The following is a 144,179-nucleotide window of genomic DNA, read 5'->3' on the forward strand; positions in this document are numbered from 1 at the left end:
ATAGTCTTCACTATGGTTCTTCTTCTGTAACACAAGATTACTTTCTATATCCATATCCTGAAATTTTATCTTGATCCTTTCCTCTCCTTTTCTATCAAAATTTAAGCCAAACTAGGGTGACCATATGTAGCACTTTGCCCAGAACTGTTCAGTTTATACCTCCTGCCCTCATGTTCTTATTGCTGTTATTTTAATATTATTTATTTGGCTGAGCAGGTCTTGGGGCTTCCCAGGTGGCGCCAGTGATAAAGAACCCATCTGCCAATGCAGGAGAGGAAAGAGACACAGATTCGATCCCAAGGTCGGTAAGATCCCCTGGAGGAGGGCATGGCAACCCATTCCAGCATTCTTGCCTGGAGAATCCCATGGACGGAGGAACTTGGTGAGCTACAGTCCACAGGGTTGCAAGGAGTCTGACTTGACTGATGCGGCAGCACCCACGAACACTGCCACGTCTTAGTTATGCCCTCAGGGTCATTTTATTAATTGTTGTCGCATGTGGGATCTAGTTTCCAGATCAGAGATCAAACCCAGAACCCCGGCATTGGGAGCATGAGGTCTTAACCAATGAGCCACCAGGGATTCCCCCAATGTTGTTGTTATTAATAGCAGACTTTCACTCTCAAAGTGTCTTAATTTGCTCAATTAATTCTACAGTCAGCCTTGTGAGTGAAATCGGCCAGTCTCTGCCAAGCTCACTGTGTTAAAGATACCAGTCATCACCTTCCTACCCACACTTCCTGAGGGAAAATTTCGTGCCCAAAGCTCTGACCCTTAATGACCGGCACCACTTGTTGCCCCACTCTCGACTCAGCAGCAGCAGCAGCGTGATGGATTGGGGTGGTCAGAAGCAAGTCATTTTTTGGTCATCTGTCTTAAAAAGGTGAGCTGGCTATACTAAACTCTTCTCTTAGAGATTTGAAATTGGAAAATGGAGAGACTTAAGCGACGAGGAACACAGCTATCATGAAAGAGCGTGAGGCAGCGTTCAAGACTTGAGGAACAATCAGTTTCCCTGTCCCCAAGGAACAGGATGGAGGAACCATCAATACGACTGTAGGCTTACACATCCAGAGTTGCCCTCCAGGGGGCGCCATTCACACAGAACACCTCGTGACTAATTCTGAAGCCGTGTGATGCGGGTAGGCCTGATTGTTTTGCTTCCTGGAATCTTTCTGTTATAGTTCCGGTTCTTATATATTTCTATCAGTGGTTCTCAGACGCGGCTGTCTGTCAGAATTACCTGAGGACATTAAAAGAAAAAAAAAAAAAAATCCTGCTCCCCAGGTCGCACTTCACACTGAATAAATGAGAATCTCTTGAGTGAGAACCAGGTCTCAGTAGTTTGAAAAACCTCTCGGGTGAGGTGAATGTGTAATCAAGATTGTGAATCACCTGATCAGGGAGTGATTCCTGGGCCCCTTCTCTGAGGTCATGTGAGTGGGTCTCAAGTTGCAACCAAAGGATTTGTATGCATGGCTCCTCCCAGGCTTCTGAAGGAGCTTGGGCACTCCTTGGTGTTCTAGATGGTAGGATATGGCCTATGACAGTCTTCTTACTGACCAGCTGTCATAATCCTTATCTAGAAAAATCTGGTGCACTTTGCCTGACACTCTAAATAATGAGGTAGTTAAATTGCTGGCTAATTTCTTGAGCGGTCAGAATAGCTCTTTGCATGAAAATGAGAATTATGTAAAACAGAATCTTGTTTTTGTTCATCCCTCCTGCTTTGCCTCTCTTGATGCTTCTGTGGACAGGGTGAGTCATCTCTCAGCTACAACTGGACTGGAGTTTCTTTTAAACTACACAGCAAAAAGTTGATTGTGCTTTTTCTTTTTCTTTCAGTATTTCACACTGGCTTCAGGCTGTTCGTTTTCAATCATGTTTTTGCCCTTCTGCCTGGATATAAACATTCCTGTCTCACCTGCAGCAGCTGGCAGATGCCAGAGGTTTATAAAAGAGCATAGGGACATAAGAACTATATTTGGGAATGGCCACTTTGAATGACAAACTGATTCATGCTCTGGAATTTTCTTAATTAAATAGACCTGGAGGAACAGACTTTTCTGTCCACTAGATGACTTCCTCCTGTCTTTGCTGGAAGAATCATTGATCATTTGTTATTATTAGCAGCACCCACCCACCCAACACCTGAACACCACTTTTAGAAATGAGATTAAATGATCTGATTCCAGAGAGAAAAATCTCTCATGATCAACAGTGACAGGCAGGACTGCCGCACACCACCATGGTGATTTACTTAGTTTTCCCGTGAAAAGGTAACGGGGAGAAAAGGACAAGCTAAGTCTTTTCCAGGGAGACATGGAGCCCTGGGCTCATGCATGAAGCTCCAGCCTGCGACGGGCCTTCATAATCCCTGGCTTCTCCATTGAACGCAGTGCCCAGAGATTTGAACAGATGCCAGCCAGAGGTGAAAATGTGAGAATTCTGGACCAGGCATTCTCTAGAAGAAAGAAAAATACTCATCAGTTTTAGAATTCTCCGTGCTCTTTCTTCTTTGCTTTTTCACACCTGTTCTTCTTACCTGCCTGGTGAACTCATTCCCATCCTTCAAGACCCAGCTTACACAACCCTCTGTGAAGGTCCCTCTCGTTTTCTGTGCTAGGACGTGTGGCTCCTGGCCATAATGTTATTTTCGTACTTATTATTCTCTTTACTTAGCTATAGCCTTTCTCACTAGTTAAAAAACCCTCTGGAAAATTCCCTGGCAGTCCAGTGGTTAGGGCTCCCATGCTTCCATTGCAGAGGGCATGGGTTCGATCCCTGGTCGGGGAACTAAGATGCCACATGCCATGTGGCAAGGCCAATAAATAAATTAATTAATTAATTAAATTAAAATGCTCCGAAGGTGGGACTGACTCTCTGACATGTCCCTTTACCCTGAAGCCTATACAAGTCCTGCTGGCACAGAGCTGGTACTCAAGAAATAGATGATGAATTTAGAATGACACTGGAAGGAAGACAAGAATGAATGGTATGTCTCTGAGTGCAGCACTTCCATACATGATCTTATTAAAGCGTAACAACCTTAAGAGGTAAATAGAAATATAAGAAATACTACAGTGCTTTCTTTCTCACTGCTAATAATGGGCAGGGGTCAGAGTGGCTCTCTGACTCCCAGTCACATTATCCTGTGATAGCCTGAGTTACTCAAAAGGCCTCTTTGAAAATGGGAACATATATTCCTTTTCCTTAAACAGAGCATGCTAACCAGCATAACTCACTTCATTTGAAAATTCCTATTTTGAGGGCATTAGCTTAATTTTCGCCTCTTATATGCAAAACCTTTGAAAAGTAGAAGTATCCACAATTACACAGAGAAGTGGTTCTTTCAGGAAAAATTTAGCAGGAAACTCATGCCCATATTCAGCATCTTAAATTATAAGTATCAAGTGGTCTTATGAGATAGGAGCACACAGTGTGGTGGGCTTCTTTCAAAAGGCCGGTTTAGAAATACAGCACAGGGACTTCCCTGGTGGTCCGTGGTTAAGATGCCAAACTTCCAATGCAGGAGACCCAGGTTCGATTCCTGGTTGGGGAACTGAAATCCTACGTGGGGCCAAAAAAAAAAAAGACAGAGATTGACTCTACCCAATCAACTGTGTACTTGAAGTTCTCAAAATAAAGGTTTTCATTTCCCCAAAAGAATTATTAAAGGAAAAAAAGTGCAGCATGGAGTGCATTGGCATCTCTCAAAAGCAGACACATCCTGCAGTGGCGACAAAATGATCTCAATCCCACGAGACTGTAATAGAATAACCCCATCTATAGATGAGCTTAGAGGGCAGGGTAAGAGTAGTAAGGGCCTCCGTGTATCACCACGGGCAATGTGCGAGACTGTTCCGGAGACTGTGATAAGCATTACAGGCCTCAGTATCAGTGATACCCTGCAAGCATGCTCACAAGAGCATTACTCACAACAGCTAAAACGTGGAAGCCACCCAAGTGTCCATGGATGGATGAATAGATAGGCAAAATGGAATATTGTTGTTCAGTTGCTCAGGCGTGTCCGACTCTTTGAGATCCCATGGACTGTAGTGTGCCAGGCTCCTCTGTCCATGGGATTTTCCAGGCAAGAATACTGGAGTGGGTAACCATTCCTTTCTCCAGGGTCTCTTCCCAACCCAGGGATCAAACCTGGGTGTCCTGCATTACAGGCAGATACTTTACTGTCTGAAGCACCAGGGAAGCCCTACAATGGAAGATTATTCATCCTTTAAAAGGGAGGAAATTCTGGCACATGCTGCAACATGGATGAACCTTCAGCACGCTATGCTAAGTGACATAATGAAATAAGTCAGCCACTAAAAGACACACGCAGTATGGTTCCTCTTATATGAGGTGCTTAGAATAGTCCAAATCATAGAGGTGGAAAGCAGAATGGTGGTTGCCAGGGAGTGTGGGGAGTGGGGAGTTAATGTTTAATAGACGAGGAGTACTAGTTTGTGAAGAAGGAACACTTCTGGAGATGGATGGTGGCACGTTATGAAAGTGTTTAATACTGTTGATCAGTACACTTAAAAATGGTGAATTTTATGATACACATATTTTATCATAATAAAAAACTGGGGAATCAAACCAAAAATAGAATGTATGTATGTGTGTGCTCAGTCACTCGGTCGTGTCTGACTCTTTGTGACCCCATGGACTGTAGCCCCCCAGCCGCCTCTGTCCGTGGGATTCTCCAGGCAAGAATACTGGAGTGGGTGGCCATTTCCTCCTCCAGGGGATCTTCCCCGACCCAGGGGCACAGCAATCTGATAGCACTGGTTCCCTCTGGGTTGGGGTAGGAAGGAAAACAGGATTGTGGGGAGGAGGGGAGGAGAGGCAGATGGAACTTGATCCTTATTTGTAATGCAAAATGAATGCCTGCTTCCTCCTTCCCCGCCCCCTCCTCCCCCGCCTCTGCCTCCTGATTAGGTTCCAAACTCTGTTCTACCTGTTACTAAGTGAAGTTGCTCAGTCGTGTCCGACTCTGCAATCCCATGGACTGTAGATGGGATCTACAGTAGGCTACAATCCCATGGACTGTAGCCTACCAGGATCCTCCGTCCATGGGATTTTCCAGGCAAGAGTACTGGAGTGGGTTGCCATTTCCTTCCCTAGGGGATCTTCCCGGCCCAGGGATCGAACCCGGGTCTCCAGCATTATAGGCAGACTCTTTACCAACTGAGCCACCAGGGAAGTCCTCTACCTATGATTGGCACCCTCCAAACCACATCCTGGAGCCTAAGTACCAGGAGGTGTGGGAAATGCCCATTTTATCTTCCCGCCTCTCCCTGATAGAAAAGGGTTGGGCAGCCTGGGGAGTTTATCAATGCACACAATAATACTCCGGACAATGAAGGCTTTGGCCAATTGCCACATAAAATCAAGCTAAAGCGAAAAGAATATAGTCTGAAACTGCAATAGTATAAGCACACAGGAGACAGAAGTGCACACAAGCTCTTGATCTCTGTGAACTCTGACATTTCTGCCCTCCTCCCAGGGGGTCTCCCCACCATCCGACTTCCTGAAAGACCCACTCTCATTTCCCCTTGGGATGTTTTCATTCTCTGTCATGAGGAAAGGCACCATGATGAAATAATTTAGAGAAATATTTGGGAACAAAAATGTTCATCACCAAGTTACTTATCATCATAAAGTTGAAAATATTTTGCATATTCAAAAGCAGGAAGGAGTTTGTGTATTTATGATGAATTCTTTCTGTTTTTCCTTTTTCTTTTTTTTTGACCACAGCAATCAGCTTATGGGATCTTAGTTCCGCAAAGTGAAGTGAAGTCGCTCAGTCGTTTCCGACTCTTTGCGACCCCATGGACTGTAACCTACCAGGCTCCTCTGTCCATGGGATTCTCCAGCCAAGAGTACTGGAGTGGGGTGCCGTTTCCTTCTCCAGGGTCAACCAGAGATCAAACCTAGGCCCCCAGCAGTGGAAGGGTGGAGTTCTAACCACTGGCCCATTAGGGAAGTCCCTATTTGTGTATTTAGGGACTGAGAAAAAAGTCAAAAGCGAAATTTCAAAATATTACATAGGACTGTGCTAAGTCACTTCAGTCATGTCTGATTCTTTGCGACTCAATGGACTGTAACCCACCAGGCTCCTCTGTCCATCAGATTCTCCAGGCAAGAATATTGGAGTGGGCCGCCATGCTCCTCTACAGGGAATCTTCCCAACCCAGGGATTGAACCTGCATCTCTTAAATCTCCTGCATTGGCAAGCAGGTTCTTTACCACTCACACCACTAGGAAGCCCCATTTTCCTTATGAAAGTAAAAAGTGAAAGTGGCTCAGTCGTGTCTGACTCCTCATGACCCCATGGACTGTAGACTGCCAGGCTCCTCTGTCCACGGAACTCTCCAAGCAAGAACACTGGGGTGGGTAGCCACATTATGAGTATTTTCTTTGTAGTTCTTCTTTTTTTATTTTCCAATTTTTTCACAGTGAGTTTGTAATGATAATTGGAAATCTTGTTATTTTCATTTTTTAAAAAAAGAAACACATACCACCATCCCTTTCTTCCACCACTCTTGCTGAGTTTCACCTCTTGACCATGCTTATTTTCCAGACAAGAAGTTACACTCTTCTCTGCCTGCTTCCATCTCACTTCCAATAACTGCAGCTCACTTCCCACTCCCCACACCTGCCCCAGGGGAAGATCATGCTTTTAGGATTTAGGGATGGAGCATTTTCAGATGCTCCCCACAGGTTAGCCCCACTGGCAGAGGCCACGCATGGGTGGAGAGAGGGACTCTTTGGTACAGAGCTAGACGGAGGCATGGTCTGAACCCCACAAACACCCGTGTCACCTCCCCTGTAAGGAACTGTCCAGTGCCAAACAGCTGAGTTCTCAGTTCCCGGCTTCCATTGTCACCCGGGTCAGTAAATGGATCAAACAGAAAGTGAGAAAATGTGAGCTGTGATGACTATGAGAACCCCTGATGCTAAGAGGTGACTCATTGGAAAAGACCTTGATGCTGGGAAAGGCTGAAGGCAAGAGGAGAAGAGGGCGACAGAGGATGGTTGGATGGCATCAGTGGTCATGAGTTTGAGCAGACCCCGGGAGACAGTGAAGGACAGGGAAGCCTGGCGTCCTGCAGTCCATGGGCTCGCAGAGTCAGATACGACCCTTTGCGACTGAATGACAAGGGAGACCACCCACAGATCCCCTGTTAGCCACAGATCCTCTCTGCTATTGTCATTTGAGGTCCCCAGGCCAGACCTAGACAGTCTGATAATTCAGGCCTGGTTGGCCACGTTAATTTCACCCTTCAGATCAAAAGTCTAGTCCGTGGTTAGAAATTATTTTTTCCCATTTTAGATAGAATCTGCATAGCCGATTACTCTGCATAGCAGAGTAAGCCTCCCGCAGGCTGGCGTCAGAAGGCTACGCTGTCACCTGCAGACATCTCCAGCGGGGCTGGGGGAATGTTAGTGATAAGGAATTGTTTACTGGGTGCCTCCAGACTGTAGTGCCCTCTGGGCAGCCCAGCCCTGGAGGAAGAGCAGCCGAACAAGCACTAAAGAGCAAGAGATGGCAGGGTCAGAAATGGCTGTTAGCTCAGAGAACTAGGCTTGCTGAGCAGTAAGCTCGGAAAAAAATTGCAAAATGCTTTCAGGTGGGGCTCCCAGTGCAGAATAATAAGCCTGGTGACGAAGGTGCTTTTGCTGTGAACTCCACCCCTTGGTGACCGAGCCCCGCCCCTTGGTGACCGAGCTCCACCCCTGGTGACCGAGCCCCGCCCCTTGCCTGCGCAATAGACAGCCCTGAGAGGTGACCAAGACTCAAGTAGCTCACGCCACAGAAAGGAAAGTGTGGTGAGGAAAGAGACCAGTAACAGACTTTCTGAGCACTTTCTGACTGTTAGAACACCTTGGAGTCCGCGGCCAGCGAGAGAGTGCAGAAACAGCAGGATCCAGCACGTTTGTGCTTAATCCGGAGGAAACAAACACATTGGCTAAGGAGAGGGCCGCTGCAGAGGTGGAGAAACAGTGAGCAGGTGCCCGTTCTGTCCTTGAACCAATTGGGAGAAAGCCCTCCCTCACCAGTTTGTCAGGAGTGGCAGTAAAAGGGAAAGCTCCCCCTGCTTCCCCATCCCACTCCCCCAAAGCCAGACTATAAACGCTGCTAGGTTCCAAGAATGCAGAGACCCTGTGTGTTTTCTTTTACCATTCTCTCTGCAGCCCCAAGGCTGTGTCTGAAACATCACAGATGCTCAGAAAATATTTGTTGTCCTGAGGGAGAAACAAAGTGGGAAACTAGAAGCTAGAAAATCTGCAAGTGCGGTGTGGGTCATTTCTTACTTCTCTCTGTTCACCTGACCTGGATTTCAGGCACTTCTGAGTATGTGATTCTGGACGAGTTGCCACTTCTCATAACCGCATGCTTAGTTTTGGTTTGGTTTTTCATTTGTAAGGTGATGATAACAATACTTCTTAGGGTTCTTGTCAGGGCTAAATGAGGTAATGTATATCAAAGAGATTTGTAAACTGTCAAGTGTTAGATAAATGCTAACTTTCTGCTGTTTTGTGAGGATGATATGATGATGTTGAGGATGGTGATAGCAATGATGAAACAGTGATGGTTTCTTTTGGAAGAGAAGGTTGTGAAACTCTGAAGTGAACTTAAGAGAATGTCGTATGTGGAACCAGAGTGGATGTGTTGATGGAAAGAAAGGGTCACAGGGGCCAGAGACCCCAGTGCAGAATTTTGCTCACATGGCTTGCGTAGTCACCCTTTATGTTGCTAGATTTGAACTCTGGATTAGGAAAGCTCATTTAGAGTAAGGAGCGTCCTTTACTCCTGTTTGTTCTTCATGCCGCTTACACAGTACGTTGTTCATAAACAAGCAGTAAACATTTGTTGGGGGGAAATAACGAATGAATGATTTAATGAAGGGTGACATAGCTGCAGTGGGCAAAGAGAAATGAGAATATTATCTAGGCAGAGATTTCTCCCTGAAAGTAATTTGTTCAGGCAGAATCAAAACTGATCTTGTCACTTCCTAATTTAAAAACTCCATTGATTCTTCACTGCTCAAAAAATGAAGTTCAAGTGTATTAGGAGGGCATACAAGGCCCTTCAGAAACTAGATCCAACCTCTCTCTCTCTTTTTTTTTAAAGAATATTTATTTACTTATTTCGCTGCATTGTGTCCTAGATGTAGCACGCAAGCGTTTTGTTGCAGAGCGTGGGCTTCTCTCTAGTTGTGGTTTAAGCTCAGTAGTCGCAGCACAGCCTTAGTTGTCCTTCTGCATGTGGGATCTTAGTTCCCTCACCAGGGGTCAAACCTGTGTCCTCTGCATTGGAAAACGGATTCTTAACTACTGGACCACCAGGGAAAACCCCCAGCCTATCTCTCTAGTCTCATCTTCCTTCCTTCACTCCATCTCCCCAAACCCTAATTCCTTCCACAGCTGTCTTTACTCACCCACATTCTAACAATGCTGGACTCCTCAGGGTTCCCTGGACAGGCCAAGTCTTTCCCCAGTCTATTTCCTTCTGCTGGCACACTCCTGTGCATCCATGGAGATACAATTTCTGTGCTGTCTGTTTTGGAAAGCGGTCCCTGATGTGCCAGACATTTGTTCATTCACAGAACTAGTGTTTCCTTAGCACCTGTGTGAGCAGGCCACCCAAGATGGCTGTTCTCTCGCTCTCTGAGCAGCTCCTGTTCAACCGGTCGCTGCTTCACCTCTACCCTACTCACCTGACAGACCTTTCCTCTTCTTCATGAGCCTAACCAGTAAATGCCTGTGTACTTGCCCCTGGCCCAAGCTAGCGATGGTTCTAATCTTTACATCAGCACTACCTACCCTGTGATAGTTTAGCAATGGGGCAATAAGGCACACCGGTCTGCTGGTTTCCCTGGTAACCCCCATAACAGGTAATCTCCCTCTTCCCCAGTAGTGAAGACTACTGCTATATCCTGCCCACCATCTTTCTCGGTGGAGTGTCACCCCAGGTCTTTGCTTCAGACACGTGAGTCCCCCGTCCATCAAGTCACTGCTGTCTCTGTTGCTGGCCCTGGGCTCTATCTTTGGTCTTGTGATTGGGCAAGGACAGAGCTTGCAGGCCCGTGGTTGCAGCCTGACAACCTGCTGTGAGCCAGACACTGTTCTAAGTGCTGGAGACAGCAGTGAACACATCAGACTGTGTCTCCATCCTCATGGAGCATTCATTCAAATAAAAGGGGGTGGGAAGGCAAAGCAAAGGAAAGAAAATCATTATATACTATGCTGTTGTTCAGTCTCTGAGTCATGTTTGACTCTTTGCGACTGCAGCACGCCAAGCTTCCCTATCCCCTACTATCTCCCAGAGTTTGCTCATCCATCGCATCAGTGATGCCATCTAACCATCTCATCCTCTGCTGCCCCCTTCTCCTTTTGCCTGTGTATACTGTTAGGATGTTGTAAAAGTAAGAGGGCTGGGGGATTGAGGGAGGGGTTGAGAATTCTGTTTTATTTAGGGTGATGTATCAGTCAGGATAAGATGGCTTATGTTGCAATTAAAAAACAGCCCCCTAAAATCTTAGTTTTAAAACAAAGATTTGCTTCTAGTCACGCTCCTTGATTACAGAGGGTCATCTAGGGCCTAGCTCCACGTTCCTCACTCTGAAGATAAGCCCAAGCAAACATTTCTTTTTTTTTTATTTTATATTGGAACATAGTTGATTAACAATGCTGTATTAGTTTAAGGTGTACAGCAAGGTGACTCAGTTACATATATACATGTATGTATTCTTTTTCAAACTCTTTTCCCATTTAGATTATTACAGAATACTGAGCAGAGCTCCCAAGCAAACATTGCTTTGGCAGAGGCTAAAGAAAAGGAGAGGAAGCAGGCACCAGTGCTAAGGATTTCACCTGAAAATGGTGAAATCCAGGTCCTCTCTGCTCACTTTTCACTGGCCCAGATAAATCACATGATCACGCCTGAGTTACACAGGATGTGGAAAGAGCAGTCGTACCATCTTCCTAAGAAGAGAGAACTGAATGTGTGTGACAGCCTTGATGATTGCTACACATGGTCAAAGAAGGCCTCTGATGATAAAGAGACACTTAGGCAGAAAACTCAAGAAAGTAAGGCGTTAGCTGGTAGATATTGGGGGTGGGGGACATCATCCTTCTGGATTCTCAGGCCAAACAGCTTAGAGTCATCCTGACTCTCCTGTCTTCCTTTCACTGCTCACATCAAATCTACCAGTAAATCCCATCGCCTATACCGTCAAACCATTTCCAGATTTGAGTGCTGCTCACTTCCTGCAGCGCTGGTTCAAGCCTCAGCATCTCTTTCCTGTCTTTTTTTTTTTTTCCTGATTGTTGGGCTGCACTGCCAAGCATGTGGGATCTTAGTTGCCTGACCAAGGACCAAACCTGTGTTCCATGCATTGGCAGTGTGAAGACTTAACCAGTGGACCACCAGGGACGTCCCCTCCCCTCTGGATTATTGCAGGAGCCTCTCACCTGCTCTCACTGCAGTCTGTTCTCCCCACAGCAACCAGAGGGACACTCCAAATTGAAGTCAGAGCATGACACTCCTTTGCCCAAACTCTTCTATTGTTTCCCATCTTTCTTGGAGTAATAGCCCTATATCCCCTACAGAGCCTCACGCCATCCACACCTCACCCACCCAGTTCCACCCTCCCTTCTCTCTGCCCTCATCCACAGCTCTCCCTCTCTCGTTCACTTCGCTCCAACGACACTGGCCTCTGTGATTTGTCACCAATTTGCTCAATAATGATTTGAGTGCCTGCTCTATTCTAGGCACCAAAATGTAAGACTGAAAACAGAGTTAAAAGCAGAGACCAACACTATACTTTCCATGCTCATGCTTAGTCGTGTCTGACTCTTTGGACCCAGTGGATTGTAGCCCACCAGGCTCCTCTGTCCACGGGATTTTTCAGGCAAGAATACTGGAATGTGTTGCCATTTCCTTCTCCAAGGGATCTCCCCAACCCAGGGATCGAACCCAGGTCTCCTGTGTCTCCTGCATTGCAGGCAGATTCTTTACTTGCTGAGCCATCAGGGAAGCCCATACCATAGTGTGTTTCCCCATCTCTCTCCCTACTACACTAGTATCTCTGTTTCCGTGTTATTCATCTGTATATCTATATGCCCAGCACTATGTTTGGCATGGCTTGTTAAGTGAACAATACATGTTTGAGCAGAAGATAGAAAGATGGATAGACAGATAAATTAGATAAATAGACTGCCTGACCGACTTCCACTTTATTGAAGTTGTGGCATGTGCTATGGGTTCTTCGAGATGGAATATACCAGCCTCTAAGAGCTGAGGCCATTTGCAAGGAAAGCCTAACAGCAGAGGGCCCTATCTGAATTTGATTGGTATTTTCAAGGAGACAATAAAAGTAAGCAGACTTTCTTGTATGAATCTAAAATGATTTAGCCTTGCCAGATGAGTCAACCATAGAAAAGAAACTCGGGCTCATGTGGTCAACCACAGCCCGTTTACATACCCCTTGGTTTGACTTGAACTTTAAGGAGAGGAAAGAGGATGGGTTGATAAAGTCAGAAATAAAAGTAACAGATGACCCACAACATTGGTGGAGAGCATTCGAGGGCCCATCAAAATTCTATTTAAACGAATAAGTTTTCTGTTTACATCTTGTAGTTAAAATCCTCAAATGTGAATATGTAATCTTTCCACTTCCATTCATGTCAGTTTCAGAGAACTCAAGTTATTAATGTGTCCCAGAAGCCAGTTTATCTAAATTGAAGCTGTAACTCCTGCTAAGAGAAATACTAGACTTTAATGTAAAACTAGAAAAGAAATTCATCCAGAAGTTACAAAAAAAAAAAATTCTTAATAGATCCCCCCTCAAAAATGGTTCCTTTCTTTAGAAAGATGAAAGTTCCTCCCTCTGATTGGAAAAAAAGACAGCATATGTGGTCATACTGCATTTCATAGATGTGAGCTGCTGTGGCTGGCTCAGCTTCTGCCACGTGATTGGGAAGTTTGCCTTCCTGGTGGCAATTGAAAGGGAGAGAGTTGGAGCACTTAGGGATGTGGAGAGGCCGCCAGCTGAGTCAGGAAGTTCTGGGCCCCCAGTGGTTGACAGAGAACTCGCAGCCAACGCAGGGTAGCGGGTGTTGTCAGTGATGGTGCGCTGCTCAGAGTCGTGTCCGACTCTGTGTGACCCTATGGACTGTAGCCCACCAGGCTCTTCTGTCCTTGGATTTTATGTCCTCCTCCAGGGGATCTTCCCGAACCAGGGACTGAAACTGTGTCTCTTACGTCTCTTTGTGTTGCCAGGCAGGTTCTTTATCACTAGAGCTACCTCGAAAGGGTGTGTCCTACAGATTATGTACCAGCAAACACAGATGATTTTTATTTCTCTGAACACACAGGGGATGTGTTTATATGATTACATTGTATTCTATGTGAGCTCCGGTTGTGGCTCACAACCCAAGAAGGTGGTAAATCCCAATTAGAAAGCATCATTTTTTCTCCTCTTTAAAAAATATTCATTTTTGTTTGTTGATTGTTTTGGCTGCACTGGGTCCTCGTCACAGCACGTGGGGTCTTGGACCTTCATTTTGTCACTCGGGATCTTTAGCTGAAGCACTTGAACTCTTCAGCTGTGGCATGTGGGATCTAGTTTCCCAACCAGGGATTGAATACAGGCCTCCTGCATTGGGAGTGAGGGGTCTTCGCCACTGGGCCACTAGGGAAGTCCCCCTCATGTCTCCTTTTTAGACACAATGCCATTTCATATAGGGATGAAACCTTAGCAGAAGATTAATATATGCCAATTGAATAAATGACTGAGTGAAAAACACTGCCACTGAGAGGAAGCAGCAAGGGTAAGAGCTGCTAGAAAATCTTGATTGATTCTCTTTAGAGGTTAACAGTACACCTTATGCGTCATAGAAACCTGGTAATTTTGGTTTTAAAGTATAGACAATATTTAAAAAAAACAACCTGGAAATGCTTTTCTATGTAAAAAGCAAACTACAAAATACTGAGGGCTTCTAAGTTTCTGAAAGGATAATGTAGGTAATGTAGGGTCTGCTGGTAAATTTCAGATGGTGGCAATGTAAATTAAGTGGCAATTTCAAAGACAGGTGGGTCCCAGAATAAAGTCAGAGTGGGAACTAAAAGCAAACTCAAAAGGGATAAAACCATGTATGTGCACAGCATGTACCTGAACAGCCTAAAAGGTTTAGGCTCCCTTTCTGTAGACTTTCAGAAAAGGAGCCTTTCAGTGAGAGGTTTATTTTCATGAGACTTTTGTTCCTGTGGTGATCTGCATAATTTTGCTACTGTCTACTTGGCATAAATCATTTGTGAAGAGATGAAAACGTCTCTCACTAGCCGACACAGAACCTCTTTGAACCGGCTTGCCTCTGTGCTTCACCCTCCGGGTTCTGAAAAGTGAAATCTTCCACACCCCAGCGGGCTCAATGTATCATCCCAGGGTGCTGGTGCTCGTGGCGTTGATTTTGTATGAATCTGGCTATGGCAAGGGCAACCTAAAAGTTACATGAAGATGAGAATCAAAGGACACCAGAGCAAAGAGAACAGGAGCTCAAAACAGCAGAAACAGAAACAAGCAGAGCACACAAGGTGTAGAAGCTCAAGGCACCTAGAAGTAAGTCACACTCACTGAAGTAGCTCTTGCGATCTCCACAGGTGTTTTTTGATGGGCGCAGATGGTACCAGCTCCATATACAGGCATCCCCCCCATTACTGTGCCCGATTTGGATTTGATAAACGAAGCAAAGCACCCTCTGCAGTAGGCTGATCCATGAATCCAAAGACCCAAGTTCTGGGTTCTGATCTTCTTCTTACTAGTTTGTTGATGTATCTTTTCTTTAGTTCTTTTATCTCTAGCTGGTTGAATGATGGAGGTGGTGGTTCAGTTGCTCAGTGGTGTCCAACTCTTGTGACCCCATGGCCTGTAACCTGGCAGTCTCTTCTGTCCGTGGGACTTCCCAAGCAAGAAAACCGGAGTGGGTTGCCATTTCCTTCTCCAGGGGATCTTCCCAACCCAGGGATTGAATCTAGGTTACCTGCATTGCAGGCAGTCTCCTGCAATGCAGGTGGATTCTTTACCAACTGAGCCACCAGGGAAGCCTCAGCTGGTTGCACGCTTAGCTTTCATTGTTCACCTGTAGGCTGTAGGTAAAAATGCCTGCCTGCCTTGTTGTAGGGGAATAAGTGAGAGAAAGGACGTGAATTCACCCTGGAGATGTGAATTCCAGGAGGCAGTCATGGCATGATTTTGGGGCTGAAGACGAAAGAGATAGAGATCTTAGTAGATCAGAGGCCACCACTCAGACAGAACCTCATAGTCAGCTGTCACAAAGTCACTAGGATTTTATTAATGTAACCAGAGCATACTAGACCCAGAAGGTTGGATTCATGCAAACCAAACTTACAAGAGAACAGTATTTGAATTAGAATGTCAGTTTATTTAATATGCAGTGGGAGATAGCCCTATACAGTGACAAGAAGGTTTGTAACTATTACCCAAGAAATCCCCCTCCTAATTTATGAAGGTGGCCAGCAGTTGTTTTAATGAGAAGATTGGACAGGATTCTCAGCTAGATGCAGTAGAAAATAACTATGTAAATGGGTGTAAGTACAAAAGCAATTTATTAAAATTACATTGGACATTTGGAATTGTGATCGGCTATAGACAAGGGCAAGGCTCCAGAACGGGCCTGAGAGCTGGTATAGAGGAGGCGTTCTGCTTCAGCCACTGGGCATTAGGTATTGCACTTTGCACTGAGCAGAGTCTGAGGTATTGTTTGTAGGAATAACAAACGCCCACGACCGTCCACCCCTTTGGCTATCCAGCAGTAACAGACACTCTTCTTCATCCCGAATGCTTCTACCTGATGAAGTGTAACCATCCCTCACACAGTCGGACAATCTTTCACTCCTTCCTCAGAAAGATAGCAACACCAAAGCTTATCAGGGACTGCATCCAGCTCATGACCTGGAAGTCTCAGTGGGACTCTTCTGTCTCTAGAAGAGGAATATCTGTGGTAATTTTCTAGAATACCCATAATATCCTATGGACTAGATATTAAAGGAGTAAAGATTTAGTGGTAATTAAAGGGGGTTTCCCAGGTGGCTCAGTGGAAAAGAATCCACCTGCCAATGCAGGAGACCCAGGAGATGTGAATTTGATCCCTGGGTCCAGAATATCCCCTGGAGTAGGAAATGGCAACCCACTCCAGTATTCTTGCCTGGAGAATCCCCATGGACAGAGGAGCCTGGTGGGCTACAGTCCACGGGGTCACAGAGAATTGGGCACGACTGAGCAACTGAGCACACACATAATAGTTAAGGCAACCACTACCAACTCATTCTATTCAAAATCATGGAGATGGGAAGAGAAAAGAGGAAAAATAGTTAAAATATGAACATGACACCATAGTGAAGAAAATACAGAAAAAAATATAACTGAAGAGTCAAGACGACCCGATTGCCTATTGTCCCATTATTAGTGTTTCTCCTTTTCTAAATTTATTTATTTGTCTGCACTAGGTCTTCATTTCAGCATGTAGCATTTTTAGTTGCAGCCTGGGAACTCTTAGGTGCAGCATGTGGGATCTAGTTCCCAGACCAGGGGTCAAACCCGGGTCCTCTGCATTGGGAGCATGTAGTCTTTTAGCCACTGGACCACCAAGGACGTCCCCCACGATCAGTCTTTAACAGGGCTGACCAGCAAGCAGGAGATGTTTTTCAAAGGTGAACAGTGCCTTCACTGGCTAGAAAGCCTTAGGGACCGCGTCTGTGGCAGTCCCCTTGAGATTCCCTACAGGCTTCATTCCACGTGACACTTCGCAACAAACCCTTGGAGCCTTGTTGCTCTGCCATCACAATCAGCTGGAGAGAATTCTCTTGCCCCCGGCTCTACTTAAAGCTGCTTGTCTTTCAATGTGTAGTGAGCAGAAACAGAACACCCAAAGGTGGTATAGGTTTTCTACAAAATCCAAACATTTCCACTAAGCGTTTTCTTTTCCCTTAGTGGCAGGGGTTACAAGATGTAGCAACAAGGTGTTGACTTGTAATGGTATCCCATCCTGCCTCAGCCTTCTGGCCTCTCAAGCCTAGTATCTTCATGACTGTCTGTCTCCCAATCCCCTCATTCATAGCAAAGTATATTGAGCTCCAGAAACTTTCTGCTCCCAGAAGTCTATCTCATCAGTGTCGTGAAATGGTGTGATCTTCTGTAAGATGATGACAGGGATAATCAAAGCCCCTGCAGACTGACTTGTGAGGCACAGGACAGGAAGTTGATGTGTCCCTGGGCAATACACGAAAGGTATACTGCCCTCCTCCCCGTTGTTCAGTTGCTAAGTCATGTCCAACTCTTTGCGACCCGGTGGACTACAACACACCAGGCTCCTCTGCCCTCCACTATCTCCCGGAGTCACTAGGTGAAAGCAAACGACTCCACATATTTTCTGTTTGCGGGAATAGAGATCAACAGCTGCCTTCTGATGCCGTGGGATGTATGTTGCTGCTGCTGCTAAGTTGCTTCAATGGGATGGGATGCTTCAATGGGATGGGATGTATATATTCACTTTCCTGAAGAGACCACATCCAGAAGAGCAGTTCCAATTTGTCATTATTCCCTGGTTAAGCTTACAACAAATTGTTGTCATGATCCAAAATCTACCACTTGTAATACTACCAAAAGGGCAATCCAATGAGAATGTGAGAATAACCCCACTCCTATATCATTTCAGGTCTATAATAATGGTATTTATGTGTTCAGTTTTATCAAGGATGAGGCATTGCATTTGATTTACTGAGTCAGAGGTTTCTCACTGACCTTTCCAATGAGAATAGATTTATTCCATGGGTCAGGGACCCAATGAGGGGATTCTGAAGACTGCTAAGTAAATCTATGATATCAATACAGTAAAAAGCTAGGGCAATAACTATGGGGTCTACTGTGAGGTGACTTTAGGTTAAATCTCCATCTGTTGCGTGGCCCTGATAAGCCTCCACTCTGTAGATGAGAGTGGCATTCTGGATCCCTGAAAATTAATGTTGCTTAGAGATAGTGTCTAATGTTCCAGTTAGACTAGATATGTTTTCTTCTTCTAGTAAGTGACCACAGGACCCTTTGGAGAAGCTGCAGGAAGATATGCAACAAAGGACACGTCAGACGATTGCACGTTCCTTCTGTAAGTGGTCACGGCCTTCTTCTATTCAAGGACCTCTTGTCTGGAAATTGTCTCAACCTGGAAATACAGTGAGAGAGAGAGTGACTCTTTTGTAGTGGCTAATGTGAAGACTTTATTTGTAACTCTTGGAGTTTGGTGGGTTTTACAGATTAAGCAGTATCTTTATGGTAAGCTTATCTGTATTTGTTCTCAGGAGTCAAGAGCAATGGTTAGATCAATGGTTCTAAAAGTGTCCCTGGATCTGCAACATCAGTACAACCTGGTAAGTTTTTAGTTAGAAATGCAAATTCTTGGATCCCGTCCATACTTTCTGCATTAAAAACTCTGTGCCCGAGCCCCCAACCTCTCCTTTCTCCATTCAGCCAAAAGGAAGTCCTCATCTCCATCACCTACAACTTACTGGGGGTCCAAAAGGAGTCACTCTGTTTCCACAGTCCAACTCCCACACAGGTTGGGCCAAGACCACCCTGCTACATTTGATTTAGGAAAGTTATAAATAAAAGAACTGCGGAGAGTTTTAATTTTGGAAGCATCATCGCCAACAACGACTTTGAGTATAGGAGGGGAAGGGTTTCAGTATCTCTTGTTACAGTGGTTTGTCATCATGACTCACACTTAGCAAGCTTCCATTTAGCAGTGCATCAGCATCATATTTTAATCGGGCAAGCAAGTGGACTTTAGTCATTGTCCCAGTGCTATGTAAAGAGATGCATTCTCACTAGCTCAGACATCAGCTTTTCCTGCCGTCATCAGTCCTTGGGCACTCATCTCAAGGATGACACCCATCCCTGCCCACTCCAACTCCCCCCACCCCCACCCCCCCATACACACACAAACACACACATCCATGTCTGTGCATTCTTCCCTCACCCTCAGTCCTCTCCAGAAAGTTCTGTTCAGGCACCTGGCTCACTTCCAGCCTGATGCAAGGACATGTTTCCTAGTTGTCCCTGAGTTCCAGGCCTGTGTCCCTTGAGCAACATCATGACCCATATCTCCATAGTAAACTTGTGCTTCCTTTTGAGAACATGATGATCTTTTGAAGGATACTCAATGGCACTTCTGTTAATGAAGAGCTGTGTTCTGACAACATACTTTGTGACCAGGAGCTTCATTACCAGGGTCAAAAATAAAGCTGGACACACAGGGTCCAAAATAAAGTTGGACAGATAGGTGTGTGCCCCTTAAAATCAGCAAGGGGCAGTTCCTCCTAATAGCCAAATTCAGTGGATGCTTTCTGATCATCCCACTTGATTCCTCTTCTACCTCTGATAGGATGGAATCGGGGAACTGGAAGAGAGTGATGGAGATACACAAACTGGGTTCAAATCCTTGCTCCCATCTTCCTAGCCAGGGGACTTTGGACAAGATACATAATTTCTGAGACTGGCTTGTCTTCATCTGTAAAATAAGTTAAATGATTTACAAGAAAGATTATAATTCATATGGGGCTTTTGGAATACAGATAGTCTCTGTTTTTCAAAAAAAAAAAAACATTTATCTATCTGTCTATTTGGCTGCATTGAGTCTTTTTTTTTTTTTTTTTTGTATTGAGTCTTAACTGTGACTCAGGATCTTCATTGCAGCTCCTGGGCTTCTCTGGTTGTAGCACATGGGCTTAGTTGCCTGGTGGTATGTGGGGTCTTAGTTCCCCAACCAGGGATCAAACCCACATCCCCTGCATTGGAAGGCAGATTCCTAGCTACTGGACCATGCTAGTCTTTAATAGTGAGTAGTTACTACTACTCTTGTTGATGAGTTTTCATTTCCCCTGGATGTTGTGACACATCCATACATGATTCTCCTTCTATCTCAATTTCCATTTCTCATTCATTCAATCAAGAGTTTGTATTGAACGTCTCCTATGTTCCTGGCATTTCACTAGGCTTCCTTGGTAGCTCAGCTGGTAAAGAATCTGCCTGCAATGAAGGAGACCCAGGTTCGATTCCTGGATTGGGAAGATCCCCTGGAGGAGGGCATGGCAACCCACTCCAGTATTCTTGCCTGGAGAACCCCCATGGACAAAGGGGCCTGGTGGGTTACAGTCCTTGGGGTTGCAGAAAGTCAGGCATGACTGAGCGACTAATCACAGCACAGCACAGCACAGCACAGGGGTACAAAAATTGCTACTACACAGTCCCTGTCTTGGAGAAGCTCACAGAACAGTGGAGAGAGACATACAAACAATATGACTCAAAACTGCTATACTAGAGGTCCGCATGTGATGGTCTGAACACAGTGGCTTAAGGTGTCAACAGGATCTGCGAAGTCTTCTGGCCTGAGCTGAATCTTGAAGGATGGCTTTAAATTTGCCAGGCAAACAAAGAAAGGAAGTGTGTCTGGATCCAAAGCCAGCATAGCATCAGTGAAAATCACCTAGCTGGTTCAATATCAAAAGCCTCAAACAGAAAAAAAAAAAAATGTTAAGCCACAGACCAAAAATGATGTCATCATTTTTGTCTACAGACTTTTGGATGTGGTGACAGTCTCACACATGATCAAAGTGTTTCTTGAACATCACTTAGGAATACACTGATACAGCAGCTCTCAAAACAGTGGCCAACCACGTTGTCTTGGCTCTGGGAGGCATGTGGCATGAAAATCGATCTAAAACTGTATAATCACAATCCACATGAGATGCTCATACTACAAATGGCATATTTACTTACAAAACAGGAAGAGACTCACAGAGAACGAACTTATGGTTGCCAGGGGGATGGGATAGTTAGGCAGTTTGGGTTAGGCATGGACACACTGCTGTATTTAAAATGGATATCCAGCAAGGACCTACTGCAGAGCACAGGGAACTCTGCTCAATGTTATGTGGCAGCCTGGATGGGAGGGGAGTTTGGGGGAGAAATGGATATTTGTATATATATGGCTGAGTCCCTTTGCTGTCCACCTAAAACTATTATAACATTGTCAATCGTCTATACTTCAATACAAGATTAAAAGTTTAGGGGGAAAAAAAAAAAACTCAGACTAACTGAGGAAAATCACATTCAACTTTCCATCTCAAACTCACAGATATTCTTTGAGTGGATTGGTTAGAAAAAAATCACTATAGGTTTAAATTTTTTTCTCTTTCTCTTCTCCTTCTCCTGTCCAGGGATATAATTGATTTTGCTCAAGTCAAATCCAAGTATGATGTGACTTCCCCCATCTGAAGCCCCTGTATCAGAATTTGCACATAATTTGCTAAGATTTTCCTTGTATAGACCGGAACACTAACAATGAAGTCCTGTAGTCCATTTTTTTTATTACAAAAACTATAGAGGAGTTTAAGACAGTCTTGTTTAAGAGCCTTTTACAATGATTACTGAGTTTGGTTGGCAAAGAAGTGTTTACATGGGCACAGTTACACATTGCTGATGGCATTGAAGTTGATCCCCTTTTGAAGAGCAGCTTGGCAATACTTATCAATGTCATGATGGTGATCACAATGATGGTAGTGAGAATATTTATTGACTTAACTTACTGTGTATCAGTCACAGGGGGTTACGTGTGTTAACCTACCCTTCTCCTCTCAGTAATACTACTAGTATTATTACTATTTGACAGATGAGGACACTGGAACACACAGAGTTTAAGAAACTTACCCAAGGTCACACCGCTAGCAAATGGCAGATCAGGTATCTAGACAAAAGCGCTCTGACTTACACACCAGAGACTATGCTTTGAACTATTCACTATACGGCCTTTTACTGTATCAAATTCTAATATCTCTCTACCCAGTTATTACATTCTGGGAATTGATCCAGAGCAAAAAAAAAAAAATCCTAATCATGAACAATGTTATATGCAAGAAGATTTACTGCATAGTATTATGTGTCATTGGAAGCAACCCAAATGTCCAAATTGGCGAACAGTTAAGTAAATGATATACGCCCAGATAGTTGACAACCTCACACCATCAAAAACGGTGATCACAGCTTCCAGGTGAAGAAGATGGGCTGGATATGTGCATCCATTATTACTCCTTCCCTAAGTGACAGTGGAAGGATCTTTTTAAGAGGCTTAAGTCCACAAGGACCAGAGTAAAAGGAGACAATAGCAACTTTATTAGCGAAGTCTGGAAGTAGTAGATCATCAAGAAGTAAATGACATAGCACATCAGAGAAAGCAGATTCCTAAGCAGGCAGTGGGGGCAAAGTATGAATCAGTCTATTGGAGGCTTCTTTTTTTAAGTTATATGTATTATCCATCGTTGGCTGGGCTGGGTCTTCATTGCTGCTCCAGGGCTTTCTCTAGTTGCAGCGCACAGGCTTCTCTTTGTGGTGTCTTCCCTTGCGGTAGAGCACAGGATCCAGGGGGCATGGGCTTCAGTACTCGTAGCACAAGGGCTTAGTTGCCCCCACAGCGTGTGGAATCTCCCCAGACCAGGGATAGAACCCATGTTCCCCATATTGGCAGGTGGATTCTTAACCACTGGACCACCAGGGAAGTCCCAAGGAGGCTACTTTTTAAGGCTCAGAAATCAGTGGCATTCACTTAAAAGTGAAATGACTGGAGGGGGCCACTGGAACAAGGGAAGTGTGGACAATCTAAGAAGCACTTTGATATCCCATTTCCCATTATTCTTTCCTATTCTGCTCAAGCCGGTGACTGTCCCTCCTCTGACCCTGGTAGATGATTGGCAGTTTGGTGCAGGAGAATATGCCCCACAAGCTCTCTGGACCAAATGGATCAAAGTGTCTCTGAACTAGAGGGCTCTTCCAGCAGCACCTGACAACAGTTCATCACTCTTTCTTGAAGCATTTTTGTTTTCAGTTGACTTCTAGATAATTCTCTCCCTTGATTCTCTATCTTCTTAACTGGTCCCTCCTTCTCGGTTTCCTGAGCTAGTTACTTCTCATCTCCTCATCCTCTGAATGTTGATGTACGTTCCATGCTTAGTCCACTGCTCAATCTGTATTATTCCCTAGGCAATCTCACCCAGCCTCATGACCTTCAATGCCATCCCTGGAGTTTATGTCTCCAGCCTCTTCCTTGAGTACCTACAATATTGTGATTTATAAGAAATTTGCATTTGGTCCTTCAGATGACCAAAATATATTTTTAATATTTATTTGGTCTTTGTCCACAGTCCCTGGCTCACAGCTCCCCAAACCCGTGGAGTTTCCTGAGCTGGAAGAGCAGTAGGAGCATCTTTTGTTATATTTGGTCTCTTGTGCTCAGTCCCTGAAACCACTTCAGAGCGGTAAAGGTGAAATTCACACACACACACACAAAAGGCTTTTCTACCACAACTGGGTTTATGTTAATGAGGCAACTTCTGGAAAGCACCTAAGAATGGATGCTGGTTGCCAGGGTAACCAACCAGAAATAGAGGATTAGAACTGATCTGCAGGGAATGAAGAAGGGCTGGAGGCTGAATCAATCACCAATGGTCAATGATTTAATTAATCATGCCTATGTAATGAAGCCTCCATCAAAAAAGAATAAGTTTTCTGAGAGTTTTCAGGTTGAGGAAACAGAACGCTCCCATGTGCCACTGTTCAGTTCAGTCGCTCAGTCGTGTCCGACTCTTTGCGACCCCATGAATCGCAGCACGCCAGGCCTCCCTGTCCATCACCAACTCCTGGAGTTTACTCATCCTCACGTCCATCGAGTCAGTGATGCCATCCAGCCATCTCATCCTCTGTCGTCCCCTTCTCCTCCTGCCCCCAATCCCTCCCAGCATCAGAGTCTATTCCAATGAGTCAGCTCTTTGCATGAGGTGGCCAAAGTACTGGAGTTTCAGCTTTAGCATCATTCCTTCCAAAGAACTCCCAGGGCTGATCTCCTTCAGAATGGACTGGTTGGAGCTCCTTGCAGTCCAAGCAACTGTGCTGGGCCCCAAAACTCCATGAGAACAGAAGCTCCTTTGTTTGGAAACTTATACTATGTATCTCTCTCTCTCTTTTTTTTTTAAGGTCTTTTTTTTTTTTTTAATGGACAATTTTTAAAGTCTTCATTGAATTTGTTACAATATTGTTTCTGTTTTGTTTTATTTTTTTGCCCATGAACCAGGTGGGATCTTAACTCCCCACCAGGGATGGAACCCTCACCCTCTGTGTTGGAAGGTGAAGTCTTAACCACTGGACCCCCAGGGAAGTCCCATTTATGTATCTCTTCATCTGGCTATTGATTCATACCCTTTAATATCCTTAATAATAAACAAGCAACCTAGTGAGTAAACAGGATTTCTGAGTTCTGTGAGCCTTTCTAGCAAATTAATTGAACCCAAGTAGGGTCATGAGGACCTCTCAGTTATGGCCAGTTAGTCAGAAGCACAGGGACCAAACTGGACTTGTGATTGGTACCTGAAGTGGAAAGTGGTCTTGTGGGATTGAACTCTTTGCCTGTGGAGTCTGATGCTATTTCTCAGTCATGTCTGACTCTTTGCAACCCCTTGGACTGTAACTCACCAGGCTCCTCTGTCCATGGGATTTCCCAGGGAAGAATATTGGATGGGGTTGCCATTTCCTTCTCCAGGGGATCTTCCTGAGCCAGGAATCAAACCCTGCATTGCAGGCAGATTCTTTATGGCCTGAGTCACCTCTGCAAAAATGGGGTCTGAATTGAGTTGGGTTATAGTACATCCAGCTGACGCCCCCAGCATTCCTTGACGATGTGGGAGGGCAGGGTGAGCTGCCCTTCCACACATTGGAATTGGGTGCAGAACCACGTAACCCCAGACTTAAACAGCACTTATTACTCCACACATACATTCCATAGATGTCTCAAATATGGCGTGTAAAACGTAACTCATGATGTCTCTTCCAAACCTGCTTCCCTATAATCTCCCCCGTGTCAGTAAATAGCAATTCCATTCTTCCAGATGCTCAGACTAAGATCCTTGTAGTCAATCCTTGATTCCCTCCTTTCTCTGTCTCCTCAGAACCAATCCATTAGTGAATCCAGAAAACATATCTGGAAACTAGCCATTTCTCAGCAGCAATTTGGTCACAGTTAGGCCCTGGTCCAAGGCACCACCATGATTTGACTGGAGTGATACAATGGTTTCCTAACTGGGTTACTCGTTCTTCTCTTAGCCCATGCAGTCTATTTTACACATAAAAATTAAAATGACTAGTCACCTCCTTTCGCACTATGCAGTGCTGTGCTGTGCTTAGTCATTCAGTTGTGTCCGACTCTTTGCAACTCCTCTGTCCATGGGGATTCTCCAGGCAGAAATACTGAGGTGGGTTGCCAAGCCCACCTCCAGGGGATCTTCTCAACCCAGAGATCGAATCCAGGTCTCCTATATTGCAGGTGGAACTTTACCCTCTCAGCCACCCAGGGAAGCCCAAGAATACTGGAGTGGGTAGCCTATCCCTTCTCCAGGGGCTCTTCCCAACCCAGGAATTGACCTGGGGTTTCCTACCTTGCAGGCAGATTCTTTACCAGCTGAGCTACCAGGGAAGCCCACACATCATGCTATAGCCATACCCAAAGACATCAGGCACGTTCCTGCCTCGGGGACCTTGCTCATTCCCTTTGCTTGGGAGGCTCTTCCTCCAGCACCACCTACACCCCTCAGGTCTTTGCTCAATGTCATCCTCGCAGTAAGATCTTCTCTGATCACTCTATTTAAAATAGCCTTAAATTCATATGTGTGTGTGTGTGCTAAGTTGCTTCGGTCGTGTCCGACTCTTTGTGACTCCCTGGACAGTTGCCTGCCAGGCTTCTCTGTCCATGGGGTTCTCCAAGCAAGAATACTGGAGTGGGTTGCCATCCCCTCCTCCAGGGGATCTTCCCCAGCCAGGGATCAAACCTGCATCTCTTATGTTTCCTGCATTGGCAGACAGGTTCTTTACTCAGCATCACCTGGGAAGCCCTAAATTCATATGCATGTGTGAGTATTAGTCGCTCAGTTGTGTCCAATATACCTACTACTATTTATAAAATAAGGGGTTTCCCAGGTGGTGCTAGTGGTAAAGACCCTGCCTGCCAGTGGACAGGCTGCGGTCCATGGGGTTGCAAAGAGTCCAACACGACTGAGTGACTTTCGCTTCACTTCACCCTAGCTCTATCTTTCCTTCACTCCTGTTTTTTTTTGTTGTTTTTTTTTTTTTAATTCAAAGCATTTATCTCTTTTTGACAAATCATAATTTTTAAGAATTAACTGATTGCCTATTTTCGTACATGCATCACAGAGGCAGATATTTTTGTGTCTTATCCTCTGTAGCCTCTCCCGTGCTTAAAAACAGTGCCTGCCACATGGCAAGCACTCAGTAAACAGTGAACAGGAAAATCCAGACACAGCTGAAGTGAGATTAAGAGGCTATTTTCATATTGGAAGCTGACAATCCCTGCTGCACTCCCTCAACTAAAGTCCAAGAATGTTCGAAGGCAGGGCTTTGACCTCCATGCAGGAAATTGGAATAGTATGCTTTGGGGAATCTGCCAACTCACCGAAAAAGGAAATGAAGACACTGACATTGGGCTCCCTAGGAACTTTCCAGACAGTTCACCCTCTAGATGATCTGACATCCAGGGGGTGACCTTAGCTAGGACTGAGGGGTTCCCTAGTTCAAGGGACATTTAGTATTAAAACTTAGGAGTCCCAGGCAAACCACAATGCTTTGTCAATACCATCCACATTCTCAGAGCTCCCAATCTCTCAGTTACAAACTTACTGAAACATCTAAGTGAGCACACATATGGACAGTCGTTATCTTGAAAGACTAAGACCAAAATAAATACTCAGTTAAAAAGTAACTTGGAAAAAACAAAGACTATGCTTGGAGAAGGAAAAAAAAAAAATCATCGATATCCTCAGAGAGATAAGAGAATATCCCAGCCATGAAAAGGGACAGGAAATCAGACATTAAAGGTAAGAAAACTAGAGAATTAATCCAGGAGATCTGATAGTAGGAGTTCTAAGTAAGACAGAACTAAGTAAGAGAACACAGAGGGCAGAAACCATTAACAGAAAAGAACACAGTGGACCCAAAGTCAGTCAACCCAAAGTGTTAGAACACAGAGAATAAGAAAGAAAGAGATGGGGCCTCGACTGTGCTGAAGGCTCTTGGCAGATCAGGCAAACGAGGACTGAAAGCAAGCCGCTGAGGCCATTGGTGACTTGATAGGAGCAATTTTGGTGGCCCGGTGGAAGAAGAATCAAGTAGGGTGAGTTAGGAATGAGTGGAAGGTAATGACATGAAGAAAAAAATAACTGGAAGGAAATGCATGAAAATAATAAATTGTGTATTAAGTTAGGATGAGATTATATATGTCTTTTTTTCTTCAAACTTTCTTTTAGATCTATCATCTATTTATCCTTTTTTTTTCTAAATTGAAAACTGAACTAACCCCTTCCAATCGAAAGATTTGCATGAAGGTCAAAAGTTACTGTTGTTTTTTGGAGGAGTACACATATCAACTTAGTCTTTCTAGATTATATTAATATCCTGCCTTGTAAAAATGAGGTACTTTGAATATATCAGAGATACGTTGTTTTCACAGAATTGTGAAAACATTGGTAAATGTAGGAATAACAAAGAATGTGGGGCCTGGGGAGTCCTCGTTTTCATGTGCTAAACACACACACACACACGCACACACAAATTTTTTAATTCAAAACACATGGTGTGACGAGGTCAGTCAATCTGATGATTCAATTTTGACCCAGAATCAGGGACAACTTTGCAATGTCAAGAGCCTTCATGACATGATGGAAACGAAATGGAGCCGGCTGTCCCAACGAAGAAACACAGTTGTGTATGAAAATGGCCTCCTTCTTTGGGGAATGCATACCTTTGCCAGAAATACTCTCTACAAATTTATTTATTCTAAAGGCTCTATTGAGAAGATGAAAGGTTTTATTTTATTTGAAAACCAAGGCATAAGTAATCCAAGTAATAAGCAATATTTAGAGTAAGATTATTCTCCTCCCCATGAATTCTCATCCCACTGAACACTATTTCTCTTGTGGCCTTCATACTTCCTTTGTTATATGTTTATGTCTCGTCTCCCCTGACTTAGTAACTCATCTCTCATTTCCTTCAGCACTAGCTCTTGCACAGGAAAACAACTTAATAAGTTCTACTAAATTTATTCATACAGACGTACATTCATCCAGCATAGCAGTTGACAAGAGATGGAAATCTTTACCCTTCACAACTGTTGGCTCTTCCTCTTCAAATCTGCCTTGGTTTTCAATGTCTCCTTTGGCTACTAGGTCATTGCTGTTACTGAATCTGCAGAAACCCAATACAGCCTATATTCTGTCAAACTTTGGTCTGAGGTCCTCTGTGTCATAAACAATAATTTTGTTCACCAGAATATTGGCCCAAAATGTGAACCAACTGCTCATATAACCTTTCTTTCCTGGGTTAGTTTCATCAACAGCAGCTACATCTTATAATTAACATTATAATGATAATAACATAAGACTTTGTAATTAATTTGTTCATGCACTCTCTATTCCCAAGAAACAGTGACTCATTATCCTTAATTTGCAAAACACACTCTATTTTTAATTTTTATATTTAGTATAATGAGATACAAAATCAATTTATTCATGGTCTTACCAAACAGGATTGCTGAGACAGGATTAGAAAAAAGTTACCAAGGCTCAGGCATTTGTGTTCCGTCACAGTCACTCTTCTACTAGTCCATCCATCCGTTCATGCACCCAAACATCCGTTTATTTATTCAGTATAACTTTATTGTGCTAGGCACTGTGCTAACCTCAAAAGAAACCAAAGTTATTGCTACTGCTCTCAAAGAGTTCACAATGGAAAGTAGACACAAGAAAAGAGGCAAGCCGTTGGGAAGCCTAAACCAGAAAACAGGCAAGTTAAAAAAAAGAAAAAATGCAATGGTTAGAAATGTGCATTTTACAAGCACATCTGTAACTTTCTGATGTTTGAACTGATAATGATTTGTGTACTTTCTAGGACACTAAGCTGTTGTTTCCCAAAGATAAGCAGATGCCACCATCACTTCTCAGGCAAGAAATTTACATGTAGGAATATTATCATTATTTGAGAACAGTGTTAGGTTGTTATCTGACGGTGGATTTTGGTTTTCTTTTTTCTTTAAAGTCATTGAACTTGTTCTTCAAAGGAAATTTTACAGGTACGTAAGAAAAATAAATACAGATGAGGTACACTGTGTGAAGGCAGAAGTAACAGGTCAGAGCCCCACCCAACTGGCTTGCTCAAGATTTCCAAGAAACCCCAAAGACTCTGCAGAACATCATTGAAAACCAATGAAGAAAAGCCACCATCCTTTCTAGTTTGAGAATCAAAATGTCAAATTTGTCCATTCTTGTTGACTGTGAAAATTAATTTAGGGTCTAATATCTGAATCAAACTCATCTAATCGAAAGATGGTCAGCCTATGGGTAAAAACACTCGACTGTATAATGAACCGTAATGGGAACTTGCCTGGCAGTCCAGTGGTTAAGACTCCTCATTTCAGAGCATCAGTTCTGTCCCGGGTTGGGAAGTTAAGATCCCACATGTCTCACAGTGCAGCCAAAAAATAAATAAATCAATTAAATATATAAAATAAACCTCAGCAGTACTTCTGAGGCTCTTCAGTTTCATCAGTGGCATACTTTGTTGGTGTTGTCGTTCCCTTACCCGCGTAATATGCAGAATGCTTTCGGAGGTTTTTAATAACTTTGCCCTCTTCTTTTAAAAAATGGAGCAAGTATTAAAAAAAAAAAACAAATTTACTGAGGTCTAACTGGCATATAACATTATATTGGTTTCAGGTATACCACGTATAGGTTTTATATTTGTGGATATTGTGAAATGTTTGCCACAGTACGTCTAGTTACCACCTGTCACCGCACAAAGTTAACTTTGAGGACTTACTGTCTCGGCAGCTTTCAAGTATGCTCTCCACTCTCATTGACCCTTGTCACCATGCCATACTTTATATCCCCGTGATTTATTTAGTTTGCAACTGGAAACTTGTACCTCCTAAAACCCTTTTCATGTTTTACTCATCCCCAACCCTCCTCCCATCTGGCAACCACCGCTCTTGAACAAGTATTTTTGAACTTAACCATATATCAGGATTGGAGAGGCAGTGGTTGGAAAGATAGACACACCCCTTCCTTAAAAGGAGCCACACGCAGAAATACACAGTGCTTAGGAAGATCATGTAAAGTCTAGGCAAGCATAAAAGAACCCAAGTTCATTGTAGCCAGCATTCATATCATTCAATTCAACAAATAATTATTGTTACCTACTAAATGCCATGCTCTATTTAGATGGAGGGAGACAAAAAAAAAAAAAAAAATGAACGCTACCCTGACCTTCAGGAAGCTCACAATATAGGACATAACAAGGAAAAGACAGGCTGGCAGGCCATTAAATGGAGAAGCAGATCACCATCATGGTTCCTACAAAGGGTGAGATTAGAGTGCCACTTACAATCAGGAGTGGAAAAGCCTGCACAACAGGCTTTTTCTGGACCTGTCTTTCTGGCTCATTGAGATAATAATTTTCTTTTGGGGAATCAAAAAAGGACTTTCAGAAATTCTCTTTTCTTTGTGGGGTGGAGCGGGGTGGGAATGAAGATACTGGAGAGAGAGACAGAGAGAGAGAGAGAGAGAGGAAGGGAAATCAGTATAGGATATCTTCACCCAGAAAAAAATCCAGTTTCCCTTGGATTTTTTTCTTACTAGTCTGTTCCTCCTCCATCGTCTCCCACCATCCATCCAGCTAATCATCCAGTCCCGTCCTTGACCCCTTACCTACCCTCCCATATCAAATATCACCCCCACCCATATCGAATGAATCACCAGCTCTGTTGATTCAGCTCACATATCCATTGAATGTATCCATTGCTCTGTCTTCCCTGTTCAAACACTTAACATTTCTATGCAGTTTTTACAAACACTATAATTAATTATCTACATAATTCCAATCAACCCATCCACTATACTCTCCCCACCTCAACTATAAGTTCCGTAAAGCCAAGGGCCATGTCCACTGTATTCACTACTGTATCCCCAATACTTAGAGAAGGGTCTAACACAGAGTGTGTGTTCAGTGTGAGGAAAGAGGGTGAAAGGAGGAAATAAGTCGATTCAAGCTCAATAATCATCAACTCTTCCACTAAACTCCTTCATGATTAGGTGAAGACAAAATGTATATAGAAATGCATGTATATTCTTATGTACATCCTTATTTCACTGAAGTGGTCAACTTCTGACAATGTTAAATGCTTCAGCTAACTCTATTTTATGATAGATTAAAAAATAAAGAAACAATGCAATGTATGAAAAGTGAAAGTGTTAGTCACTCAGTTGTGTCCAACTCTTTTCAACCCTCTAGACTGTAGCCCACCAGGGTCCTTTGTCCATGGAATTCTCCAGGGAAGAATACTTCGGTGGGTAGCCTATCCCTTCTCCAGAGGATCTTCCCAACCCAGGGTTATTGCAGGCAGATTCTTTACTATCTGAGCCACCTGGGAAGCCCCATGCAATGTATATGTATATCAAATCACCATTCTGTACACTATGCACATCCTACAATTTTATGTCAATTATGCCTCAATAAAACTAAAATTAAGAAAAGGAAAAACAAAAGAAACAGAACCACATATCCCTTTAGGAGTTTATAGAGTGCAGCAATGTAATCCAGTTGTTCACATTTTGAGTCTTTTAATAAATTGGCTGGTCTGTAAACACTGGATGGCTTGTGCGATTGAATCTGCTGTGTTCATATGTCAGGCTTCCCTCGTTGCTCCGCTGGTAAAGAATCCGCCTGAAATGTGGGAGACCTGGGTTTGATCCTGGGTTGGAAGATCCCCTGGAGAAGGCTACCCACTCCAGTATTCTGACCTGGAGAATTCCACGGACTATATAGTCCATGGGGTCGCAAAGAGTCGGACACGACTGAATGACTTTCACTTCATTGTGCTCATATGTCAGCCCAACACTTAACCAAGAGTATGTCCTAGACATATGTATGACTGAATCTAAACTCAGTATCTCTAATATTCACTGTCTTTAGTTTATCCTTATGTTTATTTCATTTCCCAGAAGATACAATAGGCTCTTGTGTCTGTTGTTGCCTTCTCCAGGGGATCTTCCTGACCCAGGGATCAAACCCCAGTCTCTTTTGTCTCCTGCATTGGCAGGTGGGTTCTTTCCCAGCTGAGCCACCAGGGAAGCCCATTAGTCAAGCTTGTCTCGTAACAGAGTCTCAGGTGTATGTATCTGGAGCCTACATTTCCCAGATTGACACATTTTAAAACAGATTTCAGAGGGGACGGGCCTCCACCTCACCTTTTAGAGTGGAACATCTGCTTTGATTTGGTAAACAGTAGTGCTTCAGCCCCTGCCTGCCTGCTCAGAAGCCCACATATCACAAAACCCTAAATGCCACTGGAGGATTCAGCCTCCAGGCTGGATGCATGGTGTCTGGTCCAACCCAGCAATTCCCATGAAGCAAAGTCAGCCTTATTATGGCCTGTCCCATCTGCCTCAAGTATTAGAAAAGGTTAAAACTCAGCAGAAGCTTTGATGAACCACGGCCCGCCCTGGAGAAATACAGATTTGTCATTGCTTTGCACAGAAATGAGACAAGTGGAAGAAAAACAGGAGTGGGTCCTGTGAGTCACAGGATGTGGGTGAAGAGCTCTTACTAAATTGAGAACTTAAATACTAATTCATTAAACGGAGGGCAAGAATATCTGAGGTCAAGTTCCTGATCTGCAGCAATGAGCTGTGTGAACTCAAGGAAATTGAAGTCCTCTGGGTCTCTGCTTCCCCATTTCTAAAATGGGAATCATATCCGACCCTCACTTCGCTTCAGGACTGATAAAAGCTTGAGATGACAGGTGAGAACACACTTTATAAAGCAAACTATGATGAGGGAGTTCCCTGGAGATCCAGTGGTTAGGATGTGCTGCTTTCGCTGCGTGGGCCCAGGTTCTATCCCTGGTTGGGAAACTAAGATCCCACAAGCTGCACAGCATGGCCAAACAACAGAAAACTGTAACTAAAAGATATTCCTAATGGAGGAAAACCCCCCAAAATCAGTCCTACTGGGAACTTGAAACTTACAGGTAGGTTCCTTTGCAACAAACCTGTTTTTCTAGGTGTATATTAAATTTAACGTTTCCTGAGTATGAGTCTGTGTTTTAGAGAGAAAGTTTTTAGAACTGACAGAGGCAGAGGAAAGAAGGCAGTTCATGATTCAAAATTTCCGACAGAAACTCCATAAAGTAGATAGTTGAGCCCACTCATGCCTGTGCTCGCGCCGTCATCCTTTAAGCAATTGCTCAATGCCACAACAGTTTATTGAGCACCTACTATGCTCAAAGTATGGTGCTGGCCACTATGGGCACAATGAGAATAAAGGCGGTCCTGATCCCTGCCCCGATGGACCTGATGTCCAAGCACTCTTTGAAATGCAGAAGTGGATCAGATATGATTTCCACCCCGACAGAGTTATAAACTAGTAGAAAGAGCAGTGGCCATGAAGTGAAATTGAATCCTTCTCAACGGACTTTGCTTTTTTTAAAAGTAAGAAAAAGAAATGAATGGGTCTCATCAGTTTTCTCTTTTTCCCTAGATCAGCAAACAGCATCAACACCAGCAGACAGGCATGCTTTAGTAGCCTCTAAAACCCTCCCTTGACTTCATGCCCTTTGACATGACCTTTAGCCCATGGTCAGTGTCTCCACTTCCTTCCTACATTTTCCTTCCTCAAACCAACTTAACTGAGATCCTCTCCCCAGCACTCCATTGTGACTACTCTAGGCAAGGCCACCTACGGTCTCCATCTTGCCAAATTATATGGTCCCTGAATTCAGTGGTCAATATCTTCTATTGATATTTTGTTCCATTTCCCTCAAGAGCTTGAATTCTATAGCTGTATCTTAATAGACATCTCTCTTCTCATGGAGAGTCAACCTTACTCCATTTATCGAGCATCATCTCAGACACTGTGTAGAGAATGTCAGTAATAAGAGAAGGGCAAAAGCATCATCTGGAAGTGGGGATGGGGAAGAGGGTAGAGAAGAAGTTAGAGATGAAACAAAACATTGAAATGCTACCCTCCATTTAAGTGATTGATGTATATATGCTGCTCTCAGGCTACAGTTTCTATGAATCACAGAAGCAGTGATGGGTAATAGGTGGTGGTTTTAACTTTCACTTTTTGTTTTCTCAGGAGCCATGGGGAATGGTGAGCCTGAACCCCTCTTCTAAGCTGGAGCCGTGGAAGCAGCTCAGCTTGCTGACCCCACCATCACCCTCCTACCTACCCTCCCCCTGACATCAGTAAAGGTAGACCTCATTTCCCAGGGAGCCAGTGAAAGAGCATTCTGACTGGAGGCAAGATAACAGTGTTGTCTGCCTGCTGTGATGGCCAGAGGATGCTATGTTGGCAGGAGGGGAGATCTCAGGGTGATAAGGGAAAAAAATCAGCTTGTGTCACTTGTGACAGCCTCAAGGACCCCATCAGTCTGACACAGCTAGGACATAAACACATCTGCTCCTACCCAGAAGGCCCCCATCTTCTCCATGGCTCTCTGTATCTGTAGGAACCCAAGCTATGTCTTATTCACAGCAGCAACATGTGGATAACAGAAAGAGCGTGTAAGTCGAGATGATGAGAGAGTTTTATTTGCTTTTCCAGAAAGCATACCAGGGAAATGAGCTACCAGAAAAACTCTTGCTTGTATGGGATGGATGCAAAAAAATCTCAGAGGCTGTGATTGAGAAATGATGTCCTTCCCCTGGGACCGGAAGCTTGTGAGACTCAGCAGATGTTCATGGAAGCTTCTCTGCGTCTCTGAAAGCCTGCTCCTGCTCTTTGTAACAGACTATGTGTAGCCAAGAGTGACTGGATCAAAGAGCATATTCAGAATCAGAAGCAATGGATTCATCATATCAACAGCTGGTGAGGCCCATGAGGGTTAGCAGGAATGCCATAGGCCAGGCCCCAAAGAGCCAGGCACCCAAAGGAACGCACTCTATTTCTCCTCCGATTTCCCAGAGCTCTGAGCAGGGCAGTCTATCATTTTCCTGAGTGTTACGGTCACCAGCTTGACCTAAGAATGTAAAAATGAAAAGCTAAGTGGGAAAGCCCTGTACAGTCATTGATTTTTTTTCACCAGGAGCCATGACCCAGGTCTTCAAAACTGTTTTTTAGAAACCTGGAGTAAAGGGTTATCCTGCCGACAAGGTACACCAGCCCTCCAGCCTGATCTGTATTCCCATCTCTGTAAGAGATTCTATGCCAGCCCTCATGGTGTATTCTAAGACTTAATGGCTTCTCAATCAAAAGGCACTGTATCTTGTCTAATTTAAGTCTCCCTTACCGCACACAATCAGATCATCATGCCCATGCAAAAGGGCTGCTTATGCTCCTTCATAGCAATGCATTTTAAGAAATTCCCTTGTGGTCCAGTGGTTAGGACTCCATGCTTTCACTGCCAAGAGTGCAGGTTCAATCCCTGATCAGGGGACTAAGATCCCACTGGCCTCAAGGTGCAGCCAAATATTGAAGGAAAAAAAAAGCACTTTACCTATTACAAGACTTTTATTTTTCATTTATAATTTGCACCTCCCAGTTATTAAAATGATTAAGGTGCCTGCAGAGAACTATTAACCATGCTTTCTCTCCTCTGGCCAATAAAGATCTTTTCCTTTCCAATAATTCCTCAGTGGTTTTATACAGACACATCTGTTCTGAGCAGCCCCTCCTATCCAGGAGCTCCAGCCCTGCCTGGCTTCACACTACCTGTCCAAACCCATCTCCTTCTGACCTCTGCCCACACAGCTCTGGTGAGCTCGTTTGCGTTGGTCCCTGAGCAGGACGCCTTCAGCCCTCCATCCACTCATGTTGCCCCCGTCATCTGTAAGGTGCTCATTTTCCCATCCAACGCTCCATGAAACCTTCCACCTCAGCCCTTACTACTCTCTCTGCTTTGAACGCCTGAAGAATTCAGTCTGCACTCCACAACTGAACACTTCCTAATACCATCACCATTCACCACTGTTTCACATGTTTTCTGTTCCCCCTCCAATTTCATTTTTTAAATAAACATCTTATCATACTTTAGCACAGTTTTAGATTTGCAAGAGAATTGTAAAAATATTACAGAGGTTTCCTATATTCACTCCCCTCTCCCAGTTCCAGCACCCACTTGCTACCATCCCACACAATGAGACTCCATTAGTGAAAATTAAGAAACCAACGCTGGCACGTTCTGTTAACTGAACTCCAAATCTTATTCTGATTTCACCAGGTTTTCCTTCAAGTTATTTTCCTATTCCAGGAACCAACCCAGAATACCACTTTGCATTTAGTTGACATGTTTCCTTAGTATGTTCTTGTCTTCTACTGAAAATTTCTCAGTTTTTCCTTGTTTTTATTTTTTTCCACCCCCTTGACCTTGATAGGTTTCGAGGCATATGAGTTAAAGATTTTGTAGCATGTCCCCCTATCTGGGTTGGTCTGTTGCTTTCCTTAAGAGAAAACTGTGGTTATAGGATTTTGGAAAGAATACCACAGAGGTGAAGTACCATTCTCATCATATCATGATGGGGGTACAATCAGTTACAGGCCATCACTGGTAAAGTTAACCTTATTCATCTGGTTCAGGTAGTTTTTGCCAGTTTTCACCACTATAAATTGTATATTTTTCTCCTTCTAAATTGGGAAAGGAGTACGTCAAGGCTGTATATTGTCACCCTGCTTATTTAACTTATACGCAGAGTACATCCTGAGAAATGCTGGGCTGGATGAGCACAAGCTGGAATCAAGATTGCAGGGGGAAATATCAGTAACCTCAGATATGCAGATGACACCACCCTTATGGCAAAAGCGAAGAGGAACTAAAGAGCCTCTTAATGAAAGTGAAAGAGGAGAGTGAAAAAGCTGGTTTAAAACTCAGCATTAAAAAAACGAAGATCATGGCATCTGGTCCCATCACTTCATGGCAAATAGATGGGGAAACAATGGAAACAGTGAGATACTTTATTTTGGGGGGCTCCCAAAATCATTGCATATGGTAACTGCAGCCGTGAAATTAAAGGACGCTTGCTCCTTGGAAGAAAAGCTATGACCAACCTAGACAGCATATTAAAAAGCAGAGACATTACTTTGCCAACAAAGGTTCATCTAGGCAAAGCTATGTTTTTTCCAGTAGCCATGTATAAATGTGAGAGTTAGACCATAAAGAAAGCTGAGCACTGAAGAACTGATGCTTTTGAACTGTAGTGTTGGAGAAGACTCTTTAGAGTCCCTTGGACTGCAAGGAGATTCAACCAGTCCATCCTAAAGGAAATCAGTCCTGAATATTCATTGGAAGGACTGATAGTGAAACTGAAGCTCCTATACTTTGGCCACCTGATGTGAAGAACTGACTCATTGGAAAAGACACTGATGCTAAGAAAGATCGAAGGCAGGAGGAGAAGGGGACGACAGAGGATGAGATGGTTGGATGGTATCACTGACTCGATGCACATGAGTTTGAGCAAGCTCCAAGTATTGTCGATGGACAGGGAGGCCTGGTGTGTTGCAGTCCATGGGGTTGCAAACAGTTGGACACAACTGAGCAACTGAACTGAACTGAAACTTCATTCTTTGGATACATGTCTAGCTCACATTCAAAGTACCCCTCACACTCCTTTTTAACCACCTAATTATTTTGGCTGCATATTGGGGGAACTTTCTAAATTCTCCATGTCTCTTCCCAAAGTTCATCTCTAAAAGGCAGAGAATCCTTTTATACAGATTCAGTCAAGAGGATAAACATCTTCAAAATTTCTGCACCTTATCCACTGGTCCATTGTGTTGATTCTTGTCCCATTGTCCTACCCCATAACTGTTTTGCAGTAATTAGAAATTCACATAGTAAATAATTTCTAATCTGTCTCTTTCAAAGTGTTTTTAAATATATATAGAAAGGAAACCATCTTAGATAGATCCCTTAAGAAACAATTTCAGGAAAAAAGCAGGAGTGCAAGGCTGTGAAATGGAAGGTTTATCAATATTTTCAGCAACCTCGAAGCAATGGAAAAATAAAAATAGAATTTAGAGTTCAGAGTGAGTGGGCTGAAGCAGAAGCACAGACAGACCGCAGTGTCAGTGTAGTTGGCAGAATGGCTTCGGGGAAAGAAATGTGTGTGGAGGTGTTTCCAGATGTGTTTCTGTTCTGCAGTCGTGTTTTTATTGATTGGACCCACTTTGGGTAGAAGGTTGTGACTGAACGACCAATAAGGTCAACTAAATCTTTAATAATTTTGTGACTCTACAGCATTCAAATTAATTGGAAAAATCACCAGATTTTTTGCTTTTGTTAATATGGTTTCAACCTAGCTGAGGTCAGTGCTTCCTGGTATTTGTGTGGCAGAAATCAAGCGCCATGAGACCACCTTCATGCTAAAGGTTCTGGGATCAGTTTATGTTGAACACCTTTTAGACTAGTGATGGGCAAACTTTTCCTAGAAAGGGCCAGCCAGCAAATATTTTAGGCTTCGTGGACCACGTATGATCTCTGTTACATGTTCCCCTTCTTCCCCCTCCTGCCTCCCTCTTCCTTCTCTTCCTCCCCCTGCCTGGCTGCATCTTCTTCTCAACCTTTTTATAATGTGACAAATACTGCTTGCGGTTGTACAAAAAAAGAGACCACGGGCCAGTTTTGGCCCATGGACTGGTGGGTAGTTTGCCTAACCCTGCTATGGAATCTCCCTGAATGTTCAAAATGTATCCGTTCAGTTCAGTTCAGTCACTCAGTCGTGTCTGACTCTTTGCAACCCCATGAATCGCAGCACACCAGGCCTCCCTGGCCATCACCAACTCCCAGAATTTACTCAAACTCATGTCCATCGAGTCTGTGATGCCATCCAGCCATCTCATCCTCTGTTGTCCTCTTCTCCTCATGCCCCCAATCCCTCCCAGCATCAGGGTCTTTTCCAATGAGTCAACTCTTTGCATGAGGTGGCCAAAGTATTGGAGTTTCAGCTTCAGCATCAGTCCTACCAAGGAACACCCAGGACTGATCTCCTTTAGGATGGACTGGTTGGATCTCTTTGCAGTCCAAGGGACTCTCAAGAGTCTTCTCCAACACCACAGTTCAGGAGCATCAATTCTTCAGTGCTCAGCTTTCTTCACAGTCCAACTCTCACATCCATACACGACCACTGGAAAAACCACAGCCTTGACTAGACGGACCTTTGTTGGCAAAGTAATGTCTCTGCTTTTTAATATGCTGTCTAGGTTGGTCATAACTTTCTTTCCAAGGAGTAAGCATCTTTTAATTTCATGGCTGCAATCACCATCTGCAGTGATTTTGGAGCCCCCCAAAATAGAGTCTGCCACTGTTTCCACTGTTTCCCCATCTATTTCCCATGAAGTGATGGGACCAGATGCCATGATCTTCGTTTTCTGAATGTTGAGCTTTAAGCCAACTTTTTCACTCTCCTCTTTCACTTTCATTAAGAGGCTTTTTAGTTCCTCTTCACTTTCTGCCATAAGGGTGGTGTCATCTGCATATCTGAGGTTATTGATATTTCTCCTGGCAATCATTAAAGACTCAGAAAAGATATGGAGGGTAAAAGTGTATTTGCCATTGTTTAATCAGATTTATCTCGCATGTATTTAACCACGGAACTCTTTTTTTTTCTGCTGCCCACTTAACATCTCATGTGGTTCATCTTCTATGGGAAATACTGTGGGAAATTCTGGCCTTTTTCACATAGTGAGAATAATGAAATTTATTCCTACCTCACTCACTCTGTGTACAAAGAAACATTCCAGATTGATTAAAAATATAAATGGAAAAGTGTCAGATCCTACCTCTGTCACACTGGAGTACAAATAGTTTCCCAGGAGAGACTTCAAAAGTACTAAACACAAGACAAAAATTATGGATCTGACTACATCAAAGTTAAGGAATTCTTTTCAACAAACAGCACAATAGAAAAACTTAATAATTGAGTGTAAGGTTGGGAAAAAATATTTGCAAGTCAAAAAATCATAAAAGATTAGTATTTCAAGGAACACTAGTAAAATAATAAGAAAAAAACTTGAGATCCCAATTTTAAAAATGGGCAAATCATATGAACGAACAATGTATAGAAGGGAAAATCAGAATGGTTAACTTGTATATAAATAAGATATTCAACCTCATTAATAATGAGAGGAATGCAAAATCAAAGAATAAAATACTTCTTTATATTAAACATAAGTTGGCAAAAAAAAATTAAATAGGATAATAGTCAATGTTGGCAAGGACGTGTGTAAACTTTTTTTTTCCCCACACACTGTCAGAGCTATAAGACCACTGAAACCATTCTGGAGGGGGAAAACACCAGTTAGTTAGCATTCAGAGTCATTTTCCTAAGCAAGTACTAATGCTTATACAATATCTTAATCAGGGCAAAATAACTGCAGTAATGACATCAAAATGTTAGTGGCTCAACATGATAGATGTTTTTACTGCTCATGGTGGCTCAGCTGGTAAAGAATTCACCTGCAGTGTGGGAGACCTGGATTTGATACCTGGGTTGGGACGATCCCCTGGAGAAGGGAACGGCTACCCACTCCAGTATTCTGGCCTGGAGAATTCCATGGACAGTATAGTCCCTTGGTCGTGAAGAGTGAGACATGACTGAGTGATTTCACTTTCACACTCCAGTGAGTGTCAGCAGGGAGCTCTGCTCCACACAATCACTCAGGGGCCCAGGCTGCTTTGAGTCAAAGGTTCTGCCATCTTAGAAGAGCTCTGAGGTTCACCACTGGATCTTAAAGCTCAACCTTCAGAAAACGAAGGTCATGGCATCTGGTCCCATCACTTCATGGGAAATAGATGGGGAAACAGTGGAAACAGTGTCAGACTTTATTTTTTGGGGCTCCAAAATCACTGCAGATGGTGATTTCAACCATGAAATTAAAAGACGCTTACTCCTCGGAAGGAAAGTTATGACCAACCTAGACAGCATATTAAAAAGCAGAGACATTACTTTGCCAACAAAGGTCCGTCTAGTCAAGGCTGTGGTTTTTCCAGTGGTCATGTATGGATGTGAGAGTTGAACTTTAAAGAAAGCGGAGCACTGAAGAATTGATGCTTTTGAACTGTGGTGTTGGAGAAGACTCTTGAGAGTCCCTTGGACTGCAAGGAGATCCAACCAGTCCATCCTAAAGGAGATCAGTCCTGGGTGTTCTTTGGAAGGAATGATGCTAAAGCTGAAACTCCAGTACTTTGGCCACCTGATGCCAAGAGCTGACTCATTGGAAAGGACCCTGATGCTGGGAAGGATTGGGGGCAAGAGGAGAAGAGGACGACAGAGGATGAGATGGCTGGATGGCATCACCAACTCAATAGACATGGGTTTGGGTGAACTCCAGGAGTTGGTGATGGACAGGGAGGCCTGGTGTGCTGTAGTTCATGGGGTTGCAAAGAGTCAGACATGACTGAGTGACTGAACTGAACTGAAAGAAGATTGCACAGGAAGAGCACCCCAACTTTTAACTGCCTGGTCTGTGGGTGACACCTCTACTTCCCTCAAAGGCTACTAGTCATACTGCCCCACCCAGAGGCAAAAAGTCTATGAAATGTAGCCAAGGAAGAAGAGAATGAGAATTTTAGTGAAAAATTACCCCATTTTTGCCACAGCTAACAAGAGGTTAGAGGAAATTTTTAGATTTGATAAGAATTGTTTAAAATGCATATTTTCTTTACCATTTGCAAATTATTTTTAAGACTGTAAATTAGTTATGGGCTATAATTTTTAAAATTTTAAACCATGATTTATGGTTTGCCCAAGGAATACCTTCTGTCAAGTATATGAAGTGATAATTTTTGTTTGTTTTTTTCTTAAACAAAATTGACGTTTTTGGTGAAACTGACTTTTCATTTATTCTATTTTTAAAATATTTGTTTATTTATTTGACCGTGCTGGATCTTAGTGGTGGCATGTGGGATCTAGTTCCCTGATCGGGGATCAAACCTGGGCCCCCTGCATTGGGAGCATGGAGCCTTAGCCACTGGGCACCAGAGAAGCGCTTAGAGTGATAATTTTGTCAGGGAGTTTAGACTATATTCTGAGCAGTAGGGAAAACTAAAGTTTATGTTATTATGATGTTGTTGTTGAGTTGCTAAGTCATGTCCCAACTCTTTGCGACCCCATGGACTGCAGCACACCAGGCTTCCCTGTCCCTCACCAGCTCCCAGAGTTTGCTCAAACTCATGTCCATTGAGTTGGTGATGCCATCCAGCCATCTCATCCTCTGCCACTCCCTTGTTCTCCTGCTCTTAGTCTTTCCCAGCATCAGAGTCTTCCAGGTGTAAACAAAAGTTGCCAGTATGATGCACCCTCATGAACTCATCACCCACTCCAACATTTATTAACTCATGGCCTATCTTGTTTTCTTGTTCTATCTGCAATCCCTGCTCTCTCCCTGGCTTCCCTGGTGGCTCAGTGGTAAAAAAAAATCTGCCTGCCAATGTGGGAGAGGCAGATTCGACCTTGGATTGGGAAGATCCCCTGGAGGAGGAAATGGCAACCCACTCCAGTATTCTTGCCTGGGAAATTTCATGGACAGAGGTTCCTGGCTGGCTATAGTCTGTGAGGTCGCAAGAGCTGGACACAACTGAGCAACAAAACAACAATCTCCTGAACTATTTAGTCTCATATGTAAACACAAGCTCCCTGTGAAAGAGCAGTTCATATGGGGGTGCCTTATCATAAATGTGAGGGTATCTTGAGTGTGGAAATAATGTGGATCAATTTTCCCAGATGAAAATGAAGCTAATGCCCCTAAGACTTCATCATTCATTCTATATTTGTGTGTGTGTGTGTGTGTGTGTGTGTGTGTGTGTGTGTTCAGTCATGTCCAACTCTTGCGACCCCATGGACTGTAGCCCACCAGGTTTCTCTGTCCATGGGATTCTCCAGGCAAGAATACTGGAGTGGGTAGCCATTTCCTCCTCCAGACTCAGGGATTAAAGCCACATCTCCTGTGTCTCCTGCATTGCAGATGGATTCTCTACCCTCTGACCCATAGAGGAACCCCCTCTATATTTGTATATTTTGTATCAGTTTCAAGTGAGATCCCCAAATATTACCTGCCTCAGACGGGTTTCTAAAGTCAGAGTAAATTTCCTATTGCAAAATAATCAAGGCAAAAAAAGAAGACAAATGCACACATGAGGAACTCAGCAAAATCAGCTGAATTTGAGCTTTTCAGCACATACTCTGAAAAACATAAATACAAAATGACCATGAGCAGGCTATGAATTGTCCTGAGTTACACAATGGAGTGATAAGACAGATGACCTGGAAAATGTGAGCTGGCGGGGCTGTCTGAGATTGATTAGCTCTCTGCCCTAATGCTCAGGTAATAGGATGCCTTTCAGCTCCATTCTGCCCATTTCAGTCTAAATTTGTTTTCCCTGCTGCCTTAAAAATTAGACGAGATCCTGTCACTTTCACCCCACAATCATACAGAAGCTCACTTTCCTTGCATGACTCCAAAATACACAAATGCAATCCTTTTTCCTTTGCAACACAAAATGCCGTTCATGTTCATCTTATGTCATCAACACAAAACCTCACCAAGTACTTCCTGAGAGATTGATTCCAAAGCAAAGCAAAATGTCATGAATCAGACAGGAGGATGAGGAAAAAAGACAACAATCTAATAGATGCAAAGTAGGAAATCATAAACAAGCTGTAAACTTGGAGAGAGAGATGCGAAACTGAATCAATCTCTGTGCTACAGACTTCAAAGCAAAACTGAAAAGCAAACAGTTGCTCCAGACCCACAGAGTAGAAGCATGATGAGGTATGTCCATAAAGGAGAGAGTTTGAGAACCAAGTTTGTTTTGGGGGTGGCTGGAAAACCAACCAAACAGATCAATTCAGAACAGAATGGCAGGTCTTGACACAGAGGTGACAATGGTAAGGATGAATTGAAGGCCACGCTTGGGAGTAGATATGTGATTTGCAGCATATCAGAAATCTCCAACATGAAATGTTATGTGTTGGGCAGCCTTCTCGAAATCTCCATCAGTGTAATCCTAGTTAAATTGCTTTCTGCTGGAGAGAACTCCGAGCTAATCCAGCCCTGAGCTTTCCCATATAGGTTTGTGAGCTGTCAGTGTGAGTATTCTGATACTGGAGTGGTGCACAGGAAATAATATTAATAGTTATCAAGTTTAAAATTAAACTACTGATGTGCATGCATGCTTAATCGTGTCCAACTCTTTGCTACCCCATGGACTGTAGCCCGCCAGTCTCCTCTGTCTATGGGATTCTCCAGGCAAACATACTCGAGTGGGTTGCCATTTCCTTCTCCAGGGGATTTTCCCAATCCAGGGATCAAACTCACGTCTCCTACATCTCCTGCATTGGCAGACAGAGTCTTTACTACTGAGCCACCAGGGAAGCCCATAAAATTAAACTAGTTGATTGATAAATTTAAAATGTTGTTTACATTATGGCCTGAGGTTTCACTTAAAAATCTTATTAGGCTATTTATAAGTCTGGTAAATTGAGTAAAATAAAAACAAGAAGGCCTTTGATGGGTACTTGATCCACTCACACTGAACATTCTAACAATAAATCCCATTTACAAACTTAATCAGATCCCTCTAAACATTTTACTTATTTATTTGGCCATGCCTTGCCACTTATGGGATCTTAGTTTCCAGACAAGGGATCGAACCCATGCCCCCTGAGATGAAAATGCTGAGACCTAACCACTGGACAACAAGGAAATTCCCCCTTTTAGAATTTTAAACTTCATTAATTATAGAAGAAATTAATTAAAGAAGTTAATTTAAAAGTATTGTATTTGATTGCTTTTTAAGCCCTTCAAATGCCTAAAGGGAAGAACTTACAACCAGAAGAAGTATTATTAGAAACTTTTGTCCATCTAGTGAATTAAAACGTAAGTCCTTTTAAACAGTATAATACCACTTACAGGCAAGGTCCATTTTTCTTATGCGTTATGCTTAAAAGGCAAGCCTAAAACCAATTATACATTTTAAATCAAGGGCGTAGGACTAAGCTGTCAGTTTCTCTAATACGCTAAATTCTCTAAGGTATCACATGTACTTTTATTGGCAAGCACCCATGAAATACTCCCATACTTAGTACGCATGTGTTCATATATGGTTTTGTCATCTCTGCTTTCAGTTCTTCTTATCTTATAGTTTCCTATAGAGAGTTGAGGCAATTGCCTTGCCAGTGACCACAACAGGATCATCATCTCAGGCAGCCTGAGATTGCTTATTGATCATGGATCTGAAGTCAGTAGGCAGGAATGGGGGATGAATAAATCTAAGAGGATTCTTTCTGAGTCACTGAAAGACATTCTGAGCCTTTCGGGGATAGACTCTTTGACAATAAAAGACATCAAATCCTATATCCTACAGATGAGTTGAGTCGATCCAGGTTTAAAGTTATACTTTATGTCATTCCCTTATGTGATGATCTCAAGTTTTCAAACCCTAACCCAGGCTAAGCTATTTTCTCATGTACCCCATTGAATGGTAGATTCTCTTCTGATTATTCGTAGACCACACCACTTCCTGGCAGATCCAATTAGATTCTGCACTCCTCTCATACCTTCTTCATGCTGTGTGGTTGCAGCTTTACAGCTGGTGTGAAACAAGAGGAAATGAAGCAAAGGAGGTGGCCTTGCAGGTGGTTTCATTCTGTCCCTGATGTTGAACTGGGTGACTCAGCCAAAGAGGGACCAAAGAGAATGTTTAATCCAAACAACCTCCCTCTGAGAGTCCCACTCAAACTTCCTTCTCCGCTGAGATGTCAATTCCACAGCAGTACAGCACCTGTGCAAAGTGCAGTGTGTCCTGTCTCACTGTGATGAGCCAGATCACAGGACTCAAGCTGTAAAACGAATGACTATTCCCAGTCCCAAGGAAGACCCATAGTTTGACTCAGCTCCAAGTATGCACATGTGGTAGTCTGAGTAATGGCCCCCAGAGATGTTCATGTCCTAATCCTGGACACTTCGAATATGTGATCTTATATGGCAACAAGCACTCTGAAGATATGACTATGTTGAGGGTCTTGAGATGGATAGATGATCCTAAATTTTCCTGATAGGCTCAACGGAATTAGAAATAGTTCTTATTAGAGGCAGGCAGAAGGTGAGTGCCAAAGAAGGAGGTGTAATGATGCAAGGAAGAGGTTGGAGTGATTTGAGGAAGGGGCCACAAGCCAAGGAATGAAGGCAGCCTCTAGAAGCTGAAAACAGAAATGAAATAGATCTTCCTCTGAAGCCTCTAGAATAAACCAGCCCGGGTAACACTCTGACTCTAGCTCAGTGAAACTGATTTTAGACTTCTGACTCCCAGAATGTGAAAGAATAAATGTGTAATGTTTCAGCCAATCTATTTGTGATCATTTGTTAGGAAATTAATAGGAGCAGTCTTTTCCAGACAGCTCTAGTTTCAGTCATGTTATATGACTCCTCTCCAGATCTTGTCTTTGAATATTAGGAGGCCTCTCTAGCTAGACAACCACATTTCTACTCAGTGGAGTCATTGTGTATAGGCTCTCATCTGCCTTTCCCTGCAGGCTGAAATTTCCAGATTCCCATTACCTGGTCACCAGCAGGGTTCAGCCAATGGCAGGCATTAGAAGACCAGAAGGCAGGATGGGAGGAGAAGCCCGTGCATTTCCTACCTTCTCTCCAGACCACGGAAATGGTACCTCTGGGAGTTACTACATCTCCTGCTACATCGACTGCAATTCCTGCTCCCACCTGTCAGGAGGTCTCTCCAAAGTTCTTGCCATCACAGTGCAGGAGTCTCCCCCACCCATGTCCCACCCACCTACCATCATAGTTCTACCACCTCCTTCTTTTGTCCTTCCAGACAAGGGTGGGAGGTAGTTGCTGCCTCCTATTTGCTTATCTCTGAGTTCCCTCACCTTCCTCTATTCACTTTTTTTTTTTTTTTTGGCCACACCTCGAAGCTTGTGGGATCTTAGTTCCCCAATGAGGGGTTGAACCCAGGTCTTTGGCAGTGAAAACATGTAGTCCTAATCACTGAGCCTTGAGGGAAGTCATTTTTTTTATATTTGGTTTTTTTTTTTTTGGAAGCGGTTCACTTTTTGAATTATTCCAAACACGATGTATCATTTTCCATATTGATTCCACTATGAAAAAACTTGTCTTTTCTGTCTTGCTGCCACAGTAGTGCTGTTTTCCTTTATGTCCTTGATGACTCAGTGTGGGGAGGTAAGGTAGCTTTATTTTGACTCTGAAGTCTACCTTGAAACCTGAGAAGTTTCCCATCTCTCATTTCTCTCATCTTCATGGAAACCTGACCCAAAAGCGCCCTCTGACTCTGGCTCCGAATTTCCCCAGCCCTGCCGTTTCCTCCTGAGCATACACTCTTGAGTCGTTTTTTAATGTCTTACCATCTCAACAACCTTCTTACTAATTTACCACTTGCGTATTAGTCAGCAACTCATAAAGAAGACTGAGCACCAAAGAATTCATGCTTTCAAGTTGTGGTGTTGGAGAAGACTCTTGAGAGTCCCTTGGACAACAAGGAGTTCAAACCAGTCAATCCTAAAGGAAACTAACCCTGAATATTCATGGGAAGGACTGATGCTGAACCTGAACCTCCAATACTTTGGTCACCTGATGTAAAGAGCCGACTCATTGGAAAAGACCCTGATGCTGGGAAAGATTAAAGGCAGGAGGAGAAGGGGGCAACAGAGGATGAGATGGTTAGATAGCATCGCCGATTCAACGGACATGAGTTTGAGCAAGCTCCAGGAGATGGTGAAGGACAGGGAAGCATGGTGTACTGCAGTCCATGGGGTCGCAAAGAGTCAAACATGATTTAGCAACTGAACAACAACTCTGGCAATCTTAAGCCAAAGGCATTTCTTGGAAGGACGTGAGGGCTCAGAGAATCAACAAGGGGCTGTAGGCATTAAACCATTAAAATCGGCAGGAACCGAGGGTTTCCAGAAGACCAGGTAAAAGAAGAGCCACAGCCACGCAGTGCGGTGGGTCACTGCTTCAGGTCCCTGTGGCCCCTTTCTTGTGTCCTTTCAACACTTTGTCAAGATTCCAGTTCCTGAGACAGTGAGTCTGATCGGTTGAGCCCAGATCATGTGCCATCCGACCTGGAGGGAGAGGGAGGGGTAGGTTCCTTTCAGGTTCCTTTAGAGCGGTTGTCCCCAACCTTTTTGGCACTGAGGACTACTTTGGTGGAAGACAGTTTTTCCATGGACTGGGGCGGGGGGTGGGGGATGGCTTTGGGATGATTCAAGTGCATTGTGTTTATTGAGCACTGTATGTCTATTACTGTTACATCAGCTCCATTACAGAGCATCAGGCATTAGATGCCAGAGGTTGGGGACCCCTGCGGCTTAGAGGAAGGGGTGTCTTCTCTATGCCACGAGGACAATATCCATGGGGGAAGGACACTTCTTTCCAGTGAAATCAGGATGCTATGGAAGGCCATTGATGTTGGACAGACAAAATCAATAAATGGCCATTTCCTACCCATTATCTTATGTTTCAAAATCCATGACTGATCCAGAATGATAGAGGCTCTGCATGCTTGAGATATATGGGAAAACTCTGCTCAATTTTGCTATGAACCTAAAACTACAAAATAGAATCTATTAAAAATATTCTCAAACCCATGACTGATCCTTTTGATATTAAAATTCTCACAACTCCACATTTCCACGATACCTCACAAATTCCCACTTCCCTTGGTTCACTTCTTCATCCACATCTTTTGAAAGGGTATTATTCTGGGGCTGACTCATCCGTGATTTGGGGTTTTTAAAAACTATTTGGGAAGTTAATTTCATGATCTCCAAAATACTTAATGAAGGTGAAGTGTGAAGAGATAGTCTATTACCATCCCTGGAAATCAGGTCCAAATGAGACTACACTGGGTTTCCAGTAGACGTCTGGAATAAATAAGTGTGTGTGTGTGTTTTCTTATGCAACTGGTTTAACAATCAACAAAACAGCATGTTCTCCACAAAAAAATGCTGTTAAGATGCACAGTATTTCTCCAGTAAGACACACATGCCGTTCAACAGGCATCGGATATTTACCAAGTGAGTCCTTGCTTCACTATATTCCCCTGGCCATCAGGGAGGGCTTCAGGCTCAGCCTTCATTTCAGGCTCTTCTGTACCAGCCAAACCTCCTTCCCAGGAAGGAGGAGGTTTGTCTACACAGTGCCCGCTCTGGCCAACAAAACTGTGTTGCTGCATATGGCACACATCAGTGCCTCAGTACTCGGACCAAAGTTAACGTTTGGTAAACAAGCCTTCTGCCTTAAATTCCCCTTGAATCACTTTTGCTGTTACACAACCACTCAGTAAGGACATGCAGTCCACGCTAATGAGTGGTGAAAACAGGGCATGCCTCTAAACCAGCAGCAGCCTATAGCAGGGGAATGAGACAACTGTTCCCTTTGTGCTGGGTCACAGGCCTGCAGATGGGGACCCTCTCCAGGGCCCTGCTGGAGAATGGCTTCTCTCTCTCTCTCTCCCGGTGAGAGAAACTTACAGCGACTTTCACTGGCTGCCTGTGATGTATTATGTAACACTCCCTCCGTACTACTCACTGTGTGTCCCCAGGTCACACTACACTTACCTAGAACAGAGAAACTCTTAACAGAAATGTACAAAGTGGCTGAAGGGAGAGGGAGCGGTTGGTAACTTTCCTTCCATCACTCTGAGCTCCATCACTAACTTGTGTTATTTTTGGAAGCAATTTCATCACTTGTTTGTTGGTCTCTGGTTACTTCTTTTATGCTAGCATTTTGCGTAAAGATGATGAAGAAGATCAGCCTCTTACACCTTATTTGTATACCTCATTTGTCTTCCTTGGAATCACAGCACAGAATTCACATACCACATACCATGGGACTATTACAAAATAGAGCAACAAACAATACTCTCTGCCTCATACAAGTTCAATAAATACTTGCTGATGAACAGCCAAACCCCATCCAAAAAAAGGAAAGAAAATGTCAGTTACGCAATGATTCCTCTTTATAACCAATACACAGGCATTCACTCATTCACTCATTACATTCGCTGAGTGCCTCCCATGGCTAAGCACCAAGCCAGGCACAGAGAAAATGAAAATAAGCAAAACAAGCCATTGTCTTTGCCTTCATGGAGGAACAGATACTGATAATTATACAGATATACAAACTACAGGGCTCTCCAGGTGTTACTAGTGGTAGAAAACCCACCTGCCAATGCAGGAGACATAAGAGACATGGGTTCAATCCCTGGGTCAGGAAAATTCCCTGGAGGAGGACACAGCAACCCACTCCAGTATTCTTGCCTGGAGACTCCCCATGGACAGAGGAGTCTGGGGGGCTACAGTCCATGGGGTCACACAGAGTCTGATACAACTGAAGTGACTTAGCACGCACACATGCAAACTACAATGGTGACCAATGTCAGGAAAAGATATAAGATGCTATAAAAACCTACACTGGGATTTGAGTAGTTAGACAGCTCAGGAACATCTCTGAAGAAATGGTCCTTGAGCTAAGATCAGAAAGATGTGTGCAAGTGATGTAGCTGAGAAAAGCAGAAAAAAAGTATCCCTGACTAAAAGAAGAGCTCTGGGGTGGGAGAGAGTGGCAGATACACAGAACTGGGAAGTCACTGGATCTGGAGAGAGGGAGGGAGGGGAAGCAGGGCAGGACAGGAACCTGAAAACCCAGCCAAGGACCACAGTTGAGGTGTCTGCCTTATCCTAAGAGTCATGAGAAACCATTGAAAGGTTTCTTAGGCCCTGGAACGAGGGCTGGGCTTGTGGGTAGGAACCATGAAACCTGTGGGCCCCAACCAGTTCCCCTCACAAGCACTTTGAAGCATCATGGTGCATATAAGAACAACATGGACAAAAGACACCTCCTAGGACTTCCCTCAGAGAAGGGAATGGCACCCCACTCCAGTGCTCTTGCCTGGAAAATCCTACGGATGGAGGAGCCTGGTAGGCTGCAGTCCATGGGGTCGCTAAGAGTCAGATACGACTGAGCGACTTCACTTTCACTTTTCACTTTCATGCATTGGAGAAGGAAATGGCAACCCACTCCAGTGTTCTTGCCTGGAGAGTCCCAGGGACAGTGGAGCCTGGTGGGCTGCCGTCTATGGGGTCACACAGAGTCGGACACGACTGAAGCGACTTAGCAGCAGCAGCAGCAGGACTTCCCTGGTGATCCAATGGTTAAGACTTCGCCTCCTGAGGGCTTCCCTGGTGGCTCAGTGGTAAAGAACCCACCTACCAATGCTTTTTGAGTTACAGCCAAATTTTGATGAAAACGTGAGCTGCACTGATTTTGTGTTGCAGGATGGGGGAGTCGAGGGGTACAGGGAAAATGAGCACATTTTCAATAGGTTTCCCATATTTGTCTACATTTGCTTCTTTTTGTCCCCCTTCTCTAAAAGGATGGTGTTTAAAAAAATTAATGCACATTTAATAATGCAGGAGACACAGGTTCTATCCCTGATTCGGGAAGATTCCACATGCCACGGAGCAACTAGGCCTGTGTGCCGCAACCACTGAGCCCACAGCTGCAACTACTGAAATCTGGGCACCCTAGAGCCCACACTGTGCAATGAGAGAAGCCCCAGCAATGAGAAACCTGTGAACCACAACTAGAGATTAGCCCCTGCTCTCTGCAACTAGAGAAAAGCCCACGCAGCACCCAAAACCCAGCACAGCCAAAAAATATAATAAATTAATTGAATTATTTTTTTAAAAAAAGACTTCGCCTTCCAGTGTAGGGGGTATGTGTTCTACCCCTGGCTGGGAGCTAAGATTCAAAACATAAAACAGAAGGAAAATTGTAACAAATTCAATTAAGACTTAAAAAAAGACACCTCCTGAGTCTCCCTCTCTGCTTCTCGGGGTATCAGCTGTGGTCAGCAGCCTATCAGAGAGGTCAGTCCTTTAAGTGTGAAAGGCCCTGAACTGTGAGCCTTCCGGTATTTATTTGCCCACCCAGGTTAAGGAAACAATTCTGCCGACTCAGAAGTCCACATGACCCATCCCGAGTGATGAAATTCTTACTGGGCTATATTTAAGACTTTTCTGCATCTTTGTTGCAGAATCTGGAAATTCTTTCTGTCCATTTAGGGGGGCTTTCCATGGGCAAGGCCTCACAGTCCTTTGGCCACAAGGGTTTCAAAAGAAGGTTAGTAATACAGAGATTTCTGCTCTGGAAGTACTGCTCTGGCTCCAGTGTGTGGAACAGGAGGTCCACAGTGGGCGTTGCTGAGAGCAGTGAGGAGGTGAGGTGGCTTGGACCAGTGTGGAGACAACAAAGGAGGGAAAGGGAACAGTCCAAGGGATATTTAGGAGGTAAGTGTCAACAGGCTCAGGAGGTGATGTGGAGATGAGATTCTAGTTTATGAATCACACAACTAGATGGATTCCCAAACTCATTAAAAACTCATAACAAGAGGACTGTCAGTTTCCAGTTCTGCATGTAAGGAGCTTGGGGGTTCCCAGTCAATTCTAACAACAAGTAGCAAGCTGAATAGGCGGAAAAATCACCAACTCTTCTTGGATCCACATGAGAGAGGGGGACACAGCGCAAACTGTTAGAGAGACAAGAGAATGCAGAGCAGTTCAGCTTATGGGGCCAGAAACTTGTGAGCAGAAACCTGTGCAAAACGGTCCTGATGAACCTATTTACAGGGAAGGAATGGAGACAGAGACACAGAGAAGAGACTGTGGACCCCGCAGGGGAAGGAGAGGGCGGGGCGAGCTGAGGCAGCGGTGCTGACATGCACACCCTGTCCTGTGTAAACAGATAGCCAGCGGGAAGCCGACGCTTCCACAGGGGGCCCAGTCTGGTGCTCTGTGATGGCCTAGAGGAGTGGGATGGTGGCGGGGAAGCAGAGAGACTCAAGAAAGAGGGGCTATATGTATATAGTTATGGTTGACTCGCGTTGTTGAGTCAACATTGATTCACGCTGTTGTACGGCAGAAACCAGCACAACATTGTAAAGCGATCATTCTGCAATAAAAAATAAAAACATTAATCCACCATATCAAGCTGAATTGTAAAAAAATTTTTATAATACAGCTTTCGGTAAATTATAGGAAGAAAAGAAGAAGAGATAAAGAAACCTATGGAAGCCAGTAGTGGGGTTAGAAAATCTGAACTGTCATAAGTGAGTTGCTGGAGATGTGGAGTGAACAGTTCCAAGAGTTAAAAACTCCAGGGTGAGCCAGTCACACAGGGGCCCCGATTATGGTGAGACTTACCTCCAGGAGCTTGATCAGGTTCCCACAATAAACATCAGAGGAAAAAAAAAAAATCCCCTTGTGCCTCCAGCCAAAGGAGGAAAGAAACCATTGTGAAACATGTCAGAGCACTGTGTTCTCAACAAAGCCTGCCCTTAGGGGCAACTAGTTAACCAGACCTAACTTGCTGGGATGTGATCAGAGCCTAACTGACCTGGGGGAAGGGAAATACCCAACTCCAGACTGCTTTAGCCACTCGGTCACACTAAAGGGGGAAGAAAAAGCAGAAACACTTGCAAAGTTCACAGTTAGCAGACACAGGCACTAAAAACACTGAGATCTACGTAATCACAGGATGATAGAACACACCCGCCACACACACACACACACACACACACACACACACACGTCACCATCAGATTAGTAAAGGATTATTTACAGCAGTTTCTTTTACCCAGTCCATCTTGTCCACGCACCAAGGAAAAATTACAAGCAAAACACACACACATCAGACATGGTAGGGATGTTGAAATTATCAGACAGGAAATTTAAAACAACTATGATTAATATACTAAGGACTTTAATGGGTAAAGTAGACAACACGCAAGAACAGATGGGCAATGTAAGCAGAGAGATGGAAATCCTATGAAAGAATCAAAAAAAAATTGCTAGAGATAAAACAAAACAAAACACTGTAACAGAAATGAAGAATGCCTTTGATGGGCTTATTGGTAGATTGGACATGGCTGAATAAATTATCTCTGAGGTAAAAACCCATAATAGTGCCATCCACTAAGACAAGCGAACATAGGAGGAGGACCAGATTAGGCTTTGGATATGTACATCATCCAATGGAAAAACTTTAAAAGATGAAATGTTTTCTTCCGGCTGGGAAGGAACCATGGTGGTTTTGCCCAGTCTACAGAGAAGCATGTGGGAACTGGATGGGAAAACAAGACAAAGAAAAGATGGGCTAGTGGCAAAAGGCACAGCTTCGACGGAAACCACAGGTAGTTACTATTTCCCACACCATTTTATTCAGATTACAAAATAAGACACATAAAGAAGCTATGCAGATAAATGTGGAAGAGCCCCTAAAATGGAAAGAACTTCCTAAGTAGTCACCATGGGTCAATTTTTTAAGTGTTTTTCTCTGAGGCTAAGGCAGAGAAACTAGAAGAATCTAACAAATGACAGCTGGAGTTTAGAGGTCATGCTTTATGGAACCTCCACGCTGCTGCAGGCATGGTTGATAAGGTTCTTAGTTTATGGGAGCATACCAAATCCCTCCAGGATCTCTGGAGTTCATTCTACTCCTAAAATTTATGACTTCCCTGGTGGCTCAGACAGTAACGCGTCTGTCTACAATGTGGGACTCCTAAAATTTGGTAATGCTGAATTCACTCCAACAGGACTCAAAACACAGGCCATGATGTCCTTGATGGCTTGGTACGTTTTTGATCCTCTGGGTATGGATCACATCTACCTTCTGAAGGCCACTAGCTTAAGTTAGCCTAGCATTGGAGTCCTGGGCACAACCAGCTGGAAACTTCCTAATAAGCCTGGGGATTCAAGAGGCGATGGTGGGGCCCTAGGGCAAGGGAAGGCAGTGGTTCTGCAGAAGCACAGAGCCTAGCGGGGGTCTTGGAACAGGTCCAAGTCTAAGACTGCGCCTCCCACCCAGTATTCGGTCAGCACTGGCATTGTGTTTGGCAACAGAAACACACAGAAATGTAAGGTGACTTATGTGCTAATTCCAGCTACCTCTGGCAAGTATCATCAGCTCCTTCATTTCTACTGAATTAAACAGAATCAGACTATTTTTATTCAGTAACTGTACTCTAATCTCAAACAATTACTAGAAGCTAAAACTTGGCTTTTAGCTTCGGAGTGATGCTGTGTCGTTAATTTTTAATTAGCTTGCTACATTAACGTGTCCATTTACAGATGACAGATAATTAAAATGGTAACACACTTTTTAATAAGTTTGTGTCTGCAGATGTATGTCTACAAGTGAGAAAGGAACAAAAGGAACTCAGAGTTGGACCGGTTTTCCATTTAGAAATAAGCAGTGTACCCCTGTGGGTGGACAAGGTTTTGACATCACCTGCAAGAGAGGAAAGAGGCTCTGAACTGAGTATGTTCCCAGCATGGTGATGTTCACTGGCGTTTTTGTACTGTCTTGTAGGGCACCATATCAGGGGCAACCCTATGAGTATTATTTATTACTTGCATCACAGGGGATCATAATCATATTGTTAAGATGTAGACTGAGAACTCTAGGTTCATTTTTGCAGGAAAAATATATGTAAAGTATTTTATTCCTTAACCCAAGTATCAAAAGATGAAGCTAATCAAAGGCTATAGCTGGCATGGTGCTCAAAAATACGGATCACTGGAAGTTGAGAGGAGGAACCAAGAGAGTGGCTGACAACCAGAAAACAATAGGATCTTGGCAAACTAGAGGATGGATTCTATCTGTCAAGTTGAGGTTTAATAAGGATGATAAGTATAAGGGATTTCCTTTGCATTCAAAAACCCATTCCACAAGTATTGGTTGGAGGCTGTGCAGTTCAGCAACACAGGAAAAAATGTTGTAAGGTTTTAGCTTACTGTACCGCCAGGGCTTCCCTGGTAGCTCAGTTGGTAAAGAATCCACCTGCAATGCAGAAGACCCCGGTTCAATTCCTGGGTTGGGAAGATCCACTGGAGAAGGGATAGGCTACCCACTCCAGTATTCTTGGGCTTCTCTTGTGGCTCAGCTGGTAAAGAATCTGCCTGCAATGCAGGAGACCTTGGTTCAAACACTAGGTTGGGAAGATCACTTGTAGAAGGGCAAAGCTACCCACTCCAGTATTCTGGCCTGGAGAATTTCATGGACTATATAGTTCACGGAGCCGCAAAGAGTCGGACTTTCACTTTTCACAGCCAATATGATGTGACTACACAAGAATAATTAGTCCTATATTCCTTTCGTAAAATGCAATAGTATCTGGCAAAACAAAAATAAGTGCTTTGCTCTAGTGAAACCATACCACCACCTGATTATTGCACCCATTTCTTGGGAACACCTGGAGAGGATCTGTCTTAGTTAGGGTCTACTAGGAGAGCCTAGTGTGCTGCAGTCCAAGGGGTCACGAAGAGTCAGGCACGACTTAGCAACTGAACAACAGGCTGCTGATACAATGAGATCTATTGAGTCAATGGCTTAAGGAAAAAAGAAACTTGATTCTCTCGCATCAACAGCACCAGGTGAGTATTCTAAGATGGTAAGTGGCTCTGTTCCACGTGGTCATTTGGAGAACCAGGTTCCTTCCACAATCATTGTTTTGTCATCCACCAGGGCATTATCATCTACTGGGGCTTCCCTGGTGGCTCAGTGGTAAAGAATCTGCCTGCCAATGCAGATGTGGGTTCAGTCCCTCAGTTGGGAAGATGCCCTGGAGAAGGAAATGGCAACCCACTCTAGTATTCTTGCCTGGGAAATCCCGTGGGCAGAGGAACCTGGAAGGGTACAGGCCATGGGGTCACAAAAAGAGTTGGACATGAATTAACGACTCGACAACAACAACAATGGTGTTGAAACAGGGTTACTACAATGACCTGGTTACAACTGAGGGAGCAGAGGAAGGACATTTCCACCGTCTTGAAGTGCTGACCAAGAATTGCAACTAGGTGGCTCAGCTAATTAACTAAATCTCCTAACTATAATTCTATAGTAACAAAGGGATGGAAGAATGGATTTAGGTAGCTAGATGACAGTTCTCTGCTATAAACTCTTGAAGAAACAGCCATCAGAATGATGGGAGGAAGTTGCATATCATGTTAGGAAGAAAAGTGTTGTGCTTCCCGTGGAAGTGATTAGACTAGTTTATTCTCTGTGGTCCTAGGGGCTCAAACTGAGACATACAGGTAAAGGACTTTCCAAAATAATTATCAGAAGATTAAAATATTGTTTTCTATGGGACTTCCCTGGAGGTCCAGTGACTGAGACTCTGTGCTTCCAGTCAGGGGTTGCAGGTTCGATCCCTGGGCGGGGAACTACGATCCCACATGCCATGTAGCACAGTCAAAAATTTTTTTAAAAGAGGACTTCCTTCTGGAAATGGAAATTCCCTCTTTACTAGAGGTGTTTGAGCAGAAATTTTGGACTCCTTTTAGGGGGGTTAGAGTTTCCTTAAGCATTCCAAGTGACCAAATGCCCCTTTCTAGAGGTGGATTTATGATTTTTATCTAAACTTGTGTTCATAACTCATAGGAGAAGGGACAGGAATACCACAATTTTCTAGGAGCATGCTCTGTGTAAGTCCTTACAACAACCTTTGACGCAGGCATTGTTCCCATATTACCCATGCTCAGAAAGGTTGAGGACCCAGAGCCATTACCTGGCATTCTTGGGATGGTAATTATCACTGATCTGATTGTGCTGCCTCCCAGGATGAAAGTCAAATCTAAATTGTATTCTCTCTTCTCTCCTACCCCCATCGCGTGAGTTCTCAGTCACTCCTTGCGACCCTATGGACTGTAGCCCACCAGACTCCTCTGTTAACAGGATCTTCCAGGCAAGAATACTGGAGTGGGTTGTCATTTCCTTCTCCAGAGGATCTTACTGACGCAGGGCTCGAACTCTTGGCTCCTGCGTCTCCTGCACTGGCAGGCGGATTCTTTACCACTGTGCCACCACGGAAGCCCTGTCTCCCATTCCAAATCCTTTACCTGGTTTATCAAGATTGACTGCCTGAATGGGACTGGCTGTTCTGTAGGACTTAGCACAGGTTAGGAGCATTTTAACACCCGGTCCTTTCCCCAGCTCTTTCTGCTGAGCCAAATGACTGATTAGTCACCCACGCTGTTCCTCAGCCCAGAGGCAGAGCCATCTAGGCAACCAGCAGCTTCTGCCTCTGTCGCTCCTTCCCCCAGCAGAGCAGAGGGATTCTTGTAACCCCAGACGAGACTGCAGTGAATCATTTTCTACTTTCACCTGCCAATGTGGCGGGGAAAAAAAAACGTACAGTTTAATTTGAAATTAATTCTTCAGCCCCTGTGCATTGAAATGGATGTCAAAAGTGAATTAATCACCACTGAAGCTTCCACCCTAGAAAATTTACCCAGATTCCTTCCAAAGAGGATGACTCACGCCAAGCACCTGTTTTGTCTCCTTAGTAACTGCTCTTAGATGTCCCTCTTATGTTTGCATCCAGGCCAGCACAGCAAAGTGACTGGGGGAAGGGAAGAGGTTCACCGCATACAGAGTGTGCTCTAGGCAGAATGTCGCCTGTAACACCGTCTGAGGATCGGCTTGTGCTTTATGGGCTCGCTCTGCATCTCTGTTATAACCCCAGCATTGATTCAGCTGCAGACTCAGTGTGGGACCGAAGTCTGGAAAATTACTAATGGCCTCAGGGAAGGCTTGGTGACACACAATAAAATTGGTTCTGGTGTAATCTCTGCATTGGGAAGTTGGATTTATCTCTGTATTAGAAATGGGCTTCTCTCGCCTTTGACCTTTTGATGCAATTAGAGTTAGACACACAAATCTATCAAGGAGGTGGGTGGGGTGGATGGGAGAGGCTTCAATCAAATGACTTTTCCTGCTCAACCACAGGAAATGATATTCTAAGAACTGGGGGCAGCGGGGTGGGGCGGGGCAGGGCAGTTATGCTTCTCTGATTTTTTGGTCTCTCCCTGGTGTTGGGGTAAAATAGAAAGGGTGTTTGGATCAAGAGATGAATACTCATGTCCCAGTGTGTTCCCAGCCACTCAGGGGCTGCTGCCTGTAAAGAAAGCACAGACATGGCTTCTCAGGGTTTCCTGTTTGGAAACTGAGGGATTTAACTCCATGACGTCATTAACCCTTTCAAGTCTAAAATTTGACATCATTTCCTGGGATGTTAAGCATTTTGAAGTTAGAACTAAGCAGCTTAACACAAATTTATTGGGCCAGAGATCATCCAGAATAGAAGATTACTTATCCCTTTATTTTACAAATCATGTCCTGAGAAGTTACAGGTCACAGAAAATTCAGGCCTTTCCATAGTTTTCTTTTTTGTTTGTTTCTATTTTTATCACAATTTAACATGCTTCCTAGATAGCATATTGAAAAGCAGAGACATTACTTTGCCAACAAAGGTCCATCTAGTCAAGGCTATGGGTTTTCCAGTGGTCATGTATGGATGTGAGAGTTGGACTGTGAAGAAAGCTGAGCACTGAAGAATTGATGCTTTTGAACTGTGGTGTTGGAGAAGACTCTTGAGAGTCCCTTGGACTGCAAAGAGATCCAACCAGTCCATTCTGAAGTAGATCAGCCCTGGGATTTCTTTGGAAGGACTGATGCTAAAGCTGAAACTCCAGTACTTTGGCCACCTCATGCGAAGAGTTGACTCATTGGAAAAGACTCTGATGCTGGGAGGGATTGGGGGCAGGAGGAGAAGGGGACAACAGAGTTTGAGATGGCTGGATGGCATCACTGACTTGATGGACGTGAGTTTGAGTGAACTCCGGGAGTTGGTGATGGACAGGGAGGCCTGGCGTGCTGCAATTCATGGGGTGGCAAAGAGTCGGACACGACTGATCGACTGAACTGAATTGAACTGAACATGCTTCCAGTCAAATAGTTCTACAAGACTATTACGAAAAATAGCCATTCTCACCTGCCCTCCTTTTCCTAATCCCCCAAAATAGTTACTTTTAAAAATGTTTTTAACTGATCCTATCATTTACTTTAATATCTCTAAATATTTTATTGTTTCAATCTCAGGTATAGCTTGAAACAGAAAACACACATTTTCCAATCCTCTCTTCTCTCTGTGTAGTTATATTATAATTCTGTTTAGATCGGTAATCAATATTTAATTTGATGACATAAATATTATTTACAGTTGAGCTATGAAGTGTATCATAATTGCTTTTCCTTTCTGTTTTCTTTTCCCCGAAGTTAATAATCACTATGTTTTTATTTTGCTAAATTTTCTATGTGTGTGCATGTGTGCTGTTGCTCAGTCGTATCTGACTCTTTGTGACCCCATGGACTCCTCTGTCCATAGAAATTTCCCGGCAAGAATACTGGAGTGGGTTGACGCTTCCTACTCCAGGGGATCTTCCTGATGCAGGTATACAACCTGGGTCTCGTGCGTCTCCTGCATTGGCAGGAAGATTCTTTACCACTGCGCCACCTGGGAAGACCAATTTTCCATGCATAATCACAAATCCAACTCAAATTCCCTATAGTTGTGTCTATATTGTATTTTAAAACTCCTAAAGGTGTGGAACAAATTTCATATTCTTGAAGACAGATCTCCCAGAAACTTCTGAGCTGCTTCCGTCTGGACCAGCTGTTTTCACAACCTGCTATACACTGGTCTCCACTGTGCTCCCCAGTGACCATTCTCCCGGGAATACCCGGCACCCCATCTTGTGTAGGCTCTTTGGTTTTCTGGATCCTCTGTCTTGGTTTAATTTCTAACTTTAGCAGAACATTTCCTCTAGAATATTCCTAAGAAAGGTACGTGGGGGGTGCTTTCTTACCATGACTTTAATTTGCATTTACCTCATAACTAATGATGTGGAGCACATTTTCATACATCTGTTGACCATTTGGATCTCCTCCTGGGTGAAATGCCTGCAGAAAACTTTGGTCCATTTTTGGGGAAAGGAGAGAGAGTAGTAATATCCATTTTTTCTTATTGATTTATAGGAGTTATTCAGTTTAGTTCAGTCTCTCAGTCGTGTCCGACTCTTTGCCACCCCATGAATTGCAGCACGCCAGGCCTCCCTGTCCATCACCAACTCCCGGAGTTCACTCAAACTCATGTTCATCGAGTCAGTGATGCCATCCAGCCATCTCATCCTCTGTCGTCCCCTTCTCCTCCTGCCCCCAATCCCTCCCAGCATCAGAGGCTTTTCCAATGAGTCAACTCTTCGCATGAGGTGGCCAAAGTACTGGAGTTTCAGCTTTAGCATCATTCCTTCCAAAGAACACCCAGGGCTGATCTCCTTCAGAATGGACTGGTTGGATCTCCTTGCAGTCCAAGGGACTCTCAAGAGTCTTCTCCAACACCACAGTTCAAAAGCATCAATTCTTTGGCACTCAGCTTTCTTCACAGTCCAACTCTCACATCCATACATGACCACTGGAAAAACCATAGCCTTGACTAGATGGACCTTTGTTGGCAAAGTAATGTCTCTGCTTTTTAATATGCTATCTAGGTTGGTCATAACTTTCCTTCCAAGGACTAAGAGTCTTTTAATTTCCTGGCTGCAATCACCATCTGCAGTGATTTTGGAGCCCCCCAAAATGAAGTCTGACACTGTTTCCACTGTTTCCCCATCTATTTCCCATGAAGTGATGGGACTAGATGCCATGATCTTAATTTTCTGAATGTTGAGCTTTAAGCCAACTTTTTCACTCTCCTCTTTCACTTTCATCAAGAGGCTTTTTAGTTCCTCTTCACTTTCTGCCATAAGGGTTGTGTCATCTGCATATCTGAGGTTATTGATATTTCTCCCAGCAATCTTGATTCCAGCTTGTGCTTCTTCCAGCCCAGCATTTCTCATGATGTACTCTGCATGTAAGTTAAATAAGCAGGGTGACAATATACAGCCTTGACGTACTCCTTTTCCTATTTGGAACCAGTCTGTTGTTCCATGTCCAGTTCTAACTGTTGCTTCCTGACCTGCATATAGGTTTCTCAAGAGGCAGGTCAGGTGGTCTGGTATTCCCATGTCTTTCAGAATTTTCCATAGTTTCTTGTGATCCACACAGTCAAAGGCTTTGGCATAGTCAATAGAGCAGAAATAGATGTTTTTCTGGAACTCTCTTGCTTTTTCTATGATCCAGTGGATGTTGGCAATTTGATCTCTGGTTCCTCTGCCTTTTCTCAAACCAGCTTGAACATCTGGAAAGTTCACAGTTCACGTATTGCTAAAGCCTGGCTTGGAGAATTTTGAGCATTACTTTACTAGCATGTGAGATGAGTGCAATTGTGCGGTAGCTTGAGCATTCTTTGGCATTGCCTTTCTTTGGGACTGGAATGAAAACTGACCTTTTCCAGTCCTGTGGCCACCGCTGAGTTTTCCAAATTTGCTGGCATATTGAGTGCATCACTTTCATAGCATCATCTTTTAGGATTTGAAATAGCTCAACTGGAATTCCATCACCTCCACTAGCTTCGTTCGTACTGATGCTTTCTAAGGCCCACTTGACTTCACATTCCAGGATGTCTGGCTCTAGGTCAGTGATCACACCATCGTGATTATCTGGGTCGTGAAGATCTTTTTTGTACTGTTCTTCTGTGTATTCTTGCCACCTCTTCTTAATATCTTCTGCTTCTGTTAGGTCCATACCATTTCTGTCTCAATAAAGAGCCCATCTTTGCATGAAATGTTCCCTTGGTATCTCTAATTTTCTTGAAGAGATTACACACATATCAAGTCTGGATATATCAGATATATGTATTATAAATAGCCATTTTATAGCCAATATTATAAATATGGCTATTTATAATAGCCATATCTGAGGCTTGCTTTTTGGTTCTCATCTTTTTTTTAGTAAAGTTCTTAACTTTAATAATCCCAATTTATCCATTTTTTCATTTATGCCTAATACTTTTGGTAATCCATGAAAGATATCTTTGCATATTCCAATGTTACATTCCTATGTTATTTTCACACTTAAGTCCACAATCAACTTAGAATTGGTGTAATGAATGGTGCAAAGTAGAAATCAATATTTATTTTTTCCAGTTAGATGTCCAATTGGCTTAGTATTATCTACTGAAAAGACTATATACATTTCCACTGTTTTTCAGTAGTTATCTTTGTTATGAATCAAACGGCGTAATAGGTGTTCCTCTATTTCTGAACCCTTTTTTCCCCCTTTAACCTGTTTGTCTCTCTTTGCATAATACCACACTGTCCTAATTACTGTGTGTGTTAGTCACTCAGTCGTGTCCAACTTTTTGCGACCCCACGGACTGTAGCCCACCAGGCTCCTCTGTCCATGGGATTCTCCAGGCAAGAATACTGGAGTGGGTTGCCATTCCTCCCCCAGGGGATCTTCCCGACCTAGGGACCCAGGGACGGAATCGCATCTGTTACCTCTGACCTGCATTGGCAGGCAGCTTCTTTATCACTAGCGCCACCTGGGAAGCCCCCATAATTACTGTTGCATTGTATAAGTCTTTATATTCATCAAGATAAGTTCCCAATTTGATTCTTCAAGATTGTCTTGATTATTCTTGGCCCTCAGTTGTTCCCTGTAAAATTCAGAAGCAATCTGTCAGTTAACACACATATGTGCACACAAACTCTGCAAAGTTTTGATTGAAATTCCATGAAGTTTATAAATCAGTTTGGGGAGAACTGCTTTTCAGTTTTGAGTCTTTCAATCCATGAGTATGGTATATTTAAGAAGACTAAAATCTATTATTTAAGTCTTCTTTGATTTCTGTTCCTAGTGTTTTGTGGGTTTGGGGATAGAGGTATAACACATACTTGAATAAGTATGTTTTATGCTAATATAAATGATATCATTAAAAAGTTTTATTTCTGCTTGTTTCTTTCTAATGTTCAGATATACAGTTGAATTTTGTATATTGACCTTGTATCCAGAGACTTTGTTAAATTCATTTTTTAATTTTAAGTTTATTTTTATGAGTTTTCAATGTACTAAATTATATTATCTGCATATCATGATGGTTTTATATATTCCTTTCAAGTCTTTATGATATTTCTTTATTTTTTGGTCCTGATTTCATTGCCCGGAAACTCTAATAAAATGTTGATTAGAACTGATGCAGTCATCTCTGACTTATTACTGATCTCAGGAGAAAAGCTTTTAATATTTCCCCATTAAGTACAAAGTTTGATGTAGGTTGTTGCAGAAACATTTTTAATTTTAAATTAAAGAAATTTCTTTCTGTTTCTAGCTTTCTGCAAGTCCTTTGGGAAGCTGAAATTTACCAAATAATTATGCTGCATCTATTGAGATCATCATATAATTTTCCCCCTTTATTCTGTTAAGACAGAAAATTGCATTGGTTGATTTTTCTAATGTTAAACAATCATGCATTCCTAGAATAAGCTCAACTTGGTCATGATAATTAATTCACTTTATATATAATATTGAATTCTATTTGTTAATATTTTGTTTATGATTTCTGCAACTAGGCTCATGAGTGTGAAAAGCCTGTAACATTCTTTTCTTGTTCCGTTTTTATCAGATTCTTATGTCAAGGGCTATCTCTGGAATTTTGGCCCTTGAAGTCCTGGCTGCCATGGTTGTTTTCTGGTATCTTTAAATAGCTGAGTTCTTTTAAAAATTGCTCTTCAGCTCTTATAATTGTGCTCAGGGGAGGGTCTGTCATAAGCTACTCGATGATAGCCACAAACAAAACTTTTGCCTTTTACAAATGTGATGAACCAACAGAACTTCAAACAAATCCCTAACCATTAGTTAACCTTTTGACCTCTTTCAGTTCCTGAAAAATTCTTTGGTTACTCAAAGTGTAGTTTTGACTTTCAGTGGCACTTACTGCTCACATCTGTTAAAACAGAGTTGTAGGGGAATAAATGAAAAATTAATTATAGACACAATATCCTGTCCCCATAAAGAGGGAAAATCCAATTTAGTTGAAAAATGTTAATGTGTCTGTCTTTGATATTCTTCAAGTATTAATCAATTATTATAGTAAAAAGGCACCATAGCACCCTCAATGATAGAACTCAAAAATTTCATTGAACAGAAGAGGGGGCCTAACTATTCATATCCTATAACAACTATCCGGAAGAGAAAGACTTTATCTGGGCAGCAAGATGAACAAGTTATATTTATTAATTTTAAACAGATGTTAAATAAATTTCTTGGATTTGGCTAAGGAATATGGCAAGCATCCTATAGTAACGAAATATATGGAAAGGTCAATCTGAAATAGAAATATCTACAAAGAGGAGGGTGAGGTGAGAATAGAGAAGTTGAGATAATTCTTTTTTTTTTAACTCCTACTATTTGCCAGGTGCTTTGTGTGGGGGCTCTGCTGGCATTCTTACTTAATCCCTGCAAACATGAGATATTTTTAAGATTTTCTTTGATGTGGACCATTTTTAAAGTCTTTTTTAAATTTGTTACAATATTTCTTCTGTTTTATGTTTTGGTTTTTTGGCCACCAGGCATGTGGGATCCTACAGGGATCGACCCCTCACACCCCGTATTGGAAGACAAAGTCTTAACCACTGGACCACCAGAGAAGTCCCCCATAATGAGGTATTTTTATTCCCACTTTATAAAAAAGGAAATTAAGCCTCAGTTAGAATAAACAACTTTTTCTAAAAATCACAAAGACAGTAAGTGGGATTCAAATCAAGCTGTTTGACTCCAGAGTCCATACACTTCCTACTAAACCAGGCTGAGATTACACAGAGGACAAACGAGGTTTTCTTATCAGTGAAGATTAGATTCTCTATTAGTAAGCCCTGTAAAAGGGAATTGTGGGAAGGAAGAGTTGAGTTATGTGTTCATGGTTTGTTGGGTAAGGATTTTATTTGGGGTGTGTATTTCCTTTGTCTCTGGAGTTCTTGCTATATTCTCAAATAAAAACATTTCCTGTTTACTACTGACTGGGCTCACATCCAATAACCAAGCAATATAAACAAATTCCAACATTTTTCTATCCAGTGTGGAGTTAACATTCTGTGTGTCTGTGACTGACCTGCTCAGTGGTCTAGGAAACAGTGCCAATTAAGGCCAGGTCATGGGTTAGATCTGTATTTTCTAAATGTGTTTTATAGAACACATTAGTTTTACATGATAGGGATGGATATTATTCAGGAAAAATTAATTTTTTAGATTAGGGATGGTTTATAGCCAAATATGTTTAATAAAATCTGGATTAAACCAAGTTAAACAAATCTATTTCAGACTTTTCTACACCTGAAATATTAATATATACTCTTTAGAGGTAGGTATAGTGTAAGTATTTTCAAAATTTATTTGGCTCCAAAATGCTGTATCTGAGGAACATCTCCTAGAATGGTTGTTACAAGACCATACTTAGGGGAGGGAGGGGTTACATGTTTCATAGGCCAATTAGTTTTGCAGCAACACACTACACCGTTGGCCACAGGAGGAAGATATAAAAGTATTGTGTACTGAAAATCTGCACAATCTAAAAGCTGAGAATTACATTTCATTCAGTGGATTTACTGAGGACTTAAGCCCAGGAGACAGCCTCTCAGATTGCTCTAGGGAAGAGATCAGGGAGGAGCCAGGATATATAGGAATTTTGCAAAAAACCAAACAAACGAAAAAGCAGGTAGTGGGAACATTAAAAGATTACTGTTGATTAAAGAAAACTAGATCTCAAGTTAACGGATTTAGTGCTTTCCTGTGTAGGGGAAGATACTGGAGCCTGGGCTTATTGACCTTGTTCCTTTGATAAGCACCTTAACTATCTAAGGCCAGTATCCTGCTTTCTCCATCCTGAATCCCCTCAGGGTACATCTTTGGGGTTAGCTGCAGAGGCTGGTGGCTTGATGGCTACAACATCCTTTGTTTACTGACATGGTAGGCAACATTCTTCATCCACAGTATAGACAAAGCAGCCCCATGGTCTGGGCCACCTGGTGAAGAGGTATAGATCCCATCACAAAAGGGTTAGAGAGCCCGAGTGACCTCCTGAAGGCTTAGTGTAGAGGGGACTCCTGCATGGGAGTCCTCTACATTCTAAGATTCTCTGTTTCTGTGAAAACCGTAATTCCTTCTAGAAAAAAAAAAAAAGTGGCAACGTATAACTATGTATATTAATTAGATAATGACTCTGCAGTCATAACAAAGAGATCCACAATACAAGGTTTAAATAAAACAGAAGTTTATTTCTTCTGTAAAAGTCCCAAGGGGAGTACTTCGGTTGCTAGGTTGGCTGGATTCTGGGAGATGCCTCAGGGTCCCAGGTTCCTTCCATCTCATTGATCTGCTCCCGTGGGGCATTAGCCTCTTCTCCATGACTGCAGCTGACTCTCTGGTAGGTGTGCTTTCCATTTAATGAACGAGAGTCCTAAGCAAGCAATTTTCTTTCAATTAGCTTAAGCTGAAGTCACTAGCATCAGATCATCCCCAAGTTTACTGATTGAGGGACAATAGAATCACAGTCATGCTAGCTGCAAAGTTGACTGGGAAATTCAGTCTCTAACTAGGCAGTTAGGTGACCAGTTAATAAGAAGGGAAGAAGAGATTTTTAGAAGAACAACTAAGATTCTGCCACACTGTAGTTGAGATAAACACTAGCTGGTAATCACTACCTGGGCATGACTCCATTTACTAATGAACGGCCAGTTTAGGCTGACCAAATCCTTCCAAGAAAACTATTGAGTTCCTGTCAGTGTGATACTCAAATACTCCAATTTACAAAGCAAGGAATTTCTCAGAACAGCTCTGATTATCTGTCCGGGCTGAGGATCAGTGTTGAAAGTCTGAGCTTTAAGGTTCAGTCAACAATTCATAGTCTATTTCCTTGCAGGCTTGTTTCTTATTGTCCTTTAGTTTCCTAAGCTAATTTTTTTTTTTTTTAATGTCTCAAGACGGGAGGAAAATTGGCAAATCTAGAATTTCAACAATTTCAGCAACCTATCACACTATGGGGACCAGCTCATGGGGTGTGGTAAAAAATAAAATAAAAATAATAGTGATAAAGTCCCTCAGATAAGAAACCAATTGTCCTTAAATATTTTTAATTTGGGGTTTTTTATAATGTTTTGACATCTTTAGAAAACCTTTCTGGCTGGGGAGAGACTGTCTACCTGGGCTAGCTAATTTGTAGAGACATGAAAAAGGACCCAGTCAGGAACATGCCCTTGTTATGCAAACTAACCCGTCCAGAGCTCTACTTCCTCTATCGGGCCCACAGGCCCCAGAATGCAATATTCCTCTGCCTTCGTCATCCCTGAGCCAAGTTCCAGGCTTCTAGGGACCACCCCGAGAGCCCAAAGCCTACAGAACTTACTCAAAGTAGGCAATCCTAAACTGTTGACCCTGCTCTGCGTTGCTTTTGCCAAGGAAACACCAATAAAGTCTCTGGGCTAAAGTTTCCCCTCCCTCTTGCCTTCTGCCTCCTGGCTACCCTGATGATTTTCCCATGTAGCCTTGCGTGGCGTGCTGTGCTCTTATGGACCTGTGAGTATAACAAACTTTATTTTTTCCTGAGCCTTTCCGCTGTCACCTTTTCTGGCCACACCTAACTGGCCATTTCACAAAAGAACACAAAACAGCAGGCTAGAGGGGTTTACACAACCCATGCAGAGCCCCCAAAACAGTCTGCTGGTCTGCCTGCCTTGCATTTCACTTCATCCCTCCCTAAGGACCGCTGTCACTTGTCCCAGGATTTTCGGTTCTGCTCCTTTCCTTAGAATTATTCCCATGCAAGGGCGACACTCCCCTTTGCAAAGCCAAGGTCACAACCAAGTCTGCAGAGTAGGTGGAGTCCATGTGGAACAATTCAGGGGATGAAATCCCCAAAATCACTTCTCTGACCACCTGCAGCAGGGATTTCACCATCTCGGAATTACTGGGGATTTGAAACTCTCTGAGGTCTTTAAGAGATCCTTCTTAAAGTGAAAATACCTCAGGAGAGGAAAATATCACAAGTTAATTATCCTTAGACCTGGTCATTGGGACCACCTGGAGAGTACCCCCCCCCCCGCCACCCCCCCGCCACCCCCGCCTACTAAATAAGAAGCTCTGGAGTAAGACCTAGACTTTTATATTTTATTTTCAACTTTCCAGATAATTCTATGCCCAGGTTTTGGAACCAGGGACTTATGCCGTCCTCAGTTAATAATTCTGAGGATTCATCGACACCTGAAAGATGTTTTCAGAAAATAGCAAATGAAGCAACTGACAAACAACTAATCTCAAAAATATACAAGCAACTCCTACAGCTCAACTCCAGAAAAATAAATGACCCAATCAAAAAATGGGCCAAAGAACTAAATAGACATTTCTCCAAAGAAGACATACAGATGGCTAACAAACACATGAAAAGATGCTCAACATCACTCATTATCAGAGAAATGCAAATCAAAACCACTATGAGGTACCATTTCACGCCAGTCAGAATGGCTGTGATCCAAAAGTCTACAAGCAATAAATGCTGGAGAGGGTGTGGAGAAAAGGGAACCCTCTTACACTGTTGATGGGAATGCAAACTAGTACAGCCACTATGGAGAACAGTGTGGAGATTCCTTAAAAAACTGGAAATAGAACTGCCTTATGATCCAGCAATCCCACTGCTGGGCATACACACTGAGGAAACCAGAAGGGAAAGAGACACATGTACCCCAATGTTCATCACAGCACTGTTTATAATAGCCAGGACATGGAAGCAACCTAGATGCCCATCAGCAGATGAATGGATAAGAAAGCTGTGGTACATATACACAATAGTGTATTACTCAGCCATTAAAAAGAATACATTTGAATCAGTTCTAATGAGGTGGATGAAACTGGAACCTATTATACAGAGTGAAGTAAGCCAGAAAGAAAAACACCAATACAGTATACTAACGCATGTATATGGAATTTAGAAAGATGGTAACAATAACCCTGTGTACGAGACAGCAAAAGAGACACTGATGTATAGATCAGTCTTGTGGACTCTGTGGCAGAGGGAGAGGGTGGGAAGATTTGGGAGAATGGCATTGAAACATGTGTAATATCATGTATGAGACGAGTCGCCAGTCCAGGTTCGATGCACGATGCTGGATGCTTGGGGCTGGTGCACTGGGATGGCCCAGAGGGAGGGTATGGGGAGGGAGGAGGGTTCAGGATGGGGAGAACGGGTATACCTGTGGCGGATTCATTTCGATGTTGGGCAAAACTAATACAATATTGTAAAGTTTAAAAATAAAATAAAAAAAAAAAAAGAAACGATAGTCTGGGAAAGGAAAGAGTGAGAATGGGAAGGCTCTGGAATTCCATGGAAAGGCTTGAGAAACTAGCATGGCTCCTTCTCAGTCTCATGTTTAGCCTTGACTCAAAATGGCTATTTGCAAAACAAGACCCCTCTTTAGCAATTTTAGATCAGACACCTTATGGAAATGTCTGATCCCACTCTATTTGTGTAGCTCCAGCTTCTCGTCGGACATGACTGAGCGACTTCATTTTCACTTTTCACTTTTCATGCAATGGAGAAGGAAATGGCAACCCACTCCAGTTCTTGCCTGGAGAATCCCAGGGACAGGGGAGCCTGGTGGGCTGCCGTCTATGGGGTCGCACAGAGTCAGACATGACTGAAGCGACTTAGCAGCAGCAGCTTCTCGGGTGGCTCAGTGGTAAGGAATCTGCCTGTAATGTAGGAGATACAGAAGACATGGGTTTCTTCCCTGAGCTAGGAAGATCCCCTGGAGAAGGAAATAACAACCCACTCCAGTGTCCTTGCAGGGAAAATTCCATGGAGAAAGGAGCCTGGCAGACTACAGTCCACGGGTTCACAAAAGAGTCAGACACGACTTAACAATTAAACCACCACAATTCTGTTTATAATTGCCAGGAAATATTAAGCAGCATTTTATTTTTATCTTTTTGTTTTCCCCTCATTTGTAAGATCAAATAGAGTAAGGGTGTTGGACTTGGAATAATCTTCCAAATACCGGGAGGAATCCTTAAAAGGTTTAAATGACTCCATCCTCACTTGCAGCCAGGTCTACAGAACTTCTAGGAAAGGCGTTGGTTCCCTTTCCTGAGACTGAAAGAGAAAGACAAGCCACAGGATCCTGCAGTTTCCTCTGTCTGTGTGTATTAGAATCTTCAGATCAGGGGCCTGTTCCTTACATCTGACTTCATCTTTTCTGCTTGATAGTCAAGTCTATTTTCTCTTGTTTTCTACCTTCTGGAGAAATGGAGAACAGCTGTTGGGGGACCTCCTGATCCCTGAAGGCTGAAGAATTCCCCCATTAACATTCTTTTTTTCAGACTAACTCTGATTTCCATAACCGTTCTTAGGGTCTCATTTCTTATTCCTTTATTTTTATAGCTCTCTTTTGGATGTAGTTTCTTATAACAAGAAATGAATCAATGCCAAATACAACCAGAGAGTTCTTTCCCGTATTTTCTGAGACGTTCTCCAATTAATATGGTCATCCCCATTTTTAAAACAACAGCTTTGCTGGCTATTGCTAATTTAGATTCAATTTGTGGTCCACATGTTCTTGGCTTATTGGGGAAAGCTGCTTGGTGTAAAGAAAATAGCTCCAGGCTAGAAATGCAGGGGCTTATGTTTTAGACCAATTTTGTCACAATTAAACTGTATATCTCCTTTTTTACTTTTTAAAATGCATTTTTTTGGCAACTGGAGAAGGCCCGTTCGCAGGCACCAAGGACCTACCACAGCCAAAAGTAAAAATAAAAACCAAAATAAAATACCTAAGTATTTGAAATCCATTCTTAACATACTTTTCTTTTTTAACTTAGTGCATTTGCTCTGTAATATAATTACTAATAAACTTGGGTTTGTGTCTCACTTCTTAAAAAATGCATTTTGATAGTTTGTGACATCTACAAAGTGAATCAGATGAACTAGCTGACCTTTAAATTCACTCCCACTATAAATCCTTATTCCTACTTCTTAAAATTTTGATTCATTTCAGATTTTTCAGTGAAGTAATCTAGGCACCCACGGCACTTTATTTGTACATTTCTTAGAGCTGTATCACTTTCTGCCTATGATATAATCTCTTTTTTAAAGACTTTTTAAAAATGTGGATCATGTTTTAAAGTCTTTATTGAATTTGTCACAATATTGTTTTATGTTTTGGCTTTTTGACCATGAGGCACGTGGGATCTTAGCTCTGGGACCAGGAATCAAGCCTGCACCCCCTTAACTGGAAGACAGGGACTGCTCCTGACTGCCACAGAAGTCCCTGTAACATAATCTTTGTGTTGTACAATGCACGCCACAGTTTTCCTGCTAGACCAAAAACTCCTTAAAGGCAGAGCCCAAGTAACTCCATGACTGGCTTGAGCACAGTACTTTACAATAAACATTTGTTGAATGAGTCTGTGTGTGAATGTTTAATGTTCCTCTGGCAAGTCAAAAGTAACAATTTGGGGACCAGGCAAATTTGTCCTCTGTGCCCCTGTAGCTTTATTTCTGGATCCCTGTCCCTCCCCTGTGGTGAGAAGCATCCACTGTTTGTACTGGCCTCTTGTGGATAGTTTACTGCATGTTCCTGCATCAATGACAGGACTGATAACTATGGATAAACAAGATCGTTTTCCCCAGGAGGGACTCTGAGACTTTTAGGACTTTCAGTCAAAGAGAACAAAGACGCCACAGTGCTGGTCAGAAAGAAAGAAAGCCTAGGTTAGGAAATCAGAGAAAAGTGTGAGTTGAAAAAGAAGTATTTGAAGTAGAAGGAGAACAGATCCCCTGAGCAACCCAAAACAAAGAGATTAAACTCTTCCCAAAGGTTGCAGGCAGAAGCATGATATTAGGGGACTTCCCTGGTGCTCCGTTGGCTAAGACTCTGCAAACCCAGTGCATCAGGCCCAGGTTCAATCCCTGGTCAGGACACTAGATCATGCATGCTGCAACTAGAGTTCACACAGCACAACTAAAATCTGGCACAGCCAAATGAAAGAAAAAAGATATTTGGACTCACGGAAATTGGGGAGAATGGTCTCAAAAGCTAGACACTTACCGGCTCTGGGAAACCATGATTTCCTCACTTGCAAATACTTTGAACTTCTATTGACTCACTGGCTGGAGACAGCCTGTATTACAGCAGACCAGAGACCAGAAGGGCATGGAGTGAGTATTGTCATGATGACAACTTAAAAAATGGAGTCAGGGGTTGGGGTGAGAGATTGGAGGGCTTCCGGGCTGAAAGTGCAACATGGCGGCCCCCAGCACTCAGGGGAACACACTGATAATGAGCTGTCTGCTGCTTCTGCCTCCATCCCAGGAGGTCAGCAATAGGCACAGCTAACTGCTGCTGACCATTCTTTATGCTCTTTTCTTGGAAGACATTGGGTAGGCCTAATAAAAGAGAGATTGCAATTTATTTTTAATCTTTCTTAAGTCTTTGACTCAGTGGAATAGAATTCAATGTGGGTGAGAGTACCAGAATTCAACAGAGACACAACAGATATTGACGTTCACACAGAGGTTGCCACCCAGTACCTTCTATAAGCCAGAGATTCAGGGGTGACCTGGCCAAACCAATAAAATTTTGTGTGTAAACCAGCGCTTTGTGACAACCTAGAGGGGTAGGATGGGGAGGGAGGTGGGAGGGAGGTTTAAGAGAGAGGGGACAAGTATATACCGATGATGATTTGTGTTGATGTATGGCAGAAACCATCACAATATTGTAAACTGATTATCCTCCAATTAAAAATAAAATTAAAAAAAATTTGTGTGTAGAGTGAAGATATGTTCTGAGCCCCAGAGTCACACTCCACTCCCCATCCCCCTTGTTTTCAGCTCATATTGAAACAATTTGATGCTGCTTCTAATGAGCTTGAGGTCAAGGACTCTAAAGAACAGTACAAGAAGCACCTTCTTATCTGAAGATGATACAATTTTATTAACACAGGCTAGAAATGGCCTTCCAAGAAAATTGTCCTTGTCATTTGGTAACTTCCAGAAAGAATGGTCACAAATGAACTGTCCTAAGATCAAAGGCATCATTTCTAGCAATCAACTCCTAGCTTCCTCCAGATGTATTAGCTAGTTACAGAGTCAATGAAGCATCTTGTTCTAAGTATGGTCTCTGGGGTTACTCTACCAGAGTTTGAAACCTGGTTCTACCTCGTAGTCATTGGATGACATTTATTTAATAGCTCTTGGCCTCAGTTTGTTCATCTGTAAATTGGGGATATAATAATAATGATTCATATCTCATAAGGTTGTTGTCAAGATTGAAGGTATTTACACATAAAATGTTTAAAACAGTGCTCAAGAAATATTGCTCAGTTGCTTCAGTTGTGTCTGACTCTGCAACCCCATGGACCGCAGCCTACCAGGCTCCTCTGTCCATGAGCTTTTCCTGGCAAGAATACTGGAGTGGGTTGCCATTTCCTTCTCCAGGGGATCTACCCAACCCAGAGATTGAACCTGAGTCTCCTGCACTACAGATGGATTCTTAATTTCTGAGCCACCAGGGAAGCCCCAAGAAATATTAACTATCTATATATGGACCACGTCCTGTCTACCAGATGATATCATCTGTTAACAAACAGTTGCTTACTTCTCGAGAAACTAAAAAAGCCCAGTGACTCAAAGCAAAGGATTCTGTAGGTTTTATTACTGTGTAGCTTTTGTTGGCAATGCTGGTTGCTGCTGTTGTGTGGTTCAGATGTTTAACAGTCTACTTGGTTATGTCTACTTTAAAATAATTCTCAAATTAGAATTATTGCAGCAGTGCTCAATGGTGTAAAACTTGGGAATCTCTCTCACCTATATGTCCGTGAGGTAGTGAACATTCAAAATAACATCCCGAGGACACTCTTGGCCCAGCCCTCCCTTGGTTCAACTCAGAGCGACAGTGGCGGTGGTTTCCAGTTAGGCATGGTCCTTGTCTGGTTCCTAAATTTTTGCAACAGTATATCAGTGCTACCTCCAGATTGACTGATTTTTCAAACGTATGGTTTTGTATTAGACTTGTAACGTTGGAGAGCTGCATACCAGATATTCATCGGAGGGTATGATTTCTAGCATATTGCTGCAAGTTATGAAGATACCAAAAGCCTTGCTGAGAAAAATAATATTCATGGAGGATTGTGTGTCTTTCCATTCTCTTAGGTCAGTGGTTTCCCAGATTTTTATATTTCACAGGCTAGTTTAAAAAAAATTTTTTTTTCATGCTGTTTACTGACATAGGTTGCTGACTTATTTTTTACCAAGTAAGGATATAACAAAAGGACAGTCTTTTTTTTTTTTTTTTTTCCTTTTAAGGACAGTATTTTACACTGAAGTCTTATGGGAAGTTAGTGTTATGGAAAATTCACTAGTGACTGCACTGTTTTTTTAATTTTCATCATGAACCCATGGAACTTTCATCACTGTCTGCCAGACTGGCACTTGAGAAGAGCTAGATAATTTATAACTTATCCCTGGATGAAACCAGATCACTAGTGACTTTACACCTGGGATGTATCATGGCAGGTACCCGAAAAGTACTTCTACTGAATTGCACTTCGATATAATCCTCTTGGCTAAGTGAAGAGTGTGATCAAAGGGGTCCTTTGAAGTGAGTCACTTCATTTAGTCCAAAGGTGTTGCAAAGACATAATTGTTCACATTATCCAGAGTTTTCTCTTGGAAGACCTACTGAAGAAATCTCACTCTGGCCTTAATGACCAAAGGACTTGGACTTATCTAAGCAACAGATTAACTCTTTATCTTTTATGTTATATGACTCCCTTTAGCCCCCTTCACACATTCTCCTAGAAGTTTTTAACTCAATTGTATAACACACCTCTGGAAGCACATAGCTTTCAGGAAATCTAATTTGCACATTTCCCTTGCTCCCGGTTCCATCTTCTACCATCATTTTCCCTTCGCCTCACTTTTTTTCAATCCCTCTGGCCTTGCTGTACTACTTATTTCTTTGAAAGCCATCTTAAATCCTTTCCAGAGCTAGTCGGGATGTACTCAAGTACATAAATTAGTGAACAGAGGCCCACCTGTGTCCTAGATAGGGCTTCATGAGGACTTCTAGCTTCCAGGGGACCACATTTAGAACTTGTCTGCACAGATTTCTCAGGGGTGATTGGACAAAAAATCTGCACATATAGCCCATTAAGATGCTGACAGCTGATACTAGCCTGATTGCTGTCCTGCTCCATATTTTAACAGGAGCTATCAAGGCCTTAGGGGCTTCCCTGGTGGCACAGTGGTAAAGAATCAGCCTGCCAATGCAAGAGATGCGGGTTTAATCCCTGGGTTGGGAAGATCCCCTGGAGGAGGAAATCTCCAAAATCCCCTAGAGAGGCAACCCCCTCCAGTATTCTTGCCTGGGAAATCTCATGGACAGAGGAGTCTGGTGGGCTACAGTCCACAGGGTTGCAAAGAGTCAGACACAAATTAGCACCTGAGTATGCCTGCAAGTATCAAGGCCTCACCTTATGTAAATGAGGTAGGAGTTTCAAGTGCTGTAGAAAAGCCAATAGAAAGATGCTTGGGGGAAAATGGCCCTTAAATTAGTCTTTGTCCAATCACAGATCTCAGTCTATTACAGGGTTATAATGACACCAGCCTTATGGCAGAAAGTGAAGAGGAATTAAAAAGCCTCTTGATGAAGGTGAAAGAGGAGAGTGAAAAAGTTGGCTTAAAACTCAACATTCAGAAAACAAAGATCATGGCATCCAGTCCCATCACTTCATGGGGAACAGATGGGGAAACAGTGGAAACAGTGTCAGACTTTATTTTTGGGGGCTCCGAAATCACTGCAGATGGTGACTGCAGCCATAAAATTAAAAGACGCTTACTCCTTGGAAGGAAAGTTATGACCAATTTGCCAACAAAGGTCCATCTAGTCAAGGCTATGGTTTTTCCTGTGGTCATGTATGGATGTGAGAGTTGGACTTTGAAGAAGGCTGAGCGCCGAAGAATTGATGCTTTTGAACTGTGGTGTTGGAGGAGATTCTTGAGAGTCCCTTGGACTGCAAGGAGATCCAACCAGTCCATTCTGAAGGAGATCAGCCCTGGGATTTCTTTGGAAGGAATGATGCTAAAACTGAAACTCCAGTACTTTGGCCACCTCATACAAAGAGTTGACTCATTGGAAAAGACTCTGATGCTGGGAGGGATTGGGGGCAGGAGGAGAAGGGGACGACAGAGGATGAGATGGCTGGATGGCATCACTGACTCGATGGACGTGAGTCTGAGTGAACTCCAGGAGTTGGTGATGGTCAGGGAGGCCTGGCGTGCTGCAATTCATGGGGTCGCAAAGAGTCGGACATGACTGAGCGACTGAACTGAACTGAACTGAAAGTCAGAGTTATGACTAACTTCTTTATTGGGATGAACTTTTTGGTCAACCCAATTTAAAAAAAAATATTTAAGTTCTATGAAAAATTAGCTTTATGGAACATAAATAGAACCAACCAACAGAGTGTATGTATATGTATATGCATATACATTTGGAGAGAGAAAGAAAGCAAGGAGCAGGGGAAGAGGGAGTCAGAGAGAGAGAGAGAAAGAGAAGGGGAGAGATTATTTTAAGGAATTGGCTCACAAGATTGTAGAGACTTGGTGAGACCAAAAGTTGCAGAACAGGCTAGCAGGCTGGAGACTCAGAGAAGAACTGATGTTGCAGTTTGAGTCCAAAGGCGAAATTTTCTCTTCCTCAGGGAAAGTCATTCTTCACTTAAGACTTTCAACTGATTAGATGAGGCTCACCCACATTGCAGGGAGCAATCTGCTTTACTCCAAGCAGATTTAAATGTTAAATGTCCACTGATTTAAATGTTAATGTCCTCCATAAAACATCTTCACAGAAATACCTAAAATACGGTTTAACCAAATATCTAGACATGTGGCCCAGCCAAGTTAACAAGTAAAATCAACTATCACATGCACCTTAGTTTAGATTCACATAGATGAAGGAAAATAGTGAGTTTTGCCTAAACTACACAAGTTACTGTGGCCATAAAGACCAGATTCTAAAAGGCTGAGCCAGTGGTGTGATGGAGCCAGCTCCTATTGGCTCTTGACTGCTGACTGTGCCAGCAATCAAGTGACGTCAAGTCAATGACATCACTCTGGTAGCATGGAATCACCCATGGGCAAGAGACTCTATAAACTGGGAGGAGAGCAGGGAGGTGGGAATCAGGGAGCCAAACAGCTGACCTGGCATCATGCCGTTGGGTGTGTCAGCTTTTTAATATGTGTTAATAAGTCTGCTATTTGGCATAATAGGCATGCTAACAAGTCCAAAAATGGGATATTTATAATTCTAACAATAAAAATAAAGTCCAAATAGTTTCAAACATCCATTGGTTTCTCTTAGTCACACTTTCAAACCGGCAGAACAAACAGTAACTTATACCGTTGGCTGATAGTGGCTCATTATGCTAACTGCTGTGCTACCTTAAGTGAATTGATCCATTTGGAGAGAGCACATTTACTATCATTCCGTTTGCTTAAAAAACAATTGTTGCATTCCTATAGGAACACAACTGGCAAAATCCAACCTATGGGGAAGTGTATAATGACCACACAATCAGTGCTTTCAACAGATCTACTGAGAGAGAAACAAAGATTAGAGCAGCACTTCCAAACTTTATATCAGAATCACCTAGAAGGCAGCTTGCAGTGTCCCACCTTCAAAGTTTCTGACTCAGTAGGTCTTGGCTACTAATGCCAGAGAAACTGCATTTCTAAGAAGATCCTAGCTGGTAGTAATGATGCTTGTCTGGGACCCACACTTTGAGAACCACTGGATTAGTGACTCAGGAGACCAATTTACAGATTACAATATATGGACCTTGCATGCATGCATGCTAGGTCACTTCAGTTATCTGACTCTTTGCAACCCTATGGACAGGCTCCTCTGTCCATGGAATTCTCCAGGCAAGAATACTGGAGTGGTTGCCACGTCCTCCTCCAGGGGATCCTCCAGACCCAGGGATCGAACCCATGTCTCTTACGTCTCCTGTATTTGGCAGGTGGGTTCTTTACTGCTAGCAATGGTATGGATCCTAAACAGGCTGTGGAAAAATTTAGATAATTGGAAAAATATGACTAGTGACTATTTGCTAACATTAATCAATTGTTCTCTTCTTTAGGCATGATAATTATATTCTGATTGTGCTTTTATTAAAAAGTACTTACATTTTAGAGATACATACTAAAGCACTAGAGTTGAACTGATATGATGTGTGGGATTTACTGCAGAACAATCTACAGAGTGGTAGTGAGTAGCAGGAACACTGCAGAAAAAACCAAGATTGGCCAGAGTGAATAACTGTTGATTATGGGTGATGGGTAATTGTTATTGCATGTTATTCTTTCTGCTTTTGTGTATTCCACTGTAAAAAGTTTTAAAAAGAAAGAAGTGCACACGAATCCTTTTCAAAGTTCCTTTCACTTCTCCAGACATGTCATCTTTATTTTTTAATTACTTTTCATTTTAAAAAGGGCTTCCCAGGTAGCTCTAGTGGTAAAGATCCCGCTTACCAAAGCAGGAGACATAAAGAAACAAGGGTTTGATCCCTGGATTGGGAAGATCCCCTGGAGGAGGGCATGGCAACCCACTCCAGAATTCTTGCCTGGAGAATCCCATGGGCAGAGGAGCCTGGTGGGCTACGGTCCATGGGGTCACAAAGAGTCGGACACAAAACAACTGAACACACACACATTATAAAAACCAAGGCAGAGATGTCATTCATAAAAAGGGCAAAACCTAGAAAAGCAAACAACCCAATCAAAAAGTGGGAAAGGGACCTGAAGAGACATTTCTCCAAAGAAGACATACAGGTGGCTAACAAGCACTTGAAAAGATGCTAAACATCACTCACTATTAAAGAAATGCAAATCAAAACTACAATGAGATACTGCCTCACATCAGTCAGAATGGCCATCATGAAGAAGTCTACAAGCAATAAATGCTGGAGAGGGTGTGAAGAAAAGGGAACACTCTTGCACTGCTGGTGGGAATGTAAACTGATACAGCCACTATGGAAGATGGTATGGAGATTCCTTAAAAAGCTGGAAACAAAACCACCATGTGACCCAGCAATCCCAGTCCTAGGCATATACCCCGAGGAAACCAAAACTGAAAAAGACACATGTACCCCACTGTTCATCGCAGCACTATTTACAATAGCTAGAACATGGAAGCAACCTAGGTGTCCATCGACAGAGGAATGGATAAAGAAACTGCGGTACATATACACAATGGAATATTACTCCACCATAAAAAGGAACACGTTTGAGTCAGTTCTAATGAGGTGGATGAACTATTATACAGAGTGAAGTAAGTCAGAAAGAGAAATATAAATACCATATACTGACACATATATATGGAATCTAAAAAGATGGCACTGATGATTTATTTTCAGGGCAGCAATGGAGAAACAGACACAGAGAATAGACCTATGGACATGTGGGAGGAGAGGCAGGAGAAGGGGAGATGTATGGAGAGAATAACACAGAAATTTACATTACCATGTGTAAAATAGATAGCCCATGGGAATTTGCTGTATGACTCAGGGAATTCAAACTGGGGCTCTGTGATGGGCTGAAGGGTGGGATGGGGAGGGAGATAGGAGGGAGGTTCAGGAGGGAGGGGACATGGGTGTACCTATGGCTGATACTTGCTGATGTATGACAGAAAACCACAAAACTCTGTAAAGCAATTATCCTTCAATTAAAAAATTAAAAAGAAAAAAAGGGCAAAACTTTCCTTAATTATTTTTTAATCAGAAAAAGCAATAAATGCAATCACATCCTGTTACAACTCAGAGTCAAGAATGATAAATGCTTACAGCACTTTCATCTGTCAGGATGCACATGCGGGCATCATCTGCCCAGTGTAGACTCTGCCCTCTCTACTCCTCACTTCTCCCCTTTTCACAGCAAACCTGCCCTGCTTACTCCATGATGACACCCAGGAGCCACACTGAGCCAGGAGGCTGCTTCCCAACAATCTGAAAAGACTGGGAGTGAGAGGGACCCAAAGATTGATGCTCCTTCCTGCTGTGACATCACAGCTGGGATCTGATCAGGTACAATACCCACAAATTTTATTGCAAATAGAAAAAAAAAAAAAGGAACAGAAAGACATGGTAAAAAGAAATTCGATTTAAATAGACCAGGGCTTTTCTTTGTATGAGTGTGTTTCCTTCTTCCCCAGAGGTAAGCACTGACCACAGCATTTTAGAACCGGAAGAAACCCTTAGAATATCTATAGTCCATACTCTTCATTTCATAAAGGAAGAAATTGATACCCAGAGAAGGCAAATGATTTGGCTAGCATGAAAAAACTAGCTATTGGCAGAACCTTTCTGGCATTTTCAAAGTTTTTTGGTTAAATGAAAGGAAAAATAGGAAGGAGAAAATGAAGGGTAAATTCCTGGAGTACCTGTATTTCAGCACTCGTCCATGGATTGAATTTTTAAAATGAAATTCTAGGTACCCATTAATGTTTTGTTCTATAATTGGAAATAGAGTTGAGAGTAGAGTCTATCAATGAACTCAGCTGAAAGCATTTGCAGGACTGCCCTGGTGGTCCAGTGGCTAAGACTCCACACTCCCAATGCAGGGGCCCTGGGTTCAATCCCTGGCTGGAGAACTAGATCCCAGATGCTATAACTAAAGATCCCCTGTGCTGCAACGAAGACCTGGTGCAGCTAAATAAATAAGTATTTTTTTAAAAAAGAAAGAAAACACTTGGTAATTTAAGAGTTAAAGAGGGAACCAGACACTCCTGGATTGCTGTTGCTCCTGGGATACAGTGCTGAAAATAACAGCACCTGTAATACTTTTCAGCCAGTAAAAACAATTGCTAAGTTTGGAGCACTCTGCACATTTTGGAGCCTCTAAATGTATATTGCCGCCTGCCACACTGTTCTCACAACTCAGCAAGGTAAATTCTACTGTCCTCACTGGGTAGATGTGGAAACAGAAGTTCAGAAAAGTTAATATGGTACCCAGGTTTAGTACTGAGAAGGGGTCTAAGCTGCCATTCCCCACTCTTGATAACAGTACTTTTCCTAAGACCACTGGGCTATACCTGCAGGTTGTATCTGACAAAGGAGCCCCAAGCTTCGAGTGTAGGTCGTGGGGGAATTGGAGATAAAAGTGTAGCCCAGGCTGAGCTTTCTAAGCCATGGAGCTGACTCTATCTGAAGGAGGAAAACCTTTTTTTTTAAAAAAAATTACTTATTTGGCTGAGCCAGGGCTTAGTTGTGGCATTCAGGCACGGTTTTTAAATCCACTGAAAGGTACTTCATGAGTGGCACAGGAACCTCTCCAATCAATTTCCATGCCTTGGGTATCCTTATGTGAGCCAATGTTCCTGTAATGCCCTTGTGTCTGAATCACTAGTTGCCTCATAGACACAGAACTGCCACTGCAAATTTGTCCAAAGAGGCTGCTATATTAATATTTCATGATGGGAAGTGATGCCTGGGCTTGGGTGGGCATAGAAATGCTCTGCTGTGGGCACAAGTAACTTTAGGGCGTGATGACGGTGTTCTCAAACTGGACTGATGTGATAGGTGCACAACTGGATACATTTGCTAAAAATGATCAAGCTGTTCATTTGCAGTGAGTGAATTACACTGATGTAAAGTTATGGAGAAAGAAATGGCTACCCTCTCCAGTATTCTTGCCTGGAGAATCCCATGGACAGAGGAGTCTGGCAGGCTACAATTCATGAGGTCAAAAAGAGTCAGACAGGACTGAGACACTAACACACACAAAGTTACATAAAGTATACCTTAATAGGCTGACTTTCTTTAATGTGATGACCAGATCGACAATTCCTTAAGTTGGAGTCACTCTAAACAGTCACTCTGCAAAGATAGAACATGTCCAGGAATGAATAAAGTCATGATGCAATCAGATGATTATAAGAGATCTAGAGACTTCCAGATCAGGGCCGCCTCCCGGGGCTGGGGAAACCTATGGAGCCACACAAAGCCCCGCTGCTCAGAAGGGCCCACCCTCTGTTTTATTCTGTGATTGCCATCCGTCTTGAACTTCTTAATTATTTCATCTTTTAACTTCTGTTTTGTAAGCGAAGGGCACAGGATATCGGAGCAGAGGGGGGACGTGCAGTATGTGTGTCCAGAGTCCCCTGCCGCCCCCTTCACACACAGCAAAAAGATCCTGATGTCCCGTAAGCACAGAGTTCTGGTGACCCACGACGCATGGGGGTTCTGCAAGGCTCAGAAGGACCAGGAGGTAAGCGAGTTCCTTCTACAACTAAGTAGGTGAGGGGAGGGGAATGACAGCCCCAGAGATACCACCCTTTTTTATTAGAAATGGAACTCGCTTCCAACACAGAAAGATGGCAAAGGAGTTCTGAGTAGGAGCAACCAAGAAAACCTATCCCATCCCCTCAGACTTGCGTAACTTCCGTGTATCGGCTCACTACTTCCGCTGAAGATGACGACATAGAAGAAAGGGAAAGACAGGACCCTCCCTGGGTCCCTTTCCTTTGCATCCTTTCTTACTCATCAGTAAAGTGAAGATAGAAGGTGTTAATCGGAGGTACTCATATCAAGAAGTGAAATGAAAACAGCTGAGTTTGGTTTGTGCACTGTACCCACCATTCTAAGAATGAAAGACATACGCATGTGACCCCTATGTTCTAATTGCAAATTGTGATTCCACAGAAGTTAAACGCTGTCACATTTGTATTTAAAAATTGCATAATGTAAAGACGAATGATAAAATCCACATTAATAATTTAAAATTCTGATTTCACTTAGAATGACATTAAATAGCAAATTTAAAAGCAAATTTTAAACCTCTGGGACTTTCGTGGTGGTCCAGTGGTTCACACTCCTCCACCCTTCCTCTACAAGGGGCACAGGTTCAACTCCTAGTCAGAGAACTAAGATCCCATAAGCCATGCAGTACAATAACAACAACAAGCATGATACAACAACAACAACAAAAAACCACCATGACAACTTGAGAACATTTGGAAGAAAGGAAATGTGCCATGTTATATACCTTTCATTGCTCCTGCCATTTGAACAAGGGGTCCTGCATTTTCGTTTTACACTGGGCCTCATTGTGAAGCCAGCCCTATTAAAGACAATTGTTCAACCTCCCATTTCACGTCTGACAAAACTGAGGCTGGAAGACACTGTGCCCAAGATCACTTAGAAACAGATCAGATTCTACAGCTCAGGTCCAACTCTGGGCCAGTGCTCTTCCTGTCATTCTTGAGGCTGGAAAAAAAAAAATCCCCAAACAACCAAATTAGCTTAAAACTAGGGATTCCTACATGCTGTACTCTGTCACTTCAATTGTGTCTGACTCTGTGACCTCTGCGACCCCATGGACTCCTCTGTGCCACCAGGGGCTCCCACCAGGCTCCTCTGTCCATGGGATTCTCCAGGCAAGAATACTGCAGTGGGTTGCCATTTCCTTCTCCAGGGGCTCTTTCTGACCCAGGGATTGAATTCAACCAAGTTAGACACATTTGCTTCAGATGGTTCTCAAAGGGTTTTCAGATGGCATTGTGGCATTTTGTTTAGAGCAAGTAAGCATATTTCTAAGCCTCGAATTTCCCCTCACTAGAGAACTTAAATAGTATATAAGTACAGCATTGAGAGTGATCGTGGGAAACCATTAAGGCTAAATATCCAGTTGTAAAGCCAGTTGGTTTCCAGTTAGGTTTGGAAGACAAAAATACGTACGCTGTATTTAAATGTGGACAGGGGAGAGCCTCAGCCCTGTTTCCTTGAGTATTATATGGTCGCTGCCCATAGTGGACACTGGGGTCAGATGACCACACTGAACAACAAGGGACAGAAGATTTACTCCTCCTCTGATGTGAGCGATAGTCTTGGTAGTCAGAGACAGAGATGTAAATATAACCTGCCCTCTACTTTTTGAATTCACAAGCAGAAATTATCAGAATCAAACTCTTTACCACCTTCAGAGAAATCTGCAGATTTCTTGTGTATTTAGAATCATAAGATATGATTTACAAAAATTACCAGAACAGAAACCTAGATAAATCTAGTCTGAGTTTTAAAGATTCTTCCTGGTTAAATGTGTTGCTGATTAAACCCCCCCGTAGCCCGACATGCTGCGAGTCCCATCCCGTATGCTGTATTCATTCCCCACACTCCAGTTTCCCTTCCTCTTCTCCCTGTACCTCATGTGGTGTCACAGACTATCAGCTCCTACAAAGTGGCCAGTAAAGACTAAATTACAGTCAGGGACTGGGAGAGCGGAGTGGCAATCCTGAAAACTTTCACTGAGCACTTACTGTTTGCTGAGCACTGCACCAAGAGCTCTATGTTCATTATCTCAAGGAATCCTCACAACAGCTCTATAAGGTGAGTGTGTGTTCAGTTGTGTCCGACTCTTTGCCACCCCAGGGACTGTAACCCACCAGGCTCCTCTGTCCATGGGATTTTTCAGACAAGAATACTGGAGTGGGTTGACATTTCCTACTCCAGGGCATCTTCCTGACCCAGAAATCGAACCTGAGTCTCCTATGTCTCCTGCATTGGCAGGCAGATTCCTTACCACTGTGCCCCTGGGAAGCCCCACAACAGTTCCATAAGGTAGGAAAGATGAGGAATCAAAGTCACAGACATAAGTAACATAAAGAGGCCCCCCAGGTCACACCAAATCTGGAATTCAACCAGATATTGGTTATCTAACAGTCAGGTTAACACACCATTGACTGGGGGATTTTTGCAGAAACCAATGCCTGTGGCGTTAATGTCTCCAGTCAATAATGTGTTATGATATTCAGATGTCTGTGCATTTATTTTTCCTTTTACCTCCACCTTATATCTTTTTACTCATTTCCCCTGCTCATCATTGTAGCATCCTAACAGTGAGACCTGGGGAATTCCTCTTTCAGTATCCTATCATTTTGCCTTTTCATACTGTTCATGGGGTTCTCAAGGCAAGAATACTGAAGTGGTTTGCCATTCCCTTCTCCAGTGGACCACATTCTGTCAGACCTCTCCACCATGACCTGGCCATCTTGGGTGGCCCCACACGGCATGGCTTAGTTTCATTGAGTTAGACAAGGCTGTGGTCTGTGTGATCAGATTGGCTAGTTTTCTGTGATTATGGTTTCAGTGTGTCTGCCCTCTGATGCCCTCTCTCAACACCTACTGTTTTACTTGGGTATTCTTGCCTAGAGAACCCCATGAACAGTATAAAAAGGCAAAATGATAGGATACTGAAAGAGGGAACTCCCCAGGTCGGTAGGTGCCCAATATGCTACAGGAGATCAGTGAAGAAATAGCTCCAGAAAGAATGAAGAGAGGGAGCCAAAGCAAAAACAATACCCAGTTGTGGATATGACTGGTGATAGACTCAAGATCTGATGCTGTAAAGAGCAATATTGCATAGGAACCTGGAATGTTAGGTCCATGAATCAAGGCAAATTGGAAGTGGTCAAACAGGAGATGGCAAGAGTGAATGTCGACATTCTAGGAATCAGGGAACTGAAATGGACGGGAATGGGTGAATTTAACTCAGATGACCATTATATCTACTACTGTGGGCAGGAATCCCTTACAAGAAATGGAGTAGCCATCATGGTCAACAAAAGAGTCAGAAATGCAGTTCTTGGATGCAATCTCAAAAACAACAGAATGATCTCTGTTCATTTCCAAGGCAAAACATTCAATATCACAGTAATCCAAGTCTATGCCCCAACCAGTTACGCTGAAGAAGCTGAAGTTGAATGGTTCTATGAAGACCTACAAGATCTTTTAGAACTAACACCCCAAAAAGATGTCCTTTTCATTATAGGGGACTGGAAGGCAAAAGTAGGAAGTCAAAAAACATCTGCAGTAACAGGTAAATTTGGCCTTGGAGTACAGAATGAAGCAGGGCAAAGGCTAATAGAGTTTTGCCAAGAGAATGCACTGGTCATAGCAAACACCCTCTTCCAACAACACAAGAGAAGACTGTACACATGGACATCACCAGATGGTCAACACCGAAATCAGATTGATTATATTCTTTGCAGCCAAAGATGGAGAAGCTCTATACAGTCAGCAAAAACAAGACTGGGAGCTGACTGTGGCTCAGATCATGAACTCCTTATTGCCAAATTCAGACTTAAATTGAAGAAAGTAGGGAAAACCACTAGACCATTCAGGTATGACCTAAATCAAATCCCTTATGATTATACAGTGGAACGGAGAAATAGATTAAAGGGACTAGATCTGATAGACAGAGTGCCTGATGATCTATGGATGGAGGTTTGTGACATTGAAGCAACAGTTAGAACTGGACATGGAACAACAGACTGGTTCCAAATAGGAAAAGGAGTACATCAAGGTTGTATATTGTCACCCTGCTTATTTAACTTATATGCAGAGTACATCATGAGAAACGCTGGACTGGAAGAAGCACAAGCTGGAATCAAGATTGCAGGGAGAAATATCAATAACCTCAGCTATGCAGATGACACCACCCTTATGGCAGAAAGTGAAGAGGAACTAAAAAGCCTCTTGATGAAAGTGAAAGTAGAGAGTGAAAAAGTTGGCTTAAAGCTCAACATTCAGAAAATGAAGATCTTGGCATCGGGTCCCATCACTTCATGGGAAATAGATGGGGAAACAGTGGAAACAGTGTCAGACTTTATTTTTTGGGGCTCCAAAATCACTGCAGATGGTGATTGCAGCCATGAAATTAAAAGACGCTTACTCCTTGGAAGGAAAGTTATGACCAACCTAGATAGCATATTCAAAAGCAGAGACATTACTTTGCCAACAAAGGTCCATCTAGTCAAGGCTATGGTTTTTCCAGTGGTCATGTATGGATGTGAGAGTTGGACTGTGAAGAAGGCTGAGCACCAAAGAATTGATGCTTTTGAACTGTGGTGTTGGAGAAGACTCTTGAGAGTCCCTTGGACTGCAAGGAGATCCAACCAGTCCATTCTGAAGGAGATCAGCCCTGGGATTTCTTTGGAGGGAATGATGCTGAAGTTGAAACTCCAGTACTTTGGCCACCTCATGCGAAAAGCTGACTCATTGGAAAAGACTCTGGTGCTTGGAGGGATTGGGGGCAGGAGGAGAAGGGGACGACAGAGGATGAGATGGCTGGATGGCATCACTGACTCGATGGACATGAGTCTGAGTGAACTCCAGGAGTTTGTGATGGACAGGGAGGCCTGGCGTGCTGTGATTCATGGGGTCGCAAAGAGTCGGACATGACTGAGCGACTGATCTGAGCTGAACAGGAGACAGGGATCAAGACCATCCCCATGAAAAAGAAATGCAAAAAAGCAAAATGGTTGTCTGAGGAGGCCTTACAAATAGCTGCAAAAAGAAGAGAAGCAAAAAGTAAAGGAGAAAATGAAAGATATTCCCATTTTGGGAAGATATTTTGGAACTCGAATGCAGAGTTCCAAAGAATAGCAAGGAGAGAGAAGGAAGCCTTCCTCAGCGATCAATGCAAAGAAATAGAGGAAAACAACTGAATGGGAAAGACTAGAGATCTCTTCAAGAAAATTAGAGATACCAAGGGAACATTTCATGCAAAGATGGGCTCGATAAAGGACAGAAATGGTATGGACCTAACAGAAGCAGAAGATATTAAGAAGAGATGGCCAGAATACACAGAAGAACTGTACAAAAAAGATCTTCACGACCCAGATAATCACGATGGTGTGATCACTCACCTAGAGCCAGACACCCTGGAATGTGAAGTCAAGTGGGCCTTAGAAAGCATCACTACGAATGAAGCTAGTGGAGGTGATGGAATTCCAGTTGAGCTCTTTCAAATCCTGAAAGATGATGCTGTGAAAGTGCTGCACTCAATATGCCAGCAAATTTGGAAAACTCAGCAGTGGCCACAGGACTGGAAAAGGTCAGTTTTCATTCCAATCCCAAAGAAAGGCAATGCCAAAGAATGCTCAAACTACTGCACAGTTACACTCATCTCAATCTCACATGCTAGTAGGGAGAAGGCAATGGCAACCCACTCCAGTACTCTTGCTTGGAAAATCCCATGGATGGAGGAGCCTGGTAGGCTGCAGTCCATGGGGTCGCTAGGAGTTGGACACGACTGAGTGACTTCACTTTCACTTTTCACTTTCACGCATTGGAGAAGGTAATGGCAACCCACTCCAGTGTTCTTGCCTGGAGAATCCCAGGGACAGGGGAGCCTGGTGGGCTGCTGTCTATGGGGTCGCACAGAGTCGAACACGACTGAAGCAACTTAGCAGTAGCAGCAGCAGCACACGCTAGTAAAGTAATGCTCAAAATTCTCCAAGCCAGACTTCAGCAATACGTGAACCGTGAACTTCCAGATGTTCAAGCTGGATTTAGATAAGGCAGAGGAACCAGAGGTCAAATTGCCAACATCTGCTGGATCATGGAAAAAGCAAGAGAGTTCCAAAAAAACCATCTATTTCTGCTTTATTGACTATGCCAAAGCCTTTGACTGTGTGGATCACAATAAACTGTGGAAAATTCTGAAAGAGACAGAAATACCAGACCACCTGACCTGCCTCTTGAGAAACCCATATGCAGGTCAGGAAGCAACAGTTAGAACTGGACATGGAACAACAGACTGGTTCCAAATAGGAAAAGGAGTATGTCAAGGCTGTATATTGTCACTCTGCTTATTTAACTTTATGCAGAGTACATCATAAGAAACACTGGGCTGGAAGAAGCACAAGCTGGAATCAAGATTGCAGGGAGAAATATCAATAACCTCAGCTATGCAGATGACACCACCCTTATGGCAGAAAGTGAAGAGGAACTAAAAAGCCTCTTGATGAAAGTGAAAGAGGAGAGTGAAAAAGTTGGGTTAAAGCTCAACATTCAGAAAATGAAGATCTTGGCATCTAGTCCCATCACTTCATGGGAAATAGATGGGGAAACAGTGTCAGACTGTATTTTTTTGGGCTCCACAATCACTGCAGATGGTGATTGCAGCCAGCAAATTAAAAGACAGTTACTCCTTGGAAGGAAAGTTATGACCAACCTAGATAGCATATTAAAAAGCAGAGATGTTACTTTGCTAACAAAGGTCCGTCTAGTCAAGGCTATGGTTTTTCCAGTGGTCATGTATGGATGTGAGAGTTGGACTGTGAAGAAAGCTGAGCGCTGAAGAATTGGTGCTTTTAAACTGTGGTGTTGGAGAAGACTCTTGAGAGTCCCTTGGACTGCAAGGAGATCCAACCAGTCCATCCTAAAGGAGACCAGTCCTGGGTGTTCATTGGAAGGACTGAGGCTGAGGCTGAAACACCAATGCTTTGACCACCTCATGCGAAGAGCTGAGTAATTGGAAAAGACCCTGATGCTTGGAGGGATTGGGGGCAGGAGGAGAAGGGGACGACAGAGGATGAGATGGCTGGATGGCATCACTGACTTGATGCACATGAGTTTGGGTGAACTCCGGGAGTTGGTGATGGAGAGGGAGGCCTGGCATGCTGCAGTTCTTGGGGTCGCAAAGAGTCGGAAACGACTGCGTGACTGAACTGAACTGAACAGTGAGACATTGTTTACCCAGGTGGTTGAATGTGAACAGTGAGGTACCAAAACCACTTCATCCAAAGCCATCATAGGCAGAGTCTTTGGGGGAGTTAGAAAAAGGCACCTTCCCCCTGAGCTGACATAGGCTAGATTCACTCTAACTCTCTGCTACCACCTTTAGTCAAGGCAAAACCTCTGCAGTATGCACAGAGACCCTGAGCTTAGCCCAGTCGTTTCGAATAAAGGTCATTTGAATGTCCAGTCATTTTGAATGACAGTGATATGATTACACTTCATGTAATTACACACCAACTGTCTTATGTTCCAGGGAGAACAAGCCTAAACTTGAAAGCAAATATAAGGTTATTCAAATTAGTCGGTTTCTTTCTGCAGTCCTTTCTCTGAGCTCCAACTCCTAGGAGATTGTCTGAGTAAAGACTAGAGAGTTGGGTGCTGTTGAATAGACTCATTAAACCCAATAACACTTAATCGCAGACATGCAGGGGAAAGCTCTATGTGTCTTGTACATTAAAGATCCCGAGAGAGCAGAACGCAACCATTAGGGAAATAAACCCAATCAATAACAGTTCGCCTGCACACAATCCAAGTCAGTGTGTAACGGTAAGAACCAGGTCTGCTTTCAAAACAATGACCTGCTTCTGACCCTAATGATACTTTCCTCCCATCCAACCAAGAGCTATACAGCATTCAAATTTCTGAATCTCCATGAAGCCATTAATGTAGGAAACAAAACCAAAAAAAAAAAAAAAAAAACTGAATCATTTCCTTTATTGTAGGAGAAGACTTCATTACTGGGGAAGTCTGGAAGTCTCCAGAATTTACAGCATGGAATCAAATCTTTCTTCTCACTGATAGGAGAAAGGGAGAGAGAGAGAAGGGAGGGAGAGAGGGAAAAAGAAGGAATCAGTCTTTGGGGATGGCTCAAAATTTTTCTGGTAGTCATGTATGAATGTGAGAGTTGGACCACGAAGAAGGCTGAGCACCAAAGAATTTATGCTTTTGAACTGTGGTGCTGGAGAAGACTCTTGAGAGTCCCTTGGACTGCAAGGAGATCCAACCAGTCAATCCTAAAGGAAATCAGTCCTGAATATTCATTGGAAGGACTGATGCTGATGCTGAAGCGCCAATACTTTGGCCACCTGATGCGAAGAGTAGATTCATTGGAAAAGACCCTGATGCTGGGAAAGATTGAGGGCAGCAAGAGAAAGGGGTGACAGAGGATGAGATGGTTGATGGCATTATCAACTCAATGGACATGTGTTTGAGCAAACTCCAGGAGATAGTGAAGGACAGGGAAGTCTGGCATGCTGCAGTCCATAGCATTTCGAGGAGTCAGACACAACTGAGCGACTGAACAACAACAACAACAACAAAATTCTAACATTTCCAAAAAAATTTTCTAACATTTCCAAGTGTGTACAATACACACTCTCGTTGCAAGGGCAGATGGTCAAGAATCGTATGTTAAATTATATTCCAGTCTTGATGTTTCAAGGAAGATTAGGTTAAACTGTCTTTTCACACTATCAAAATCTGAGTGTAAAACCAATGCTTCAAATCCACCGTGGACTTTAGGAAGATTCCTACGAGAATTATCCATTATGAAACCAGCCCTGTGATGCTGAGTTCTAGGGACTGGCCTAATAACAACAGCTGCCACTTTGGATGACATAGACTTGAACTGTGTGAGTCTGAAATCAGAAAAGATCCCCGTGAACCATCACAGTCTTGCTACTCTTCAATAACTGGATAATAGAGCTACAATTTAGTTTGAAGTGTGTGTGGGGAGAATTTCCAGTGGGAATCCAAGCCCCAGAGAATGCAAAGTCCACCCTGCTACCAACAGGAAGTACATTGGTGGAAGCAGATCCTCTGAAGTAGCAAGTTTCTTTCAGGAGATACTGTGCTAAGATTAAAGGGAAAAAAAAAAAAAATAAAGTTTGTAAGAAAAGGAAGCAAATGTCAAACAGGTAGCAGATTTATTTTCAGAATTATGTAAAGCACAGAAATGAAAGGACTTCCACTGTGCAGCGTTGTCATGGTTACCTGATCTCTTATCAAAAAGCAGAATCAGACAGAGAAGGGAAACCTAGAAGAGGCAGTAACCAGAGAGGCCTGCCTCCACCCACCCCCAACAAGTGCTTTTCATCCATTTGAGGTTGTTTATGAGGGTATAAAATAGAGGATGACATTTGCTGCTCCAGATAATTTTTAAAGGATCTTGTTTGGCAACGCAGAATAAGGACTTCATCCTGCTAAGCTTTCTAAAACATGAAAACATGATGGTTAAAACATCACTGTTTGCAGGGATCTCTAAATGAACAGGGGGGAGAACATCTACTTTAAAATCTCCTCTCTGTTCACTAAACAACAACAAAAATAATCTTTTCCCAAACTGCAAACATAGACTATAGCCTGAATTGTTTTCTTAAGAGAGCTGCATGTTTCACCTCCAAAATATTTTAGAGGATTTTATTTGGAGGCTACTAGTTTTAAAAAGGAACTGGCATGTTGTTTCTAGAGATTAAAAAGAAAGCCTCCTTGGTTTCTGCTTTATAGTTAGCATAGGGTGCTAACAGCATAAATAGCCGAGAATGGAGGAACTATTTACCACCTCTCTTCTTCTCCACCAGCTCTACCTGCCCCTACAAATGGCTCACCATCATAAACCTTTATCCTAGAGAAGCAGAGACTTCAGATTGCTTTCCAAATCACAATCCAGGCCTCAACCACCTAACAACAGCTTGCAAAGTGCCCTTACCTCCCATGACAGGTAGTTGGAATCTGCATAAGGTCCCTAGCATGAAAAGACTGGGCTGGGGAGTCGCAAGGGCAATTTGACCCATGTTAATTTCACCTACTTGGAGACGGGGAGGGAGCAGTGGGGAGCAGTAAAAGTCACTGTTTCTTTAACACTTTGGTCTTTGAATTACTCCCACTTCTCATTTCCCCCAGTAGAAAAGCACTAAGCCCAGCCAGGTAAACCTTGCAAAGAGGACAGCTAACACTTGGACTCGCAGTAACTTGGACTCCTCCGAGAAGACAATGAGAATCAACATTCACTGAGATCCTACTATGGGCTAGATGTGGTCCTAAGTGCTTTGTATGTGATGGTAAGTGATACAGGCAGCATTCCTGAGAAATAAGCAGTGTTCTCATTTCAATATGAGGACACTCCAGCTCAGAGAAAAAAGTAACCTGCTCTAAGTCACAAAGAATTTACTTGTCAATCACTTGTTGCACCATCCAGCACGGGCGAGAACAGAGCACTAAGTGGTCTCACCCAGCTTAGTTCTCCTCCCCATGAAGTGTTTTGGAAATCTGTAGAATTTATCTTCCAGTTTAGCCATGTACATGTTGACATACATATCAGGTTATATTCTTTACATTTCTCTTTCATATGACAGGTGGTATTTCACATTTATTTTTTATCTGTATAGTTAGATTGCATTACCTGTGAATTTCATTTCAGAATAGGAAAGGGATATCTCAAAATGCGTGGTTCTTTAAGGAAGGCTCTGCGTCTAAGGAACCCAAGAACCACTGGACTAACTAGTTACTCCCAAGTTCATGGAGAGTTGATTCTAAATTTCCTTTAAAAGTTGGGACATGGAAGCATTTTTCAAGTCTCAACTGAGAGTCTTTGTTACTGACATACAAGTGCAAAGTTTCTTAAAATAAACTAAACTTATTTCTAAACAGTTAGAGACAGGGGAGAGGAAAGTAAAATCCAAATTCATTTGAAAGGATAAGTTTCCTTTTCACTGGAAAGTCCATTTCTGTGATATATTGTCCTTCACATCTCAAATGCTCATTTAGGGTCAGAAATCAAGCCTAGAGCCCTGCCCTGTAGGGGTGACAGGATAGACTGCTTAGAGGGCAATAGCTACAGAGTGGGTGCTATACACAAAGCTGGAAATAGGATTCATTTAGCCCTGGGAAAACGAGACAAGAGGTAGCTTCTCATTTTGTTGTTGTCTCTAAGTCTCATGTGGCCAGAGCCATGAAAAGGGGATTCCCTATTTCACTTGTCTGTAGAATCCTAACATATTCACTGGGGCATTTCTCCAGGGAAACCTGGACTTTGGGCTAACTTTAAAGTATTAATAGTAAGCATGTCCAACTAATTTACCTGTTTGGTTTTCTGTCTGATGCAGACAGAAACTGCCCTCCCTCCAGCTCTTAGAAAGAAGAGTAAAGAGAACACTGGGAATAATAAATTCTCCTCCATTCTTCTTTTGTTATTTTGGGATCAATGCCTTTCAACAAGTCCCTCATTCAACACGTATACAATATAAGAAGAAACCACGGGATTTCTCTAGAACCAAACTGACTTTTCCAAGTTTATTTCTTTTGATAAGAAACCATGTTTTAATGGAGGGAGGGTGCTTAGTGCTAGGAAGCTGAAGTTTCAAATTTTATTCGGGCTGTATTTGTACAAGAAACAATATTGTTTTTCCTTTATAGAATACTGAAAGATTAAATTTCACATTTCAAATCCTGCAGAGGACCCAAGGTCCAAATCCAACATTGTGTGTGTTTGACCTCATATCATCTTGAGATTAATAATACAGCTTACATATGAGTATGAAGTGACCAAAACCAGTAACACAGAGCCATCCACCGCCAGTGGGAACAACTGTGGGGCTTACAGCTACATGGTATAGAATGAACTCTAGTATCTTGACCACATCCAACTAGGAAAGAATATTAGAAATAAAACACGAGCCACAGTAAGGAAAGCAAATGAGGTTAATCTTTAATATGCCTCCATTTTATACAATTAGAGGCTTAAGACTATTGTTCTGTGTCCTATTACAGAATAGAATCTCAGTATTTAAAACTGAAATATACAACCTTTATAACCCTTTATACTTAGGAGTTTTAAAAATAAACTTCTCATTTTCCACAAAAGAGGCAGCGCGGAGTAATAAATTATGGGTTGTGTGAAAACTCTAATCTGGTATGTTTTTAAGGAACTTGGCTATGATGGTCACATTTTACTGTCAATAGAACAATCTTCTTAGATCTACCATGCAGGCTTTGCATAGCAAATAGCAATCACAGGGTATTCCTGTGATATTACTGGAATTCAAAGAAAGGATGTGTAGCCCGAGTTGTCTAATTGATCTTTTTGAGGGTACCTCTTCCAAGAATTTTCTTCTCTGAAATGGAGACACCTAAAGGTCAAAATCTATTTGGCATCAAAACTACTAGAGTGGACCCCAAACCAAGTTCATTTAAAAGTCCTTTAATATAGGTCCTTATGGTGCATCAACAAAAGACAATGAGAACTTGTTGCATCATTTCCGTTCTTTCCAACCTCAACGAAGGTGCCTGCATGTCTCTTGCTTTATTTTACCACCATGGCTTCTCACAGTCATCTCACCCCTATTTGCTACTCCTTTGCTGTTGTTTAGTTTATAAGTTGTATCTGACTCTTTTGTGATCTCATGGACTGTACCCACCAGGTTCTTCTGTCCATGGGATTTCTCAGGCAACAGTACTGGATTGGATTGCCATTTCCTTCTCCAGGGGATCTTCTGGACCGAGGAATCGAATCTGTGTCTCCTGAATTGGCAGGTAGATTCTTTACCACTGTGCCACCAGTGAAGTGAGTGAAGCCACTCAGTCGTGTCTGACTCTTTGGGACCCCATGGACTGTAGCCCACCAAGCTCCTCTGTCCGTGGAATTTTTCAGGCAAGAATACTGGAGTGGGTTGCCATTTCCTTCTCCAGGGGATCTAACTGAGCCACCAGGGAAGCCCATTTGTTACTATGCTCAAACAAACAGAAGCATGAAAAGGTCAAAGTGATCTATCTTTGGTAGCAATACAAGTCATTCACAGCAGAAACCTGCTAAATACTCGGTAATCTACTGATGAAGCAAGGGTTAAAATCCCTTGAACTTTATGAATTCACCTCACCCACAGAAGACCATGCTTATCTTTGGTTTCCCGAAAATACTCCCTCTTTATTTTCTAGTTGCAAAAAGTATGCAGTCTCAAGAATATGAGGGATGAGTGCAAAGTAATAAAACCAATATCATACGTGGCTTATATATGCTTAGCTCTTATAGAGGGTTCGTGGTTATACTTAGATAAAACTTAGAACAAAATTAATCTGATGAAGAAAATCAAGCACAGACAAGCTTCCTCAGTTTCCTGCTTACTCCTTTAGGCATGCAGTCTTCTTCATGGTCGTCTCTCCTTCCATCTTTGCTGTCCCCTACCCCTACAGTTGTCCTTGAGCAGTTATGTAATTGCTCACTTCCCTTACGGTTCAGTGTTAAAGACCTGAGGTCAAAGAAAATCTGTGATTTGGGGCTTGTGATTGTTTGTGGGGATTATCGGCAGGATTTTCATGTTGAAGGGGAAGAAAGGGACACTCAGAGAAGAAAAAGAGTTTAGCAACGTTAGCTCTGATTCCTCAGTATATGATGAGTCTTGGGTCCAAAGCTGGAAAGGATACAATGGGACCAGTGCTTAGAATGTCTAGAGTTCAGACTCACAACTGGGCAAGCCAACACTCTACTACTAATAATAATGGTAATAAAAAGAAGACTTGTTTTATGCTTCAGGATGACAGGTCTTAAGAATAAAGCTGGTTTATCTCAGGTGTAAAACAATGTCAAGGTCAAGAAGGCTTCTGTGGTTTGTGAGTAAATCTCCACCAATCTTCTTAATAGCACATGCAATTCCTTTAACAGAGGGACAAAGTTTTTGTCCCACGACAATTAGAGATAAAAGCCTTAAAAAAATAGAAATGCATAGGAAAGGTGACATACTGGTATTGATCTGCTTCAGTCAACGTGCAAATGATGGTATCAGGAGTTTTCTTGGTTCCCTACTCTGCCCTGTCTCTTTAGATAAAAATGTAGTGGTTTTTTTTACATCTGTCTTTCCACGTGCTCCCTTCTGAGCCTTCATCTATTAATAATCCCTCTGTCCTCCAGTGGGATCGCTCTCATTCATTCAATATCCTAAGTGCCAAGCAAGGGCCTAGGTGCTGGATCAATCACAGGGGATAAAATAGAAGTCCTTTCCCCGAGGAAAAGACAAAGCAAAGGATAGAAAGTCATGTATCCAGGAAAGAATGCTGCAACTTTGAATAGAGGGGTCGGTGTCACCCTAAGAAGGTGATGCTTAAAACCCTGAAGGAGGCAAGGGAGTGAACATTTCAGGCAGAAGTAAGTACAAAGACCTTGGAGTCAGACAAATGTGCGCTCAAGGTATGTGAAGGAGCCAATGAAAGGAAATCATGGCAAAGCTGGCTTTTCTTCAGAGTGATCCGGGAAGCCATGGGAGGTTTTGCCAGAGAAGTAATGTGATCTGAATTGCACTTTTATTTTTTTAATGTATTTATGTATTTATTGGCTGTCTTGGGTCTTAGTTGCAGCACATGGGCTCTTCGTTGTGGTTCGGGCTCCAGAACTCAGGCTCAGTCGTTGCAACATGTGGCCTTAATTGCATGTGGGATCTTAGTTCCCTGTCCAGGGACTGAACCCATGTCCCCTGCATTGGAAGGTGGATTCTTAACCACTGGACCATGAGGGAAGTCCCTGAATTACACTTTAATAGGAACATCCTGGCTGCTGTGCTGAGACTAGATTGAAAAACACAAGGGTAGAGGGAGGGAGCCCAGCTAGGAGGCTGATGTAGCAGATCCAGGTGAAAGATATGGTGCTCTGGAAAGTCCCTAGTCACTAGGGTGTTAGCAGTGGAGGTGGCAGGAAGTGATCAGATGCTGGATATATTTTGAATGGACACCAACAGTACTTACTAATTAATAGACACAGGGCATGAGAATAAGTCGTGTCCAACTCTTTGTGACCCCATGGACTGTAGCCTACCAGGATCCTCTGTCCATGGGAGTTTCCAGGCAAGAGTACTGGAGTGGGTTGCCATTGCCTTCTCCAATGAGAATAAGAGAAGAGTCAAAGATAACTCTGAAGCTTTGAGCTTTGACAGTTGCAAGAATGGAGTTGTTATCTGCTGGGATGAGGAAGGTCTTGGAAGGATCAGGTATGGGGTAGACTTTCAGGAGCTCAGTTTTGAATGCTCATTAGACATCCAAGTGGAGAAGTTGATCATCAAGTTGGAACCCTGGGGAGAAGTCCAGACTAGTATTTAAATCAGGAGATTAGGGTGAAATCACCATAGAAGTGAGTATAGACCAAAAAAGACAAGACTGGAGGTCAAGTGAACAGAGTGTGTCAGGATAAGAGTGATCACACCTCTCAAATGCCGCAAATACATCAGCAGGAAATGAGGATTTTCATTGACTGCTGAATTTAGCCACCTGATGTCTTTGATAACCTTGATGGGGAACTTTCAATAGAAAGGTGGGCACACCTCCCGACCCCACTAGCACTTACTAGAGTTAATGCAGGAGAGAATGAGAGATGAGGAGTTAGAGACAATAAATACAATAAACCTCTTTCAAGGTGCTGTGTTGAGAAGGAAAAGAGAAACCAGGCAATGGCTTGAAAGGGGAACATGAATTCAAAAGATTTTGTTTTTAAGGTGAAAGAAATCTTAGTGGGTTTGTATGTGGCTGGGAAAGATCCAGGAAAAGTGAAAAAAACTTGTGAAAAAATGAAGAGTGGAAGTGTTAGTTGTTCAGTCATGTATGACTCTTTGCAACCCCATGGACTGTAGCCCGCTGGGCTTCTCTGTCCATGAAATTCTCCAGGTAAGAATAGTGGAGTGGGTTGCCATTCCCTTCTCCAGGAAATCTTCCTGACCCAGGGATCAAACCCAGGTCTCCTGCATTGCGGGCAGATTCCTTATCGTCTGAGCCACCAGGGAAGCATCAGTCTGTGGGGTTGCAGAGTCCGACACAGCTGAGTGACTAACACTTTCACTTTTCTTTTTTTCACAAGTTTTTTCCTTTCTCCTGGATCTTTCCCAGCCACATACAAACCCATGGAGTTTTCTCTCATCTTAAAAACAAAATTTTTGGAATTCATGTTCCCCTTTCAAGCCATTGCCTGGCTTTCTCTTTTCCTCCTCAACACAACACCTTGAAAGAGGTTTACTGGGAGGTAACAGAAACAGAACATTACTGGAGCAATGTCCTTGAGTACAGGAGCAGTGGGACTGAGTAGAAATAAATGGGTTGGCCTGCGCTGAGTATGGATAACTCATGCTTTCCATGACCCATGTTCATGCTTTCCACTGGCTCCTTCCCCTCAGCCTCCTTCAGCATCTTTTGGCTTCCCCATCGCAAATCAAAGCAAACTGCAATGCATCTAGTTATGCCCTGTATCTCTCCTTTCTTCCCTTAACAGTCTAGTGTCTTTAAAATATTGTCTACACTTGGTCTGCTCAATTAGCTCCCTCTCCTGTGTCATCTTGAGATGACCTAGCTTTGCCCACCAATGGTTCCTAAATTGCCTGTCAATGAACTATTTTCCATTTTTTCATACCAAACCCCTCTTCCCTCTTTCTAAAAAGGAAATTGACCTTTTCTTTCTTAGAAACCCTCCACCCTTTACTATCTGGTATACCTCTAGGCTCTTGGCCCTCTCTCCAGACCCCTATTCCTCTGTCAGATACTTCAAATGTTAGGGTTCTGTTGGATTTTCTCAGCCATCTTCTCATTTGATAAAGGAACATCATTGATCCAAACCCAGCAGAGACACCAGAATTTCTCTACAGGGAGAAGTAGAGATTTGCCTTGAGGCTGAGTTTACAGAGGAATCTAGATACTTGTATTGGCATAACTCTCTTTATTTGGGACAGCTTATTGGGTGCTGGTATAAGAAGTACCGTATCTTTTCAAATGTCAAGGAAATATTTGAGAGAGAAGGGGAAGGAGGAAGGAAAAAAAAGAGGAAGGGGGGAAAACTGAAAACTGAAATGAATAAATGTTTAGTCAGGGACTTCCCTGGCAGTCCAGAGGTTAAGACAACTCTCTTCCAGTGCAGGGGGCACAGGTTCAATCACAGGTCAGGGAACTAAGATCTTGCATGCCCCCACAGTGCAGCCAAACACGAGAAAAAAAAATTAATGTTTAATCAACAGTCTTTAAATCATGTGAGTGGTCTGCAATGTAACTCATATAACTACCTATTTAAAATATTGTACATGAGTTATTTTGATATATTTTATATGATGTGGAAAAGAGCCTCCAAAGCTAAGCGTGCTTCAGGTCTACCAAACAGAGTTATTTACTGAAAACCAACCCCAAACTGCTTTCCGAGTACACGCTGTCCTTTCCAATTGTCTACTACACACAGTCGCCTCAGTGACCCCACGCATCTCAAATACAACACACCCCCAGTAAAATCGTCTTTCTTCCCAAATGTGCCTCTACAGTTTATGCTGTAGAAGCAGCATGGGCTTGAGTATCAGCCAATTTTCTATGTTCAAGCTTTAACTCTTTGAGATAGTCATGTTGTGGAGAGCAAGAATTTAAATGGGTCCTTGAGGGACTTCCCTGGTGGTCCAGTGGCTAAGACTCCACGCTCCCAATGCAGGGGACTGGGTTTGATCCTTGGTCAGGGAACTAGATGCCATATGCCACAACTAAGAGTTTGCATGCTGTAACTAAAATTCCTGCATGCCACAACAAAGATCAAAGGTCCTTTGTGCTGCAACTAACACTCAGCAAAGCCAAATAAATATATAAAAATAAGTGTTTTTTTAAAATCCTTTAAAAAAAGTAAAACCAAGTGGGATTTTGCCAGTTACTAAGAATTGTAAGAAAGGCAGGGAAAAGAGTGATCACAAGGCAGAGCTGTGAGCACATGAGTGCAATAAACTCTGGTAAGGGCTGTAATGGGGCTTCCCAGGTGGCGCTGGTGGCAAAGAACCCACCTGCCAATGCAAGAGATATAAGAGACTCGAGTTCAATCGCTGAGTTGGGAAGATCCCCTGGAGGAGGGCATGGCAACGCACCCAAGTATTCTTGCCTCAAGAATCCCCACGGACAGAGAAGCCTGGCAAGCTACAGTCCATAGGGTCGCAAAGAGTGGAACACGACGTAAGTGACTGAACACACACGCACACACAAAGGCTGTAATAGAACATAGTCAAGATGCTGTGAAGAACAAGGGAAGGAGAGGTCAACAGTATGTTTGGAGAGGGAACAGGAAAGGGTAATATTGCATCTAGACAAGAAAGAACTGTGCAGTCCAGGGAATGGCTAGGAAAGGGAGGAGGAGAAGATGAGCATGAACTAGCAGATTTCTGGGTGCAATAGAGGAGATAGGGAAAGGGGCTTGCACTGGATCAGGGGTCCTTGTTTACCAGGAGTCAGAGAATTGTCACTTTTCGCTGAGGATAATGGGAAGTCACAGAGGAAATCTAAGCAGGGAACAAATAAGATCCGATTTGCTTTTGGGGAAAATAACTTGTAGCCACAAAAGGGATAAATGAGGACCAGGCTGGAGTGGAGAGAATCCTAATAGATGATTGCAAGCATCCAGACAAGAGATGATGAGACTGAATGAAGACAGAGCAGTGAGGAGGAAAGAGAGGGAGGGTGAGGAAGGAGTTAAGGGGCAAACCGACAGTCACAGTCACGATCGATGCTGCGCAACATGGGGTGGGAGAACAGAGCTGGCGTGGACTGGCCTCTGGCTCAGAGGCTCATCTGATGCACGAGAGGACTAAATGAAATCATGTGTGCTTGGGACATGGAAGAAGTGCAAAAAATATTATTTCTCCTCATTTTCCTCCTTTATTCCTGGCACCATCACCTACCCAGTCTCTGCGGCCAGAAATGTGGGAATGATTCTACCCTCCTCTGTCCCTGACCCACCACAAGCAGAGTCACTCACAGCAGATGCCACCAAATGGGTAAAAGGGGATGATAGAGACCAAGAGAGGGGATCCATCCTCATAAAGCTGACAGTCTGCCTCTGACCTGGCTTTATTTTTTTGGATGAGAGGGCCAACAGGAGCCCGGGTGAAGAGTGCTCTGTGACTTGCCCACCTGCAGGGCTGGCGGCCAGATGAATACAGTAAGTTCCCTACATAAGAACAAGTTCCATTCCCAGAGTGCATTCATAAGTCCAATTTGTTCATTCAGTCCAACAAAGTTAGCCTTGGTACCCAACTAACACAATTGGCTACATACTACTGTAATGTAATGGGTTTATAATACTTTTCACACAAATAATACATTAAAAAACAAACATAAAAAATAAGGAAAACATTTTTAATCTTACAGTACAGTACCTTGAGAAGTATAGTAGCACAATACAACAGCTGGCGTATAGGGGCTGGCATCAAGTGAACAGGCAAGAAGAGCTGGAGGAGAGAGAGGAGATGGGAGATGGTAGAGCTGAAGGGTCATCAGCAATAGGAGGGTAAGCTGGAATTTCACTCATGCTTGACATTGATGGAACGCACGTTTGCATCTTTGAAAGTTTGCAGCTTGAAGGTTAGTGTGTAGGGACTTACTGTGTACTTCCTAAGTCAATGGCTCTGCCCCCAACATGCCCACCCTGCCTGGTCTCTTCTCTCCTTCCCCAGATCCCATTCACTGGCTCCCCGGTTAACAAGTGTTTGGCTGGCTATAGAGACTGGAAATGAGTCTGGAGGGTTATCCATACTCTCCTCAGGGGAAATGGTTAATAAGCTAGACTGCAAACAGAGTCGAATACAGTTTGGGGTCATTTTTTAAGTACAGGGTGTTTTATTTTTATAAATAATAAGGACTGGCACAGACGTACTAACAGAAAACAAACTTATGGTTATCCAGGGGGAGAGCAGAGGTAGAGGGCCAAGGGAGGGATAAAGTCAGAGTTTGGGATCGGCGTATACACAGTACTATGTATAAAATAGATAACTAGTAAGGATCTACTGAATAGCACGGGAACTGTACTCAGTACTCTGTAATATCCTGTGTGGGAAAGGAATCTAAAAAAGAGTGGATGTACGTATAACTGATTCACTTTGCTGTAGAGCAGAAACTAACAACACTGCAAATCAACTGTACTCCAATAAAACATTAAAAAAATAATAATAAGGACTGGAAAAGGCAAAACTAAAGGGGACAGAAAACAGGTGCCCTGTCGCCAGGCACTGGGACCATCCCCAAAGTGAAATGTTTAATACCGCGGTTGTAGGGTTAGTTACATGACTGCTGTATTTTTTCCAAAAGGCACGGAACTAACTGTACATTAAAAAGCATAAACCTGACTGTATGTAAATTATACCTCAATAAACCCGACTTTTTAAATAAACAAATGAACAAATAAACATATAAATAATTAGGTAGGAAGGACTCAGTAAATGTTTGCTAAAGTAATTCTGACTGATGGTGATAAAGTATTAACTGTCAGCACTGCAGACTTGGCTCCTTCCTGGAATGCTTGCATTTGAATGTGCGAACATGTTCAGTCATATCCAATTTTGCGACCCCACAGACTATAGCCCGCCAGGTTCCTCTGTCTATGGAATTTTCCAGGCAAGAATACTGGAGTGGGTTGCCATTTCCTCCTCCAGGGGACCTTCCCAACCCAGGGATCGAACCCAAGTCTCCTGCATTGGCAGGCAGATTCTTTATCAATGAGCCACCTGGGAATCCCATGCATTTTAACAGAGTTCTTAAAGAAAAAGCCTTGAAATCCCAAAGAAGTTAGTATTCAGTAGGAGAGCTTTTTCAAATGCAAAGTATTTCGTTACAATCTGAAGGGAGACTTCCAGATGAAAGGAAAGGCCTGGAGTCAGGGAGCAGGAAGACATTGCCTGTCTCACAATTTACAAACCGCGGAAAGAAGATATTTTCGTAAGTAAATAGCCTCCTCTACCAATTCTCCACAATTTCCATCAGAGGCCTGAGTTTTCCTGGATTATTATTCGGGCCTTTGATGTCAGATTCTTACTGGAGAAACAATTCTTATTTACCAGAGGTAAAAAGATTCAGGAGACGTAAGAGTTGCGGGTTCAATCCCTGGGTCAGGATGATCCCCTAGAGAAGGGAATGGTTACCCACTCCAGTATTCTTGCCTGGAGAATCCCATGGACAGAAGAGCTGGGTGGGTTACAGTCTATGGGGTCGCAGAGTTGGAGACAACTGAGCAACTGATCACACAAAAGGATACTACAACTAAATTCAGATGAGAATGAGAATCAGTGCCTGGCAGCTGGAACAGGCACTATTTAAAGTCAACCAGGAAGTATAAACTGTTAGGTATAAAATAAGCTGCAAGCATATGCTGTACAACACAGGGAATATAGCCATTATTTTATAACAACTATAAATGGAGAATATAAATTATAATATATATAAATTATATATAAATATATAAATTGTAACTAACTCTATTGTACACCTGTAGAAGCGACTTAGCAGCAGCAGCAGGAGCTTATATAATATTGTATAGCTATACAATAAGAAATGTAAAAACAAAGATAAAAAAGAATTATATAAATAAAGTCAACCCAGGCTGAAATTTGTCCCTGACCCACTGCATATGAGCCAAGCCAAATGGTGGCTTTGAGCTGACCACCTTTCTCCTGTCCCGCTGAGCTGCCAGTGAGGTGGCAAATGATTAGACTGATTTTAGCCTCATTCTGCTGCTTGGGTCTGCCGAGAACCAGCGGAACTCCCCAGACGTCCTTAAAAAGGAAATCTGATTTCTCTAAAATTCACTCTCCAATGCTGTATTACCAAAGCATGTCACTTTTCTTTTTAATTCGAATTTTCCTATCACAGAGGACAAGGATCCTCTTTTACAAACCATTCAGGGAACTGATTTTTTTCTAAGCACTTCAAAACCACAGATGTCAAATTCCTGACTTTTCTGCCGCCTGGACGCTTCTCGCTGCTTCGTTTCCCCTGAGTGCACGTGAACACACTTTTGAACCAACGAAACAGCATCCATCACCTTTGGCAGCAAAAAGTGGAGGAGTGACGCTCTCCACAGCTTGTTGTCCCTGACACTCCACCCTGGTGAGGGGTGGGAGGAGGGCTCCCCCCAGGTTAAGTAGTTCATCAGTGTGACCAGAATTATCTATGCCTCACTCTCCCTGAGAGGCAGGTTCAGAAGAAGGAAGCATTGTGCTGCAGAGGAGGGGACAGTGACCAGAGCAGGGGTAGCCTCCTCTCCTTGTGCATTGGGCCAAGATGTCTGGGAAACTCAGGAACATGAGCAGCTCTCACACTCCCAGTCGGGTGTCCCTAAAACACTTGTCACCTAGCTCTGCCCAATTCTGTCCCTACACTGCCCCTCCAAAATTGAATCTTCTTTTACAACACTTGATCTGGCGCCTCCAACTCTGTGCTTCCCCGGGCACAGCCCTTATGGGGCTTTCTGAGCCCCGCCTCCCTCCCCACCCGCAATAACAACAAAACACAAAGAGTCCACCCCATTAATTGCTTCCTTCCTACCAAGAGGACAACTAGTTGACTACATCTGCTGAGATTGTTCTAACTCTTGCCTGCAGAGTTGATGAAAGGGTTCTACTTCTTTTGAAGTTCAGTAAAAGCTAACTTTTATGGGCTTCCCTGGTGGCTCAGTGGTAAAGAATCTGCCTGCAATGCAGGAGACAGGGGGACCAGGGGTTCGATCCCTGGGTTGGGAAGGTATCCCCTAGAGGAGGGAATGGCTACCCACTCCAATATTCTTGTCTGGGAAATCCCATGGACTGAGACCCCCGGAGGGCTTTGGTCCTTGGGGGTCAGACACGACTAAGCAACCAAGTGAGCATGCACACGCAACACATACGCAAAAGCTAACTCTTACTGAGTGCTTACTATAGTGCCAGACATCACACTAACCACCATTATGTCAGTTAACCCACGCATGGAAACAGAGCTGCAGAGACGTAGTGGCTAGTGACAGGATGCAGTTGGGATTGAAACCCATGACCTGCCATAACCAGCTACTAACCTCTCTTCACTAAACTAGGTCATCAGTCCTTCCTGCCCCTCCTACACACAGCCCCAGTCTGTTCTAATTGGGATTGAGAACCCAACAAAGGGGGACATGGAAAGTGCTTTATTGGGCTGAAGGATTTATGGAACTCTTCCAGAAAATTCTGTGGTCTATCCAGTCAAGTGGACATACAAAATCAGGAAATAAACATGTATAGGAAGCCATCTCAGGAGAAATATAAAGCTTTCAACGTTTTATCATGATGTAAGAATCTGACAGTGTTGAGTTCAGTTCAGTTCAGTCGGTCAGTCGTGTCCGACTCTTTGCAACCCCATGAACAACAGCACACCAGGCTTCCCTATCCATCACCAATTCCCGGAGTTTACTCAAACTCATGTCCATTGAGTTGGTAATGCCATCCAATCATCTCATCCTCTGTCGTCCCCTTCTCCTCCCGCCTTCAATCTTTCCCAGCATCAGGGTCTTTTCCAATGAGTCAGTTCTTCCCATCAGGTAGCCCAAGTGTTGGAGTTTCAGCTTCAGCATCTGTCCTTCCAATGAATATTCAGGACTGATTTCCTTTAGGATGGACTGGTTGGATCTCCTTGCAGTCCAAGGGACTCTCAAGAGTCTTCTCCAACACCACAGTTCAAAAGCATCAATTCTTCAGTGCCCAGCTTTCTTTATAGTCCAACTCTCACATCCATACATGACTACTGGAAAAACCATAGTCTTAACTAGACAGACCTTTGTTGGCAAAGTAATGTCTCTGCTTTTTATTATGCTGTCTAGGTTGGTCATAAACTTTCCTTCCAAGGAGCAAGCATCTTTTTATTTCATGGCTGCAGTCACCATCTGCTGTGTAATAACTATAAATATTGTGTTAGGCATGTTTAAAGTAACTCTTTTTTATGATTGTAAATTTTTAAAATTAATTTATTTATTTTAATTGGAGGCTAACTACTTTACAATATTGTGGTGGGTTTTGCCATACATTGACATGAGTCAGCCCATGGGTGTACATGTGTTCCCCCTGTACATGTGTCTGATTATAAATTTTAAACATTCTCATTGCAGAAAATCTGGGAAATACAAAAAAATTTTTTTTAATTAAACCAAAAATGAATCTTACACACAGTTAACCTCAATATAATATAATATCACTATATTATATAATAATATAACCTCAATCACTAATATATTGGTGGGTTTCCTTTCAGTTGAGCTTCCTTGGTGATTCAACTGGTAAAGAATCCTCCTGCAATGTAGGAGACCAGGTCAAATCCCTGGGTCGGGAATATCCCCTGGGGAAGGGAATGGCTACCCACTCCAATATTCTTGCCTGGGAAATCCCATGGACAGAGGTCTTTTTTCTACATAAATATGTATATATTTTCTAAGTAGGATGCCTATAATATAAAAATACATATACTTGGCTTTTCACTAGATATTATGTTAGCAAGCATTTTTTCCTGTAATTAATTTTTTGGAAAATAGCATTCTAATGGCTGCAGTTTATTCAATAAACAATAATTTAGTTAACCATCTCCCTAAAGTTGGGCCTTTCAGTTTTTCCCAGTTTTTCACTGTTATGCGAAATGCCATCTCCCTCAATATTTCCTCAAGATTGTTTACTAAAAACAGAATTACTGAGTCAAGAGAACTTTTATAATTTTGTAAACATTTTTTCCTACATACAATTTAATGATTCTCAATATTCATATTGTTCTTTATATGATTGTCCAAAAGAAAGTGTCAAGCTTATACTAAATATAGCATTGTTAGCTTTGTATAGCTAAAATCCTTTTGGTAAAACCATCATCTGGACTTGAATGAATAAATCTTTAAAAAGAAAAGAAGACAGTTGTAAATCGTACCTATCTTTGCAGAGTAGTAGGTGTTCAGAATATCTTGAGAGAATTTGTCATGATTGAAGATATAGTCTACAGGAATTTTTTAAAAAAGAAAAACTTTTCTCCAAAATGAAAAGTTGATTATAAGAAAAAATAAAAGCACAAGAAGGCTGAATTTGTGGTGAATGTTAAATTTGAAGAAATTCTTGAATCTTTTATTCATTCCTTTCTAAAAGCTTTTTCAGATGTCAGCTTCCTAAGGTTTTTATGTTCTCTGCTGCATTTAGCAAACCCAGTTAAATGTCGATGATAAAGACTGTTAGGAAGAACATTGTGCTTTGGTGAGTCACTGTACTTAACCTTCAATAGCTAAGAAGCCAATTATCTGCAACCTGAGCTGTGTAGACCCTTACTTTCTTTCCTCTTCCTAATAGTTACCCAGATTTATGCTCATTTAACATCTCCTTAGGACCTAGAGCAAACGTGGGCAGAAGACATGAAAGAATATAAACCTCAAATCCATCGATCTTGTTACAGTCAACTCTAAATGAAGCAGATTTTCTGTATGACATGGGCAATACTGATTAGTAGCACCTACCACCCTGAAGGAACACTGCCGGGTGCTGGGGAGACAAATGAGCTTAGGAGACTGTCAACCATCCCAGGATGCTGGGCCAGAAAAGGCATTGTGTCAGCAGCTGACATTGAAAACAGGAGCAATACTCAGATATACTTCACATTTTGTTGTAATTGTTTAGTCGCTCAGTCGTGTTCAACTCTTTGCAACCCCATGGACTATAAGCCACCAGGCTCCTCTGTCCATGGGATTCTCCAGGCACGAATACTGGAGTGGGTTGCCATTTCCTTTTCTAGGGGATCTTCCCAACCCAGGATGAAATTCTCATCTCCTGCGTTGTTGGCAGGTGAATTCTTTACCACTGAGCCAGCTGGAAAGCCCACTTCACATTTAGGTAGAGTTTTGCAAATTTCAAAAGGTCTTCACATATATGTGGTCATTTAGATCCCCTAATGCTCTAAAGAAATAATCATCCATATTCTAGAAATGGAGCAGCACAGACCCCCAGAGAGGTTAAATGCTTTGCCCAGTATCAAAAAGCCTGTAGGCAGCAGGATTAAATATCAAAACCAATGTTCTGATTGCAACCCTTGTAAACTCCCCAGCTGCCCTCTTATAACAAAATTTTATTGAGTCCTACTGGATGCCAAATCCTCCACTAGATAAAAGAGGATAACTGAGCTCCTTCAAGGAGCTCAAGATTTATCAAAAGGGACAGACAGAAACTGAAGCTATAATACTAAATGATGGAAGCCGTATCTGAGATTCATGGTAGCAAAGTACTTTTGATTTCAAGTGTGGCCAAACTGTCTTATAAGGAAACAGCCACTAATGTAGTCATAAGGAAGGGCTTTAGACTTATCACATCTCTTCTCTCTTCTCTCTTGCCTTAAATTTCATGGTGGTGGTTTAGTTGCTAAGTTGTGTCCAACTCTTGCAACCCCATGGACGGTAGCCTGCCAGGCTCCTCTGTCCACGGGATTCTCCAGACAAGAATACTGCAGTGGATTGCCATTTCCTTCTCCAGGGGATCTTCCCAACCCAGGAATCGAACCTGGGTCTCTGCACTGCAGACAGATTCCATAAATCCAAACTAATTCTTTTGGCAGTACTACGTGGTGGGTTAAGAACTTAGACTTTGGGTTTAAAACCTCGTTCTGCCACTTACTGGCTCTTGAGCAAGTTAACCCTGAGCAAGTGGCCAACCATTCTAAGCCTCATTGCCCAACTCAGTCTAGTAGGAATGACTGCAATAGTATCTGCCATCTAAGTGGCTATGAGGGCTAAAAGAGATAACACAGTAGAAGTTCTTAATACCTTGCCAGGTGTACACCAGGGCTTTAATAAATACTAGGAGAAGGAGGATGACAATGATGTCTGGGTACCTTGATTATTAGAGAGGAGGAAAGGAAAATGTCATCACGATAGGCAAAGATATCTCAGGGAGGACACAAGGAGCACTAGCCATAAAGGAAAGATAATTTGGATTAGTTGCAAGAACAATGGGCCACTGAGATCTAGGGTGTGGATCAGAGTGAGAAATGTCTGTGTTTCAGTCAGAGGCAGATCTACCAGGAAGCTAAGCTTTAAGACCCTTCTTTTGCAAAGGCCCCTTCCAAGGCCCTGACAATCTGTTCGTGTGGTCACGTCTGTTTGTAAGCTGTGCAAATCTTAAGCTTTATCAACCTTGGTATGTCCCAGGGGGTGCTGGCTGCAGCATCTTTTCCTATCCTATAGCATCTCTTCATTTGAGCTGGAAGCTACTGCCAATCAAGCTGGGCTAGCCTCTCTGAAATCTGTTTGCCATTCTTGTGACTGCTTTTGTCCAGACTTAGATTTGATATAGAGACTGGGGACCATCAGCAGAAATGGGTGAGTGGTTCAGAGAAAAGAGAACTGTGGCAGGACACAGGAGGCATGACAAAGACCATCTCCTCAGGCTTCGCTGGTGGTCCACTGGTTAAGAATCTGCCTTGCAATGTGGGGGACACCGCTTCGATCCCTGGTGCAGGAAGACCCCACATGCCGTGGGGCAAGTTAGCCCATGCGCCACAACTACTGAAGCCCGTGTACTCTAGAGCCCCTGCTCCACAACCAGAGAAGCCACTTCAGTAAGAAGCCCGTGCGCCACAGCTCAGAAGCTCCCACTCGACCCAACTAGAGAAAGCCCACACAGCCACGAACACTCAGCACAGCCACAAATATATATTAATTAATTATTTAATTTTTTAAAAAAGAGACTATTTCCTTGACCCAACTTTGGTCAGGTTCCTCAGAACTTTCTTCTCAACTAGGAGCCAACCACTGAAATTCTGTGTCCATCTTTTCATCACCTAGTTTTAGCAAAAATGCTGCCATGTTAGTTGACCAAGAACCTCACCCTCCATATCTGCACAAATTCTTCATCCCCAGGGCCCTGCCTTCAACAAAAATATTATCAAGTTGGTTTAGCCAGAATGCCTCTGTACCCCTGATGTTTCCTTTTGGTGATTTTCCGTCTACTGACCCCCGCACCCTGATCCTTGGCTATTGAGCCCCACTTGCCCACGGTACACTCAGAATTGAGCTCAGTTCTGTAGACTGAGCACCATTTATACTTAATTGCCATTCAGCACAATAATTCCTTATGTTATTATTAAATGTGTATCCATTTTAAAAAAAGAAAAATAAATATTTATTAAAAAAAATAATAAATGTGTATCCAATTAACTTTGATGACAACCCTTCTCCTAGCCTCACTCACTCTCCATTTGGTAATTCAATTGTGACGTTAAAAACTCAAGAGGATGTTGCTCACAGGCTACAGTAAGGAAGCTGTGCTACTACTGTGTCATAGTTCCCACGCAGGGCTGGAAGTGACTCATTTTCTTGTTAACCTGTGCTATATATACTCCAGAAAAATGAGTTGGCATTTCTAAGAATACCTAAGAGAAAAGAACAGACGTTTTTCTTTCTCTTCCTGTCATCTGAAACTCTTAAATCATAGACTGTAGTATGGGGGTTGGGGGGAGCTGAAATACACACTTCTCCCCCGAGGAGGGGCCACAACAGGCTCCCCACCCCCCACCGCCACCATCGACAACCCAGTATCAAATAGTCTAACTCGAAGAAATTTTCTTTACAAAAATACAACAGTGGTTGTTGACATCCTTCATCGTGCAAACCAACAAAGAACTATTAAATACCTGAAACAAACAGAGCTTGTTTCTTCTTTTCCTCAAAGCTTGTTTCTGATCCTTTGATGGAGAACTTGGGCTAGATAAAAAGGAAGCACAAAACAAGTCATCATCCCACAAGTATTTCATTCTCTCACCTCACAGCTTTAGATACACCTGGGAAAGACAAAGACAAATGGTTGAAAGAGTGACTACGTACTTGAAGTCATTCATATCAGTAATCTAAGATGAATAAAAAGAGTAAAACCATGAGTAAAACCCATGTTAAAATGCAATTTATGTCTGAAAGTAGTTCTCCGTGTGGAAACTGGAATTATGGAAGAATCAGTGGTAAGCCCTTTTGGGGGTGAGGTTGGTTGATTTATGTCTCACGGCAACCCAGTCCAGTGTTCTTGCCTGGACAATTCCGAGGACAGAGGAGCCTGGCAGGCAGTGGTCCATAGGGTCGCCAAGAGTTGGACATGACTGAAGAGACTTAGCACACACACGCAGTTGTGTTACTAGAGTGAAACTGGACTTACGATATTGTTTCAACTTCTCAGGACACTTCTTCCTAGAAAAGAGGCAATTAACAGGAAGTGGGAGCAGATATTGGAACAACAATGGCTAAATTAAAATGAGTTTGGCCTTTTACAGGGTAAATTCCAGTTAGATCCATGCCTTGGGGAGGGCAATGGACCCAGTTTTCCTCGGTCCCATGGTGGTGCTACACCACACTCTTCTATTTTGGAACATTTTAAAATTCAGTGTAAAAATTTCTGTCTTGAATAAAGATAATCCAAGAGGCCCATGAAAGATGCTGGCAGAGGGTCTCCTTTCCAGTGTGATTGATTATCTCAGGAACCTACACTGACTGGGTTGCCCAAGGCCCTTCACCTCGGGGAAGGTCCTGACCTTATTTGGAAAACCCATCTCATTCTCTGAAAGTGTCAGGTAGGTGAACTTTTCAGTAGAGATGCCTGTTAATTTTGTATTTGTGCAAATTCCTTGATCTCTGGGAATGCTATTTGAGCAATGCATGATATACTTAAGGGTCACCAACTGCTGACGGGGCTAAAAGAGGTTTTACTCCAGAGGCGCAATAATTAAACACTAAATAAAACAAGAGACTTGAAAGCCACGTTTCCAGGCTAAACTAGGAAACAGGCCACATTCATCATTAGTGCTAGTCCTTATGGACAGACCTTTATCCTGCCCCACGGCTATCTCTTTAATCACTAAACTGAAGCCTTTCCAAATAGCACCTAGGGACTTTCTTGGTGGTCCAGTAGCAGGGGGCACAGGTTCAATCCCTGGTTGAAGAGCCCACATGGTGAGTCAATTATTTGCTCTAAGTCACAAGCACCTTAAATAAGTCACCATCTTTGGCTCTGCCCTGTTGACCATAGTCTATTTCACCAAGATGGCACCTCACTTCAGTCTATGAACTTACATTAGTATGTGATAAACACCATCAATAAGCCCTGTGTCTAGATGTCCTTACCTTTCATTCTCAGATCTGTGCTCCTTGAAGTTTTTTTTTTTTTTTTTAACAATTTGAACCATTCCTTGAGTATCAATTGTGTGCGTGCTAAGTTGCTTCAATCATGTTTGACTTTTTGCCACCCTATGGACTGTAGCCTGCCAGGGTCTTCTGTCCACAGGATTCTCCAGGTAAGAATACTGGGGTGACTTGCCATGACCCTCCTCCAGGGGATCTTCCTGACCCAGGGGTTGAACCTGTGTTGCAGGCAGATAATTTACCCATTGAGCCACCTGGGAAGCCCAGAGTACCAGTTAAGCATATTTTATTCACATTCACTACAGTAATACCTGCAACGTCACTGCACCTTAACAACCAAAAAGGTTGTTATGACTGAATTCTAAATGCAATCAATAAGCAAATGGTTATCACACTGACTTCATTTCTGAGGATCTGATGTACAGCACGGTGACTATAGTTAATAATACACTATTGCATACTTAAAGTTTTCTAAGAGAATAGATCTTAAGTGTTCCTACCACACTAACAAAAAGTGCTGACTATATGAAATGAGGAATATCTTCATCAACTTGGCTGTGGTAATCATTTCAAAAGATATACATATATCAAAACATCACATTGCACACCTAAAATATATACAGTTTTTATTTGCCAATTTTACTCAACAAAGCCAGGGGGGAAAACAAAGTTATTTTCTATTTTCTAGATTCTAATCATAATTATCTTTAGAGCTGCATAAAAAGCATAACTTTCCAACATAATATATTTTTCAGTGACAATATACTCCATATGTATTTCCAAACACTAATCTATTGAAAAATACTGCTTATTATTCTCATATAATTTTGTAGCCACCACTCTCATGACAGATACCTATCTTATTTATCTTTCTTTTTTTCCCCAATATTAAGCCATTACGGAAAATTTTGAATACATGTCTGAAATCTGTTATAAAGCTTTCCTGATTTTTTCCCCCAGTCTTTGGTTTTTGATATGAATTTAAGTGTTATCAATTTGATGTTAGCACTGGTATGTCTATAGTGTGAAAAAAAAAACATAAAAGACTCTAATTTCATAGAATAGATTCTAAACAACTCTTCAAGTTCACTGTTCTACTCCCCTTAACATCTTTTTTTTTGCCTTTCTTTCAATCTGGAGATAAGTACAACGCAGTAGGTAGATAACAAAAGGAAAACTCAGGAATGCAGGGTTGAAAATGAGATAAAACCTATGTTTTTTTGTAGCCTAAAACAAAGTCTTCACCTTTCTCCCTCTCTTTAAATTGGAGCCCCTTATGAAGATTTACTTAACATTTGTAAAATCTAGAAGAGGAAAAAGAGTCGTAGTATCGAATGAAAGTCAAGAGAAGTGTTTCATGTTGAAGAACAATCACAGTGTGTATTTATGTCTACTAGAAAAAAAGCATGAAGGATTCCCAGGAGGCTAATCCTATAAGTTAGTCACCATTAATTCCAGTAGAAGCCATCCTCACAGCTGCCCTATTCCTCAGCCGAAAATCCCTAAGGGTTCCAGCCACACCGTTGCTGTGGTGACTACTGCGACCACGTGCTAGTTTCAACTGAAAAACATATTCAGGTTGCCAGCCTGTGCCACCAGATGATTTTGGCTCAGAACATTAAGGTTCTGACATTGCCTTCTCAAAGCATGTTATCAATCCAACACGTGGCAGTAAAAGAAAGCTGAGACAGAGCTCTTGTCTAGGCTGGGAGCCAGTCAGGGTCTCGGGGGATGACAGTGTCCTTGGTCATCTCATTTAGAGTCTAGTCCTCAACTTTATGACTAAAGGGTCTGTTCTATTGGTATGCCTAGAGACTGTTAGGCTTTAGGGTTCCAGTTAACATTAATAAAATTCACAAAAGAATAATATATAAACTGGAACATCTATTATTTTTCATTGAGAAATGTAACCATCAAGAACACTGGAATTCCCATTCCCACTGGTCTCTGTGTGGTACCTAGAGAGTCAGATTTAAGCGGGAAGATTACTGTTATCCAGGAACCAAAGACAAAGGAATAAGAGAGATGATTTTGGTGGCTGTTATTATCAAACTCAACAACTTCCCTTCAAATATTTTCTGAGTTCTTTGCAATGTATTTCCTTGTGTAAACCATCTTCCTTTACACAGTGCAAATACCAACGAACTAGCCTGTATCGTCAAACAGACTAATATGGGTTTATAGTTTAAACTAATCTGATGAGTTTATAGTTTGATTGCCTTAATTTAGCATAGTATGTCCCCAAATTTTCAGGTTCACAGTTACAAATCATTACTCAGGATTTATCAGCTCTAAAGATGGCGGATGTGAGGGTGACTTTTCCTAATCTAGTCTTACGTACAGTTTTGGGGACACTTACACCAAACACCAGAAACAGCCTAGTGTTTCCAGTTGTAGAAGAAGCAGGAAGACAGTGTAGAACAAAGACTTGATAATAGTTTAATATTTGATTTCTGGCAAGAGATTTGATTTTTTTACATTCCTGTATCAGATAGTCACCATTTGTTGTAGAATCTCAGAAATGTAAACCCTTAAGAATCATGAAATACAAACAGAATAAAACTCAACCACCACCACCACCACAAAAACAAGCAACCCAGTTGAAAAATGAGCAGAAGCCCTAAATAGACATTTTTCTAAAGAAGACATACAGATGAGCAAAAGCACTTGAAAAGATGCTCAACATCATTAATTATTAGATAAATACAAATCAAAACCACCTCACACCAGTCCAAATGGCAATCATTAAGTCTACAAATAAATGCTGGAGAGGGTGTGGAGAAAAGGGAACTCTTCTACAGTGTTGCTGGGCATGCAAGTTGGTGCAGCTACTATGGAAAACAGAATGGAGGTTCCTCAAAAAGCTAAAAATAGAATTACTATATGATCCGGCAATCCCACTTCTGGGCATATATCCAGACGAAACTTTAATTTGAAATGATGCATGCACCCCTATGTTCACAAGCACTGTGCGCAACAGCCAAGACATGGAAACAGCCTAAATGCCCATCAACAAATGAATGGATAGGAAGGATGTGGTACACATACACAACAGAATACTTCTCAACCATAAAAAAAGAATGAAATAATGCCATTTGCAGCAACACAGAGAGACTTAGAGATTATCATACTAAATGAAGTACGCCAAAAAGTGAAAGACAAATACCGTATGATATCACTTATGCGTGGAATCTAAAATACGGTACAAACAAACATATTTATGGAACAGACTCACATAGAGAACAGCTTATGGTTGCCAAGGGGGAAGGGGCCTGGGGAAGGATGGATTGGAGTTTGGGATAAGCAGATGCAAACTATTATATATAGAATGGATAAGCAATAAGGTCCAACTGTACAGCATATGAAACTATATTCAGTGTCCTGAAATAAACCATAATGGAAGAGAGTATAAAAGAGAATGTAATATACAAGTATAACTGAATTATTTTGCTGTACAGCAGAAATTAACACACTGTGAATCAACTATACACTTCAGTTTAAAAAAAAAAAAATAATCATGAGAAAGTAGGATAGGCTTTGGAATCATTTTCATTTAAAAATTATAATTAAAAATCATTTAATTGAAAAACTATAATGGGGCATCCACCGCTATGTCCCTGGCCAGGCCAAGAGGCAAAGGGGAGGGCATCATGCAGCGAACCATCCAGAAGGTGCTGGAGAAGAACCACCACCTGACCCAGTGCTCCCTGGACGACCTCAGCAAGGGCAAGGCAGCCGAGTGCACCCAGTGCCAGGAGATCCTGCCCAGGAACCCAGTCTACCTGGCCACAATATGGGACTCCACTCAGAACATGCAGTCCCCGCTCCTGCCCAGCCAACCCGGAGCACGATGCTGGGCCCCCGAGGTCTGTCCCCGAGTGGCTCTGCCCAGGAACTGCACTCCCCAGGGCAGCCTCACTGATCCCGTGGGCATGGCCCAGATCCGCAGCCATCCAAGCCACGTGTCCATGCAGTAGGCTGAACAGAGCACATTGCCTGCCACCTCCCCCGTGAGCTTATCCAGTAGCAGCCATGGCTCAGGGCCTGGCCACAGCCTCTTGGGACTAGCCTCGCAGAGCATGTCCTTGCCAAGGGCCAAGGCGCCATCAGCAACTAGGTGTCTCAGGCCAACATCAAGGTGCAGTCAAACCCCAGCGGGCCTCATCCTGCTAGACTAGACCAGGGAGGGAGCTGGCACCCCCAGGAGCCAGTCCATGGCCTTGGATGGTGGGAGCCAAGCAGGGAGCATCGATCCACAGGGCCCCACTGGGCCCCCCAGCCGGGCTCCTCCCAGGGTACCTGTGCCAGAAGAACTACAGCAGGCAGCAGTTTTCAACTGTAAAAACACATTTTTAAAAAATGTACCATTTTAACCATTGTTAAGTGCACAGCTCAGTAGCATCAAGTACTTTGACTTTGCTGGGCAGCCACCACAAACCACCAACAACTCCAGAACCTTCTCATCTTCCTGAACTGAAACTCCGTCCCCAGGAAACACTAACTCGCCGTCCCTGACCCCTGGCCACAAAGATCCCCTGGGGAAGGAAATGACAACCCACTCCAGTATTCTTGCCTGGAGAATTCCATGAACAGAGGGGGCTGGCAGGCTATCGTCCATTGGTCACAAAGAGTCAGACACGACTGAGGGACTAACACTTCGGGCTGAGTGATATTCCACTGTATGTTTAGATTACATTTCGCTGGTCCAAGCATCTGTCCACCGACACTTGGGTTGCTTCCACTTTGGGGCTATCATGAATAGCAGTCTGTGAATGTGAGTTTACAAGTATCTCTTTGAGACTCAGCTTCCCATTTTGGGGGGTACAGGCAGACCTCTGAGATACCGTGGGTTCGGTTCTGACCCCTTCAGTAAAGCAAATATTGCAATTAAAAAATTAAAACTATAATGGAACAAATGAGCCAACAACACTGAAAGACTTGGGATACCCCAGCCAGCTGATATCTGTTCAAAGGACCTGTTGTCTGATGCTGCAGCTCTCTCTCCACCACCCTCATCTCAGCCCCTGTGGCAGCTTTCCCCTGCATGAGCAACAGGCACAATGGCAAGAGAAGGAGCTTTCAAATTTCTTAAGGTAGGTAGAACTACTGCTTTGCAAGATGTGAGCTCTAAACAAGACCTTGGTGCAAGACCAGTGATACCACTACACTGTCTGGACACCACCACTGGACATGCTCCTGACCACTGAAAATGAACGGCTCGTGTGTTCAGAATCCATGGTTCAATTCCTGCAGCCCCATAATCATCATCTAAGTTGGACATCGGCACATTGGTGAAAAGCCCCTCTGGGGGCAGTGGAGGTCCCATTAACTTTGACCCGAAAGTCCCTGTGATATATGTTAAACTCTCCCCCCAACTCTCATCTCAGGTAATTGGCAATGCCAGTGTGACTCCATTACTCCCATCTGAGTTGCGGTAGTTAAGCCCTGTGTAAACAAGGCCTGTTTTAGCAATACCCCACACAACATCAGACTCCTCTCCTGTAAGACTCCCACATTGTATTTCTTGAGCAGTGACCCTGCATGATCCCATATTTTAAAAGGAAAAAAAAAAAAAAGCCTCAGATCCAGAGACTAAAATAATAAAAATAATAGAACCTCTCTCTGAATCATCTCAAACATGCACAAAGCAGCTTTAACAATAAACATCATAAGGGCAGAAACTTTGGGTACATCTGGTTCACCATTATCTCTCAGAATCTAGCTCAGTGCCTGGCAAACCACATGACCTTAATGACTACATCTCTTTACTGCTCCTAAAGGTCAGGCTTCATTTGCGTGTTCTGGTCTCCAGTCTTCAAGCACTACACTTTAATCCATCCAGGCAGCTGGCTGCCTCCGTCTCCCCGAAGACTTCCAGGACAAGAGGCTACATTGCCTCCTCAGGCTGCTGAGTCATCTTCCTATCAGGAAATTGTTTCTGCCTTGGCTAAATAGGTAAGCAATTTTCTGACTATTTCAGACAGAAAACCTAAGTTTAAAAAAGATTACGTGAATAGCTTAAGGTTATACACAGACTCTGACCCAGTTAGGAGTAGAATCCAAGTGGTTCCTAACATTCAATCCTAATAGTTTCCATACTGCTTATTTTGCAGGGTAACCTATCTTTATCATTTATAGATATTGTTCCCAAATCGCTCACTAGGAAATTCTCCCTAAATATTGAAGGCAAAACTGCTTCACGTATCCAATAGAGAGAGAATATATATACAAAGAAATGTTCCCCACATGAAGAATGAATCGCTGTAAAAAACATTCACTCGGTTGTTTCATTTTAAAATAAGAGCTTTCCTCCCAGCTGCCACAATATCCAAATGCTCCATTTTTGTTACTAAACAATCTTTTTAACACCAAGCCCAAAATAATGTTAATATAAGCATCTTGCAAGCCGAATGAAAGGACCCGTGCCAGATTGATCCAAGAGGGAAACTGTGTCACAGATCCCTCTGAGAAACTTTCTATCAGATCACTGGTCAACAGGGCACCAACATCTGCTGATGCCCACTGAAAGACATGAGTCATAACAGACAGCTTTAGAAAATACATTTTCTGCCATAGTTAGCAATGCATGACTCACTAGAACTCTCCAGACACTGTACTGCATGAATGACTCAAAACTCTACCAAGGACAGAGCACAATCAGTTCTCTTCCTGCACCAGGATTTCTCATTTCAATTATCACTGATCTGTTAGCTTACCTTAAAGGCAGAAAATCTTGGTCCATTCTCCTTCCTCTTTTAAAAACAGTGGAACCACAAAACAGAAAGAGACTTACAGGCTTAGAGAATGACCTTATGGTTGCCAGGGGTGTTGGGGGCAGGATGGGGAGCTTGGGATGGACATGTACACATTGCAGTATTTAAAATGGATAACCAACAAGGACCCACTGTAGAGCACAGGGAACTCTGCTCAATACTCTGTAATAACCTACTGGGAAAAGAATCTAAAACAGAGTGCATACACTGCTATATTTAAAAATGGGTAACCAGTAAGGACTATTGTACAGCACAGAGAACTCTACTCAATGTTATGTGGCAACTTGGATAGGAGAGGAGTTTGGGGGAGAATGAATACATATATATGTATGGCTAAGTCTCATTTCATCACTGTTCACCTGAAACTATCACAACATTGTTAATTGGCTATACTCAATACAAAATAAAAACTTAAAATTTTTTTTTTAAAAACAGCAGTACAAATATTTTGATATAAAAATTAATATTGGAGGTGGGTGGGAGGGAGGCTCCAGAAGGAGGGGATATGTGTATGCTTATGACTGATTCACATTGCTGTACCACAGAAACCAACACAACATTATAAAGCAATTATCCTCCAATTAAAAAATAAATTAAATATAGCTAATAATAAATATTGAATGCTGCAGGAAAATAGAAATTACACATTGTAGAGAATGCTGACAACAGTTTTCAGCTGGCCCAACTCCCACCATTTGGGAGGTCAGGTTGGACAATGCTGTTGCTGCTGCTAAGTCACTTCAGTCATGTCCAACTCTTCTCGACCCCATGGACTGCAGCCTACCAGGCTCCTCCATCCATGGGATTTTCCAGGCAAGAGTACTGGAATGGGTTGCCATTGCCTTCTCCGGTTGGAAAATGATCATGGTTAATCTCTTTCTAGAATACTGAGTGATAAGTAGAGATTATTGCAATTTGAGAAATATTGTATTATTAAAGATCAATGGCCTGCCCATCCAAATCTTCAATAGGCAATAACAGTAATCAAAGAGGACTTCCCTGGAAGTCCAGTGGTTAAGAATCCACCTGCCAACGCAGGGGACACGGGTTCTATCGTAGCTCCAGGAAAATCCTGCTTACCATAGGGCAGCTAAGCTGATGCACCCCAACTGCTGAGCCCGAACCCCTGCTCCACAACAAGAGGAGCCACTGCAATGAGAAGCCCTCACACCGCAGCAAAGGGTAGCCCTCGATCGCCGCAACTAGAGAAAGCCTGCACGCAGCAACAAAGAGCCAGCATAGCCAAAAGTATATAAGCAAATAAACAATTCTTTAAGAAACAAAACAAAAATAATATCAATGAAAGATTAAAATTTTATTTTAAAAATAGTACTCAAAGATACTTTGAGAAATAGTTTCAGAGTTGTTCTCCATGACAGAGGTCTTGATTTCTCTCAAATAATATTCTCTTTGATAATCACAGTAGCCTCCCAGTCAAGGACCACACTTTCATGTTCTTTCCTTTCCATTCCATCTAGCAGTCCAACTCCAGATTAATTTTCCTGAAAGATTGTTCTGATTATAATGTTAGCTCAGTATGGTAACAAAGAGCACACCTCTTAAAATTAGACCACCTGATGTCAAAACTTGAATTCACCAATTAATTTCTAAATCTCTCTGTGCCTCTGTTTTGTCATCTGTGACAGAAAGTTTGTGAGATGCTTGCATAACTATCATTTTTAACTCTTTGTGTTAAAAATGAGTGTGTAAGAAAATAGAGCGCTCATGGTTAAGAGCATTTTGGAGTCAGACCTGGGAGAAAATCCTGGTTCTGCCATTGAACTGGGGCTTCCAAGGTGGTGCTAGTGGTAAAGAACCCTCCTGCAACACAGAAGATATAAGAGATGCAGGTTCGATCCCTGGGTTGGGAAGATCCCCTGGAGGAGAGCTTGGCAACCCACTCCAGTATTCTTTCCTGGAGAATCCCACAGACAGAGGACCCGGTGGGCTACAGTCCATGGGGTCACACAGAGTTGGACACGACTGAAGTGACTTAGCACACACGCGTGCCACTGAACTGTCTACGAGTTATCCACTTCTGTGAAACAAATTACCCCCAAACTGTCAGGCTTACAACAGTAATAATCGTTTTTCATCTTCCACAGCTTCTGTAGTTCAGAAATTTGGGAGCAGTTTGGCTAAGTGATTCTGGCCCAAGGTCTCTCATGGGGTTGCAGTCAGCTGAAGACTAGACTGGGCCTGGGAATTGTTTCCCAGGTAGCTCACTCATATGGCAAGGTGCTGTAGGCTATTGGCAGGGAGACTGGTTTCCTTCCATATGGGCTCCCCAGGCAGCTTAAGTGATCTGATGACTTTGCATCTGGCTTACCCCAAAGCAAGTGAGCCACGAGAGCAAGGCAGAGGCCACAACGATCTTGCCTTGGAAGTTGCATGACCATCACCTCTGCCATTTTCTACCGGTCACACTGGTCAGTCCTGATTCAGTGTGAGAGGGGACTTCACCATGGTACTACCACTAGAAGGAAGGATCATTGGCAGCTATCTTGGAAAATCACTGCTGAGAAGACCTTGGACAATGTTTTTATTTTTAATTCTTTAAACATTGTTCTCCTTATTTGCCTAATACAGACAGTAATAATATGTCTGTTTCATAGGATTGTTATGAGAATTAGGCAAGATAATGCATGTAAAGTACTTAGTACGTATTAAGTACTCAAAAAATACTACTTAGTATTATTACAATCCACTGTTGTTGTTCAGTCACTCAGTCATGTCCTACTCTTTGTGACCCTATTGACTGTAGCCTGCCAGGCTCCTCTGTCCATGGGATTCTCCAGGCAAGAATACTGGAGCAGGTAGCCATTCCCTTCTCCACAGGATCTTCCCAACCCAGGGATCGAACTTGGGTCTCCTGCATTGCAAGTGGATTCTTTACCATCTGAGCCACCAGGGAAGCCCCACTAGTAAACAAGATGGATACAATTCCTGAACTAAGGGTTTAGCAAGAAAATAATCAATTAGTCAAGTCTCCAAAATAGACTTTGACAAGTGCTATAGTAGGGGCAGTATCACAAGTATTATGGAATTGGTGAGTGGTCCAGAGGGCGGTGGGGATGAGTGAAGGTTCCCAAAGGAAATAGCATTTAAGCAGAAGATAGAAAAGGATGCAATATGGCCAGAGCATTCCAGGCAAAGAGAACCACTGTGTCAAAGGTCAAGTGGAAAGTAAGCCCATGGTACATCTCAAGGACTAAAAGCAGCTCAGTGTGGCTGCAGTATAAGATACAAGAGGGCAAGTGGCAGGAGATGAGAGGTCCAGACAGGAAAACATCAGTATTATAGTGAAAGTCAGGATGGACAGACAGCTGGAGAATGATGTCGATAAGACATGGTGGTGAACTGAAAATGGAGAGGGGCAGAAGATATACCAAAGATGCCACTCAAGTTTCCAGTTTATGAAATTAGTTAGAAACCTGCAGAAAGAGCAATACTTTGTTTTATCTAGGGTAGGGGTAAAGATGAGTTTGATTTTGGACAAACAAATTGAGTTGCCCATGAAACACCTACATAATGTCCAAGAGGCAGTTGAATATCAGGGTAGTGAGCTCGGGAGAAGTGTAGATTTGGGAGTCATCAACATGTTACTTCTTGTTTTTATTTTTAAATGAAAAAAATATATATTTTGGCCATGCCATGCAGCTCTGCAGATGGTGTCTGCAGCCATGAAATTAAATGATGCTTACTCCTTGGAAGAAAAATTATGACCAACCTAGACAGCATATTATAAAGCAGAGACATTATTTTGCCAACAGAGGACCATCTAGTCAAAGCTATGGTTTTTCCAGTGGTCATGTATGGATGTGAGAGTTGGACTATAAAGAAAGCTGAGTGCTGAAGAACTGATACCTTTGAACTGTGGTGTTGGAGAAGACTCTTGAGAGTCCCTTGGACTGCAAGAAGATCCAACCAGCCCATCCTAAAGGAAATCAGTCCTGAATATTCATTGGAAGGACTGATGCTGAAGCTGAAGCTCCAATACTTGGGCCACCTGATGGGAAGAACTGACTCATTGGAAAAGACTCTGATGCTGGGCAAGATTGAAGGCGGGAGGAGAAGGGGACGACAGAGTTTGAGATGGTTGGATGGCATCACTGACTCAATGGACATGAATTTGAGCAAGCTCCCGGAGTTGGTGATGGACAGGGAGGCCTGGCGTGCTGCAGTCCATGGGCCACAAAGAGTCAGACAAGACTGAGCAACTGAACTGGCTGAACTGCATGCAGCATTTGGGATCTTAATTCCCTGACCAGAGATCGAACCCATGTTCCCTGAAGTGCAAGTGCAGACTCTTAACTACTGGACCACCAGGGAAGTCCCATACTTCCTGCTTTTAAATGATAAATCTGAAACCCAGAAATGTGAAGTAACATCCCCAGGGTCATACTAATAGGTGCAAGGCAGAGATTTAAACACTAGTTTCCCCATCCCCTGTCTTTGCCCTTTCCATGGATATTTGCAGCTGTAATGATGTGCTTTGATTAGGAGTGTCAGGAAGATGTTACAGCAGAACCATGCTCTTTCATTTCCATTGCAGATTTCCATTTCTAGAACATATAGAGAAATGTAAGTATGTCTTATTGTGTAGCTATGCAGATTCTGCAGCTTGTGCAGCCACCAAATCACCTACTGACAACAGCCAGCTACTCATCCTAGTCCTTTGGATGCATTTCCAACAAGAACTCTGTATTAAACTGAAAGTAATCTAGTAACATCTGAAAGTTCCCTTCCTTGCTTCTGTAATCCACCCCAAAGAGTACAAATGGTCAGAGAGGCCCTCGTTTTACAGGTACCTTAGATCCCTGTCTGTTTCCTGTGCTACCTAAGGAGCCTGTGTGGGAGGAAGGACCAGGTATCAGTATGTCAACTGCATCAAGACCTGGAGCCCAATCAGTCATTCGTGCAGCCATTAAATGGAAGCCAAACTTCCCAGGTCACTGAGTCAGTGGATTAAATACAACTTTTACAATAACTTTACATTGAATATCAAACAATGACCAGAAAAGACCTAGGGGTGAATAATCATTCCGGCTGCATTATTTTATGGTCTTCAGAACACAATTAAAAACAATGGAAGATGCGCAGCTACAAATTAAAACTCTAGGGCTTCTCTGGTGGTTCAGTAGTGAAGAGTCCACCTGTCAATGCAGGGGACACGGGTTCAATCCCTGATCTAGGAAGATCCCACATGCATGGAGCAACCAAGCCCGTGCACCATAATTACTAAGCCTGTGCTCTAGTGCCTGGAGCCGAAACCACTGAGACCACCTGCTGCGACTACCGAAGCCCCTTGTGCCCTAGAGCCCCTGCTCCACAACGAGAGGGGCCACCACAGTGAGAAGCCCGTGCACCACAACTGGAGAAAAGCCTGTGCAGCAACTAAGACCCAGGACAGCCAAGTGTAAGTGAATACAGTTAGTAAGAAAAATATTAAAAAATAAGCTCTAGAGGTACCACTGAGAGCTTTCCCTGGCAGGGAGGCCGGCCCACTTTCCAGCCTTCTTTCATTCAACAAGCATTTCCTGAGCCAGTCCCTATCTCCCTTCAGTTCTGATTGGTCCTGTCTTTTCTGCTTCTCTGCCTCAAGCCTAACGAGCTTTTTCCCAGATTTCTCAATCTTATGACCTGAACAGTCATTTAACACTATTAACCCTGTCCCTCCTACAATTCTGATCCCCATCCTACAAAGCTGATCCCCTGCTTTGACTGACGTCACTCCCCTCCCACTCATTTCCTGCCTCTCCGTCAGCTTCATCCGTACTCCTGTTATTGACAACACTTCTTCTTTATGCCCTTTGAATGATGCATTTCCTGAGATTCTCATCTGGGTCTGTCTTCTGAAATCCTTACTCTTAATTCTTTAGTGATTTCATCAACATTCCCCTTTCCCCATCCCAGCTTTAACTATTTGGAGATGACTTCCAAATACACTCCTCCAATCCTGAGCTTCAAGTCATGTATTTTCAAATGCCTGGTAAATGTTTCTCCTTGGCTGTCTTGACAGCCCCTTTAGGGCTCAGATGCTCAGTCATGTCCAACTCTTTGTGACTCCATGGACTGTAGCTCACCAGGCTTCCCTATCCAGGGGATTTTCTCAGCAAGAATACTGGAGTGGGGTGCCATTTCCTCCTCCAGGGCATCTTCCAGACCCAGGGATTGAACCCACTTCTCTTACATCTCCTGAATTGGCAGGCAGATTCTTTAGCACTATCAGCCCCTCTAAATCACGTGTTTTTGCTGTCTTATCCATTCTTGAGAATAGCCCACTAGTCTTCTACACACTCAGGCTTGAAATCTTAGAGCCATGGCTCCATTCACTTTAATCTTCTCAATCTCTGGAGCCCACTGTCTAGAAATAAAGCCAAGACTCCTTAGATGGCCCTCACAGCTCTAGAAAAACCTAGCTTTAACCTATCTTTCCAGCCTTTCTAATTTCTTACTCACATTTCTCTTCTCCCGCCTACCCTAATCCTTTCCTCATGCTCTTCCAGTCTGGTTGTACCCTGGGTTATATTACCCCTGTATCTTTTGTTTCCATCTTTTCCCTTACCTTAAAAAGCCATTTCTCATCCCAACACTCATCCTTTAAAAAAAACAAAACTTCTAATTTTGTATTGGGGTATAGCCGATACACAATGATATGATAGGGACTCAGTCATACATATACATGTATCCATTCTCCCCCAAACTTCCCTCCCATCCAGGCTGCCACATAACATTGAGCAGAGTTCCCTGTGCTTTACAGTAGGTCCTTGTTGGTTATCCATTTTAAATACAGCAGTCCAACCCTCATTCTGAACTGCTGGTATAGTATCCATTCTCAAGCTCATCTTAATCACCATACTCCCAAAATATGGTGTTTCCTCCACCTGTGAGAAACCAGTCATCCTTGAGGTCCAGATGCACACTGTCTCTGTATTCAATCTACCACCAGCCCCAGAAATTCTATTGTCTCAATATCGCTTGAATCCACCCATTTTTATCTTGACTACAAGACCTTTGTCCAAGTCAGCACCATTGTTCACTTGAATTACTAGTATGGTCTTCCAGCTGACCTGCTAGGTCCTCTGTAGCCCATCCCCAGCTTGTACCTCATGATACAGAACGGTTTTTCTGAGCACAAATCCAGTCAGACCCCCACACCATCTTCAGTGTCTTTCCCTGCTGCCCAGGCTCACGGGCTCTTGTGCTGTGGATTCTTCTCCCTTCTACAGCTGCTCTGGCTCTTCTCAGTCTAGACCATGCCCCCTCCTGTTGTGGGGCCCTTTCATCTTCTGTTCCCTTTCCTAAAATTCTCTTCCCTTTTGACCCTGCTCCCTCCCATTTAGAACTCATTTAGTCCCTGCTTCAGAAAAGCCTTCTCTGACTGCCTTCCCCCAGTTATCCATGGTTCTGTGTGTGGACTTTCCCTTCATGGTGTTTTCCTAGTTCATTATGTTACCATCAGATCAGATCAGTCGCTCAGTCGCTCAGTCGCTCAGTCGTGTCCGACTCTGCGACCCCATGAATCGCAGCATGCCAGGCCTCCCTGTCCATCACCAGCTCCTGGAGTTCACTCAGACTCACGTCCATCGAGTCAGTGATGCCATCCAGCCATCTCATCTCTCCTCTTGCCCCCCAATCCCTCCCAGCATCAGAGTCTTTTCCAATGAGTCAACTCTTCCCGTGAGGTGGCCAAAGTACTGGAGTTTCAGCTTTAGCATCATTCCTTCCAAAGAAATCCCAGGGCTGATCTCCTTCAGAATGGACTGCTTGGATCTCCCTGCAGTCCAACGGACTCTCAAGAGTCTTCTCCAACACCACAGTTCAAAAGCATCAATTCTTCGGTGCTCAGCCTTCTTCACAGTTCAACTCTCACATCCATACATGACCACAGGAAAAACCATAGCCTTGACTAGACGGACCTTTGTTGGCAAAGTAATGTCTCTGCTTTTCAATATGCTATCCAGGTTGGTCATAACTTTCCTTCCAAGGAGTAAGCGTCTTTTAATTTCATGGCTGCAGTCACCATCTGCAGTGATTTTGGAGCCCAGAAAAATGAAGTCTGACACTGTTTCCACTGTTTCCCCATCTATTTCCCATGAAGTGATGGGACCGGATGCCATGATCTTCGTTTTCTGAATGTTGAGCTTTAAGCCAACCTTTTCACTCTCCACTTTCACTTTCATCAAGAGGCTTTTTAGTTCCTCTTCACTTTCTGCCATAAGGGTGGTGTCATCTGCATATCTGAGGTTATTGATATTTCTCCCTGCAATCTTGATTCCAGCTTGTGTTTCTTCCAGTCCAGCGTTTCTCATGATGTACTCTGCATATAAGTTAAATAAACAGGGTGACAATATACAGCCTTGATGTACTCCTTTTCCTATTTGGAACCAGTCTGCTGTTCCATGTCCAGTTCTAACTGTTGCTTCCTGACCTGCATACAGGTTTCTCAAGAGGCAGATCAGGTGGTCTGGTATTCCCATCTCTTTCAGAATTTTCCACAGTTTATTATGATCCACAGAGTCAAAGGCTTTGGCATAGTCAAGAAAGCAGAAATAGATGTTTTTCTGGCACTCTCTTGCTTTTTCCATGATCCAGCGGATGTTGGCAATTTGATCTCTGGTTCCCCTGCCTTTTCTAAAACCAGCTTGAACATCAGGAAGTTCACAGTTCACATATTGCTGAAGCCTGGCTTGGAGAATTTTAAGCATTACTTTACTAGCGTGTGAGATGAGTGCAATTGTGTGGTAGTTTGAGCATTCTTTGGCATTGCCTTTCTTTGGGATTGGAATGAAAACTTACCTTTTCCAGTCCTGTGGCCACTGCTGAGTTTTCCAAATTTGCTGGCATATTCAGTGCAGCACTTTCACAGCATCATCTTTCAGGATTTGAAATAGCTCAACCGGAATTCCATCACCTCCACTAGCTTTGTTCGTAGTGATGCTTTCTCTTCTTTTTTTTTTTTTTTTAAATTTTATTTTATTTTTAAACTTTACATAATTGTATTAGTTTTGCCAAATATCAAAATGAATCCGCCACAGGTATACATGTGTTCCCCATCCTGAACCCTCCTCCCTCCTCCCTCCCCATACCATCCCTCTGGGTTGTCCCAGTGCACTAGCCCCAAGCATCCAGTATAGTGCATCGAACCTGGACTGGCAACTTGTTTCTTACATGATATTTTACATGTTTCAATGTCATTCTCCCAAATCTTCCCACACTCTCCCTCTCCCACAGAGTCCATAAGACTGTTCTATACATCAGTGTCTCTTTTGCTGTCTCGTACACAGGGTTATTGTTACCATCTTTCTAAATTCCATATATATGCGTTAGTATACTGTATTGATGTTTTTCCTTCTGGCTTACTTCACTCTGTATAATAGGCTCCAGTTTCATCCACCTCATTAGAACTGATTCAAATGTATTCTTTTTAATGGCTGAGTAATACTCCATTGTGTATATGTACCATAGCTTTCTTATCCATTCATCTGCTGATGGACATCTAGGTTGCTTCCATGTCCTGGCTATTATAAACAGTGCTGCGATGAACACTGGGGTACACGTGTCTCTTTCCCTTCTGGTTTCCTCAGTGTGTATGCCCAGCAGTGGGATTGCTGGATCATAAGGCAGTTCTATTTCCAGTTTTTTAAGGAATCTCCACACTGTTCTCCATAGTGGCTATACTAGTTTGCATTCCCACCAACAGTGTAAGAGGGTTCCCTTTTCTCCACACCCTCTCCAGCATTTATTATTTGTAGACTTTTGGGCATAGTGATGCTTTCTAAGGCCCACTTGACTTCACATTTCAGGATGTCTGGCTCTAGGTCAGTGATCACACCATTGTGATTATCTGGGTCATGAAGATCTTTTTTGTACAGTTCTTCTGTGTATTCTGGCCATCTCTTCTTAATATCTTCTGCTTCTGTTAGGTCCATACCATTTCTGTCCTTTATCGAGCCCATCTTTTCATGAAATGTTCCTTTGGTATCTCTGATTTTCTTGAAGAGATCTCTAGTCTTTCCCATTCTGTTGTTTTCCTCCATTTCTTTGCATTGATCACTGAAGAAGGCTTTCTTATCTCTTCTTGCTATTCTTTGGAACTCTGCATTCAGATGTTTATATCTTTCCTTTTCTCCTTTGCTTTTCGCTTCTCTTCTTTTCACGGCTATTTGTAAGGCCTCCCCAGACAGCCATTTTGCTTTTTTTGCATTTCTTTTCCATGGGGATGGTCTTGATCCCTGCCTCCTGTACAATGTCACCAACCTCATTCCATAGCTCATCAGGCACTCTATCTATTAGATCTAGGCCCTTAAATCTATTTCTCACTTCCACTGTATAATCATAAGGGATTTGATTTAGGTCATACCTGAATGGTCTAGTGGTTTTCCCTACTTTCTTCAATTTGAGTTGGGCAATAAGGAGCTCATGATCTGAGCCACAGTCAGCTCCTGGTCTTGTTTTTGTTGACTGTATAGAGCTTCTCCATCTTTGGCTGCAAAGAATATAATCAATCTGATTTCGGTGTTGACCATCAATATTATTTGCGTCACACAGGCCTTCTCTACTAGATGCTCACCATTTTATCTGTTTTTGTCCCAAATTTCCAACAATGCCTGAATATAGTAGGAGATACTCAATAGATACTCATTCATTGACTGAGTGAATTGTTACTCTCTGCTCTCCGATTCCCTGATGTAAAGGAATCCCTACTTTATCCACTATTTCTTTCATATTAACCATAGTTTTCTCAAAATGAAAGTGAGAAATTTTAATCTACTTTATTTAATAGGCCCTATGTGTCTAATAACAGCCATAATTCCATGTTCCAGCTTTCATTTTTTAATAATTAATGGGTACAAAAACTGGTTGCGAGAGGAAAAATATTAGGTGGATCTGAATGAGGTTAAGGGAGTTGTATGCTTTGACTACACAGTGGACAAAAGTAATTTATATATCTTTCCTTCATCCCACACAAAGCTAGTTTTCAGAAATTAGAACCAAACTAGGCCCTAATAAATGTGATGTTCACAGGTCATAATGAGGATTTTTTAAAGAGATTTTTCCCCCTAGTCAACTAATTGATTTTAAAGCTCTTATGGCAAGTGACTCACAATGATTTTAAAACTGAAAACTTTCCAAATCTTTTTATCTCTGATGTTTGTGCGTAAGCCCAAGAAGAGAGGGAGAGCAACACTGACTCGGGAAAAACATTCAGAGCAAATACAAATACATTATCTGTTCTCACATCTGGCTCTAATGAGATACATGCGCAAAAATCTGCTTGTAAACATTCCTGCTCAGCTGTCTCAAATTCCACTGATAAGGACTGAGAGGACAAGAGGTGGTAAAAAGGTACAGAGAAATGGAAAGAGCATTAGGTGACAGAAAACTGGGATTCTAGTTTTCACTGCAGCTTACTAGTTATTAGACAAAGCATTTAATCACTCAGTGCCCATGTTTTGGGAACTAGAAAATGGCAGTGATCAAGATCTCATTCAGGAGGGTAGAAAGCACACACATGCTGACCTCGCTGTCCTCCCAGATATCCCTTAGATCAATAATAAAGATGTATGAGGAGGACACAGCCATAACAGTATCAAAAACTAAAGCCTTGGAAATGACTCATGTTGAGAGAGGAAGTCACAGCCCAGGACCCACGCAGGAGACTGCAGCAGAGACAGGAGCTGAAATTGTTCCTCCCTGTAAGATCAGAAGAAACTCTAAGCCCAGAGTTAGCAGATATGAGAACAAAAGTGAGCTGCAGATGACAATAAGCATGATTCACCTGGGTGGGGAAGATCCCCTGGAGAAGGAAATGGCAATCCACTCCAGTATTCTTGCCTGGAAAATTCCATAGACAGAAGAGCCTGGCAGGCTTCAGTCCATGGGGTTACAAAGAGTCGGACATGACTGAGTGACTGAGCATGCTCACACTAAACATCCATTATAGAAGCAGACTACTTTTCTCCCTCTCCATGAACCTCACATACCCCAGGGGCAAGTTGTGCCAGATCTTCACAATAATAATCTAGTACTTTATTCATAAATATAAATGGAAAGCTAAGGAGTCCTCATAATTGAGAAAAAAATCAAAACAGCCCCAAAGAAGGACACCAAGATGAAGGTAAAATTGTGAAAACTTCCCAGAGAGTAGAGCATAATTTTAAAATATGGAGTGGAGGTGGGGACTAAGAGAAATACAAAAGATAAATCCAGGAGAGTCATTATGCATCTAAGAGGAAATCCAGAAAGAGGTAGAAAAAAACAAAGGAGCTTTAACAATTAAAAAAAATAATTCAAGGAAATTTCGTAGAGCTGAAGAAAGGCTGGAGCTGTCAGAGTGAAAAAGCCCATTGAGTGACCAAATAGATGAAAGTTCAGGAAACTGAAAGGGATAAAAAAATTTTTTAAACTTCAGGAACAAATAATAGATTTCCTACCCACCCCCAGAGAATCAGATTGACATTGGATTTTTCATCAGCAACCTTAGCAACTAAAACACAATGCAGAATTGCGTTTTAAAGGATGAAGGAAAATTATTTTGAAACAAGAATTATATGTTTGGCCAAACTGTCAATCATAACGTCAGTGAAAACAGATTTTCATACTTGTTATGACTCACAAAATTAAGCCCCTGTCCAAGTTTTGTTACAATTGCTGTAAATTTTATTACATGTTCTTTTAACACAAAAGGGAATCCAAGAAATAGGAAACTGTACGGTATGATACAAATATTAGGGGATATAACCCAGAAGTGAGGCGAAGAAATTTCAGTATTTTAGATCCACGGTATACCTAGAGAGCAGTTGATCCAAACTTAGAAGTCAGAGGATTCTAACAAAAAATGTATTCAAGAAGAAAGTGGATTCCTTTAAAATACATAGTAAGGTTTTAAAAAAAACAACTATGTAATTGTAAGTGATTTGGTGAGGACTTCTATCAAAACCGTCTTGGACTGGATATCCTAGCTGTCTTCATCAGCTTGGGCTGCTATCACAAAAAATCATAGACCGGGTGAGTTAAACAACAGACGTTTATTACTCACAGTTCTGGAGGCTGGGAAGTTAAGATTGAGGTGTTGGCAGATTTGGTGTCTGGTAAGAGTCCTCTTCTTGGCTTGCAGATAAAATTTCTTGCTGTTTGCTCACTCACTTTTTTGTGGTGTGTTTGGATGGAGAGAGAGGAAGGGCTCTGGACACTTTTTTTCTTAAAAGGACACTAATCCCTTCATGAGGGCTCCAACCTCATGACCTCATCTGAACTTAATTACCTCCCAAAGGCCCCACCTCCTAATACCATCACAGTAGGGATCAGGACTTCAAAAGAAAAATTTTTGAGGAGGAAAAATATTTAGTTGATAATGCCAGCAGAGCTTAAGACGAGGATTCTGTTACAAGTGATTTATTGAGGAAACGCTCTTTGGAGAAGGAGAATGAGGGAAATAATAAAAGATTAAAAAAAAAAAACGAAGCGAAAATGTGGCTCTGCTCAATACAAGCTGTATAGTAACTCCACAGGGAAATAGGGATCACAAATTGCGGGAGAGAATGGGCCCCATCTCCCAGTAAACTGGTCTACTGCCCCGGTGTCAGTCATTCAGACAGTCAACCAGCTACAGGCTTGTGTGAGAAGGGGTAACCTCCCTGGAAAGGCAGCTTCCATTAGGCCCAGGACAATTCTCTGGAAAAGTGGGCACTTATTAGCTCTTAGAAGCCAATGCTGATTGCAGCTGAGACATGGCTGTAAAGTGAAATGACAACATAGGGGGAAAGTTAAGCAAGTTAAAACTCTAGGAAAAACAAAAAGCTGTAAAAAAACAGAAAACAATAGATCCAAATGTGATCCAAATTGCGGTATTGTAGTCCAGTTTTGGACAATCAATATCACCTACATCTCATTTGACTTTGACACTTAAACATTCTCCTTTAAATTACATAGGTTTAATTACAAGACTACTTTCACCGCTGTGTAACTAATCACTAATTAGATGTTGTTAAGTCCTGTCCAACTCTTTTTTGACCTCATGAACTATATACAGTGCATGGTATTTTCATAATCCTATTAGAATAAGTATCATGTTTTAATTTTTTTAATCAACCCATAGACAAAGCATGTAAGAATTAATTATAGTTACAGGACACAAGGTAAAAATTTAAAACCTTAACATACAAAGTAATGATAGGACTAATAGAAGTTTGGAGTAAAAGGGAGAGAGATGAGGTAAAGGATAATATTCTTTGATGAGGTAAAGAGTGAAAATTCTTCATCTGCCATAAAATGGGTAAATCTATTTTTTCTAAAATTGAAATATGAAGCATTCCAGACTTTAAGCACTATGTTATTTAGTATTATAAAGATATGCAATGAAGAACTAAAATAAATATATAACTAGCAAAAAGTTGAGTGAAAGAGGAAGGTATTATAAATAAGCTAAATTTCTCACTTTGACAGAAAGGAATCCATTTAGATTCTTAGATTCTACCTAAGGCTGACAAGCAAAGAAATGACCAAATGCTATTATTTGATATTATAGAGAAAAGTACCAGAAGAGAAAAGAAAAGCAGTTGAAAATGAGGAAAGGTCTGGGAAGAGATTTTTTTTTTGGTCACTCAGTCATCAGACTCTGCAACCCCATGGACTGTAGCCCACCAGACTCCTCTGTCCATGCAATTCTCCAGGCAAGAATACTGGAATGGGTAGCCATTCTCTTCCCCAGGGGATCTTCCCAACCCAGGGATCAAACCCTGGTCTCCCGCGCTGCAGGCAGATTTTTATTATCATCTGAGCCACTAGGGAAGCCCTTTTTTTTTAAAAAAATTTATTTTGTAATTGTCTGTATTGTTGGGTGGTTTTCTGTCTTCATGTATTGTTTTTGTAGCACTAATAAAAACAGCAATAAGAATACTTTCTAGCCTATCCCATCAAGTAATCAAGAAGGTTCATTAAGATAATGCATAGGAAAGCACTTTGCAAACTCTTAAGTACTAAGATAAATGTGAAGCGTTATTAAGAGGGCAGTCTTAGGCAGTTCAAGATTGCAGAAGGAACTGTAGCACGTTCCTTTATCAAGCCCTATTTTTAAGGTGCCAAGATCCAAATTAAAAAGGAAGCTGTCTCTAAAATGCTGACCATAAAATATCTGAAAGAAAAAATGTGCTGAGAGAAAGTATTTGGAAGAATGACAAGAAGAAAATTTAAAGAGTGTTTCGAAAGAGCTATTAGGTTTCCATCAAGTTGTTTCTATAAAACAAAAACACCGGGAGAACTAAACGTCAACAGCGGTACTATCATCTTAGAAAACGGTATCACAGGAAAAAAAATTTATAATTAGAATAAAGACTTATCTCCTTACACCTAAACCATTTTCAGATACTTTTGTAAATAGTCTCATAATTAGCATCACAAATGTTTTAGAATACCATGTTTTTCATAACTTGTTAATTAGGCAGGTAGTTCTGCTCAATAGTCCCATTAAGGGCTTTGAAATAAAATTGTTGGTTCATGTGTCTATCTCCTTTGCATAAAAAGGAATTTTTCAAAACAAGGAACTATGTCTTAAAACACTTTGTTCTGCTTCTATTTCTTATCTTGGGGCCTCCTAGCACATAGTCCTAGCACTCAATAAGAGTTTGTTAAATGGATAAATTGATGAAAGAACTAGAAACCAATGCTTTTTTAAATTATCCAAAGCATACCCTTGTCTATCTGTGATGACGAGGACATACTATCCAGATACTCTGTAGGGCTTCTGATCTCTGAAAGACCCGTCTGAAAAATGAAAATAGTGGTATCTACTTCAGAAGGATTTTCATAATGATTTGCTGAAAATAATGCATGAAAAGTTCTGGGTGCGTATAAATGGTTATTACTGTTGTTGTTTGGCTGTGCTTCAGTGGCCCCGTGGACCGTAGCCAGCCAGGTTCCTCTGTCCATGAAATTTTCCAGGCAAGAATACTAGAGCAGGTTGCCATTTCCTCCTTCAGGGAACCTTCCTGACCCAGGGATCGAACCCACATCTCTTGTGTCTCCTGCATTGGCAGGTGGGTTCTTTTCCACTAGCGCCACCTGGAAAGCCCCATTATTATTAGCAGCAACTGCAAATAATTGCTGAGAGAGCAGTATGTGCAGTCACTGCCCACAGATCAAGACCCATAAAGATAAACAAGATTAGTACCTTATTGTCAAGGAGGGGAAATAAACAAGCTCCCTGGTCACCCTACTGTGCCTCTCTCTCCATGGGCTCCATGGCCAAGATCTTCAAAGAGAGTATCTCCACTGGCCCAGCAAGAGAGCATGCATAGGCTAATTTAGGGCACCCCATTCCAGCACTCTTACCTGGAAAATCCCATGGATGGAGGAGCCTGGTGGGCTACAGTCCATGGGGTCGCTGAGAGTCAGACACGACTGAGTGACTTCACTTTCACTTTTCACTTTCATGCACTGGAGAAGGAAATGGCAACCCACTCCAGTGTTCTTGCCTGGAGAATCCCAGGGACAGGGGAGCCTGGTGGGCTGCCGTCTATGGGGTCGCACAGAGTTGGACACGACTGAAGTGACTTAGCAGCAGCAGCAGCAGCAACCTATGCATAGGTTAGTTACAGAGGTATTTGTACAGAATTCTCTGTGATCATCCTTTCCCATCCCCAACTCCAAACCTACCCAGGGGCAAAAACAAACAAACAAAAAATATCTTATTCATCTTAGTTCCCCCCAACCCAGTTCCTAGTATGTGTGTCCCAGAGTACTAAATGAGTATTTGTTCCATGGCCCTAAGTTAGTCAAAGCAAGAGACTGATTGATGGGAACAATCCAGAAAGTTCAGTTCAGTTCAGTCGCTCAGTCCTGTCTGACTCTTTGCGACCCCATGAATCACAGCACGCCAGGCCTCCCTGTCCATCACCAGCTCCCAGAGTTTACTCAAACTCATGTCCATCGAGTTGGTGATGCCATCCAACCATCTCATCCTCTGTGGTCCCCTTTTCCTCCTGCCCCCAATCCCTCCCAGCATCAGGGTCTTTTCCAATGAGTCAACTCTTGGCATCAGGTGGCCAAAGTATTGGAGTTTCAGCTTTAGCATCAGTCCTTCCAATGAACACCCACGGCTGATCTCCTTTAGGATGGACTGGTTGGATCTCCTTGCAGTCCAACGGACTCTCAAAAGTCTTCTCCAACACCACAGTTCAAAAGCATCAATTCTTCGGCACTCAGCTTTCTTCACAGTCCAACTCTCACATCCATACATGACCACAGGAAAAACCATAGCCTTGACTAGACGGACCTTTGTTGACAAAGTAATATCTTTGCTTTTGAATATGCTATCTAGGTTGGTCATAACTTTCCTTCCAAGGAGTAAGCATCTTTTAATTTCATGGCTGCAATCAACATCTGCAGTGATCTTGGAGCCCCCCAAAATAAAGTCTGACACTGTTTCCACTGTTTCCCCATCTATTTGCCATGGTTGGTAAAGAGGGCTCTGATCTCAGTAACTCACAATGCAAACAGCAGGAAATCCCATGAACCTGAAGGAGTTGTAGACTGACCATGGGCTCAGAGGTTCTGATTCTACAGGCCCCAAAACTACCCCCAAATAAAGAGGCCAGAAGCAGGTCCTTATTTAAACTATCAGGCTTTATGTCTTATGGTCCCTTCCATCCTGGCTCTGACGTACTGAAGTTGGGAATTGGTGACCAAGCCTTCATTTAGGGTCTCCAGTTAAGGCATCAGGGTTTCCAGGAAAAGATGAAGAAATGACCCATTTCCTCCCCAGCTCTTGAATTCCCATCTTTCCCTAGCCTTAGTCTTATAGCTGTTGGCTTGTATGATACAGCAAGAACAGTGATGTCTTCCTACTGGAGTCTCCTCAGTTCTGTGATTTTTCTGATTGCATGGGGAATATTTTATCTTTGCTCTCTCATCGTTTTCTTGGAGTCCAACTTCATTTTTTAAACTAAGGAGGATAGCACACCAAAAAAATTGGCAGTAGATTGACATCATTTTATACCTAGGTTCAGTTTCTTATGATCATGCTTCATCTTTAGAATGTTCTTTTTATTTGGGTAAGAAAGATTTAAAAGACTCTGCGAGAAATTGAATGTGCAAAAAATTTGTGATTCTGTGCATTACACAGAGTGCAACAGAACACCATTTCCTTTGAGTTCATTTTAGAGCCAGGCTTGAGATTGAACATGATCACATCCTTCACGTCTCTGGGTGGCATACTTCATTCAGACCTTTATCACACAGTACAGTATCAATGTCTCCTGATTTTCCAGCACCCCCGCTGATTAAACAGCAAGGATCATTTTTCTTGGCCCTGTAATGATTTTGCAGTAAAGGGCGGAATTGATTTCAGAGCTATGACTCAGGGCCTGGTAAAAAAAATATTGGCCAAGAAGTGGGTATAAGCGGCCACTGGCACTCTGGGGACTTCTATACCTTCAACAGAAATCTAAAAATATGCATGCAATCAAAGCTGCTAATTGAAGGAAAACCATCTAAGTTATTTGACAACTATAGCTTTTTTCTTGGGAATCTTTAAAGGATTAAGTAGCTTGCTGTATTAATACTCTTTCTTCAGCCATTTTGTGGGAAGGAAAGTGGGCTGGTATACAAAATAAGACCTTTTTCTTGCAAGCCTACTATGCACCTGTCACCAAATGGGGGTAAACAAAAGAAGCAAAAGAACCAATTCGTGCCTTCCAGGAGTTTATATCTAGTTCGGGGGAGCTGAAATCAGTTCATTCATGAAGCAGAAGACCCTAAGGTAGTGGTCAAAGAGGCCAGTGTTGATGGGGCTCAAGAATGAAGGTGCTTGTGTTCCTGGAGTGGGGGCACGTAGTGGAGAAGGGGCTTCGCAGAAGCTGAGCACAGGCCATGCTGGGTCACCCAGACCACGGGGTCTTCAGCCATGGGCCTCAAGAGATAGAAGGGAGGCTTGAGAGGGAGGGGTGCTTGAGAGAGCTTCTTCTTTTTAAAAAATTGAAATAAATTGCTTTACAATGTGGTGTCAGTTTCTGCTATACAATGATGTGAATCTGCCATATGCATACATACATCCCCTCCCTCCCCTCTCCCATCCCACCCCTCTAGGTCGTCACAGGGCACCGAGCTGAGCTTCCTATGCTTTGCAGCAGGTTCCCACTAGCTATCCGCTTTCTCCCTGGTAGTATATATGTCAGTCCTGCTCTCCCAGCTGGTCCCACTCTCCCCTCCCCCCCACCATGTCCACAAATCCATCCTCTGCGTCTGCATCCCTACTCCTGCCTTGGAGATAGGTTCATCTATACCATTTCTCTAGATTCCACATATATGTGTTGCTGTGCAATATTTGTTTTGCTCTTTCTCACTTCTTGCTCCGAGTCTCGAGCTTCCAGCTCCAGCTTTCTCCAATCACGTGAAAGGAGCAGATGCTCTTCCACTTTGGGCGGCAACACTGGCTATAACGCAGGTGCCACAAACTGTTCCTCCCCCACATCTCACTGCCCACAGGTGAGGCCCGAGGCATAGCACCCCACAGCCTAGCTCCGGGCTCCCTGCCTAGGGTTCTTTCCGATAGCAATCCCTCTCCATCTTTGCACACTTCAAAACCTGATTCTTGAAACCTAACGTGTCCTTTCTTAAAGATTTATTCATTTATTTTTTTGGCTGTGCTGGGTCTTCATTGCTGTGGGAGGGTTTTCTCTAGTTGCTGCAAGTGGGGGCCACTCTCTAATTGCGGTACACAGGCTTCTTCTTGTGGGGGCTTCTCTTGTTGGGCAGCTTGGGCTCTCGGGTGCATGGGCTCAGTAGCCGCAACATGTGAGTTCAGTAGTTAGGACTCACCAGCTCTAGAGCACAGGCTCAGAAGTTGCTCTGCGGCAGGTGCAATGTTCCCCACCCGGGGATCAAACCCATTTTTTCTGCATTGGCAGGTGGATTCTTTACCACTGAGCCACCAGGGAAGCCTCTAATAATAATGTGCATTCTTAACCCCATGCTTTCACACACACTGTCCCCTCTAGCACCAAGAGAAGTCTTCCTTGTCATCTTTCCTCTTTGAAATCATACCTAGCCTTAAGACTAAGTTTCCATATTCTTCATTTACAAAATCTTCCCTAAGCCACTGACTGCTGGGCTGAAAATAATCTCACTCCACCAGTGCTTGTAATACCATTTTGTTTGTAGTTTTTATCACGCTCTTCACATTATACCTTGACCTGAATTCTCTGTGAACATCCTTTGGGCCCCACCAAACTCTTGGAGGGCCAAGACAAATGCCTCTTTCATCTCTGCCCTGACCCCAGTTTCCTTGCCTGTTTCTCCTATAGAGCCCCAAATGAACGCGTGTTGTATGAAAGTGAAAGTGCTAGTCGCTCAGGCGTGTCCAGTTCTTTGCAACCCCATGGGCTATAGGCCACCAGGCTCCTCTGTCCATGGGATTTTCCAGGCAAGAATACTGGAGTGGTTTGCCATTTCCTTCTCCAGGGGATCTTCCGGACCAGGAATCGAACCCAGGTCTCCCTCATTGCAGGCAAATTCTTTACTATCTGAACCACCAGGGAAGCTCCAAATATGGGTTGCATGTCCCTAAAGTTAGTCAAGTCAAAAGACTGAGCAGCAGAAAAACAATCCAGAAAGAAGTGGTCAAGGAGGCTCTGATCTTCAGCAAAATATTCAGAAGTGGCCATGCTAAGGCTTCAGGGATTCAGTCTAATCCAAGATGGCTCCCTGCCAGTGATTCTTTTATATAAACAAATGGTGGTTAAATGTAAACAGGGCTTTGAACATACTTTGATTTTTCATTTGAAATTAAATGTTCAACTATCTGGTTTAATGTGGTCCTTCCCCTAGAATGTTACCCCTCTCCTAGGCAGCATGCTCCGGCTCATCTCTGTGCAGACCCAAGCTTGGTGGTGACTCCAACGGGCAGGAAGAAGGCTCTGGTGCCTGTATCTTTCCCCGACCCTGCCAGTTAACTGCTTGATTTAAGTTGTAAAGACAGTTAAAAGAGTTATTTTTTAAGATAGGAGTTTTTTTTTTAAAGGCAAAATGTACGTAGAGTGATTTTTAAGGAATATATAATAAGATCAGAAAACCTTGCAAGGAATTAATAGAGCAGACTATTTTAGGATACAGCAGTACATTTCAAAAGAAAATTTTAGCTACCTTAGGTGGCGCTTTTTCTAAAATTAATCATAAGCTGCTTTCTAAGGCAGAGCACATGGAACTGAATTTAACCTCCTTTGTAAATGACCCATTATCATCACTGAGAACATCAGTGCAACTAGCTAACTGTGCAGAGCGGACCAAAGCAGGCCAGCTTCTTTGACTTCTCATGCAGTGGTCTCAGGGCAGCTGTGATTGGAGCTTTGGAACCCACTGCTAGTTTTTATGATTCTTTTTAGACTCTCAGAGTTCTCACCATTACTTTTTACTGCTCCTAGTAAGGGCTTTCCTGGTGGCTCAGTGGTAAAGAATTTGCTCACCAGTGCAGGAGATATGGGTTCAATCCCTGGGACAAGAAGGTCCCCTGGAGAAAGAAATGGCAACCCACTCCAGTATTCTTGCCTGGGAAATCCCATGGATAGAGGAGCCTGGCAGGCTACAGTTAATAGGGTTGCAAAAAGAGTCAGACACAACTTAGTGACTAAACAACAACTCCTAGTAAGTCTGCCTGAAATAGGTCTAACTCTCAGGTCTTTCTCTGATCTCACCCCATATGACTGTCTCTGATTGCTTTGTTAGAATGATGTCTGTAATAACCAGAAAGAGGCCGACTGAACGGTTCTTCATTAATCCAAGACACTTTGCAGCGAAACTCTTGGCTACCCTGATATCTTTGTCTGCTTATTGCTTGATGTTCAGCTGTGTTCTCAAGAGATAGGAATTCTAAATAACTGGGTTATAGATAGGAAAATCTTGCTTTGACATCACTAGTCAGTGTAACGTATCTCAGAATAGATAAGAAAGGAAATCCTTTCTCTTCGATAATTTTTGAAGAAATTCATTCAGTACTGGGAAATCTCTTTTCAAAGAAAAATAAAAAAGAGTTTATATGCTGTTCCCTCTGCCTGAAAGTGTCTTCCCTCCTTTTCTACCTAGGAAAATCTTAATTATCTGTTAAGCCTACCTGTCCCCTTATTTTCCAGGGAGAATCAGGGAAGCTTTTCCTTGGTAAAATTATCTTTTCTGCCTTTCATACTCCCAAAGAGTGGAAGCATTTGACCACATAGACTATGAGTTATTTGAGATCAGGAATCATTAATATACTTTGTTCATCTTTGGATGTCCGGATCCTAATGTGGACACTGACATTTAGAGCTTAAAATTATTTGTAAATAAATGTATGTATTTTAGATTATACCATTCCATTTTGTGGCTACCTTAAGGTGTGAGAAAGAGGTGTAGAGAGTTGAGGATGGTGCCAGGAAAAAACAGGTGTGTGAAAGGAACAGGTAAGAAAGTCTGGGAAAGGAGAAGGAGAGAAAAGAAAGAGAATTTATGAATGATGGAGAGGGATATGTTGAAAAGGAGGACATGAGAAGGAAGACAAGACTTGATAGGTTCTTGAGTGTTGGAAAACCCACTTTTACAAGCAGTTCTATTTGTTTAAACCATACATTTCAGTTGTTATTATTGTCCAGTTGCTAAGTCATGTTCAACTCTTTTTGACTCCATGGACTGTAGCATGCCAGCTCCTCTGACTCCACTACCTTCTAGAGTTTGCTCAAATTCATGTCCATTGAGTCAATGATACTATCTCACCATCTCACCTTTTGCCTTCAATCTTTCCCAGCATGAAGGTCTTTCCCAAAGAGTCATCACTTTGCATCAAGTGGCCAAAGTGTTGGAGCTTCAGCTTTAGCATCAGTCCTTTCAATGAATATTCAGGGTTGATTTCTTTTAAAATTGACTGGTTTGCTCTCCTTTCAGTCAAAAGGACTCTCAAGAGTCTTCTTCAGCACCACAGTTAGAAGGCATCAATTCTTCGGCGCTCAACCTTCTTTATGGTCCAACTCTCACATCTGTACATTTCAGATCTTGGTTCTTTTTCTTCACTGTCCTCTGAGACATGAATTAGTTTTCAAAACATTGTTCATAATCTTTCATTTTTCCTAACCTTAATTCTTAAAGCTTCAAGGCTATTCATCCCTCACTCTTACTCTCCTGACTCAGAATTTCACACCTCCTAACTGCTTCCTCTCTTTCAATATCAGAATAACATGATCAGAATACAGAAAACATTTCTGTCATCAGAATATTTCAGACTGGGTGAGAGGGAGAAGTTGCTTAAGGAGTTGGGAGTTATCCTTGATCAGAAGAAATTTATTGTAACCATCACTCAAGGAAATCAATCTCACTTGATTCTTTGGATTATGTTCAGTATTTAACAAACTACCCTTTTACTTGAGGAGAGGTTAGAAAAGACGAGGGTAGATATGAGGATGCAAAGAGCTTATTTCATACAATTTATAAAATCAAAAGGCAAACAGCAGGGAGTCACAGAGAGCAAACTGAGATTCAAAAAAGAAAATATCAAACATCTGAATTCCACAATTTCAGAGTAATGTATTCACCATGACCCAATCTCACAATTCATTAGTTTCACCCCAGAGACGGGACTGAATGTCAACTATTTTCCTGACCTGTAAATAATAGGTGCCACTTGCTCTGAAATGAAACTTAGTTAGAACATAATACCAAAGTGAATCAATATGATTGTTAAAAGCTGAAGTACAACAGGCTAGGTCCTGAATCTTTGGGGAGAGAAGATTCTTATTCCCGCTCTTTATGGGAAAAAAAATTGACAGGAAAATTGATAAATTATCTTTTAGCAGCACTAAGTTTGAACCAAAAAATAATCTAACAATGAGAAATAAAAAGTCATATTGTTCAATTATTTATTCAACCTGAGTGAATAACTGG

At 42.7% G+C, this 144,179-nt stretch overlaps 2 long non-coding RNA genes across 11 annotated transcripts; one reads left to right on the forward strand and one right to left on the reverse strand.

The window, feature by feature from the left end:
- Positions 1-2,277: 2,277 nt before the first annotated feature.
- LOC101903925 (uncharacterized) lies at positions 2,278-112,557 on the reverse strand. Of its 6 annotated transcripts, XR_009496668.1 has the most exons (6): positions 112,201-112,557; positions 112,011-112,080; positions 102,749-102,820; positions 82,835-82,910; positions 63,497-63,654; positions 15,433-18,249 (listed from the first exon to the last, which is right to left on the reverse strand). It is a non-coding gene; the product is annotated as an uncharacterized lncRNA (long non-coding RNA). The 6 variants fall into 6 exon arrangements; XR_009496666.1 differs by lacking the exon at positions 102,749-102,820 and having other exon boundaries at positions 112,201-112,549; XR_009496670.1 differs by lacking the exons at positions 15,433-18,249; positions 63,497-63,654; positions 102,749-102,820 and adding an exon at positions 2,278-2,464 and having other exon boundaries at positions 112,201-112,534.
- LOC112449038 (uncharacterized) lies at positions 7,144-36,831 on the forward strand. 5 transcript variants are annotated; one of them, XR_009496663.1, is made up of 5 exons: positions 7,144-8,018; positions 18,113-18,192; positions 18,386-18,454; positions 34,326-34,441; positions 34,794-36,831. It is a non-coding gene; the product is annotated as an uncharacterized lncRNA (long non-coding RNA). The 5 variants fall into 5 exon arrangements; XR_003037494.2 differs by having other exon boundaries at positions 7,152-8,018; positions 34,326-36,831; XR_009496664.1 differs by lacking the exons at positions 34,326-34,441; positions 34,794-36,831 and adding an exon at positions 29,229-31,367 and having other exon boundaries at positions 7,152-8,018.
- Positions 112,558-144,179: the final 31,622 nt, after the last annotated feature.

This window comes from Bos taurus, chromosome 12 (genome assembly GCF_002263795.3).
Source record: "Bos taurus isolate L1 Dominette 01449 registration number 42190680 breed Hereford chromosome 12, ARS-UCD2.0, whole genome shotgun sequence".
Lineage (NCBI taxonomy): Eukaryota > Metazoa > Chordata > Mammalia > Artiodactyla > Bovidae > Bos > Bos taurus.